At 48.6% G+C, this 144,179-nt stretch overlaps 1 protein-coding gene and 1 long non-coding RNA gene across 2 annotated transcripts in view; one reads left to right on the top strand and one right to left on the bottom strand.

Moving 5' to 3' along the window:
- The window catches only part of LOC144175624 (uncharacterized), a 7,881-nt gene extending 1,608 nt beyond the window's left edge, over positions 1–6,273 (top strand). The window contains exons 3-4 of the long non-coding RNA XR_013323661.1: positions 370–493; positions 6,161–6,273. This is a non-coding gene — a long non-coding RNA (uncharacterized LOC144175624). The remainder of the gene's footprint in view (positions 1–369; positions 494–6,160) is intronic.
- A 33,353-nt stretch (positions 6,274–39,626) lies between these two features.
- On the bottom strand, positions 39,627–126,313 carry LOC144159016 (uncharacterized). The gene is made up of 22 exons (XM_077690283.1): positions 126,252–126,313; positions 120,444–120,486; positions 118,940–119,043; positions 108,055–108,290; positions 107,070–107,254; positions 104,445–104,505; positions 103,857–103,990; positions 98,225–98,324; positions 95,371–95,493; positions 86,371–86,493; positions 76,920–77,030; positions 74,978–75,098; positions 72,967–73,172; positions 71,982–72,166; positions 69,378–69,438; positions 68,790–68,923; positions 63,161–63,260; positions 60,283–60,405; positions 51,406–51,528; positions 42,125–42,235; positions 40,183–40,303; positions 39,627–39,672 (listed from the first exon to the last, which is right to left on the bottom strand). The coding sequence occupies exons 2-22, from the start codon at positions 120,462–120,464 to the stop codon at positions 39,627–39,629; spliced, it is 2,529 nt and encodes an 842-aa protein (XP_077546409.1). The 5' UTR covers positions 120,465–120,486; positions 126,252–126,313.
- Between the last annotated feature and the right edge of the window lie 17,866 nt (positions 126,314–144,179).

The raw sequence follows: 144,179 nt of genomic DNA, 5'->3' as shown, positions 1-144,179 counted from the left end.
CTCCCTGAGATGGACACTTAGACAGCGTCCTGTCTGGCCCGTATACACGGACTTACATGACAACGGAATACTGTAAATCATGCCAATCGCACAACGAACTAAAAGCTGCGCATGCTTAACACCGCACTCATTTCTCCCTTTCCTCGGATTATCCTTGTTATTAACAATGCAGCAGAGATTGCTGACTTTTGCTTTTCCAGAAAACAACACGCAGGACGATGTGCTGTGTATTCTTTTTCTTGTAGTGGGTTGTCCTGTGTGATCTTATTCCACGTCGCCATCTTTTACGCATTTTGTTTTTCAGAGATGTATTATTAGCCTACCCAACTTTCAGTTGTGCTGACACAGCATTTAATCCTGTTCCTGCAGCATCTACATAGGAGGGCTTCCAGTGGAAAAAAAGAAGTGCTTGGACCTGGCCCCTACGATGTTGGTGCAGGGCCTGGAGGGCAAGCCTTGGTCTACATCCTTTCTGGGTACCCATGGAAAGCAGGTGAATGCCTCCACAAGTGGCTGTTTTTGTGGTACACTCGAAATTAGCAGCAGGCAGACTGCGTGTGCTCGCAGACCACCCTGGTAGTATGACAACCAAATATGTAGCTGTGGCCTAGTTACTGCCGGGAAGACTTAATAATAAAAAATCAACTGCCCATCTGCTGAAACGACAAAAACGGGGGACGTGAAGCTTTGCAAAATCAAGTCCAACACCAAATTAACCAGCCCAGTACTGAGCACCTGTTCCTTATCGGGATGGTCTGCTGCACTGCAGTTGTGCTCTCTAGAGCTTTACTGATGCAAGCAATCAATGACCTACCGTAGCGTACAACCGTTGTTGTTAGATGGAGGTGTGCATTTTCTGTGTAATTTTCCATGTCCATGCAAATCCAAATTGCTTCGACTGTGCTGGAATGGCGCAATGGGATAGGCTTCAGCTTCATAACACGAGGGACCTAGGTTCAGTTCAGATCACGGGAAGTGTTTTAATGTTTTTTCACTTCACCCACGATCGTCATCAGAAAAAGTTGGTTTTCCTGCTGTGCATTTTGGGTGGACTACAGACACATCAGGGAGAGGCTGGAAGCTTCGTTTTAGTAAATGAAACTGTATCAAGTTCAGTATGTGCGTGAAGCTTAAGCATTGCACAGTCATGGACAATTCAAATGCGAACCGCGGAGCGCATTGATGAAGATACCGGTGCTGTCACCTGGCAGTGGCCGTGGAAAACGCACGGACATGTGCAGTTGAGATGACGGGAGTGAGGCTGCATGTCCCACTGGCGATATGTTGCCCCCTCCTCGCTCGCATGCTTGCCTTGTCACCATGCCGCCAGAGCGCTGAAAACAATTGTTAGCGATGCGGCACGAGATAGTATTTGCGGTGACTGTGTGACTGTGTGCTCGGCTCACACGAGCGCCTGCTCCCCGTGTGTGCCGGCGTCACATTGCCGACATAGCTTTGCATATGAAAGGCAGTAACTTGATCAAATAACGATGGACACCTGGGTAACGCCTACACCATGCTCAGCAATGCCCGCTCCGTGGATTTCTACAAGAAGTGAGGTGCCTGCCAAAAAAAACGAAAAAAATCGGGCCGCCAAAATTGATGTGCAAGAGCAACTGGCCTATAGAATGGTTGGACCTGCATATCTTCTTAATTTTTGTGAATATTAGAATTCTGCCAGTGATTTTCCCAGCCCACACAATGCTTGCAGTTAATGTATATGATTCGATATGAATTCTTGTGGTATATCTATTTGCTACAAGCACTGAATCTGCCAAGTGACTCAGCCTGGACTCCGTTGCACAAAGGCGCATTCTTGTTGGCGGCCAGCTCATTGTTCAATTCCCAAGGCACTGCACCACGAACGCAAAACAATGCGGTGCCATCAGAAGTTAGGCGGCATGCATTTATTTTTGTCTCCATTTATGCGCACTGGTTTTCTTCAAGAAAGCATGATGAGCTCAACAGTGTGCCTTGCGAGAGCGTGCATGCGTTTCCCACGCAAGCAATTATGCGCCGCATTGCTCTCAACGTGACCAACACCCTCAGCTGCAGCGGCGGTAGTACATGCAGTGCTTGCAGCGCTCTGGCGGCATGGTGACAAGGCAGGCATGCGAGCGAGGAGGGGGCAACATATCGCACTGGGACACGCGGCCTCGCTCCCGTCATCTCAACTGCGCATGTCCGTGCGTCTGGCCACGGCCGCTGCCAGGTGATGGCACCAGTATCTTCGGCCATGCGCTCCCCGGTTCGCATTTGAATTGTCCATGACTGTACATGAGCCAAGCCAGGGAGGAGTGGTTATAGGTTAAATCCTTGTAAAGAAAGATCACAAAAAGTTCAGCGTGAATCACTGAGCTTGCAAACTTGTCAAATCTTGACACTTTATTGTACCAGTCTTTCATGCTCAGCTGAGCAATGGTGGACAGATGGGGGCAACAACTGGCAGAAAGGGCCACTAGCACGCAGCTCATGTGTCTATGTAAATATTCTAAAAAAGTACTGGTATGAAATTTTCGTGTTACATTTTTCCCATTGCTATGGGTGCCTACCAGCCCAGGAATCATAGAATGGAACATTAGATAGTTGACCTCAGGGTATGTAATTATAATTATTTTGAGCCTTGTTTATTTGTGTCAGTTTCGGCTTGGACAAAACGAACACCAAGGCGGCCGCCATGAGAGAATGACACTCTTGATGTCGCTATTCTCATTGCATCATGGTCAGACTGGATGCGCGCCCTAGAGTGGCCCAAGCTGGCCACGGTCGCACGCGTCTGGGCCGCACTATATCAGCCCCAAAACTGTGACATGATTCACAAGGCAGTGCAGCGTGCACCATCAGCAGCCAGTGTGTTGGCTAAGTCACTGGAGCCCTAATGTCGGCAGTTTGGGGCGAACTGCATGGCGAGGCACTCCACGTATCTTGTTTATGCCAGTGTCGAAAGGGTATTCATTCGGAGCTTTCTTGTGCATGCAAATATTAAAATTGATTTAAAATATGTTACCCTATACTGAATGGTTGCTACTAAAATCTGCAGCTACAAAGGAAACTTTTTGCATAGTTATCTGAGCTTTGATATTGCAAGTACTACTTTAAGTAGAGCCTAATCATGCTATGAACGTTTAAATAGTGGTGCTACTCCTTTAAGGTATTTTTTACTTGTTTTAAGCTGACTTGTTTTTAGTTTGGAGTTAAGAGAGACCGTAACATTCTGGCTGCCCATTTCTGGCCATCAGTATTTCTGAGTTGTTCTTCAAAACTATTTTTGCTCGGCACTTCTCTGAAATGTCGAGGACACCTAACTGAACTTAGTCGTGATTATTTATTTATTTATTTATTAGAGTACCCTCAGGGCCCTTAGAGCATTACAGAGGGGGTGGGTACAACATTTCATAACACACAAAGGTATAAGAACAAGGAAAAAAAACAAAGAAACAAGTGTCAGAAGCGCAAATTACGAAGGCAACATAAATCAACTGAAAAAAAAGAATGCATTTGTAGTAAGAATTCAAGCATATAAAAGACAAAGATAGATAATGGAAAGCGCATAGAGTTACAAAAATTGCTGAGAAACTGCAGTCTTAAACAACAAAGGGTCTGTTATTGTTACAACGGAAGAGGGAAGGTGGTTCCAATCGGCACACGTTTTCGGTAAGAAGGCTGCTGAAAAGAATCTCGTGTGGCAAAACGGAATGGCAACCTTATGCTGGTGATCAATGCGTGATGAGTGATACGATGGTTGTGAAATCAGGTCTCGCCTCATTGATGGGTGGTGAAAAAATATCTTATGAAAAAAATGAAGTCGTGCCAGTTTCCTCCGGACAGTTAAATTGGGTAGGTCAAGGTTAGATTTCATTTCTGATATGCTAGCAGTACGGGAATAATTAGAACAAATGAATCGGGTTGAGCGGTTTTGAACATATTCTAACGCGTTGATTAGATTGTGCTGCGTGGGATCCCATATAGCGGACGCGTACTCGAGCTTTGGGCGAATTAGTGATCGGTATAGTAGAATTTTAAGGGACAGCGGAGCTCGAGAAAAGTTGCGGCGCAAGTATCCGAGCGTTCGGTTAGCGTTATTACAGATGTAGGTAACATGCGTGTGCCAAGATAGGTTGTTGGTAATGTAAACGCCAAGGTACTTATATGAAGAGACATGCTGGAGGGGGACTGCGTTAATTCTGTAGGTACAAGCGGGAGAAATAGATCGCCGGGTTATTGACATGCACTTAGATTTGTTAGAGTTGAGTGTCATAAGCCATTTATTGCACCAGGTTGAGACAGTCTCAAGGTCTGCCTGTAGGAGTTGGTTATCTGATTCGTTGGTTATTTCACGGTAAAGGACACAATCGTCTGCAAATAGCCTTATAGAGGAGTTAATACTGTCGGGGAGATCATTAATATATATAAGGAAAAGTAAAGGGCCTAAAACGGAACCTTGCGGTACGCCAGATGTTACTTTAGAAAGAGGTGAGTTATAGTCATTAGTTGTTACAAACTGAGTGCGATCAGTCAGAAAGCATTCAATCCATTTAAGAATGTTCAGGTCAATGTTTAAGGCACTCATTTTCAGGAGGAGTAATTGGTGAGGTACTGTATCGAAAGCCTTTTGAAAGTCAAGAAAAATGCAATGCACAAGTGAGCCGCGATCTAAAGCTGATGCTATGTCATTAGTAAAATAAAGAAGTTGGGTTTCGCATGAGTAACTTTTTCGGAATCCGTGCTGGTAGGGAGTAAAAAAGGAGTTTGATTCTAGGAAGGAGACAAGGTTGGAGAAAATTATATGTTCTAACATTTTACAAGGAACACTGGTTAGGGAAATTGGTCTGTAATTGAGAGGAGACTGTGTGTTCCCAGACTTGTGCAGAGGGACCACCTTCCCCACTTTCCAGTCAAGCGGCAAAGTGGAGCTCTGAATAGATTGCGAAAAGATTAGGGACAAATAAATTGATGAATACAGTGCAGTATTTTTTAGAAACTTCGAGTTGATTTCATCTACGCCACAAGAAGAGGATAACTTAAGGTTGTGAATTAAATGTTGCACTCCAACGGCATCAACGGTCACAGGATACATAGGTAAAAAATCACGACTAGGCATATGTGGCAACGCAGATGCAGAACAATTCGAAAAAGAAGTAACAAAAAAATCATTTAATGCAATGCAACAGTCTTCACAGCGAACTAACTGGCTGCCCGTCTGAGTTCGTAAGCGAAATGTTTTTCTTTTCACTAGGTTTAACAGTTTTCCAAAACTTAGAAGGGTTGGTTGCAAGAATTGAGGGAAGGGTATTATTAAGAAAAACGCGCTTGGCTTTATCGCGCAAAGGTGAAGCAATCTCCATCTTTGCCACTTCGTACCACTATAGAATTTGCTGCCCACATAGGGGTGCTCTCCAGCTGAATCAGCCTTAGGTATCACAGGAGTGAGAATAAGAACTTTAAAATAGTGTTAGAAATAAGCACAATACAATAATTTTTTTTTAGTAACATGTTAACAGGTCGACCAACCTCATGGCGACTGTAGGATGTGACTTGTTTGTAGAAGGGCAAGATCAGAAAAATAGAGACGAGCAAGTAAGTCATCGTTGCACGACAGCTTCTGTGACACCTAAGTTAAGCTGCCTGCAATTTACGTGCAAATAAAATTGTTTTCAAGATGTTTACAGTATTATTGCCTGGTTCAAAGAGACTGGTATACTACATTTTGAGGAAAGCTGGAGTTGGCCGTGTTTTTATTTGTATTAGGAAATGTGTGGAAATGTGTCATTTTATTATTTATTTTATAAATTTTTTAACTGCTACAGGAACTTTAATTTGTAGATGTAGCACCATGTATTTGGTGTTCTATGTTTATTTATTGAAGATACCCTTATGGCCCCACTGGCATTAATGAGGGGTGTGGTACCTGAGCAGATTAAACGAAGAATAATAACCTAAGAGAATTCTGCCACGTGCGTACAAGAAAAAATAAAGGAAAAAAGATACAGCAGAAATGTCAGTGTCCACACGCAACTAAAAAACATACATGCAAGAAACACAATAATAGTGTACTGTGTTTAAGCTGTTTGTTCATTTGAATTGTGAATGGGAGGCTCTTAAGGAAACATATGTAGTGCTTGACCAGTTTTCAAAATGCTATTTCATTTTTACTTTTCAGTGACAGAGGTCTCAACAAGCATCTGGATACAACTACAACGTTTGTGCTGAGCACCTCTGATATCTGTCATCTTCTATGGCCGTGAAACTGGGAATAAATAAAACTAAAAACTGTCTCCTTCATTTGGTATATTCCTTTTACATTGTGCAGGAACGTGGAAATAAGATGGAGGACAATGCACAAGCACTTGCACATCATCGTCGCCTGGTCACTTATCTGGTATTTATGCTGCAGTTTAACCGAACTGCCAGGTAGCCAACATTCACAACCATTTCAAGTTGTACCTCTCAAGCTAAAAAGTTATTTCATTTGTCCGAGGAACATGTTAAAGGTCTTCACAAAAAGACATTATTAAAGATTGAGATGCTATACTGCAGGTTCACTTACAACATCAGGTTCTAAAGATTTTGCATATTTTAATACTGGCCTTCACATCTGCTCTTGAAGCCTGTAAGTTGGAAGCAATCTAATGCTTGCTTTACATCGGTTACTACAAAGGGCTAGTGTCATAGCAATCAAGCATCCTGTAATAACAATTTTGTTTAGACTTCGAGCCACTAAATAAGCTACGCTACCATCTATTGCCAATAAATGCGCATTTTGGAATGACCACATCTGGAAACTGACTTGAAGGGGCAATATCTCATCCTACGTTTCTTTTTAGTTTAAAAGTGGCACACTGCACAAGTAAAACTGCTATTGCGATAACTCTTCTCCCGGGTACACGCGCGCTTGTAGGAAATCTCGCAGCCATGAACGGAATTTCTCTTTGATTTTCTCATCGTTCTTGAAAGAAGCAGAAACTTAAACGCAGAAATAATGAAGAAGACGTCCTCCAAGTCTGATGATTGGTTGGTGCGTGGCAGCAGTAATATTAGGGCCACACATAGGATATAGAAACCCTAGCAAAAATTCCAATAGAAATTTGTATTGGTCCAATAGAAATAATCTATTGGTCCTATAGGTCAGGCTATTGGTTCTATTTGAGTATCTATAGGACCAATACAAAATCTATTGGTCCGATAGAGTGACATGTATTGGTCCAATAGACCAATTCGTATTGGTTCTATTGGTCCCAATGGGACCAATAGCTATAGGGACCAAAAGCTATTGGAATAGTGAGACCAATAGCTATTGGTTGTATCAGCCTAATAGACCAATAGGGGATATCTATTGGTCAAATACATTCTGGTGCTATTGGTTTACAGGCTCTAATAAAAAGTAGAGCTGTTAGCTTTTTTTAGGCGGTGTGCTGCTAAGCCCATAGCGTCACTAAATAAAGGCTTAAGCCCACGGACGGGGGCAACGGGGGTGAGATCCCGGCCGCAGCGGTTGTTTTCCAGATCGAGGCGAAATTTAAGGTAAAACCGCCCGTGTGTCGATCTCGCGCTGCGGCGCTAGTACACACCACCGCTGGTCAAAATGAATCTGCCTCCCTGCAAGCAATGTTTCTGCCCGAAAACATTCGATTCACGTTAGCTGCAATCATTTTGCATTTAGCACGCCTCAAAAATAATGTCCCTGTAGCACTTAAAAATTTCCTGGTAGCAACGAGTTGCAGCCGCCGGCGCATGGTGGTTGCCCGCAATGCTTGCGACAAGCAAAAAAACACCGCGCGTGTGATTCTGTGCCTACAGTAGTTATAGATCTTTTCGCGAGCGTCAGCGGTCGCCTTCATAACCATCGCCTCTAATTTTTTCAATCTCGCTGCGCCGCGGCCCGCGGAGCGGCCATATTTGTTTTGGGTGCCGATTCAACGGCCAATTCTTAGGATAAGTGTCGTACAATTAATATATGTTTGCAAAAAGTAAAGCCTGCAAAATCAAAATTAACACCAAAATAATTAAGCCCGCATCATAAAATTGCATTATAATTTTAAGGTGAAATACATTCATTAAAACTTCTCAATAATGCTTCTCTGACAAAATGAACCTGGCGGAGGTTTCGTATGCCAAACAAAGCAAAATGGCTTCATGTCCGGCGCTTCGGCATCCATGCTTCGGCACCCTCCATGTTCGGCACGATCCCGCGGCGCGGGCGTTCATCTCAGCGGCCAGCCAACGTGTTTGTGAATTTTAGTTCCACACATTGTATTTGTTAGTCTTAATTATTAAGCTACGAGGACATCATCTGCGGACCACTAGAACGTAAAGACACCTTCGGCGTCGCTCGTATTCAATGATTATTGTCTTCACGCACGGCGGGGTGACGAACGTGCACGCATTACGCAGCTCGGATTTTCGCATTTGAAGGTATGTATACATTTCTTTTCCCCGTGAAGCTCTAGAAGCTTTTTACTTCCTGATAAAATTTCTTATTAAAAATAGCAGAGCAGGTCGACAAGCGGCGCTTTTATTTTTGGAAAAGCCACTATCGATGCAACCACGTGTGAACTGAGTACAAATGCATGTAGGACTTCGTGTTCCGATTAACAACTGTGCATATAGCGTTTTGTACAGATGAAATGAAGTGCCGCGGGTAATGTTGCATCCAGATGGCATCGAAACGGAATGTCTGGCTTTAGAAGCGTTCCGACCACATCGGCGTACTCACGCACGTAGTTCGTGGTCGAGCGGCGTGCTGCCGTAGAGTGGTATGTTTCGCCTGGACGAAATGCTAGACACACTTATTAAAATGTGCAGTTATTGCGGAAGTTCCTAATTATTGCCATACTGTTTTTGCAGGTCTTGCAGCTCTGACTGGAGGAGTATGAGCACCGGAAATTCGACAGCCTGTTGGGCAATAAAGCTGCAGTCAACCAGCACTTACGGCTTTGTGGTATTTGAAGGGTAGTGGGACCACGTTGCGTTTAGAAACTTGCTGAAGCAAGTGTAGCATGGCCAAATGAATGCAGTGAACTAAATGCCGTGGCATGCATTTGGCCATATTTCAATTCAATGCTCCAGTGGGCCCATGATACCAATACACCTATAAGTACCAATACACCTATAGGACTAGACCAATACACCAATAGGTACCAATACACCTATAGGACGGACCAATACACCAATAGGTACCAATACACCTATAGGACGGACCAATACACCAATAGGTACCAATACACCTACAGACTGATACACCAATAGCTATTGGTGTCAATAACCCAATAGGCTATTGGTTTTGTCTATTGGTATTTTTTGCTAGGGAATGTTTAAGCGGTTTAAGTTTATAAGAATAAAGGAACCAGCGCAGCACAAACTCGGGGCGATACCATAGACACGGTCAGGCAGGCACGCTCCGCATTTAAAAAAAAAATCGTTCAGCAAGACACCCGTAAAAATTGAAGTAATTACAAAAGGAAGCGTCAGTTCCAGCTGTTTCTTGCGTCGTCTGCTGCTAGACGCTGGCCATCGCCTCCTCTTTTTAGAGGGGGAATTCCCTAGGAGGCGACGCGCGAAGCCACATCAAGCCTGCTCGCTGCAACAACAAATTCCCTAAATGTCCCTAACTTTTGTCCCCAACTGACAGTGGTTTCAGGAGCCAATCAAAACGTGGAATAATTTCCTCCTTTTCGCCGCATGCCTTTACGCCGGCCGACGACGTCGGAGAGGGCGAGTAACCACATATCGCCGCAACACGCGCGTAAACCAATGCGCCGCGCAGTGTGGCTCGACTACTTCGGACTCAGCTTTGTGGCGACCAGTTCAACTACATTTTAACTAAAATAAAGCAAATAATGCCTATTCTCACAAATATACGTATATTTAATACAGAAACAACTAAAACAGTTCTCGGGACATTAAAAAACGTTAAGGATTAGTATGCATACTTGGCAGGCACAAAACCAACGAATCCCTTCCGCTACATTTGGCGTAAAAGTGCCTTGCTCCCATAGTTGCTCGTTGCTTCGCGTGTTTTGTCCGGTTGTTTGGTCACCGTATTTTACAAATTACTTCGTTTTATCGCATAATAAATAGTGAAGTTAGCTTATTTATCAATTCACTGTCTTGTTATGCGACCTGACTGCCGATAACATCACCGCCAGAGGTGTACGTCAACACCGTACGCCCGAAATTTTGAGTCGATATCTGGCGCGCTCTGACTTGGGCGTAACAAGCGCGTACCAATGCATTCGGCGTACGCCGGTTCCTTACGCGCTTACGCCGGTTTACGTCGTTGCGCGAGTACGCCGGTTTTACGCGTGCATGTGGTTGGGCCTTAATTGTGGTAGTTGGCCACGGCCGGACTGGAGCAGCGGCAGCGGCGAGCGCGCACTTTCATACGGCCTGCGCACCCAAGAAGGAACCAATACAGCAGATTCTTTACAGTGGGGGCGCTTCGAACCAACCCTCTGCCCTTCCAACCCGCCTTTCTGTTAGTCGACGCATCGCTTCTGGCCGAGCGCTGTTTTTGACAGTGCGCTTCGCTGCCGGCGGGCCGCTCAGCCCGACCGGAGCGTGAATAGCAGAATCACGTTTAGCTAAGCGATAACCCTATCTCCCTCGACGGGAAATCATTCGCGTCACTGGTCGTGCCCTGTGCGTGTGCAAACCAAGACATCATCCGAAAGGAAAAATAAAAAAATAAGAAATGATATTTCCGTCACGGAAAGTGCCGTGTTTATTTGCCTGTCTCACCATTTTCATATAATACAGTCGCTGATAAGATATGAAGACCTCGCATATTTTTCGTCATGCGCCCCGCGTTGAAATGTTTCTTTCAAATGTTTGATTCGGCGCTTCCGAATGATAATGTTAGGCTGTTTGACCCTAATAGACCGAAAATTCAGAAGGGGGTAAGGAATCAACTATTTTAAGAACGCCCATGTAAATTAACACTGGCAGGTATCACCTGTAGCCACGGCAGGGCTGGGGCAGCGGCAAATCCGCGCGCACCGCTCCTCTACCCCGCCCGTGCTGTGGGTCAACTGGCGAGGGTTAGAGTGCCTCGATGCGCGCGGAGCGCGCGAGCATCAGGCGGGTAAAGCTGGCTCAAAAATGCACAAAAATGTGTCTAAACACGAATGCCGCCATGATGCCACGCTGTAGTTGCCAGATCAGTAGTTGAAGATATGGCTAACAATTTTTCTTGAAAATGAGGCACAAATTTAGGGCCCTAAGCTAAAATTAGGCAACTTTTATGGCAATAACTGAGTTTCTTTACGAGTTTGTATGCTCTTTATTAGTTTTCTTGAAGTATTCATGCTTGACGAACAAAAATAAATGAAATTATAAGCAAAAAGAAGACGTCGAGCTGAGGCGCCAAATTTAGTTTCGGGTTTCGGTATATTGTGAGGAGCGTCAGTCGTGTGGGGCTAATTTACAAAGGTTCACTCTAACACGCCTTAGTGTCTGCTGTGTCACTTCGTTGCTTGCGAAGACTGCCAACGATACGGAATAAAGCCGCCGCCGCCTATCTTCAAGGACACCTTCTCTACATGTCCGTAGTGGCTGCTGCCGATTTGAACCCGCCGTCAGCCGGTCATATCATGTTACGCGAAACATGTATGGGCAGATCGGCTCCTTTTAATCGTATATGATTCGTAAATTAAAACAAAGAAATGTACGAACCATTTTACCATGCCTACCGTATAACTAGGCTCTTGTTTACGGGTGCTGTTATACTTTCACTGAACGGTGTTTTACTTGAGTCAGAGATAAAACAACCGCCAACTAATAATAATAATGGTAACTTTATTTGCACGATAAGGTGGTTTTCTAGAGGAGGACAAGGCGAAGCCGAAAGGTAATCCCGAATGTAGGTGCAGAAATCTCCTGTATGGGTGTGTGCGATTGGTGCATGCTCCTTCGATCGCTGAAACACGCAATCTGAAATTTTCGAGAATATATTTGATGCTTTGCATGACACATTTCTTAAATTCGGCGGATCAGCGACGTTGTTTAATTACGCATACTTGCACCTCTGCTCTCATATGGCCCATGTATATACCTGCACAGAGGAGGTGGGGGAGGAGTAAACTTCGTTCATGTGAGATGGGCACCCGTGTGGTGGGGCGTTAAGAAAAATTCTTCTGTCCTTCCCTGGGTGCATTCGCCAATGAACGGAAACGGCCACTTCTGTCCACGCCAAATTATCAGGACCACCCCGCCTGCAGGCAGTTTTACCTGAAATGCCTGCGGGTTCGGCCGGAAATCTGTCTGTCAACAGAAACCGCCTAGGAAGCATGTTGAGGTAACACACATATGCGCTTTCTTGGGTCGCGATGGGACCGTCATGTATTTTGTGCAAGGCGAAGTCGACGAAGGATATACATCTCCCTGGAAAAGTAAATTAATTTGAGTGCACCTATAAATTGTTATTGCCGCTCATTAGTTCAATCATAGTGGTTAATTTTGAAACAGCTGCCAAACATAACTATAGCAGGTGAATCAGACTGCCTAGCATGAGACTATCAATCGCTAATATAGAGTATTCAGACACTTAATGTGCATTGCATATGGCAGTCATTAAGAAAGCCGACAATAAATTGAATTCTCAATTTTATTATTTGCGACAGTTACATCTGCACGTATTGGTTCAGTCAGGGCCATCTGGAGACGTTCTTCAGCTGTATACACTAGATAAAAGGAAGGAATGCGATATGCGAATGCGATACGCGATAGAACGAAGGAATTCGATATGTGTAGCACAGCTTTCTCATTTATGCCAACATCAAACCGGTGGCCACAAAGGTGCCACACCAGACCTTGTAGAATTTCCACGCTTCAGCGTGCTCACAGCAACCAGGATGATCACGAAGTTGCATCACCGAAGCTGGGTTCCAGTAATGCTGTAGCTGATTATGAAAGTTCTGGCTAATGCTCATTCAGATTGTGGTCATCAGCATTCTTGTTTTCATCAAAAATTAAGGGCCATCGCAATGCCATCAGTCCGTGTATCATAAGCAAAAACAAACACAGAAAAAGCAAGAGGGTCATATGTACAAGCAATTCTTATCCAACAAATTTTATTTCCCCACCAGTAATACCACCAGACCTCTAGGGAAGTTTGTGATGGTAAGAGCAAGGCTAAGATGACCTAATGTGCGACTTCAAAGAAAGGAAGAAACTGTAGAAGAAAGCTAGGGAGGTTAACCAAGGAAAGAAGAAGAACTGTCCAGCTGGCTGTGCTACATGTGGAAATGGGAACAGGAAACTTGAAAGAAAAGGAAAAGACTGGCATAAAATAAAGGATAAAAAATTCGGGAGAAAAAAAAACATGGCGTGGAAATGGCCAGTACAAAGACAGCACCATGGGCGAAAAAAAGATAGGCATAAAACAAGCAGGCAAAATGACAAAATGGGCAAATGAAGGATGCTGCATACTGGTAACACCACTACAGCACCTGTGACTGTTCTTCTCTCTTAATCACTGCAATCTGCTTCTTCAAGGCAAGAACTGATTTGGCTACTTTAGCTCCATCTTGTCTAAAACCACTGAAATATGTCTGATTTTCTGTGTACATAATGTAAATAGGGTACATAATTTCTAATTTTTTAAAATTTCTCCTGAAGTGTCTGCTCCTTCGTGGAAGCTTTCGTGACTAACTGCCTCGTAGAATTGCATTTGCTTTGTTCATTTTTTGCTCTTTTATGCTGCCTCTGCTTGTATTTGTTTATTTCGTTCTTTTCCTCTCCTCCAGTGCTTAGGTTTTTTTATCATGAAATTGTTTTTTCTTCAAAAAGGTTTTTTGGCTTTTAACCCTGTCTGTTTTTTGGCTTTAAACCTGCCATAACTTTGCTGGAAATAGTTAGTTCCTCACACAATTTTCCTCTTTCTTTATTCTGGGAGAGGGGGCATGAAATTTTAAAAGGTAAAGAGCCCTGCAGCGACTAATGAACACTTGCACTACTTTCTTTGTAGTTGGAAGTACTGAAAGCTATAGTTCCACAAACCCAGAATGGAAATGCGCGTTCTACATGATATCTTCTAGTCTCTGGTTTGCTTTTGTCGAGATTTTGTTTAAGCTGCTATTAAATAGAATTATTGCGACCTAATGTAACCTGACAACAATAATCATGTACCTTGTGTGACGTCCCCAAGCATACAATCAATGACAAATCTTCTAAGCGTACCTAGAAAAACGGAAAATCTCTTAAGAGAGTTTCTTGATGCTCATAACTTATCAATATTGGGCTTGGGTATTTCACGGTTATTGAATCTAAGCTAATGCAAGGGCCACTACCTAAAAGCATTTCAACTGGAGAAAAAAGTTGACATACGTGCTGCAGGGGCCTCGTAGACAGGCACAGGAACAGGCACAGAAAGCATGTTTGTTTAGCATAAAGTGCAGTCACAAATACGAATTCCATTTACATACATTTCTTGGAAGCGTTGTCCAGTTTGAACTTCCATTCGCTAGAACAGCAAGTAGTTGTAAAGAGCACCTCAATAGATTGCGAAAACAATCAGCTGACGCATACAGGGGGGGGGGGAGGGGAGGCGTGTGAAACATGTTAAAATAGCGCTGTACAGACGGGACAACAAAGAAGAGACTACACAGGACTAGCGCTGCATATCAACTGAACTCTATTAGCACACACAAAATGATATATACAGAAACAGCGCATGCGCGAATACAGGGGAAGCCACCAGGAAAAAAAATCAGGGGAAAAAAGCAATCATGGGGAAGTGATTTCTTTTTAAAGGAAGCAGGAAAATAGACTGGGGATATTATTAAGCTCTCATGGGAGCTCACCTGCATTTAACACAGTCCGGAAGCGGGAATAGTTGGGGAAATAGGATAGGAGAAAGAAAAGTAAAGATTAGAAAGGTGAGGAAAGAGTAGAGAAGAGTAGTTCCACTGTGGTCGATTCCGTCGCACACAACACACCACAAACACTGTTGGCTGGCGTAATGCTGCGTCTGGGAGACGAGAAACCTCGAAGGGAACAGTGAAGCGCGGAGGCGAGCATGGTGCGACGAAGAGCGAAGTCTGCGGCGGTCCCGACCGCTTTGGAGACGGGTACTAAGGGGGGGGGGGGGGGGGGGGGGGGGGGCGGCGGGAGTTGGCACTTGACCGCCCACACCAGCAGAGCGAAAGCCGGGCGACGTCCAAGGGCCCGCGCTTGCAACGGGCCGCCGAAATGAAGCACCTCCGAAGCACCGAAGCACGAAAAAACACGTCCGCTCAACTCCGAAGCGACGACCGAACTCCCCTGACGCACCGGCAAAAGCTACCTCTCCGAGCGTACGAAGTACTCGCTAATCTACGCGCTACCCTTCTCAGCTGCGGAGAATGCAAAACTGCATCTAACGCGGCAGCATGGCACAAAAGTTCGCTACCTACCACAGGAAAAACTTCACACAACGTTTGTGCACAGCAAAGTTTTCACGGCGCACTCACAGCAACGGTGGCTGCCATGATGGAATGCGTTGGTTACTAGGTGAATACCGACTACTGCCGCCAACTCTAGTAGGCAAAAAGGCAGCGGGCAACGCTGTGAGGGTGGCATCATGTCAGCTTCCGGGTGTAGCACGGTTTCAATGCACGGGCTGGCCGGGCAGCTTTTGCTCTAGAGTCAGTAGTATGCGAGCATCAAGGCACCCTAGCGAGGGTTGGTCCGAAGCGCCACGAACTAGCGGCGGTGAAAGGTGAGAACTATACCCGAAGCGCAGGCCGTATGAAACTGCGCGCCCGCCGCTCCTCCAGCCCGGCCGCGAGTTGGCGGTGGTAGTTGTAGTTGTTGTCGCACGGGTGCGTCAACGGCGCTTGAAGGCCAAGTACGAAGAAATTCACGAGGCGTTGGAGCACGGGGAGTTTGCGAGCTTGGACGAGTTCCTGCGCGCCTTCGACGTGCGGTCCGGGGAGGAGTACTCGGAGATTCTGCGGGCTGGCGCGTCCAGTCCGCGCGTGCTTCACGCGAGGACCGCCGCCGAGAAGCGCGTGAACGCGTTCAACCCGTGGATCGGAAGGGTTCTCGACTCCAACATGGACCTGCAGATCATCCTCGACCACTACGCGTGCGCGGCGTACGTCGTGGACTACGTCAACAAGGCCGACCGCGGCATCTCGTTCTCGTAACGCGGGGTCCGCCGCTCGCCGCTGACGTTTCGAAGCCGTGTCTCGCTCTCGATTGGATGGATCCGCAGCTCGACGCTGACGACTGGCGGCGGCCTCTCGTTCTCGACGCTCGGGATCGGCCGCTCGACGCTGATGCTTCGCCGCTGCCTTAGCGCGCGCAGTAGAGGGAGAGGAGTTAGCACCTGCTGCTGCAACGCCTCTTTCAGCGCCGGAGCACGCGCATGCGCGCCCGCACCTGTTGAGAGCGAGGAGGAGCGGGGGAGGAGCGCACGTGCTGGCTGGCTGCGGACGCCGATCGCCAACGGACGGGTGACATTGTGAGTTAAAGAAATGCTCTGCATTTAAAACTGGCACAAACTGCTCACGAGCCTCTGAAGGCAGACAAGGGAAAAATGAGGAAAGGAAACATAATGCTGTGTCTGAAATAGGTTTATTTACAACCCTGCAACTGCAATTCCACGGGAGCAGGCACAAACCTGCCGAAACATTGCCTCCTTTGACTAAAAATAACTGCAACAAACCTCAAAAATTCAATTGCATGCCCGTACTAAAAAGAAAACCAGAATAAATATATGGCACAAGCCATGTACAAAATGCAGGGTCAAACAACATCTACAAGCCCCGGCACATTCTAGAGCCTTGATTCTACTGAAGCAGTAATTTGTCGAAATAAAAATGTCCAGAACTGGCCATGTTGAAAACACCCTTGGCAATGCCCCACAGGTAACATATCACTCCATTCGTAAAAATTTCCTTATATCACAGGCATCTACCGCATTTACTCGAATCCAGGCCGCCCTCGATTGCAGCCCGACCCCCCAAAAAACGTACTTCGAATGCAGGCCGAACGCGCACACTCCGTAGGCCCGTACGTTAGTTTTATTCGGTATCGTCGTAGTCATCGTCGTCCGCAACATCACCATCCTCTTTGTTGCTGAGCTCATTCCAGAGGGCGCCGTCCTCGCTTCCGTCCATCGCGTTTGAAATACAACACTTCTTGAAAGCTCTAATGATGGCTTCATCTGGAATTTCGTTCGACGCTGCGGCGATCCAGTCTGCCAGCTGGTCGAGCGACGCACGCTTGATGCGCCCGGTTGGGGTGAACCGATGGTCTTCCCGACGTAAGCCAGTCGGTATAGTGCTTGTGAAACCTATCTTCAAAGGGCTTATTAATAGCAACATCAAGCAATTGGAGTTGGCTAGTCATATGCCACCAGGGATTATGGCGATGTCTGTCCCAGCACGAGAAAGCGTGGTCTTCACACCGTCAGTCAGATGGCCGCAGTAGGAGTTGAGGACTAGAAGTCAGTGCTTGCACAGCGCGGCCCCTGGACGGTGTTCCCAAATAGTCTTTATCCAGTCCTCCATTAAGCCGCTGGACATCCAAACTTTGTCGTGAACGCACACAACAACATTTCTGGGGAACTTTTCACCCGCTGGTAGAGTCTTGCGCTTAAATGTTATGTATGGGGGGAGTTTTCGTCCATCGGCGGTGCAGCACAACATTACTGTCTTTTGCTGCTTTTCGTAACCCGTCGTCCTAAGTTTAACTTCCTCACACCCTTTCTGTTCACGGTGTATGCCATTGGCATGTCGAAGAACACCGGGGTCTGGTCGGCATTTGCAATTTGCCCCAGTTAGTAGCCCTTTTCCCGCCGTCTGTCCATCACGTAGCGCTGAAACTTAACAAGTTTCTCCTCGAAGTCAACGGGAAGCTTCTGACACACGGAGGTCCTTCGTCTCAGGCTGAACCCAAATCGTTTCATGAAGCGCGTTGCCCAGCCCCTGCTTGCTTTAAAAGTGGCTCGTGCGACACCCTTCACGTTGGCAACTTCCCTGGCTTTCGCCTGGATAATCTCTGTAGTCATGGGCATTCCCGCTTCCTTTTGTTCCCTGATAAACTCAGTGACTTCTTCCACCTCATGGTGTCTGCCCGTTTTTGGTGCAAACGCCATGCGGCTTGCTTTGCAGCTGAACAGTTTGGACCGTTGTTTGTGCCATCGTCGCACATTCTTTTCGTTCACGCCGAACTAGCGCTGCGCTTGCAGGTTTGAAGTCGTCTTTGCATGCACAACGACTTTTCGCTCAATGGCCGCGCTGTAGTAGTACCGTTTAATTGGTGCCATTGCTTCTCAAGCACTGGTAGGTGGCACAGGCATTTTGCAAACACGTGGTGAAGGCGCGACACTTCCAAAACTCTACCACCATGACTACACCAAACTATCGCTTCGAGAAGACTGCCAACTCTGCGCCTGCGCACCACGCGAGAGGAAGACAGGAGGGGGTGTCAAAGCGCAGGCCATTGTTGGCGCTGTAATAACGTGACACGATCCAGCCTTGCCGGCACGAAAGCTCGCCGGCTCGGCGATCCTTGCTGCATGAACATGGGACTGAGTACAAAGCAGACGATGCGGTTCGCCTGTGTAGCCGTGGGGACTACTTCGCCGCTGAGCCTGATCGACCACGTCACTGCACAGCTACCGTAGAATGTTGCGAAAATGAGCCTAGGGCACGCATGCACAACCGCCTGCACACGGCATCCTGAGATCAGCGTATGGCGAGCGGTCATGGCGCTGGCCCAGCCAGGCCTTTAGCGGTCAATCTATGGTACTCGAATCTAAGCCGACCGGCCCACTTTCGCACATCGTTTTTTTTTGTTTTTTTTTTTGAAAAAAACATCAGCCTGGATTCTAGTAAATACGGTAGATGCATAACACATGCAGTTCGTGATAGATGCATAGGGAGCAGTGAACAACTTCCGAACCATTTTTTAACAATTTGGCCCAATTAGGCAGCACATGCAGAAGAAGCAAACCTTAGCTCACTGCACAACAAAATAGTATAAAAAAATCGCCTAAAAAAACACAAAGGCTTGTACGTATGCAGATGAGTAGAAAACATTTGAGCTGTGGTATTTACAACATCATTTTGAAGGTGGCCACTAAAAGGTTAGAAGCACTGTTACGACAGTTTGGTGCAGTCAAAAAAAGGTACACGAAGAAGAAAAAAAAAGCCTTTAATGGCTGACATTTGTAGGCAGCCTTTACTGTCGACGAATAGGGGTGAGTTCCGGGCAGATTGTGCTGTCCAATGGAGGGACATCACCCCTGCACGAAATGAATGAGCACCAAGTTTATGTTACATTTTCTTCAACAGGCACAATGCATTAATGGCAGGTTGCTGCAGCATAGCATTTATCGAAATCTGAAAAATCACACCTAAGACATGCTAGGAAGTTATACAATACCGATTACTTTCCTACCTTTAAGGGGGGGGGACGCGGCTTTAAACTTCAGAAAAATGACCAAAACATCGCTTTTTTGAACGCCACATATTCGGCTTCTATGTTTCCTATTCTGTGCGTCTGCAAAGTTTTTCCGCTGAAAAGAAAAGCGTCGCAAAGTGGCATAAAAAAATAGTTTTGCCAGGCGCGGTGACAAACTATCAGCGCAAAAGGGAGAAAAAAACGGCAATTTTCGGAGCGCTGCATCTCCGTATGGTGGCTAGAAGGGGGAGGTGGCGTCAGCGGCTTTCACCGCTGATGGGAAAGCAATTCTTCGTTTCACGACAAGGCTGCGGTGGCTGGGGTGGTGCTCCGGTCAGCTCTTCGACTAAGGTCCCTGTATTTCTCCGACGCCTGTTGAAAGCGAAGCGCGGGTAACGAGTGGTTGGCGTATGACCAGGCGCGTTCACTTCGTTCAAAATCCGCTTTACGTTCTGTCGTTTGTTTATTATTTCGCACATGTGTTTCTTTGTGCCTTGTACACTGAGTTTGTCACTTTTTGAAAACTAATTTTCTGTCAGTACTGAAAGCGGTACAGAACTCATTGCAGAGCTCAGTGAGCTCTGGCGTAAAACGGAAACACCGACGCACTGCTTTGCGTAAATAAATTCTTGTTACCCACCTAAAATTACGAATGATGCGATTTCTATGTATCCCAACGTCTACGAGTATTTATCAGAGAAACCACCCCAGAAAAGCGCGTACAGAACGCCTACGGGCGTCCTACCTGCCACGTCGACGACGCTACCAAGTTAGCGCCGTCGCCTCTTTGCACAACGACGGTACCGATGCCCATGGAGACGAAAGCGCTCCCAATAACTCCCAAACCGTGCCTGATATCGCGAAATGTGAACCCAAAAGCGCCTATTTGGCAAAACATGAGATTGCTGGGCTGACAATGTTGCAGCATTTACAGTTTTTACCATCGATCACCAGAACTTTGCATTCGAAGAAGTCGTTTTTTTCGCTGCAATAGAGAGAGAGAAACAACTTTTGCTGAGCCTATTTCCGGTGACGCTCGCAGGCGTCAGACGGGGTGGAACCCTATTCACGACTCCCATACCTTCACTGCAATCAAGCGCAGTGTCGAAGTGAACGTTTTCTTTCAAGCCACACTTGTGAAGCGGTCATTAACAGTGCAATGGCGCAAGAGCTGCTTGTGGAAGCGGATTCCTACCCGATTCCGTGCAAAGGATTTGGGGAAAAGGCGACTTTGCTGCTAATCCCAAACGCTAAGAAAAGACCTGCGGTGAGAAAAGACCTGTAGTGCTAAAAATAAGAGTTCTGTATTGGCCAAGGGGATTAGTTCTTTTTCCTTCTCAGGAGGAAGGGCTGCTGTATGCAAGTATACCCACGTACTTTTTCACTCTTCGTGCGTGCTTGTGCAAATGTCAAGAACTCATCACCATAGTTGAAGTGTAGCAATTTATTTTTTTTGTCATATAGATTGAACACTGTAGTACTAATGCAAACTTTTTCCATTGCATTCACAGTTCAGCCTTGATATTTGTGCATTTTTTAAAGAAAATAAAGTGATTTACTGTTATTTCTCCTAGTTGCACACTTAATCCATTTTTTATTTGCTTTCAGTAAAATTTTGGCAGTCTAAATATGTACAGGAAAGAGATTCTGTACGTCCAAACTGAAGTATTTGTTCCTTCTGCTAGTTGAAGTAAAAGGCTGCATGCAGTCGCAGAGGCACACCCTTCGAATTTATGTTTCCGTGTAGCCGTTAGTATACATCCAGCTTTTAAAAAATGGTGGTTTTCGGGCTTTGTGTGTTTATGCAAACGGTCATGGTCTCTTCTTTGTATTTTGTCTAAAATAACGTCGAGTACCGAATGGGAAGCGTGGAGTACAACATGGAAGTCAGGAGCGAAAGATGCGCGACGTTCGGGATTGCATAGGTAATGCGTATCGGAATAGAACGTTTCGAAGTGCTCAGTGAGAGTTGTGAAGTATATGCCACTTCAAGCCTAGTAGTAAAATTACACTTGCGCGTGCGGCGAACTTCTGCTGGTTTGCGCTGCCGCCGCGCGCCGAGTCGTAGAGTGGGCGGCCAAGCGGGCATCGATGATGATGATTATTATTAAAGGCCTCCCCTTTGAATCGGGGTGACGGTGTGCACCATCTAGCCTATCTTAGTTGTTTGAATTGAAATTTAGTCCCTCAACTCGGATTTCTTTTTAATTCTGCCCTGCCGCTACCCCTGGCTGGGATGTTATTTTATCGACTTCCCTGCTTTGTTTCCACCAATACTCTAGCCGCTGCTTAGTAATACCGACTGCTGACCAGTTAATGCTTCCATCAATTGCGAAGCCCAGTGCCTCAGGAAGTACCGTATTTTCCGGTCTATAAGTCGCACCCCCCTCAAAATGACAGTTTTTCCAAAAAAAACGTATATAAGTCGCACCGTTGTATAAGACGCACCGGTATATAAGACGCACTTGTTAATTAGGTAAAATCATAGTGAATCAGATCGTTAGAAAGTGCGGCGAAAGTACATGGTTGTGGCGGCCGCCGCCTATTAACGCATCCCCCTGTAAGCCGGGCTAGACACGGGCATATAACATCCAAAGTCTGGATATAACTAACTTCTCAAAAATGGTTTATGGATACACACAGATGGCATGCACTTACGGACGGCGTTTAGGCAAAACCATCGAAATCTTTTTCCTCAGACTCGTTAACAAATAATTCAGTATCTTCAGTGGGAGTTCCACCGGTGCATCACTGTCGTCCTCCGACTCTCTGATGCCTTCTTCGCCAACATCGTTACCACTCGCGGACCGGATTACTCCGGCCTTTATCAACCCGGCTACAACTGTTTTTGTAGAAATGGAGTCCCAAGAGTCGGAGACCCATTTGGCCACCTCTCCAAACGTCGCGCGTCTCTTGTGTGCTGTCGTAAATCAGCGCAATAAAGGTGTCATGGCGGACGGAAGTGATGCGACGGGAAGCGGCACGAAAATCAAAACTTATCTCCAAGCTGTCATTTTAACAATTAGCAGCACGTTTACCTCCTTCAGACTAACTGTCTGTAATAATTCATGAGCTGCATTTTGTTTTTGCAACCCAGTTTGAAGTTACTTTGAATTTATTCTGAACTGTAGTTACTGAGCATGGGCTAAAGTGGTGCGTGGTTGTCGCAGGCCATTATCATTCTTTTTGACTAGAAAAAGCTGAAAATTATTTGGTGCAATGTCCCGAAGCGACATAGGGGCTATGAGAAATGCCGTACCGCTGGGCTTGGGATTGATTTACACCATAGAGCTGTGTCTCAACGTGCGCTGGCCACGCGCGCCGCCACGAATCAGATTTATTCCATACATAAGTCGCACCGGTGGATAAGACGCACGAACGAAAATTTCAGAAAAAAACCGAGACATACACCGGAAAATACGGTAGGACTTTCCCCCCAATTCTATCCGGCTGAATCTTTTGGCATCCTATTACTATGTGGTCGATTGTTTCTTTATCCCTGCCACATACAACACGTCTCATCCTGTGACGAATATTTGCTCATGTAAGTTCGAGTTCTCAAGCAGCCAGCCCGCGCCTCAAAGAGCAACGCACTACCTTTATTGTTGTCATAAAAGTTCTCTTTCCGGATCTCTTTTTTGCTTGCTTTGTAGATTCCCAGCGATCCCTTCTTTTCCATCCTCTTTCCACATGAGCGTCTGTTTCCTTCACTTGCTTTTTAACTGCCCCCCCCCTGTTTATTTGCCGCGGTCAAGTTATATTTAGTCGCCAGCTTTCGCGTCCTCTTCCGCCATTGGGTGTCCACACTTTTAAGGTACACGTACCTGTGCACTCTGGCTGCCTGGTTCTTCTCATCTAAATGCCTAAGCCGCTCCTCAAAACGTATTTTACTTTGCGCTTCCCTTGCCTCAAATGAAGCCCAACCCATATCGCCTTGTACCGCCTCATTTGTAGTCTTACTGTGAGCTCCCAGTGCCAATCTGCCGACTTGCCTTTTGGTTAACCTCCAGTCCCGACAGGATATCGGACTTTAAGCATAATACGGCATTAGAGAACGTTAGCGCCGGCACCATTACCCCTTTCCAGATGCCTCGCACTACCTCGTACTTATTGTATCCCCAAAGTGCTCTATGCTTCATTACTGCTACATTTCGTCTCCCTTTCAGTTTGAGGTGTTCTTCATGGGCATTCAGGTAGCCTTTTCCTTCATTAAGCCAGATCCCCAAGTATTTGTACTTATTTACTGATGGTATGGCTTCCTGGTGAATTCTTATTGGTGCTGTATGAGCGTCCTCGTTGAACACCATGACTCCAGACTTCTGTGGGTTAAAATGCAGGCCTAGGTACATTGCCTCATCACCACAAATGTCGGCCAGTTTTTGAAGGTCTTCCGCATTATCTGCCAGCAACACTATATCGTCCGCGTACATCAATCCCGGAATCCGTTGCTCCACCAACTCTCCATTGCTTCGGTACGACAAGTCAAAGCCTAATCCACTCTCCTCCAATCGTCTTTCCATTCCTCTAATGTAAAGTGTGAACAGCAATGGCGAAAGGGGGCACCCCTGCTTTAAACCTCTTCGAATGTACACGGGCTCTGTGCCTGTACGCCCTTCCCATGTAATATGTGCCTTGTTATCCTCATATATTGCCCTTAGCAGCCCTACAAATTCTGACCCAATCCCCTCTTCTTCCAGTATATGCCACAGCAATCCCCTATCTACGTTGTCATAGGCTCCCTTTATGTCCAGAAACAGTAGCCATGTTGGTTTGCCCTGTGCTGCCGAAATTTCGATGGTCTGGGTTATTACGAAAATATTGTCTTCTAAGCGTCGACCTGGCCTAAACCCATTTTGCAGTTCCCCTAAAATACCATTACTTTCCATCCACTTCAACAACTCGGTTTTGATGGCTTGTATAGCTAATCTATAGAGCACTAACGTGACTGTAATCGGCCTGTAAGAGCTCGCCGTGTCCTTCTCTCCCTTGCCTTTATAGATCAACCTCATTCTGCTTTCGCGCCATTGCGTGGGAATCCTCTCGCATTTTATAGTGTGATCGATGGCTCTATACAAGTGCGTCTTTCCCGCTGGTCCCAAATGGTTGATAATCTCTATTGGGATACCATCCGGTCCTGTTGCCGTACTTTTGGGAACACTGTGTTCTGCCTTTTTCCAGTCCAAAAATTCGATATTAAATTTTTTATCTGTCGCTCTTCTATTGGCCACATGTGTCCGAGTAGCTGATATCTCGCATGTTTGGCCGAAAGTATTTGGTATGACTCCATGTAGGTATTTTAATGCTAATGGTAACGTTCTCCCCCAGGAGAACGTTACCGTCCCCATCCTGTATTTGAGTCTGCACCTCTTTAGTCGTCGTTCCCAATGCTTTTAAATGATTCCAGAATTTTTGGGGGGCGCTTCATCCTTCTTGTGTATACCTGATACCCATTTCTCACTCGCAGTTTTAATCTTTGCTTGTACTAGTTTTTGCACCTCAAATTTCTTTTCTCGGTACCGGCTCCATCGTAACTGCACCTCTTCATCCTGATATCCCATTTGTTTTGCCTTTCTGTGCAATCTAGAAGCCTGTTGTCGCTCTTCAATAGCCAGTTTAATTTCCTTGTCCCACCAGCTTCGTGGTTTCCTTTTACCCCTCCAGCGGTTTTGTTTCCTTACTTTGCATATTTCCTTCTGTATACAACTCACAACCTCGTCATATTCCCACACCTTCGTGGGCTGGGCCTCCAATTCTCTTTCGATGCTATTGACGATGTCTGCTATCTGCTTTTCGCTTAATTTCGGAAGCCCAACCTCCGGTATTTCCTGCCTAGCCCATCCACTGTCAAATTTCAGAATTATACGCCTGTGGTCGCTGCCCAGGCTGTTTTCTCCTTCTTCATCTATCGTCATTTGGTTCAACCGCTCATACGTGTGCTCTGAGACCAGGCCATAGTCTATGCAAGACTGTCTATTGCCGCTTTGCCACATTATCTGCCCGTCGCATTTCCGCTCCCGGTTACTAACTATTACCAGTTGCTGTTCTTCACACATATCTAGAATTATTGCGCCGTTAGAGTCCGTATATCCATCTGTGGGCATTTAAGTCTCCTACTAATATCACCTCACCGGATTCTTTGAATTTCTTTATGTCCTTCCTTAGGCAGTCCACCCATTCTTTGTTTTGTTCTCTGGTGTCATTCCCTGTCCATAGGTAGGCCACTCCCAACCGTATCTTTTTTCCACCCACCGTTCCACAAATCCATAAGTGCTCCTTGCAGCCCTGATTCTCCATTTGCCAATTCCCTCCTCGCCTAATCAGCATACGCACGCCCCCACCTTTCCTCTCTCCCGCTGCCCTGTTGCACCCCACCCATACGTAGTCATCCATCACTGGTGGCTCCTCCATATCTTTCAGGTGGGTTTTAGTCAGGGCGTACATGTCAATTTCTTCTTTCTCGAGTTGGGTTTGTATCTCAATCCATTTTTCCTGCTTGCGGCCGCCTTGCATGTTTATATAACGAATTTTAGTTGCACGGTTTATTTTCCTTTTCTTTGCTTTACGTTTCCGCCGCCGTGCACCAGTGCCCCCTGCTTCCTGCCTTTCGCTACCGCCTCCACTCAGTCCGCCTTCTTCTTGAACGTTCGGGGCCCCCCTAAAAAAGCCACTGCGCGGGCTGCCAGTCGGTGCCCTACAGGCTCAGCTAGACGGCCACTGAAGTGTATGCCGTCGAACACAAACGCCCCGTTGCGGCCCGCACGGACCAGGTCCCGGTTGACCACCTCAAAATTCATCGTTTTACCCATGGTCCAAAGCTCTCTGTTTGCCGCAACCACTGCCCTTTCTACGTGGACCCCTTGTTTCTGCACCTCCGGCACCATGCAGACCGCAATCTGCACATCCTCCGAGACCGCCCTCAGCTCGGTGACCCCCTTCGCTATCTGCTTTGCGAACCCTCCCCCGTGTCCCTGCAACACGTCGTTCACACCCCCCATTATCACTACTAAGCTGCGGTCCTCCATTCTGTCCCACAGTTGCCTCTTTGCTTGTTGCATTACTTTTCCTACTCTTTTTCCAGGAAGCTTGCTCACCTTCACGCGCTCGTCGTCTCCCACCCTCCCCTTAATCACTTCTCCCACCCTGGCCATGTTGGAGTCGCCGACAACGATGACTTTGCGCCTCCTCTCGTCTTTAACCGGCACTTTTGCAGGTGTTCGGGGTCTACTGGGGTTGACCCCGGTAGCAAATGACCTGGCTGGCGATCCGTCATTTCCCTGCGTCGCCTCAGGGCTTTCTTTGCTACCTGAGTCCGCTCTGCGTTGACGGACACCGCTCGTACGTGCAGCATCAGTCACCCCCTGTGGCTCTGTGTTCCCGCCGGCGTGCCGCTCGTCGTGCTGAGCCCGCGCTCTTGCGTCGTCTCCTGCATCCGGAGTCACGAGCTCTTCCACCCGTTTTTCAAGCTGGGCCTGCTTTTCCCGAGCTTCGTCCAGTTCGGCCATTGTGTGCCCCAACTGGGCGGTCTTCGCCTGCCCCGCCTTGTCAAGCTCGGCCACTCGCGCCTCGAGAGCCACCCGCGCTTCCCTTTCCTCCCTCAGGTACCCCTCCAGCTCCTCCACCCACACATTCAGCTGCTTCTCGAGGCGTTTGAAGCCCAGTCTTGCCCGCTCGCAAGGCCTACATTCGAAGGGCGCCTTCTTAGCATCGGCCACGCGCTCGAACGCCGTCTCCCCCAAGTAGCACCAGCGCAGGCACTCTTGGCACTGCACCTGGTCCTCGTCCCCAGTGCCCATTCTCGTCCTCGGGGCCATTGTTTGGCCAACCCCTAGGCCTAAGTCGCCCATCACACAAAGCCTGCTACTTCACTAGAATTGTTTTTCCCCACTTGATCACTAACGCGCCCGTCGCGTCGCCACCGTTCGGTCACACTCGTTGCTCCCAACCCTCAAAACATTTGTCACTGCGGTAACACAAAAAAAAAAAAAAAAAAAAAAAAAAGAAAAACTACTACCAGCTAGAGCACTGCACGGGCCGGAATTTCTAGGCCCAGCCCGACCCGGCCCGGTAGAGACACGGCCCGGGCCCGACAAGTTTTTAAAACGGGAGCCCGAGCCCGGCCCGAGCCCGACAAATTTTTAAAATGTGAGCCCGAGCCCGGCCCGAGCCCGACAAAAATTTAAAATATCAGCCCGAGCCCGACCCGAGTCCGGTAGAATTTAAATGAAATAAGTCCGTGCCCGCCAGACTTTCTAAGTAACAGCCCGAGTCCAAAAGGCTATAAACATGAGCCCGAAAACGTTTGCTGTTTTTAACCTAAAAGCGTAAACATAAAGCGACTGCATAAAGCAATAATGAATGGGAAATACTGTGATCACAATAATATAATTAGGATTTTGTTAGTGTTGACTCAACAGACTAAGTTTACGTACATTTACTGCTGGACTATTTGACAGCATTTTTGCTTTTACTATCTGTTGCTAAAGGAACTCGGAGATTGCGCCACTGGTTCAATTCGGGTCCATACACGAACGCGCCTGAAATTTGAGCAGATGACGGTTCCGCCTTCATGACTTCATTTCTGTCTTTCCCTTCAGTGATGAAGGCAGCATTATTTTGTCTGCATTTGTTTTCTTTTCTGCCTTGAATCATGGTTTTAAAACTTTTCATCCGAAACATTGGCTCTGCTTCGAAAATTGGTCCCTGAAACTATGCACGGTTGTGACTACCGCCCATACGAAAACATGTGGGCGTCCGGCGTTCCTACTTTCGGCAAAAGAATGGGGATGTGCGGACCTTGAAGGCAGCAGCTGATGGTAACAAATCTTGTCTGCCTTGCCTCGGCATTTTTGGGTGACAGCTTGCTTTCCGAAGTGGAGGAACCGCTTCAGTAGGGTTTGGTTTCGCCCTCCACGGACCCGTATCACCTCGACGACGCTGCGGCCGCGCATGTGCGCTGTGACTGGCCCATTTATTTTGTTTGCCGACGACTTCGAGCCAGCCCCCACCGGGGGGGGGTTCCGGCAACCGTTCGAGACAAAGCGACGACGCGGGCCGCACGACCCTTCGTGGAACTCCTGTGAGGCGGACCCCGGCGACGGAATTTTTACGGCTCCCAGCCTCAGGGGATGTGTTTGTGTTGTTTTGTGAATGCCTGCTTCTCCCCGCGTCTCCTCTCTCGTGCCTATTCCACCAACCCCCATCCTGTACACAGCAGTGTATTCGACGTGTGCACTCAAAATAAAGAAAGAGCTGTACTCCCATTCTTCAGTCTCCCGCTTTTCGTGGAGGCCCAGGCGCTTGGAATGCAGGGCCACGCGTCGTGACCGCGGAGCCGCTCGCTACCACGGAGGTGGCAACAGTAGACAGTGCGAAGTCTATGTCGCCTTTGTTCTGTTTGTTTTATTTGAAAACGCAGAAATAAAAGACAGTCATGTTGTATTGTGTGTATGGAGTGCCCTCGCCTGGCCTGCTCTCTCCCACTATGCTGCCCAGACTGCCTGTTTTATAATTGATGTGAAGGCTTTCTGAGCGGAATCGTCTATTTATCATGTTTTTTAACGGCGCCATAGTGACATTGCACTTCGCTTTTTTTTCTTTTCACTTAACCTCAAATATCAATGGGAAAACTTGCTATCAACAATTTAGAATTAGCGTCACACCACTGCCGTGCCTCAGGCACTGCTCGGGCCGGCTCGGGCCGGCAAGGCCTGAAACATTTTTCTTTCAAGCCCGAGCCCGGCCCGGGCCCGAGAAAATGTGTGAGCTACCCGGCCCGAGCCCGGCCCGCGGGCCGGGCGCGGGCTTTCGGGCCGGCCCGGGCCCGTGCAGTGCACTACTACCAGCTACCACATGGTTTTACCACTTGTTACATTTAGGTTCCCGCTTACTCACGCTAACTGTGCTTTTACCTGTTTACGGAACTACAGAAAGCAGCGCCACCGTGTGCCAGGCATGAACCGGCGCATCGCTTTTGACCGGCCCTTGGCGTCACCTCCCCCTTTTAGCCACCATATATCTCCGCAACGGTGCCACCGGGCGCGGCCATTTTGATATCGTTAGATCGGCCGAGCGTTTGTCTTTCCGGTTCCGCTCGTCTCTTTTATCTTCGTTTATTCACAAACGCACAAACGGCAGAAAAGAAACGACGCACAAACGAAGCTAGAAATAGATGCTGAAGCGCTATTCGTCCTCCGGTCGGGGCGCGCTAGGACGACCCTCCTGATTGGGTGTCGCGGCGCAATGCAAGATGGCGGCCACCTGAGCTGCGTAGCGTTAGCAGTTTGAGTTCGTTTTTGCTGTTTCGCTTGGCCAAGTTTCTGTTCAGTCTGTGGTATTCAACACAGACGTTATTGCTATGGGAAGGCCTGAGACCACGAGCCAGATTACGGGAAGTTGTGTGGCTCGAAAGGCGGAGGTCATGGAACGCTTCGTGGTGAGCGCGACCCTACCTTCGCCAGACTCCGGAGGGTGACGCGGTGTGCGCGCTTGCGATAGCGGTTCTTGAAGTCAACTTTTAGTCGGATTTGCGATGTTTACACGCTTAGTTATTGCTGTGTTTTGATTGTGGGCTCAATAGCCTTGGGAAAGAAACGGTCGTCGCATCTAACGTTGCAGCGCGCACGGCATAGCCGACGCGCACTGGAGCATCACATGTCTGCGCAACCGGTTACTATTGAACGCCAGTAGTTGTAATTAATGCCTGCGACATTAGATTTATTCTTAAAAGCGACTTGACAAGCCATATCAGGGATAATCAAAGTACGATATGTCGCGGTAAGCGTGCGCTGCGATGCGCGCGAGCCATATCGCCTTTCTTGCGCGTTTCCCGTGCACTTGTAATAATCATGCAAACAGGTTTGAGTTAGGAATATAGGAATACAAATATGTTCTCTGCGTTAAAAATTTACCTTACTGCCGCAGCATGTAACAGTGATTTTTTTAGGGAAATTATTGATACCAATGCATATAATCTATGGCTTAGGACATACTGACTTTGCTGCGAGAAATACTGGGTGCCTTGAACGTCAAAAGTAGTAAAAAAAAAACCCTTCCATCAAAGTTGGAGTTATGCACAATATTATACGAAGCTTCAAAGTAGCTCATTTGCAACCTTGTGGTATGCAAACTTTTGGCAAAGAACACCTAAGTTGCTGCGCCAGGGAAAGTAATAAAATAAAAGAAGCCAGAAATTTTCAAATTTACGTAAAAAAAATGCTTCACTTGTTGCCATTGGGACAACACTGCAAAGGGAAGTTGTCCAGCGCGATGTACAGCCAACCAGCTAACCTACTTTGCATTGAAAGCACATTGAAAGCCATATCCCCCTCCGTTTGGTCTGCTAACTGGGCTATGTACTCTTAACAGAGGAGCTGAAAATGATGTTTTGTGGAAAGAGAAAGGCTGTAAAAGGCACTCCAATTTCAAGGCAAGGCCTTCCAGAAGCCCCATGTTCAAAAGGACATGAAAGGCAAAAACCGTGACGACTTTTGATAAGTGAAACCTATGTTGCAACTTCGGAAGCCGTTTTCTCAAAGCAGTTTTTTTTGCCACCTGTGTCGCTTGTTCCAGGGATTTCTTCGTGACCGCTGGGTCTATTTTGATTCCGTTTCTTGCATTACATTCCTTGATGAACAGTTCAGGTCGTGACACTCTTGGTTTTCCAGATTTGTTTTTTGTGATTTTTTTATTCAAATATTCGTTCACAGTCGACATGCCTGTTGCACATTAACCGCTAAAAAATGAAAACTAGAGAACATTGTGCTGTAAAAAAAAATTCTAAAACTGTCACGACCTCGTCCATTCATTTGGGAATGTAAAGCACTCCGAACAAGTTTTCTATCATGTTTTATAAGTCGCTCAAGCTCGGTACAAGCGGAACCGAAAAAACTTTTAATAAATAAAAAGTTATAGTGTTATCACAGAAGCATTTCTAGTTGATGTGCCAATTTTCATCAAAATCCTCAAAGAAATAAAAAAGTTGAATATTAAAGCCACGTCCCCCCTTAAGCATCAACGTACAGGCTGCCTTCCAACTATTCAGCTCATTAACGTTCACTACTCCAGGATAAACAAGCATAAAGTGTCATTTCTCTCATTACCTTTTTTGACCATTGGTCCACAGCTGCGACGACACTCATTGGGTCCCCAGGTCATTTCAGGATGCAAACCTCCTTTCAATAGTTCAACATTACACGAGTTGCCTACACAAAGTAGCCCCAAATAAATGTTCTCTGGGATTGCTTTATCACAAAGCAATTTCACAGAAAAACGTGCTTCATTCGCAGCTTTGCTTGATTTACGCAATCACTTTGAACTAAATACCAGAGGATTATTGCTTTATTCTACAAGGAGCCACATAGACCACATACCCCATGACATAATACATGTACAGCTGTGAGCTGAAGTAAACAGACCACGGGAGCGGTGGACAAAACTAATCGCTGCGCCGTCTGGTTGCGCGGTGCCTGCTGTGGAGACCGCGCAGAGCGCAGCCGCGGCCTAGCAGTACAGCACACATGCCGCTATCGCTCGCTTCTTCGCGACTGCATCTTGCTTCGATAAATCGGCGCCAGGAGAATCACGGCGCGTAATTAGAAGAGCACTGCCGGACACCGCCCTATCGTTGAAAACGATGCGACTCACCTGATATGCGACAATGGTGCTACGCTGCCACACATAGCGTACCGTGGCTGCGTTGGGCTTGTAGCCTTTTTTTATTCTTCGGTATCACAAGGTCGAACCGGGAAAGCAGTGCAGTAAATACATCCGAAAAAAGTGACCAACCAAGGTGGGTGCTTTCTCTTAGCTCAAGATAGTGTACGGGCTATTTTGCTTGCTCTGATATGTTTGCGCCTGATGCAGGGAAAACTTGTGCCCTACTGAAACAGGCTTCCGCCAATTAATCTAGTTGAAAAATGTAGTTTGCATGCGTTTCGATAGTCACTGGGCATTCAAGGTGTGGTTTCATGGTATCTGATATTGCAATATAGTTTTTGAACATTCAATGTATGTGTCGGTGCCTCGAACTTGAAAAAATTCCGAAACTGGATTTTCTTGAGCAATTGCGAAATGGCACATATGCTGCATACGACAAGCGAAGTTTCATAAAGCAATGAGTACATACCTAAACACAACAGTATTTGTCAAAACCTAAGCATGTAATCTTAACATCAATAATTTTACGAGTTTGCTGATATTCTCGGGAGGCTATAATTTAGCATCTATCCTCAAAACCGACAAAGGTAGTGTTTTGTCTTATTTTCTTTGACTGCACAGTGATTTTTTTCTGTTTCATTTTCTGCTTCAATATGGGACGCAAGGGGGGGGGTGGGTGCAAAAAAAAAGCTACAAGCACGAGATAATCACTAGTGCGCCAACTCTGCCAGCAGAGCTGCGTTGCCGCCGATTGCGGGAGCATGCTGTTTCCACAGATGTGTTGACCAACAGACGGCAAAAGGGCAGCGGTTCCCCTGGCGTCAATTTATGGGAGCGTGAGACAGTCGCGAAGAAGCGAGCGATAGCGGCATGTGTGCTGTACTCGTAGGCCAGCAGAGCCGCGTTGCCGCCGATTGCGGGAGCATGCTGTTTCCACAGATGTGTTGACCAACAGACGGCAAAAGGGCAGCGGTTCCCCTGGCGTCAATTTATGGGAGCGTGAGACAGTCGCGAAGAAGCGAGCGATAGCGGCATGTGTGCTGTACTCGTAGGCCGGCGTCTTCGCTGTGCGCGGTCTCGACAGCAGGCGCCGCACAACCAGACGGCGCAGCGATTAGTTTTGGCCACCGCTCCCGTGGTCCGTTTACTTCAGCTCACGGCTGTACCTGCCGAGGCCTGCATATTAATTTAAATTTCAAAACTGGAAAACATATATTCAGGGGAACTAAGGACATGTGCACATCAAATGTGTGCCCTGCACATAACGTGCGACAACATTTTGACAGTCGCCCTTGACTTACGTCTTTGTTTCACCACACACTAGAGGGGAAGGGGGTAAGAAACAAGAGAGCTTCTGCATTACCCGAATGTCCCCTCACATGCAATCAGGGTGTTGGAATGGAAAACCCGAAAACAAAAAAAAAAAAAAAATTTTTTTGGCCAAACCGAAAAATATTTTCACCAGCCCACCCTGCGGAAGTGGATGGCCAGTGAAGTGTTTGTAAATTACTACACATGCTGATGGGGGAGGGTATGAAATATTCCTCCTCGTCTCTGCAGGCTTGTCGCTTGCGCTCGGCTGCTCTGGTGGCAAATGTTGGGTCCTGCCAGAGTCCTTCAATGCTTTACTGGTCACGAAACTGCTCTGTAACTCAATCGGAGAGCTTCATATGCTGCGTTTGGCCGCCGCGCGGTTGCGCCACCCTCTCACTGAGGTCACTCCTCGGGTGGCGTTGTGCTGGCTCGAACGGCGGAGCCGCGGCGAGTTGTGTTTGTTTTGTGCGGGAAAAAAAACGTAACGTGCATCTCGCGCTCTTGTGATGCGACTTAAGTAGTGCGACGACAATGCCGAACATGTGTTGCTTCCCGGGATGTCGTTCCTTGTACAACGATACCACAGAAAATGTTTCCTTGTTCTGTTGATCGAGCGACGGGGAGCTGCGTGAGAAATGGAGGCATGCCATTCCAAAGCAAGCAACGGGAGATTTCACACGGAAAACAAGCGCTAAACAAAAACACGGGACGAGGAGTAGACGGGACACGCGCTGACTTTCAACAAAAAGTTTATTGCCGCTCCAGCGCTTATAAACAAGTCTGGGAGCACGAAGAGAGGGGAAAAAAGAAAGGGAAACATCAAAAACGGAAGCCAAAAAAAAAGGAAGAACAGTGACGTGCCGCCTACGATAAGATATCCAATTCGTGTTTCGATAAAGCCACAGACGGCCTGCTGACGCATTGATCCCCCGACCTTGCTATCTCGGCCGCTTCCACAATTTCTCTTGTGAGGGCCGAGCGGTGAAAATACAACATGGTAGTCTGGTCGTACAGGGGATGACACTGGTTACCCGAGTCACATTTTTTACAGTGGGCAGCCAGATTTTTAAATGCATAGCATTTTAGTAACTCACAATGTCACGCGGCGTTGGCGTGCGCTGTCGTAGTCCGCATGCGCGCCTTGTCGTAGTCCGCATGCGCGCCTGTCCGCAGGCGCGCCTTGTCGTAGTCCGCAGCCAGGAAGAAATAACAGTTTCCGGCGCCCGGTTTCGAACCCATGACGCCGCGGGCGGAACGCAAGGTGCCCGGCGCACAACCGACCGAGCCACGAAACCGACACAGATTTCGATGCACCGAACGCGCCTTATATCCTTCACTCATTTCTCGTTTGTTTCGAAAGCGCCACAAGTTGTCCCGCGCTTCCAAAAGATGGCGACACGGGTCCCGCGATCAAGAGATACGACGTGCCGGCGCACCCCCTCGGAAATGCTGTGCATTTGATCGTGCCCCTCGCGAGGGGGATGTCTTCTTTTTGGCTTCCGTTTTTGATGTTTCCCTTTCTTTTTTCCCCTCTCTTCGTGCTCCCAGACTTGTTTATAAGCGCTGGAGCAGCAATAAACTTTTTGTTGAAAGTCAGCGCGTGTCCCGTCTACTCCTCGTCCAGTGTTTTTGTTTAGCGCTTGTTTTCCGTGTGACGATGAACCAACACGCCCAAACCTTTTCCCTTCGGGAGATTTCAGCTTCAATTATAAGTGTATGACAGTGTGTGGAAATGCACTGTGTGTGGGAATGAAAAAAGCAATGTACCCTTTTGAGAGCTTCGTGGACCTAGAATTGTACAAGGCTAACTTAAAGTCGGATTTTTGTCATACCAGTCAGGTTGTAGCGGAACTTTATTACCCGTTTGCAAACTTGTATTATGTTGCGCTCAGGCTCGTGTGTAAAAAAGCTGTGGGACGTCCTTTTGCTTTTACTTTTCATATTTCCGCGAAATATCCCTTAGGGTTCGTTTTGTTTGTTTTGTAACCGTGCGTGGCCAATTCCGGTTTCTTATCTGGCGTTCTGAGAGTAATGCATGCATAGCAAACGCCGCGCAACTCACTTTATCGACGTTCATCTGTGCACGGCATACTGCGGACTGCTTCTTCGACGTTTGTGTTTCATTCTAGTCTTTTGTAGAGCAGGAGCTCGCAAGCTTGCGGCGTTCAGAAAAGCTTTGTTTCGTTCTTGGCTACGTGGCAATATTCTGTTTCCTCCGCATGCTGCACATCGCAGCGCCAAAAAATAAATTTTTGTACGCTGGACCACGCTCTTTTGTCTCCCTTCATAACATTGAAACTTTTTGTTGTGTGTGATAAAATCAGTTTTATTGTTCTTTTTTCGCTTCCTGTTTTTGCAAGGATTGCAAAGCGTGGAAGCGGAAAGACACATGGTGCAACATATATCTCTTCGTGTTTTGATTCTTCGCATTTCTGCAGCGTTTTTAGATGTTCTCAAGTATGTACCCACTCATCAAAACGACAGTACTATTGGGCTATCTCTTTTAGCGTTCTGTGCATTCCAGATCAATCAACGGATTCATTAAGCGTAGTCTGAACGATGCGTACTTGGATTCTTTCAGTTTTTTATTGTATTATCGATAGGCCCGCAGCAGTCCGTGACTACGCAGCTACCGTATCTGTAGTATTTACAACTTTTGCTTTAAGAAGAAAAGCAATAGAGATTTAAAAATCCGTAAACACGACGGCGCAGCGCTTGTGCCAGAGCACGCAGAAGCCATTGCTGTTCGCGGCCGAAGTCTACGGTAATTTACCTCGAAAAATAAAACCCCATTCAAGGCAGGTGATATACACAATGACTGGACAATTCATCGCTAACTACCGTATTTACTTGCGTAATCCTCGCACTCGCGTAATCCTCGCACCCCTAATGTGAGCCACCAAAACTTGGATTTTTTGGTTCCTCGCATAATCCTCGCACCCCCAACTTCGCAGCGGCGAAAGTTGCCTGCTCGCGAAACCCGCATGACGCACGCGCTCTCCAACGCGCGCCCTCCCCGCCGCCTCTCCGTTCGGCGGAGAGCGCTGCGTATCCAAGGCCATCCAGGCGCCCTAACAACCAGCATAGTGGCTACTCCCTAACAGGCGCCCTAACATGCTACTCACACTGTCCTTGAGCCGGTTTCGCGTGTGCGCAACTAGACGGCGTTCGCGCAGCCCGCTGTCGTGTCGTTGTGTCGCCGTCGCGGTCCCGTCGCTGAGCAGCAGCAGTCAGTGAGTCACTCGCATCAGTGGTGGATAGCTCGTTGCCATTTTGAGAACTTTTTTATCTCTTTGTTTTGTGCTTCGTGCCGCTTCGCCATGGGGAAGAACGCCAGCTACACTGCCGCTTTCTTTCAAATTGAAAGCGATAGAGTACGCGATCGAACACGGCAACTGCGCCGCAGGCAGGCACTTCGGCGTCACCGACTTCAACGTGCATTACTGGAGTAGGGCACGCACATGACGACGACGAGATAGGGCGCGCGCCAGAAAGCAAAGGCGGCAATTTCATGATCGCTGATCGACGGGAGACTGTTTACGTTGTAAATAATAAAATAAAAAGAAATAGCTGCTGTTGGCAACACTGAGCTTACATATACAAAAAACGACCGCTACATTTAGTGGGACTGGCAGAAGGCAAATCGGCAACACTGTGCACCGGATTTTTTTTTCCCCGCATAATTCTCGCACCTATATCTTCGCATTGACTTTTCTGAAAAAAAAAAGTGCGAGGATTATGCGAGTAAATACGGTACTACGAAAAAAAAAACACTTAATCAGCACGCAGACACCAAAAGCAGCGAGCGTTTGCACGCCAAGAACTGGCCAATACGCCGCACGCGGGGCAGCTGGATGCCCTTCGTGTGGCGGTGGTGCCTGTAGTGGCGCGCGCGGTCCCTATGTGAAACGAGCGCCGAAGTTTGACCAGTAAAGCATCGAAGGACTCTGGTCCTGCCTAGCCTGACGCATGCTTTTACCCTCGACTGATGTCAACCATTTTTTAGAGAGAAGCTGCAAACCTAATCTGTACCAGTAACACATGTGGGGGGGGGTCCCATTGTTCATAGGCACCTTATCTGCAATGTGGCTTCCATACCCGTTTTGAGTTTTTCTGCAGGAATACTGAGCTCTATGCTGTATGCCTGATTAGCCCAGCACATGCGCTTGGCATCTTGAACGAGAACTGCTGGGTGCTCCTCTGTTTAAGGCACAAAATTTTCCGACCAACAAGAGGCTAACAGCTTCGCTGTAGAACTATCTCTCGGCTTCACGTTTGAGTAGGGAAGGATTCATTTTAATTTCCACGCAGCGAGGTGAGAGACTACCACCAATTCACGGCATAACAGTATAGTATGAATCTATTTCGTAAAAGTGCGGCCAGTGGCCTAAGAAAGGAGAGAGTGGTTTGGTAGGTGGTGCAGGGTTCCTCTAGGACCTACATTTTTTGGGCTATGCCTGATTCTCTACTTTCACCGGTGCCCTTTCTCTTTTGCCAGGCGTGCTGCCTGGTTCCTTACTCTCTCCATCTGTCACGATGGACAGTTCTGAGCTCCCCATGTGATCGCCGCACGGACTTAACATCCCTACATTCGCACTAAAGCCTTGTTGTAGGGAGTGTTATACAATAAACACGAATATTCTAAAACACAACATAATAACAAGGAACAAAACTACAATGTTTGGTGTGACCACAGTAGCAAACTTGGTGGAAACAGCAACACGTAATGTTGCCCATGTACGCAATTGCTGCCAGAGCACAGCGGAAAACCTTTCACAAAGGGCGGAAAGAACAGTGTCAGGCAGGGCATTCGTACATGCATTGTAGTTTCTTAGAAAAAGATGCTTGTAATGCAGATGTGCACCCCAAATATTCAATTTTCTGTTATCCCTTCGTCTGGATGTATAGGTGAAGGCTGAGGGTACTGATGTTTATCTGTTGCTGTACCTTTTCTCACAAAATCTGTTTTAAAATAGAACATAGAGAAAAGCTGCGCCGGAGTTTTAGACTGTCCCATGAGGCCGAGCATTTGAAACTTGTAAAAATAATATTACAATATCACAGCTATACGAGGTAGTAGCAAGGCACACAGCAGGAGTTTGAATTGCCTCAAATTTATTCCCAAGATTTTTAGTGGTCTGGTCCCTGACCAGGTGGCATACATATGCGCAGAGCACGCTGGTCTTCTGGAAACTTGTGGAAGCTTGGAGTGTTTGCACCTAATACCGCATTTACTTGTGTAATGAGCCGACTCGCGTAATGAACCCTCGCCCACTTTTCTTGAGAATTTACTTTTTTGTCACTTTGAAAAAAAAATGCATGAGACAATCGCATTACCTTGATATCGCACTACAGTACACGCAGAAATGCTAAAAATGCATTCCAACAAAAAAAATCTTAAAAGTAGCCAAAGCCGTGACCACAAATGCCTTGGTTCACAATTTAAAAATTGCGCGCTTGCAGAGCGCCACCTGCTGAACGCGTAACGTTGTGGCGCGAGAACAAAGCACAAAACATACTCTGCACTCCTTTCCTGCTCTTTGCTGTTCCGGCTGGTTCCGGCGGTGTGCGAACAAAGCCCTAAACACATTCCGTACTCCTCTCCTCTTGCTGCTCCGTAACCTCGCCATTACACTCCCGTGGTTTGTTGTTCAGCTGTGTTCCGAACTTCGTGCTCCCCGTGCGCACCGTACGATGGGCCAGTACATGAGCAACACAGTCAGTTTTAAAGTGAAGGTGCTGGTGCATGCGTTGATGCACATGGAAACCGTGCGGCTGGGTGGCACTTTAGTGTAGACCCAGTGCGTGTGCGCTACGAGTGAAAATGAGAGGTTTTTTGGGCGGTGAACAGGGATTGTCGTGTGTTCCGTAAGCCCAAGGGACATTTCCCGGTGTTGGAAAAAAAATTTTGGAGTGCCTTCACGGCACGGAAGATGGGGCGCTGAGGGCCGACAACAAATGTGAAGCCGCAGGCGACTTCAGTAAGGAGGACAGCTCCATGGCGAGTAGGGGGCCACTAGCACGTTGGGAATAAAAAAGAAATTTGATTACATATTACCTACGTGTGTTTACGAAAATGGCAAGGCTTTGACTGCGCTTCTCTTAGCAACTTCATTGTATGAAATTTCAACTCTCAAAAACCTGCGGCAATCTTTTCCCAGCATAATGAACCCTCCCCCCAAATTCCTTACGCGAGTAAATACGGTATGTAGTACACGTCACTCCAACACGTCGCCCCAAAACAAAGATGTTTCTTCTATGACAGAATCTCAATCAAACATGGCTGCCAGGTTGAAGACTGTTGGCACGCAGTTTCTGGGAACCAGGGTGGAGACTGTGGAGTCATTTAAAGCTGCGGCAAGGAGTGCTAAGGTGGCAGACTTTTTTTTTTTTTGCACTTGAGCGATCTAACTGACATTATTACCAAAAAAATTAACAAGCGTCACCTACTGTTTTAACAATCTCAATTCTCATTTAAAACAAAGCTGATATAACACCAAACACCCAATGCTTTTTTTCACACTTCTGATTACATGATGAAGGTGTGTTGCTATGCGGGCAAGATTTTCACTGTACATATATAAGGCAAGGTGCGATCGAAGTGACTCATGTGATGGACAAGGCACACATTAGACTTTACGTGTGGGGCAATACAGACCCATAAGAAATGGTGCCCTGCGACCTATTCCCGGCAATGTCGTGCAGCCAAAGCTATGCTGGGGCTCATAGCTCTTGCTCGATAGCCAGTCTATCATACCTTTAATAACTGCAGCTACAATTGACCACACACACACAGCCCATCGTCCCCACTAAACCAGCACCCACCGAGCAGGCGTCGATGACAGCCGGGCTGAAGCCGTTCCAGCCACAGAGGAAGCAAGCGGGGCCGCCCCTATGGCTGCAGAGGAGCCTGGCATGGTTGGCAGGCCTGAGAAGCCATCTCCCACTGGTGGAGAGAAAGGAGAGGGGAAGGTTGATTAATTGTGGGGGTTCAACACGCTGACACTACACGAGCGATGAGGCACACCGCAGTGGAGGGCTCCGGATTAATTCTGAGCGCCGAAATCTCGGAACACAGCGTTTTTGCTGTTCGCCTCCATCAGAAAAGCAGCCTCCGTGGCCGGGAATCGGAACTCGCGTCCTTGGGCTCAGCAGCACGGCGACATAGCCACTGAGCCACCGCGGCGGGGGAGAGGGGAAGACACCTTGAGAACAGCACTCACTGCTTTAACGGCCGTCCCAAACTTCACGACTTGCGACCCAAAGTCAGGCGTGCACTAAACAGAAACGTCAAGATTGAATCGAATTCAAAGCAAATGGTGTTCCATTGAGATAGCTGCAAATCTAGTAGTTTTAGTAACAGTGTGCTCCAAAAAACAGCAAACAGTAACCAAACCTCACAGTTTATTTTTTGTACACTGGAATGTCATTGAATATAAATGTGGGAAATTGGACACTTTAACAAAATGGGCAGGCCTGTATTCATACTCGCTTTATTTGTATAGCATGCATTCTGCAGTCTTTAATCGGAAGGGAAAAAAAAAAAAAGAACACTTGCTCATCCTTATGCAAGGCCTCCTTTTCAGATACAAAGTAGTCAACGTCAAGTACTGCGTGCCTACACCGCTTAAAACTTAAAATTTTTGGTTCAAAGAAGAGATCGACGTGTGCATTTCGTCGTCCACTATTCGCAATGTTCACCACTGCGGCTAGACTGTCCCATGAACCCAAAGAAAACCCCTTTGGGTGAGGGAGAGGGTTTCAGAAGCAGCATACAACTTTCCATGGGAGGCTGTATGGGATGTTGTACGAATGGGGTGGAGTGCATTTAACTAAGGCGGTAAGTTGGGCAAGTTGGTTACTGACTAAGGAAATCCTCGTACTAGCGAACACTAAACAGCGACAAAGGAAAAGAGGCGACGAAACACACGCTAGATGTGTGTTTCGTCGCCTCTTTCGTCGTGTGTTTCGCCGTGTGTTTCGTCGCCGTCTAGCGTGTGTTTCGTCGCCTCTTTTCCTTTGTCGCTGTTTAGTGTTCGCTAGTACGATGATTTCCTTAGGAGTGCATTTGGCAGGCATTCTCGGATAATGAATGGCAGCCTACCATTGTCCCTGAAGAAGGAAGTGTGTGACAGCTGCATCTTACCGGTACTCACCTATGGGGCAGAAACTTGGGGGCTCACCAAAAGGGTTCAACTTAAAATGAGGACGACTTAGCGAGCAATAGAACGGAAGACGATAGGTGTAACGTTGAGGGACAAGAAGAGAGCGGAGTGGATCAGGGAACAAACGCGTGTTAAGGACCTATTAGTGGAAATTAAGAAGAAGAAATGGCTGCGGGCGGGGCATGTAATGCAAAGGCAAGATAACCGTTGGTCATTAAGGGTAACAGTGAATCCCTAGAGAAGGAAGCAGGGCAGGAGGCAAAAGAACGTTAGCTGGGCAGATGAGAACAACAAGTTTGCAGGAATAAATTGGTCGCAGTTAGCACAGGACTGGGGTAATTGGAGATTAATGGGAGAAGCCTTTGCCCTGCAGTGGCCTCTCTGCTGCTGCTGTTGATGATGATAGGCTGCTGCTGCTGCTGCTGATGATGATGATGATAACCTTACAAGACAGCGTATATCTCCACTAGAAAAGCCACACAAGTACACATCAAAAAAGCCACTACTCAGAAAAAAAAGAAAAACCTACTACCACCGGCCCTCAAGGGGCCCACTTTATACGACCTCAAATGACCTTGGAAAAGTAAAATGCAGGACAGAACCTTGCAAGTGGGGCGGCTGGGCCTTTGTCGGGGCAGGCTCCCGATGTGGCTCTGGATTCGGGTGCCCGTTCGCCAGAGGTGGCTTTGCAGGGGCTGCTCGCTCCTTCGATGCTTCTCCGAGGAAGAACAAAAAAAGCGCCAATACTTTACATTCATTTTCCATTATTTCTGCATTTTGCAAACCAATGTCTGGAGCATTTCACATGAGTTTAGGGAAGGGTAAGTTTAGACAATTTCGTTTATTTTTAGTGCCAGCTAGATGACAATTTGCAGTCTCAAGCAGTTTTTTACGGTGACTTCAAGTATGTAATTGGTTTTAATACAGCTGAATTAAAAAAAAAATACAATGCGTTGAACTGAATTTATTGAGGGATTTCTTAAGGGGGTTTAAAGCGATTTCGCTTTATCAAGCTCTAAGATGAATTATATGGACATAATGCCAAAGGCCTACACGGCCAGGCTATGCTATTTTTATTTTTTCAAAATTTTCGCAAGGTATGAAAGAGGTGAACATTTCTTATCAAAAATTCCTATAAAATTATCTCATTACTCAATTTTGCTTATAGGTGAACGATCCTGTTGTGACACAAATAGCATCACCTCTAGATCAATTGAATATGAATGCAATCATACCAAAGTTGTTATCCTATCTCAAGAGCAACACAACAAAAACCCCTATACGGCGGAGCACGGTCTCGCAAAAAAACAGAGAGAAATGCATTTGAAGTTTCCAATTCGTGATTTTCGTTACAGTGCAGCTACAATAAAAAAAATGGCACCCCTATGTAGCTCGGTTCTTCATGAAAACAAGCACACTAAGTATGTGTCTGTAAAGTCAGCGTAATGCCAAGCATGACCCGTGAAACAGTGCACAAAAAGTGAATGTTCTATTAAACTTCAGAAACCAGATTTACTATTCCCTACCTTATTCCAGTGCCTCTGAAAACTACGTACAAGCATACATGTCACATACTGCAGGCTTTTCCGCTGCCAATAAGGTTAAAGCGCAGCAGCCAATGAAGAACTGACAATATGCATTTATGCTTTTCAAAGCTAAACCGAAAAACGCAAGTTGACTGAAATTTTGTGATCAATGCTAGGGTGGTACAAATAGCATCACCTGCTTGATCAATTCAATACGAATGCAATGATACTAGTCCCATCACCATAGCTCAACTGCAAGATAATGAAAAACCCTGCAAGGCAGAGCAATCTCTGAGAACAAGAAACTGCAGGGCCGTAGCTGGATATTGCAATTTTGTGATCCACGCTAAGGTGCTACAAATCCAACCACCTGCTAGACCAATTGCATACGAATGCAACGAAACCAGTATTATCACTATAGCTGGACCCCATAAGGCAGAGCACAATCTTGCAAGGAAAACAAAACAAACAAAAATTCACCAGAAGTTTCTGATCGTGGTCACCTTTGCTACAGCACAGCCACAACACAACTAACACTGCCATGTAGCTGTAGAAAGTTGTGCTACAAACTTGGCTAAAGCACGGCAGCCACCTAGAAGTGTACACTCTCCGGTGATGTCTCCCTGACCTAGAGCAGACCAGGACTATAGGCAGAGAGTCCCCAGCAGGCCCCTGTCGCCTCGCCAGCTTCGCCTTGACGACAGCACTGTCAGAGTGGTCTCGCTCTGACCTTTGCAGCGTGGCCTTTCTCAAGGCTGTGCCGCACCAAACAACTCCCGCACTGTAGGCGAGCTTCTCTGCCACTGCCACGTTGCTACTCGGGAGGTCCCGGTTAAAGCGGCCGATGGCTTCCGCCACTGCCCTCTCGATGCTGCACAGAGAGGCATGCTGGCTCTTTGGGGCTGCTCCCAGATCATGCCGTGTAGGCTTTCGCTGGAGTTCTGTGCGATGCCATCACTGCACCGCTCGAACAAGGCTCCATCACCGAGACGTGTGGGGACTGGCTACAGTGCCTTGCACACAGAGCCAGGCCGGCTGCTCTGGTGAGGCTCCTCACTCTTGGCCAGGGCCCGGTCGTACTTGCACCAGGACCCTGGTCCATAGGGACAGAGGTCGCGCTTGGCTGCCTCATCGGCCGATGCCATGTGTTGCAGGATGGCCCCAACTGCTCGGTGCGTGCCTGGCACATCTTGCTTGTGGCCCCTGAGGGCATAGCCATAGTAATTTGTGATCTTCTTGGTCTGGTCTTGGGTGACCCTTCCCTTGCCTCCAAGTGGCTCGCCTTGGGCTCTGAATTTGTCCAGAAGAGCACACAAGGCAGCTCCCATCTGCTGGTGCAGGGGATTGATGCAATCTTTCTTCAGGACTTTTATGAAGCCGTACATAGCATCCTGTACTAGGGTGTGAAAAGTGCGGTCTTCATTGGAGACCATGCTGGAGTAGTATTGCAGTCTGTGCTTCTCTAGAGAACGTCGGAACATGATCAAACCACCCTCAACCTTCATCTGAACAGCTCTGCGTTCGATGTTTTTTTGGCACACTGGAGTCTATGTTGTGAGCCAGCCCGCATACCCTTTGTCGTCTGGTTTCGGGCCAGTCGAACGGCCCAGGCAGAAATCAGACCGTACGACGCGGTCTATCACGAGACCAGTGTAAATCTATGAGTATGATACATCCAACAGATGTGGGAGCTGCGTCCACATGTCAGCCAGGTGCAGTCAAACCTGATGTCAATGTTTCCGGGTGGATTCCCGAGCTTGCATGCAGTTCTTTGATGACGGAAACACTGGCTGCCTCGCAGTAGCCACCGCATTGCAGGTTTGCACCATTTTGGTCTTGCAAGCACGAGCTTAGCACACAGTCTGTACTCTTTTGTCTTGGTCCTTGGAAACAGTCAAGGTTCATACGCAGCACTCGGGGCAGGACATGAGCCCGAAGAACGAGTACCACGTCTAAGCCCTAGATCAAAAATTCCGAGCCACTTTTGAAGCTTTTGCTAGCTGGTTCTCCGTGCAAAAGTTTGAACTTTGAAAAAGTTTGAACTGCGAGGCCAAACGCTTCTTCACATCTGCTGCATGTCCAACACGCTCGACAGATTTACCAGCGGTGTGACACACCGTGTCGATGTGGCCCTGATTTGCACTCGAGGAGCCGGTGACCTGCCATGGCTGGAGATCCTGAAAAATCTTCTGGCGTGGATGCAACAGGTGATGTCGTCAATGCTGTCATCCTCGCATTCGACGCGCGCATCCACCGCTTCACGTATGCTTGACGCATAATTTCTTTTGATGCGAACATCTCCTGGCATTATAGCACGAAAAAAAGCACATTGCACCAAATCGCAGCAGCAGATACAAAAGACACAACGAGAAAATTGGGCGTTGCGGGGAACGCGAGGGAAGAGAAACAAAAATACAGACACAAAAGGCGGCGTATTCGCCGCACTGGCTAATTAGAGACGTGACACAAGAGGCTGGTCTCGCACGCACGCAATATGGTGAATCAGTGGCCCAAACGCGACCTTTTGAAAACCTGCGAGCGCCATCGCCATGCTACACCATTTGGGATATCGCAAAATACGCACAACGAAATACGCACAACGAAATGGCCGCAGCGTGTGCCTCTGGGTGGACAATTGTTCTGCCCATCACGTCGACGACGTGGAGCTGACAAACGTTGAGCTACAATTTTTCCCACCGAACTGCACTTTGTTGGTTCAACCACTTGACGAGGGAATTATCAACAGTGTGAAGTGCGCGTATCGTGGGCGGCTGATCGACAAGCTGCTGTTCGATCTCCGCTTGAAACGGCCCACCAAGCTGGACATTTTTCAAGCTCTGGAGATATTCTCTGCATCCAGGAAGGCAACATCTAAGGAAGTGATCCACAACTGCTTCCGGTAAGCCGGATTTCAGCATGGTTTGGCTCGAACAGCAAGTACCTCCGAAGAATGTGACAGCGCTGAGGACAGTGAAGAAGCTATGATCGCTGCTCATGCACTGAGCGAGGAAAAGGATCAGGCGGGGCTTGAAGAAGCATGGAGGCACCTGGAAAGTGACGGGGCCGTTCCTGATGGTGTCACTCTGGACGACTTCCTCTACGCGGACTCTTGCGTCGTCGCTACCGAGGAAGTGACAGACGACTCCATCGTGCAGGACGTGCTGGGAAACACGCAGGAGGACCCAGGCAGTGACACTGATGCCGAGGACATTGAAGCCCTAAGCAATCGCGAAGTGCTTGACGCAATTGACGTGCTTCGGCGCTACGCAAGTTCGACTGGGCGGCATGATGCAATGCAGTCCCTGTGGGCCTATGAGCACACTGTGAGGCCACATCTGATGTCAAACCAGACGCAAAAGAAGGTCATGGACTACTTCCAGAGGAAATAAAGGAGTGGTTGCTTTGGTAGGTACCGAACTTCGATGCAACGAAATTTCATCATAACAAAGCAAAGTGCCGATTTTTACGACTTCGTTATATCGGGGTTTAACTGTACTAATGATGATTACTCTCAAATTTGCTTAATCCGTCCCCAGTGCTGTTCTTTTCTGCCCCCACTACTGCTCATGAGAGTAGGTAAGCTCACTGCAGAGAAGCAGGTGTTATGGTGTGTGGGAAAAATGCATCCAAAGATGGCGCCAACACAGGGACAAGTTTTTTTGCATGCGCAGGATCACGAATGTCCTTCAGGGACTAAATGGGGTATCCTGTCTTGAAAAGGTTGTGGAAAAATGGGTGATCCAACAGCGGGACAAAGACCTCAGCATATGTCAGAGGACATTCCAGTGAAAACTTGCAGCGTTGCGAATGAGAAGGCAGTGGAACGGGTGAAGATTGTGGAGGCATACCATCGTTTCTCAGAAGCTACCTCATGCTTACGACAGATAGAAAGAAGCGTTCCTGGATTCATCAGTGAACTGAAGGTGCAGCACACCTTCCTACCTGGACAGGTAGGTGAAGCTGATCAGACACCTGTCTGGTTTGACCTGCTGAGCAAGTGGCCTGTCGCACTGAAAGGCGAGCAGAGAGCGAGTCTCACTGGCAGTGAGCATAACAGGTTTACAGTAATGTCGTGCTGCACTGCTAATGGCCACAAACTTCCTCCTTTGGTTGTGATTAAATGCGGAACAATGCCCAAAAAGGAATTCCCCCTAAAGTGATCGTTCGCAAGAATGAAAACGGGTCTTTCATGGAAGAGAGCGTCCTAGACTGGTTCCACCTGATTTGGCTCTGGCACCCAAACAGTAACGCCGAGAAGCACGCTGGTGCTTGACTCCCTCTGTGGGCACGCCCCAGAATGTGGGAACGTGTAAACAGAGCATTGGCCAACCATGAGTCTCAGTTGGTGATCATCCCAAGCGGTCTGACTTCTGTTCTTGAGCCTGTCGACGTGGTCTTATGCTGTTCAAGGATCGGATGGCGGCACACCACGAGTGGATGGAGCAGGACCGAAAGTCTGAGACAGACGTCTTTGAGTAGTGTGGCACAATAAGTAGTACTTGTGCGACGCATGGCACAGCCTGTTTCACAGCATGGTTCGCAAAGATTGTTTTATGAAGGGCTCATTAACAACGACAACTTATATGTTTTCCCCAACAATTTTCAAGATACGTGACCAAGTCCGATAGACGCTTTTTCTTCCGTCAATGTAACTCGTTCTTTGAAATTACAGTGTAGACTGCTTATGTATGCCGCGACAGCCACGAAAATCTGCACTATAAACAATACATGCGTCAATCCAACCCCAATGCCACCCACTTTTCAATTATTCTATATTTATCATCACTCAAATGAACACTACTTCAAAACAGAGGTATGGTCTTTATTTCGTCTTTTGTCCACACCAGGTTTGGCTGTGCGGTCTTACAAGCCGCGAACGGAGCTAGGTTTGTGTTTTCGTTATCAAGGAGTACTTCTGCATTTATAAGCATCTAGAAGAACTTATGCTGCTTATGCTGGCGGCCAGACAACGTGATACAAACACAAGCCGCATTTTTTTAAAATCCTACATTGCGTTTGCGATGCCAAAGACAGTTGCTTATCAGCCCAATGTACAGGCAGTACAAACCTGCATCGCGGATCACTATCTTCAGATGTTCGAAAAGAGAAAGTGTCACAAACTCGAGCGTAAGGTGTCTAAAAATGTCACACAGCCTTTTTATACTATTGCACAGTGCCTAATTCTTGTGACACAGTCGTCCGATTCATTCAATTTCTTCCCTGTTCGCCCCGGGAAAAGCCTGGAACTCACTGCTCAGCTTTCACCGCAGCTTCGAGCGCTTTCGAGGGGGCGAGCGTAGCTTTGCCAGCGCTAAGGTGCGCCGATGATTCCAGAAGGGAGAAAAAAAGGGAAGTGTGCACTCGACAGCAGCGGGCACGTTGCGTGTTCTGTCTCTGCGCAGGCGCAGTTGTAAAAAGAGAATTCGTGCCGAAGCAGATTAGTTCCGTTTGGACGTCGTGATGTGACTACGGCTTCTGCCTGTGTGTTCACCTAATCGGCTACCCGCATCCTGGAGGACTCCAACGTACTCCCGGGCCTCGAATCACCCTGGCCTACGACGAAGCCACGCTTCACAGGAAGCCAAACCGCCTCCGACAGTGGTGCATTGCCCGGCCCGGTTGGCGAGTACTCTGGGACTGTCTTTACTTTCCTACCTCGTAATATTCACGGTTAAAGCTCCTTGTTACCTCTCGTTAACGTTACATGTCCTCGTGCATGTACAGTGTTTTGCCTGTTCAAAGTAAGTCTTTCTGTAGTTTCGTTCAAGGCTCTGACTCCTCCTTACCGCTCGGGTTGGCGAAAGCCACTCATCGGACGGCCACCCCCTTCGTCCTCTGTGCCCTGTAGACTCGGAGGGGTTGTTTACGCGCCCGAGTTAACTCAAAAATATCTTCTAACAGCGCACCCAGTTAAGGAAACTGTGACAGAAAGCAGGGCTGTTTATCTGCACACAACTTTAATGGAAACAACTCGCTATCTTCAGACGTATGCCAAGAGAAAGTGCAGCTGTGGCTAACACATGAGCGCAAACGGAATGTGCCACGACAGGGTGGCTTTCCTTTTTTCTCTGCTTAAGTTATAGGAGAGGAGGGAGGACGCGCTACGTTGCATGGAAGATCCATCCCCCTTTTTTCGAGACCCTGAAACGATGCCCACTGTGCCGGTCAATGAGCGGATTCGCCAAAAAACCACATAAAACGGTAATGGTATGCTATGGGAGGCAAACCAGCGGTCACAAAAACCCACAATCTATCCGGTCCGCACTAGAAGCAGTTACATTATAAATGGTCTACTGTGTAAAAATATGTTTACCTTTTTCTCTGATCTCGGACATAGGGGTCGAAAGTTTGGTGAGGGGGGGTGCTCAAACGTACATTCGGAGTCTACTTATACGCAGCAACATACAGTACACAGAAGAAAAAAAAAAAGATTACCACAGCTTGCACTAGGCTGGAGAAACAGCAGAGCTGGGGGTAAACCTAGCTTCTCCCCACTCTGACAGTGGATCCCAGGAGAGAGGGAGCAGCTGGACCCCAGCTGTGCAAAGTCGTTTTGGATAGGGATGGGCGAATATAGATTTTGAGGTTCGAAGCGAATTCGAAGCGAACAGTGATTTGGTCGAATAATTTTGAATCGTATAGTTCGATTAGTACACATTGCAAATCACAAAGACAAATGAGCAACTTGTGACCTGACTAATGTACACAATTTTTTCTAATAATTAGAACTCACGTAGGCACAGCATTGTGTAAAACTATTACCAGTTGAACATTTATTGCAAAATCTTACACACAGCTTTCCTTGGCTGTATTCACAAGTTTTCATGAAGAAATGCCTGTTGCGCCACATGCTCTAGGTGCAGCAGTTTCCGCCGGCTGCTCATTCACAAGTTTAAGAAGCGCCGTCTAGAAACTCGCAGAGTTAAGCGCCGCCTAGAAGCTCCGCTAAAAAAAGAAGTATTGTAGCCACTAGTATCCTCGGCCGTAGCCAAGCAAAGCACAAGTGGCTGGCCGCCATTTTGAATAGGCTCGCTTAGTGCGGCGTACTGCCGCACTGAGCGAGCCTATTCGAAATGGCGGCATGCCTATTCAAAATGGCGGCCTGTACAAGTCTGCTGGCTTGGTGCCGCTATGTTCGGAGCGGTGTCATTTCAGTGCCGCCTTTTTTTTTAACCTAAAGTGTGCTGGCGGCCGAGAGCTTCGTCGAACTTCTAGGCAAGGTAGGAACTCGGCAGTGCCGGCACTGATAATAGAAATGTCCATGTTGGTGGGTCTTGAGCCAAGCCTGGGGTAACTCTCGAAAGCTTGACCGAAAAGCTTGGCTTTTAGCTGCCTATTCGGGAGCATCGAATAATTCGAAAATATCGAATATCTGCATTCCAATCGAAGCGAATAACGAATAGAGAGCTATTCGAACAAATATTCGACAATACCGAATATTCGCCCATCCCTAGTTTTGGACAGCAATGTAAAGAAAGGAACATTGGAGTATGACAATGTTTTATTCAGTAGCAATCGTCGCCATCTTTTTCGTCGTAGTCGTCCCATGGCACAGCCACATGGGGCAAATCGTATTGTGGCGCGGACTTGAAGTCTGGGGTCGGTTTGGCAGAGATTCCACTCGTACTCCACATCACGAGCGTAGCACTCAGTATCCTCCGCTTCTCGCTGCTGTTTGGGTGCGCCGGCTTCAGCGCGATAGTCTGGGTTGGATCAAAACCGTCTCCTATGCGCTGGAGCAGCCCGACGACGGTGTTCGTGCTGAGCTTCTTCCTCGGGAGTTACATTCTTCCGCCGACCCATGTTTTGCGGGAGTGTAAACAATGTGCTCGGTGCAGAGTCATGAGGCACTGTGTGCTGTAGTGCGAGCTGTTCTGTGCTTTCCACTTGAGGTGCAAAATGCACAATAACCGGCGAGCAGAAGGGCATGCGAGAGAGATCATACCACGAACGCTGGGCAAAGTGTTCTCAAAGGTTGAGCGGTGCCGGTGCGTGCAATGGCAACAGGCAACAAAGGTTAAGCTTGGCTCCAACTACTCAGCTGCACGAAGGTTGCGCCGGGCACCTCCCGCCAGAGAAGTTTTTTTTTTGTGTGTGTGTATTTTTTTTGGGGTGGGGGGGGGAGGGGGGAGGAAGGGGGGGGGAAACGCCAATGACCCAAGCTCAAGCCTAAACAGCTCTGAAGAAGGGAAGATAGAAACTTGAGTGCTAAGCTCTATTTTCCATCTGTTGTTGAATTGACCTCAGCGTTGAGGCCTGAAATGCCAGCATCATGTCCAACTGCAGGAGCAGATAGCCACGTGAGAAGCAAGGATTACCCAGCCCCTATTGAAATGGTCCAGTCAGGTTCCACTCACCAGAGGCTGCACCCTTTGAGGGGGCTGGAGGCCGCACTGGTGGTCGGGTGGCCACCGCTGATACTGGGGTCCGGCCACCAGCCGCTGTACGTCTTGCAGCCCCACTGGCCCCAATTGGACATGCTTAGGGGAGAGACCAGAGCAAAGATGGTTTTGTGGACACCGCTCCACCACTTCTAATTCTATTAATTTCCTGCACGCCCGAAAATAAACGGTCCTCCAAGCCACCATGCCTTTTCAAGGAGACTAAGGTGGAAAGCACACAAGATGGGCGAAACGACTGAAGCTGCATCCCACATTTCAATTTTGGTCACTACCTCCTGCCAGGGTTGCTTTGTACAGGATGGCCCACCCTGACGAAAATGGCACCAGTAGCGATTTACTTCAGCTCTGTGCCAAGAATGCCGGGTGGGAATCTGAGTCAAAAGCAGCGCGAGGGCGAGAAAAACTTTGCACTGCAGATGAGAAAAACACGGACAGAGCGCATGGGACAAGCACCAAAGATAAACTACAGTGTAGACCGCTTATAACGTATGTCGCGGGAGCCGCAAAAATCCGCACTATAAGCGGTACCGCACTGTAACCAAAACACGCGCGAATTCAACCACATCGCCACCTATCTCTCAAGTCAACCTATATTTATCATCACTCAAACGCACAGCACTTAAAAACGAAGGCACGGTCTATATTTCGTATTATTTTTAACATCAGCCGCTGCTGCAGGGCAAAAGCGCAGTCTCACAATCGGCGAGCGCGGCTTTAACTTCCGTTGTGTTTGTTTTGAAAGACATGGCTGCGTTTTTAGAGTCTATGAACAGATGCCGCAAGACGTGATAAGAACGCCAGCGGATTTTTTTTTTTTTTTATCCCACCTTGTGTTCACGATGCCGAAGGCGCAACGTACTGGTGGTGGAAATCTGCGGCTTCGCGCGGCTCGAATTTTCGGAAAGGGAAAGAGCGGTGGCTTATCTGCAACAACGTTCTAAAGCGTGAACCGCGTGGTAGATTTGGTATCGCGAAAACGTGCAGTGCACGCCAGCGCGGATACAACTGGCGTGGCGTGGGCGGCGCGGTAAGAGGCGGCAACATGGTGTCGGCACTGGCCGTGAAGCGGTGCAAACGCTGGATGCAGATATTCTCTGCATCCAGGAAGGCGACATCTAAGGAAGTGATCCACAACTGCTTCCGGTAAGCCGGATTTGAGCATGGTTTGGCTCGAACAGCAAGTACCCCCGGAGAATGTGACAGCGCTGAGGACAGTGAAGAAGCTATGATCGCTGCTCATGCACTGAGCGAGGAAAAGGATCAGGCGGGGCTTGAAGAAGCATGGAGGCACCTGGAAAGTGACGGGGCCGTTCCTGATGGTGTCACTCTGGACGACTTCCTCTACGCGGACTCTTGCGTCGTCGCTACCCAGGAAGTGACAGACGACTCCATCGTGCAGGACGTGCTGGGAAACACGCAGGAGGACCCAGGCAGTGACACTGATGCCGAGGACATTGAAGCCCTAAGCAATCGCGAAGTGCTTGACGCAACTGATGTGCTTCGGCGCTACGCAAGTTCAACTGGGCGGCATGATGCAATGCAGTCCCTGTGGGCCTATGAGCACACTGTGAGGCCACATCTGATGTCAAACCAGACGCAAAAGAAGGTCATGGACTACTTCCAGAGAAAATAAAGGAGTGGTTGCTTTGGTAGGTACCGAACTTCGATGCAACGAAATTTCATTATAACAAAGCAAAGTGCCGATTTTTACGACTTCGTTATATCGGGGTTTAAGTGTACTAATGATGATTACTCTCAAATTTGCTTAATCCGTCCCCAGTGCTGTTCTTTTCTGCCCCCACTACTGCTCATGAGAGTAGGTAAGCTCACTGCAGAGAAGCAGGTGTTATGGTGTGTGGGAAAAATGCATCCAAAGATGGCGCCAACACAGGGACAAGTTTTTTTGCATGCGGAGGATCACGAATGTCCTTCAGGGACTAAATGGGTGCAGGTATCCTGTCTTGAAAAGGTTGTGGAAAAATGGGTGATCCAACAGCGGGACAAAGACCTCAGCATATGTCAGAGGACATTCCAGTGAAAACTTGCAGCGTTGCGAATGAGAAGGCAGTGGAACGGGAGAAGATTGTGGAGGCATACCATCGTTTCTCAGAAGCTACCTCATGCTTACGACAGATAGAAAGAAGCGTTCCTGGATTCATCAGTGAACTGAAGGTGCAGCACGCCTTCCCACCTGGCCAGGTAGGTGAAGCTGATCAGACACCTGTCTGGTTTGACCTGCTGAGCAAGTGGCCTGTCGCACTGAAAGGCGAGCAGAGAGCGAGTCTCACTGGCAGTGAGCATAACAGGTTTACAGTAATGTCGTGCTGCACTGCTAATGGCCACAAACTTCCTCCTTTGGTTGTGATTAAATGCGGAACAATGCCCAAAAAGGAATTCCCCCTAAAGTGATCGTTCGCAAGAATGAAAACGGGTCTTTCATGGAAGAGAGCGTCCTAGACTGGTTCCACCTGATTTGGCTCTGGCACCCAAACAGTAACGCCGAGAAGCACGCTGGTGCTTGACTCCCTCTGTGGGCACGCCCCAGAATGTGGGAACGTGTAAACAGAGCATTGGCCAACCATGAGTGTCAGTTAGTGATCATCCCAAGCGGTCTGACTTCTGTTCTTGAGCCTGTCGACGTGGTCTTATGCTGTTCAAGGATCGGATGGCGGCACACCACGAGTGGATGGAGCAGGACCGAAAGTCTGAGACAGACGTCTTTGAGTAGTGTGGCACAATAAGTAGTACTTGTGCGACGCATGGCACAGCCTGTTTCACAGCATGGTTCGCAAAGATTTTTTTATGAAGGGCTCATTAACAACGACAACTTATATGTTTTCCCCAACAATTTTCAAGATACGTGACCAAGTCCGATAGACGCTTTTTCTTCTGTCAATGTAACTCGTTCTTTGAAATTACAGTGTAGACTGCTTATGTATGCCGCGACAGCCACGAAAATCTGCACTATAAACAATACATGCGTCAATCCAACCCCAACGCCACGCACTTTTCAATTATTCTATGTTTATCATCACTCAAATGAACACTACTTCAAAACAGAGGTATGGTCTTTATTTCGTCTTTTGTCCACACCAGGTTTGGCTGTGCGGTCTTACAAGCCGCGAACGGAGCTAGGTTTGTGTTTTCGTTATCAAGGAGTACATCTGCATTTATAAGCATCTAGAACTTATGCTGCTTATGCTGGCGGCCAGACAACGTGATACAAACACAAGCCGCATTTTTTTAAAATCCTACATTGCGTTTGCGATGCCCAAGACGGTTGCTTATCAGCCCAATGTACAGGCAGTACAAACCTGCATCGCGGATCACTATCTTCAGATGTTCGAAAAGAGAAAGTGTCACAAACTCGAGCGTAAGGTGTCTAAAAATGTCACACAGCCTTTTTATACTATTGCACAGTGCCTAATTCTTGTGACACAGTCGTCCGATTCATTCAATTTCTTCCCTGTTCGCCCCGGGAAAAGCCTGGAACTCACTGCTCAGCTTTCACCGCAGCCAGTGTTGTACGGAACGGTGTTACAAGGAACGGCGTTCGTGGAACTAGTTCCTTTTTGGAGGAACGGAGGAACGCCACCGTTCCATTAAGGGTCGGTGGAACTGTAACGGTAACTCGTTACGTTTTTGAAGGAACGGCAGGAACGGCGTTCCTGCCGTTACATCGCTATGATTTGGCTGTTTTTGATGCCAAGGCTCGAGTACAAAAATCCACAAAGCGCTACTGCGTTTCTCTTCCTATAAGATGGTCAGTTTGTCCACCCTTCAGCCGTACGTGCTTCCTCGAAGGTCAAAGGCAGAAGAATAACCACGCAGCAGGCCGCAGCTTGTGCTTGCTTTCATGCTGGTTGCTTACACTGGGTGCGACGGGTGAATAGCGTAGCCGCGAGAATGCTTTTCAGCCTTCATCGTTTGTCTGGGGAGGCCAGAATGCGCGTCTGGCCGATAGAATTATTCCCTGGCGGGGAAAGAATAGAGAGTTTTAGCAGTCCGCCCGTTCTGTCGTATGCGTTGTTTTGTCCCGGACCCGGCTGGGCACTTGGGCATTCGTCGCGGTAGGGGGATTAGTTCCGCGGGCCTGCCTTCGCCATGTCCGTGCCTCCACACCCTTCCTACTCGCCCTTCCGCGGGCTCAGGAGCAGACCGGTCCCGGCAACCCGGTAACAACGTAGCCAACGAAACGGACGGACTGCTAAACGGGATCCGGACATTTCGGTGTCGGACATTTCGGTCCAGGACGTTTCGGTGTGGACATTTCTGTGCACGGACATTTTGGTGCACGACCTCTTGGCCCACACATTTTGAGTGAGGGGATGTCCCAGGCATTCTTTGAACATTTTAGCTTTAATATTGTAATTTCGTGACTTGATATGATTTTACCTTCGAGACTTGTGCTTGCGCCGCCATTCGTGGAAACAACCGCTAAACCCTGGCGGAGCATTGCCACGTGAAACCCAATTTCTGTAGCAGATAGTAAAAATTAACGCTGTTAATTTGGATCTGTTCAACCATTTTTTGTTATTCCAACATTCATGGGAACAACCCTTATACTTTAAGTGTTACCCAAGCGCTTTCCTTTCACTTCACCCAACAGTGCAATACGCCGCTGCTTATAGTCTATTCCCCCCCCCCCAGAAAAACTTCTGCGAAAAAACAACAAAAAAACGAGGTCGATTAGGCGCGTGTGCATTTCGTTTTAATGATTCTCAGTCAATCTCGCCTTCGTTGCATTCGGTGTCAGTTCTACTTACAACTAGCAAACCAACCATCGCACTACGGTGGCGTTAGTTAGGGGAGGGGAAAGCTGAGCCCCGCCGGCAATTATCCCACTAAGTAGAGAGAGAGGGTGTCACTTGTGCTTCACCATTGCGTCGACTGGACTTCGAAAACTTGAAGACGACTGTTGCCGCTCTCGTCACACTAGCCTATTCTTTTTTTTTTGCTCGTTATAATGGGAGGAAGCGATGTATTATTGTAATGTCCATGATATGCGAGACTTGATGAGTTAATTCCCAAGGAGGCAACTGAAGGCGCAGAAAGAGCAACTCCTGGAGTGGGGGCGCCGCCGATATGACCGCGACGCGCGGAAGGGCGTAGCCAGCAAACGATAGTGGCCATTGTGTTCTCAGCGGCTTTTTGGGTGGCTTTTTGTGTCACATTATAGAGGTTTCGTGCGCCCATGGTGAATGTAAAGCTTTTTCTCTGTTTTAAACGCGAAGTGTGCTATGTCATTGTTCTGAATGTATCACCCAATTCCTGCAAAAGCCTCCACTAAGAGGCTAGCAGTATGTTCTAAAGAACAAATAAAAAAAATCACCGCGGTGACGCTTTGGAGACCGTGAACTCCTCCACGCCAGTAGGATTTCCGGGGCAAGCCGAAAATAACATGGCTGAAAAAGAAATCTGGTCGAGATTCGAGCGTACAGGCGGGAGGTGGGAGGAGAGGGGGGGGGGGGGGGGGGCGGGAGCGCTAGAACGAAGAATTAAAATGTGGTAAATGTAGGCTTGTAAACATTAAACGAAGGTTGGTTGTCCCGAACAGAATGGGTGGAATTCGTATGCACAACCGGTACGCGCGTAATCAGCATTTAGGACATTAGAACCTGCGGCTGTTTTCCAAAAGGCCCATTTTTCCTCCCCGACAATATCCTAGACCAGTGTTCGCGAATTCATTTTAGCAAGGCAGCCCTGCCTACGTAATACTCTTCATAAGGTTTTCTTCACTCTGATGGGCTAGCTAATGTTTGTTACTTTTTGGATATTGAGAGTGTTCATGTGATTTATGTAATTGGAGGGTGTGTAATTTAAAAAAAAAAATACAAAAGAGCCGGTAGACCATCGTAAACACGGCTAATTGTCTTAGCTAAAAAGAGCGAATATAAATTAACAACCTGTCATAAATGAAAAAAAAACGTGTGCTAAAGAATTCAATCTGCTGCATAAGGTGTCCCCAGGAAGAGGTATTAAACAAAAATATATGAATGTAGAATTTCGAAAATTCCTGGCAGCGATCGAACATGGCATCAATAAAAAAAAAATAAATTCACTGCTCCAGATTGTTGTCCATAACCCACGTTAAGCAGAAATAAAAATATAACGGCTGTCGCAGACAGGCAAGCACCGGATAATTTGGTCGCCGAAATGTCCGTACACACAAATGTCCGTACACCGAAATGTGCGTGCACCGAAACGCCCGTACACCGATGTGTCCGTACACCGATATATCCGTACACCGAAATTTCCGCACCGAAATATCCTGCACCGAAATGTCCTCGAGCCGTCTGGAGTTCGGTGCTCCCTGAAAAAATTCGCCTAGGAGCGTCTTTTGATTATCTTTATCTCCATATAATCTGCTGCCGGTGGTGTTAATACTCGTATAATATACGTAGTTCGATGTGAGTTTTAAATGTTTAACTTAATTTCGACCCAGGATTATCCGACACTATATTTTCATTTAAAAACCTAATTGTAACGTTAATGTAACGACACGTTCCAATTTTCGATGTGGAACTGGAACGCGTTCCTTTCGCAATAAAGGAACTTGTAACGGGAACTCGTTTCAAAATTGGCAAGGAACGAGGAACGAGCTTTCGTTCCTATTTTGGAGGAACGTGTACAACACTGACCGCAGCTTCGAGCGCTTTCGAGGGGGCGAGCCTAGCTTTGCCAGCGCTAAGGTGCGCCGGTGATTCCAGAAGGGAGAAAAAAAGGGAAGTGTGCACTCGACAGCAGCGGGCCCGTTGCGTGTTCTGTCTCTGCGCAGGCGCAGTTGTAAAAAGAGAATTCGTGCTGAAGCAAATTAGTTCCGTTTGGACGTCGTGATGTGACTACGGCTTCTGCCTGTGTGTTCACCTAATTGGCTACCCGCATCCTGGAGGACTCCAACGTACTCCCGGGCCTCGAATCACCCTGGCCTACGACGAAGCCACGCTTCACAGGAAGCCAAACCGCCTCCGACAGTGGTGCATTGCCCGGCCCGGTTGGCGAGTATTCTGGGACTGTCTTAACTTTCCTACCTCGTAATATTCACGGTTAAAGCTCCTTGTTACCTCTCGTTAACGTTACTTGTCCTCGTGCATGTACAGTGTTTTGCCTGTTCAAAGTAAGTCTTTCTGTAGTTTCGTTCAAGGCTCTGACTCCTCCTTACCGCTCGGGTTGGCGAAAGCCACTCATCGGACGGCCACCCCCTTCGTCCTCTGTGCCCTGTAGACTCGGAGGGGTTGTTTACGCGCCCGAGTTAACTCAAAAATATCTTCTAACAGCGCACCCAGTTAAGGAAACTGTGACAGAAAGCAGGGCTGTTTATCTGCACACAACTTTAATGGAAACAACTCGCTATCTTCAGACGTATGCCAAGAGAAAGTGCAGCTGTGGCTAACACATGAGCGCAAACGGAATGTGCCACGACAGGGTGGCTTTCCTTTTTTCTCTGCTTAAGTTATAGGAGAGGAGGGAGGACGCGCTACGTTGCATGGAAGATCCATCCCCCTTTTTTCGAGACCCTGAAACGATGCCCACTGTGCCGGTCAATGAGCGGATTCGCCAAAAAACCACATAAAACAGTAATGGTATGCTATGGGAGGCAAACCAGCGGTCACAAAAACCCACAATCTATCCGGTCCGCACTAGAAGCAGTTACATTATAAATGGTCTACTGTGTAAAAATATGTTTACCTTTTTCTCTGATCTCGGACATAGGGGTCGAAAGTTTGGTGAGGGGGGGTGCTCAAACGTACATTCGGAGTCTACTTATACGCAGCAACATACAGTACACAGAAGAAAAAAAAAAAGATTACCACAGCTTGCACTAGGCTGGAGAAACAGCAGAGCTGGGGGTAAACCTAGCTTCTCCCCACTCTGACAGTGGATCCCAGGAGAGAGGGAGCAGCTGGACCCCAGCTGTGCAAAGTCGTTTTCGACAGCAATGTAAAGAAAGGAACATTGGAGTATGACAATGTTTTATTCAGTATCAATCGTCGCCATCTTTTTCATCGTAGTCGTCCCATGGCACAGCCACATGGGGCAAATCGTATTGTGGCGCGGACTTGAAGTCCGGGGTCGGTTTGGCAGAGATTCCACTCGTACTCCACATCACGAGCGTAGCACTCAGTATCCTCCGCTTCTCGCTGCTGTTTGGGTGCGGTGGCTTCAGCGCGATACTCTGGGTTGGATCAAAACCGTCTCATATGTGCTGGAGCAGCCCGACGACGGTGTTCGTGCTGAGCTTCTTCCTCGGGAGTTACATTCTTCCGCCGACCCATGTTTTGCGGGAGTGTAAACAATGTGCTCGGTGCAGAGTCATGAGGCACTGTGTGCTGTAGTGCGAGCTGTTCTGTGCTTTCCACTTGAGGTGCAAAATGCACAATAACCGGCGAGCAGAAGGGCATGCGAGAGAGATGATACCACGAACGCTGGGCAAAGTGTTCTCAAAGGTTGAGCGGTGCCGGTGCGTGCAATGGCAACAGGCAACAAAGGTTAAGCTTGGCTCCAACTACTCAGCTGCACGAAGGTTGCGCCGGGCACCTCCCGCCAGAGAAGTTTTTTTTGTGTGTGTATTTTTTTGGGGTGGGGGGGGGGGAGGGGGGAGGAAGGGGGGGGGGGGGGAAACGCCAATGACCCAAGCTCAAGCTTAAACAGCTCTGAAGAAGGGAAGATAGAAACTTGAGTGCTAAGCTCTATTTTCCATCTGTTGTTGAATTGACCTCAGCGTTGAGGCCTGAAATGCCAGCATCATGTCCAACTGCAGGAGCAGATAGCCACGTGAGAAGCAAGGATTACCCAGCCCCTATTGAAATGGTCCAGTCAGGTTCCACTCACCAGAGGCTGCACCCTTTGAGGGGGCTGGAGGCCGCACTGGTGGTCGGGTGGCCACCGCTGATACTGGGGTCCGGCCACCAGCCGCTGTACGTCTTGCAGCCCCACTGGCCCCAATTGGACATGCTTAGGGGAGAGACCAGAGCAAAGATGGTTTTGTGGACACCGCTCCACCACTTCTAATTCTATTAATTTCCTGCACGCCCGAAAATAAACGGTCCTCCAAGCCACCATGCCTTTTCAAGGAGACTAAGGTGGAAAGCACACAAGATGGGCGAAACGACTGAAGCTGCATCCCACATTTCAATTTTGGTCACTACCTCCTCCCAGGGTTGCTTTGTACAGGATGGCCCACCCTGACGAAAATGGAACCAGTAGCGATTTACTTCAGCTCTGTGCCAAGAATGCCGGGTGGGAATCTGAGTCAAAAGCAGCGCGAGGGCGAGAAAAACTTTGCACTGCAGATGAGAAAAACACGGACAGAGCGCATGGAAGAAGCACCAAAGATAAACTACAGTGTAGACCGCTTATAACGTATGTTGCGGGAGCCGCAAAAATCCGCACTATAAGTGGTACCGCACTATAACCAAAACACGCGCGAATTCAACCACATCGCCACCTATCTCTCAAGTCAACCTATATTTATCATCGCTCAAACGCACAGCGCTTAAAAACGAAGGCACGGTCTATATTTCGTATTATTTTTAACATCAGCCGCTGCTGCAGGGCAAAAGCGCAGTCTCACAATCGGCGAGCGCGGCTTTAACTTCCGTTGTGTTTGTTTTGAAAGACCATGGCTGCGTTTTTAGAGTCTATGAACAGATGCCGCAAGACGTGATAAGAACGCCAGCGGATTTTTTTTTTTTTTTATCCCACCTTGTGTTCACGATGCCGAAGGCGCAACGTACTGGTGGTGGAAATCTGCGGCTTCGCGCGGCTTGAATTTTCAGAAAGGGAAAGAGCGGTGGCTCATCTGCAACTACGTTCTAAAGCGTGAACCGCGCGGTAGATTTGGTATCACGAAAACGTGCAGTGCACGCCAGCGCGGATACAACTGGCGTGGTGTGGGCGGCGCGGTAAGAGGCGGCAACAAGGCATCAGCACTGGCCGTGAAGCGGTGCAGGCAGTTCCAGTAAGTTTCAGCGACCGCTTCTAACCGCTCGCTGAAATGCCGCACGGGGCGCAAGCGAAGATGCTCATGCAAGAAAAGAGCTAATAATGTGGGCGAAAAGTGGAATATAAACTGCCATCCACGCTGCTTGTGAAAGCGCCCATCAAAAAATACCGCGGTGCTAAGCCTAAACATCTCTGGCGCAGCTAGCCGGATCGGAGCGCTTCGAATCTCCCGCCATTAGTTACGCGTCTCCCCATTAGTGAACGTCGTCAGGCTCCTCCCACTGCCACGCAAAGCCACCGCGAGCGCGGAATCGTCGATACGAGCAAAAAAAATAAAATAAAATAAAATAAAAAAACCTTACTCGCAATGTGTCGATGTGCACGATTCGTGCTGGAAAACATGCCATGCAGTTCACGATTAATAAAATCCACTTGCCGCGCGCGGATGGGGAGTCCGTCGCTATCTCCCAAGGTGCATCAAGCAAGGTCAGTTGTGGTTATCAGGTACGCACGAACTTAAGGGTGCCTATTTTTTTTCTTTGGGTGTGTGCGTTAGAGGAGGGCAAGGGGTGCACACTGCGTCAGATGGCCGATTTCATCCTTTCTTTTTTCTTTTGCTACCCTAAAACGATGCCTCAGCTGCGCCAGTCGATCAGCAGCTCCGCTGAAAAATTGCACTATAAACGGTATTGTGCTTCGGCCAACCGCATCTTAAGCGGTATGCTTATGCATTGAGTTCTATGGGAGGCAAACCGGTGGTCGCAAAAACCCGCGTTATATCCGGTCCCGCACTATAAGCGGCTACGTTATAAATGGTCTACACTGTAGTTCTTTACTGCATATCAGATGGCACAACGCAAGTGCCATCTGATGTACCGTAAAGAACTAGAAGATTCTCGTGTTGTGCAATCTGGGGTGCAGTAAACAACTACTCGTTAATGTCGAGCACTTTGCCTGCATGGTCCTTTTGCTCCATTCTCCTCTTGCGGTAAGGAAATGTCTTGTTACCATAACAACAGAGAAAGCTCGTCAATTCAAACTCAAAGGGGACCATCAATTAGTTTGAAATGCCCTTTAGTTTGAAAAGTGCTCTTTAAAGTGCCGCTCAAGGAACACACGAAGTTTCTTGTGCGGTAAATGAGCTAATAATGTGGGCGAAAACGGTGCTATAAAACATCATCCGCACCGCTAGTGAAAGCACCTATCTGCCGTGGTGGTAAGCCTAAACATCTCCGGCGTAGCCAGCCGGCTATGGTCCCTAGAAACATTTCTTTCTAGGGACCCTAAGCCTGCTGCCTCGAGCGCCTCGAAACTGCCCCCATAAGGCACACGCCTCACCACTGGCACAAGTCGTCAAGCTCCTCCCACTGCCGTGCGCGTTGCGCGTCATTTGCTGCCGCATGCGTGAAAAGATCGCATGCGACCCGGCATTGCGCTCGAATCATGTGAAAGTCGCCATGCAGTTCATGCCTTGACTGTTGCGGCGTGTAGTGAGCTTGGGCACTGCGCGTGAGGAGACCAGTGCGAAGTTTTAGGCGGTCCAGAAAGAACTGCTCGGCGACATGGAGGTAAAATAAAAAGCATAAAAACATGGATTTCTTCACGCGAAAGTAAAAAAAGAAATAAGAAAATTTTAGAGCTCAACTTTTTCGTCTGTGTTGGTTCATATTTTTCGTGGTCCCGCGAAATTCGCATCATGGAGATTCTACTGCAATGAGCTCCCACTATTAGGTATACCAACTAGCACACACTGACGCTCGCATACCTGGCATGCCCTGCCTAGTCATAGGAGAGGCTGCCACTGCAGCGGCTGCCCTGCCTGGTCCCCTGGGGCCGCAAAATTTGGGTTGCACCGGTGGCGGCTCCTGCAAAAAAGAAAAAGAGGGGATTTTTTTATATTATGGTTGTGTTTAATGGCGCAAGGGTATCTGCGACCAAAGAGCGCCAAGACTCCGTTAGGTGGTCCTTCTATGTCAGGTTTGTAGTTAAAATGTGTATGAGATGAGCATGGGCATGGCACTGCCTAAAAAACTACAAATGGGTGTAGAGGGCCCGCAGACTAAAACATAAAAATGCTGATGATGGCGGATGAGAGGAACAATGGTTGATACATGAGGGCGCCTGGAGCCTCAGAGCATGCTGCGCAGCCAGGCTCCCTGTGCGCACTAAACAGTCCTCAGAAACTCCCTGAAATAGGAGAGAGTCTGTGGTCTGAAGTCACGCCCTGTATGAAATGAGTTTTAAGAAATGGACATCTGCAAGATAAGTTAAAAGACATTTGTAAGAGAACATTGGTTCGTCTCCTAAGAATAGTGAAGGGTGTAGTGGAATATTGTGTGTGTAGAGTTTAGGGAAGTGTCGTTTTCTGGCATAATTCATGGACGTGCACACAGTTAACATGTGGAGAACGGAGAGCCATTCCCCACACTTGTCACAGACTGGTGGGAGTGCGCCATTCAAGAGGTATGCGTGCGTGGCGTGTGTGTGGCCTATTCGCAGTCTACAAACGCTTACCTCTGTGAATCTATCTTGTTTCTCGGTGAAATATTTGCCTATGTAAGGTTTAACTGTGTGTAACTTGTTGGATTCTCTGTCCCATTCCTGCTGCCACATTTCACAAAGTCTCCGTCGTATAGCTGGTTTCATGTCCAGATATGGAACCAGAGGTTCATCCCCGCGAGTGCGAAGAGCAGCTGCCGCAGCATACCGGTCGGCGATTTCGTTACCCCGGATGCTGCTGTGCCCCGGCACCCAGCACACTACTACCCTCATATCTGAAGCATAAGCCAACATTATCTTCCTATAGAGCTGGTTTAATACCGGGTTTTTACTTGGTTTGGCCAAATTTAATGCCATCACGACACTGAGAGGATCTGTAAAGATAACAGACTGTTGTATGTTTGTTTCTGTGATGTACTCTACCGTAATTAGAATTCCGAATGCTTCTGCTGTAGAAATGCTGCAGTTTGCGTTCAGTGTCTTTGTACTAGTGAAGATGGGGCCATGTGGAGCGCATGAGACACCAGAAGCGGACTTCGAAGCATCTGTGTAAAAAGTAGTGTAGGGGTACGCGTGTTGCAAGTGTAAAAAATGCTGTAAAATAAGTTCTCTTGGTGAGTTTCTTTTGCTTATTTGTCTAAAGGATACATCACAAGACAATGGACGCAGGTCCCAAGGGGCAACGTGGTCGGTGGGAGCAGGTTTATATAAGTCATTAAATGAGACCCCAAGTTCTTGTGCCTGCACTCCCGTTCGGAAGGGGAATGGCATGGTGATAGATGGACGGTTAGAAAAGAAATCGCTAGCCGACGTGTCCGTGATGATCGAGTTACATGGATGATTAGTCAGCGATGCTATCTTGAGAGCATGCGTTACTGCTGTATACGTCCGCTGGTGCTCTAAGCACCATTGGTCACACTCAACATATAGGCTTTGGATGGGACTTGTCCGAAAGGCACCGGACGCAAGCCGGAGCCCTAGGTGGAGGACTGGATCCAACATTTTTAAGGCTGTTCTAGTGGCGGATCCGTATACGACACTGCCATAGTCCAGGCACAACCTCACCAAGCTGTTGAAGAGATGCAGAAGGCACGTTTTATCTGCTCCATAGGACTGATGGGACAAGATTTTCAGAATGTTCATTGCCCTGATGCATTTATTCTTTAGTTGTTTAATGTGCGGAATAAACGTAAGCTTGTTGTCTAGCACAACACCAAGGAATGTATGTTTCTTTTTTAACGGAATGGCCGGACCATTCAGAATAATATCAGGGTCAGGCCTTATACCACGCTGCCTCGAGAACAAAACACAGGTACTTTCTTCAGGGTTTACCTTCAAGCCATTCTCATCAGCCCACTTGGCAAGCCTGTTCACACCTAGTTGGACCTGCCGCTCACATATGGATAGGTGACAGGATTTAAAACTGATATGTATACCATCCACATATACGGAGTAAAAAATAGTTGGCGGCTGTGCCTTTCGAAGAGTGTTCACCTTAATGATAAATAGTGTACAGCTGACTACCCCGCCCTGTGGAACTCCGTTTTCTTGCGTGTGTATTTCCGAAAGTGCTGCACCAACTCTTACTCGGAAGATACGCTCAGACAGGTAGCTTTCTAGTGTATTCAGCATGTTTCCTGACACACCGTATGACTTCAGGTCGCACAGGATACCATAACACCATGCAGTGTCATACGCTTTTTCCAAATCAAAGAAAATAGACATGCAGTGCTGCCTGTGAATGAATGCGTCCTTGACGTACGACTCCAAGGCCACCAACTGGTCAGTCGTGCATCTGCCCGACCAAAATCCTGCCTGGCAGCTATCGAGGATTCAGTGATATTCTAAGAAGCACATAAGTCGTCTATTAATCATCTTTTCAAGCAGCTTGCTTAGACAGCTGGTAAGGGCAATGGGACGATAACTAGATGGAGAGGAAAGATCCTTGCCTTCCTTCAGAATCGGTACAACTATTGACTCTCTCCACGCCCGTGGAAAGCGTCCAAGAGACCAAATGTTATTAAAGAGGGAAAGAAGAGCGTCAATTGTGTCCGCGTGGAGGTTTCGTATCATTCCATATGAGATTTGGTCTGGGCCAGATGCTGAATTTTTACATGCGGCCAGGGCAGCCTAAGCTCCTGGAGCGAGAATAGGGAGTTGTAAGAGCCGTTCGAAGGCTTGTTGTCCCATATGGGTTTGTGCTCAGCAGACATTTTATACTGTATAAATGTGCACGTATAATGCGACGAACTTGATACGTGTTCAAAGTGTTTTGCAAGCGCGTTTGCCTGGTGCCCAAGCGTGTTGCCTGTGGTGCTGACAAGGGGTAAATTGTTTGTCTTGTGTCCTTTGAGTTTCCTCATTCGATTCCATACCTTGGCCGTGTCAGCGTAAGAATTAATAGATGATATAAACGACCTCCAACTATTGGTTTTGGCTTCTTTGCGGATCTGCTTTCCCATGGCTTTGACGCGTTTAAAAGCTATGAGGTTCTGGGCAGTGGGGTATCTACGAAGAACACCCCAGGCCTTATTTCGCGTTTGTCGTGCAAGCCTGCATTCCTCATTACACCAAGGCCTCCACAGATTAGAACTACCACAATATATCTGGGGAATGGCACTTTGGGCAGACTCAAGGATATGACATGTAATAAAACTACAAGATTCATCGATGCCCAAGTGACTGATGGTTGAGTAAGAAAGTTTTGATTTTTCTTTAAACTTTGTCCAGTCAGCACCGGATTCTCTGAACTTTTTATATGAGATGGAACTGGAGGGGCCTGTTTCTAGACATCTGAGGGTAACTGGGAAGGGGTCACTTCCGTAGGGGTTAGTGTCGACGTCCCATTCAACAGATGGAAAAAGAATGGAAGACCCAATAGCCAAATCGGTGTGCGAATATATGTGGTGCGTTTGACTGTAGTATGTTGGCTGTTTTTTGTTGAATAGGCAAGCACCGGATGATAAAAGAAACTTTTCCAGCAAGCGGCCCCGGGTATCTGCACGTTCAGACCCCCAGAGTTCACAATGAGCATTAAGATCGCCTACTAACAAAGAAGGTGGTAAAAGCTTGTCTATTAAAGACTCGAAATCTGAACTTGATAGGTGGTAGTCAGGCGGAATGTATCAGCAGCAGACTTTTAATAGCCTATTAAAAATTATTGCCCGGACAGCCACTGCTTTGAGAGGAGTAAGTGTAACTGAAGGAATTGACAGGGGACAGATTTTTGCATGACAATCGCTACACCACCAGAGGAGTGAGTGCAGCTGTCTCTGTCTTTCCCGAATTCTGTGTATTGAGTGAGGAAGTTGGTTTGTGCGGGTTTCAGGTGTGTTTCTTGTAGGCACATGATATTCGGCTGATGTTTGTGGAGAATTTCATAGATGTCATGAGGTTTTTCATTAGGCCCCTACAGTTCCATTGCATTATATTATCCCCTGCTCGCGCAAACCAACAAGAAGGTCAGAGTCAGCTTCATTTATCAGTTCTGCTTCGGAAATGACTCCTTGGCAGCTGTTGAAGGGGCGGTGGGGAGTTACAGTGATGTCAAAGTCGGCTAACTTCGTTTGCTTCAGTAGGGTGTTCGATTGGTCCTTGTTGGTCACTTCGATAAGCAGGTCTCCAGAGGTTAGTTTTTTCGCTTGGTAGTTTTTGCCTACGAGACTTTCTATAAACTTTGCTACTAAGAACACAGACCTTCCGGTAATGGGCGTTGCCTTATCAGCTGCCTGCATTATTAGAAAGCGTGGAAAGTTGTCGGGATTGGTGAAAAGCAGGTTTGAAATAGGCTTGAAAACTGCTTCGGTGGGGGCCCTTTTTGGGGCCCGATCATTTGAAGAGAGGGGTTTTGAGAATACCATGCGCCATAGTATAAAGCAGGGGACGGGGGTTCTTTCTTCGTTGACCTTACCCTGGTAGTCAATGAGGTCCCGGAGCTCCCTGCCTGGTAGACAGACAGGGAGCCCATCGGCCGGAGCTTGACCAGGGCTCCGACGGCCACCGTTTACGGCTTCTACCCTTCACCTTTCAACACCTCGCCACGGTTGGACACAACTTATGTATGGGAGCTCGGGGTCCGCGGTGTCGCTGCTCACCGTCACCATGAATACTCAAGGTGCCCCGTGCGGGGAAAAAGAGGGAGATCAGAAAACTCTCAAGACACATGTGGATCATTTCACGCTACTGAAATTTTACGCCTCAGTAAACAACAACAAAAGATAACAACTCCGAAGAGATTAGGAAGCCAATTGCAAGATCTGTTCATAGAGCATTTGGGATTGGACAAAGTTGTGCGCATTATGTAAGCAAGCGCCTGTGGATAGGATGTAAATTTTACTGCTCTAGGTGCACAGACAAGGGCATGCGCATTTAATGACCGGCAGGTCATGCACGAAAAATTACCCCCACTTTCCCTATACGATAGTTGCGTCCGCTTCAACACGCACATCCACCGTCAGCTTCAACTGTGGGTCCGATTTACGCATCAAACAAAGGCAACCAAACAGAGGTCACCAAAGTGGAGACACGCACCTTGCGTTTCAGAGTGGGCTTAACCCAAGCCACAACTCAATTCCATGTTGTTCCCTGCTTGCAGACACGTGACGGCCAAAAATAAGAAACACCGGTCGCTCCTCCCATGCTTTCGGTACAAGGCATCTGAAGCTTCAATCCAGCCTTCAGGCCTGCTGGCGAGCCCATGTGATAGGGGAGCTGCCAAACAGTGACAAAACTGACTTGGGCAGCATTGGAGAGGGGGTCCATTCCTGAGTCAACACTGCACCTTGCTTTTTACATGTGCGTCCAGGCAGCACTCAATAAGATTTTACAGGTGGCGAGGAAAATGCAGGGGTCATGCACAGCAGAGCCCCCTCAGGAAAGCGCCCAGCCCTGCTAACCTGCTTCTGAGCCTGTTGCCGAGGGGCCACCTTGGGCACACCAGAGGGGGGCGCCATCATTGGTCGACCCATGGGTATCCTGGCCTTCACCGGCGCAGACAGCCGCTCTGGACGCCGGGAGGCAGCGGGCGGTGCTGCAGAGACGAGCATGCGATACTGGACGTGTGCTAATGGTGTGTAAGGTCACCATCACCCGGTTACCTCACAACGAACAGCGGCAGGCCTGACCTGAAGAGGGCAAGCAAAAAACACTGCAGGCCATTTGACGTCAAGTAAACTGAAGACATACAAGAGACAGGTGGCATGCGTGTTGTGGGCAGCCCAAGGATTATGAACTCTGCTCTGCAAACATCTGCAGAAGGGCACATTTGCTTTGCACTGTCATTGCCATATTTATGCTTCCACTAACACGACCAATTATTTACACATTTCTCCTGGGCAAGTTCGCGTACCTTTATACGTGTTAAGCGTTTTCTTTTTGCACACATGCACACGCTCCCACCACCAAACCAGTCTAATCCAGAGGACAAGCGGAATGCACCAGCCACAACTCAAACGACGACTGCAACAGGGGACATAGGCTCTTACGCGCCAAACATCCTGGCTTGTCAGCTGTCGCCTCCACGGTGGACTTGGCCGCGCCAGGGGCCTGCGTGTTTGGGGGGGATTTCAGGGGAGAACACTGGGCAGCAGAGCAGGGCAATGCAGAACACACTGGCCTCTCACTTTTTCAATGGTGCCAACAACGGTGGTGCCGGACACCAACACTTCCACAAGTGCGGAAGCATAAGCATTTTCTTCAAAACGTCAACTGCCCGATGTTTCAAATTACGCAGTTTCTATGCTACTAACCTCCTAGAGTAAGTACCCTCAAGTCTGCAAAGTAGGGAGACTTTCCTGGAACGTGAAATTTCTAATACGCAGCACTGTAATACTCTACAGTATACAGTGACGAGGACATACACCAGATATGTTTCCTAGAGACGGAGATGCTAGACAGTGAAAGCGTTTACCCATTTGAGAAAAGGTAGTGCAAAGGCCAGACCAAGAGACAACCAGAGAGGGGGCTCAACACGGGCACTCGCATTGCACCCTCCCCCTTGTCTGGCTTTTGCACTGCACTTCGTTAATGCCAAGTTTCGACGAGTGTCCAACAAACTAAGCTGAGTTCACCTCTCTATCACACAATCCATAATCCCCATTCCCTTCTCAGGCACTGAATGATTTGAAAGTAAACACGCAACCTTATGGCAATCAGAACTGCGGCCACATTCCCTGCAAAGCCACACAGCAAAAGTGCCACTATGCAGTACAGCTGAAGCCAATCATGGAAAAGCCCAAATTAGGCCTTGGAAGGGAGACTATTGAGAAACCGGTGGAGTTTCAGTGTGTCAATAACCTCACCGAGAGTCAGTGTTGCACCGGTATCAGACCGCAACTATCTATGCAAACGTGCAGAAGGAAACAGCTCGTATGGGAGCAAAGAATGTGAAGCTAAGAAGCAAATAAATTTGCCATAAATATGCCACCAATGCTTTGATTATTGAGTGCACTTCTTATGGCAGCAGTAGGACAACCGCGTATACAAGCCCCACCTTGAAAGGAAGAAAAATTCCCTACGCATTGAAGTCTGCTTACGTGCTGTGACTCGTGGCTACATCATGATCGCACTTTCCCTTTTAAAGCAAAGCTTTCTACCTCTACCAGCCAATGGTTTCACCGCCTGCGTCACAAGAGAGTCCTAACCAGGCTAAATAAAACTACTGGCACCACCAGGTATCGAACCTGAGCCCGAAGAGAAGCGGAGCGAGAGCCTGTCCTCTTACAGGCTAAGCTACCCCCACCCGAGGAGAAGCGGGAGACAGACGGAGGTTTTGATTCAGCAGCTGCGGAGGGGGAGGGCACATAAAACACGAGTGACGAGGAGGCAGCGAGAGAGATGACGCAGGTGCCGCCCTCCTCCTCCACCTTTGAAACACTCTCCTCCGTTTTCTTTCTGCCAACGCGCGGCGAGGCTGCAGCAGCGGCGTCCGCCGCTCTAGCCCAGTCGTGGCCAATGCTGCTGCGTTTGGGACACCACCCCCAAGGATTCCCGGTAACGACTAAGGCGGAACCCCTCCAGCAACACCTTCAGTTCATCGCAGGCTGCCATGGGGAGACCACGCAAAGTGAAAACTGCAGAAAGGTGGGAATACAAAGCTCGACAAAAAGAACAGAGAGAGAGAGAGAGAGAGAGAGAGAGAGAGAGAGAGAGAGAGAGAGAGAGAGAGAGAGAGAGAGAGAGAGAGAGAGAGAGAGAGAGAGAGAGAGAGAGAGAGAGAGAGAGAGAGAGAGAGAGAGAGTGAGCGCTGTAAGCAGGACCAGATGCATGCTAATGCCGCGTGTGGGAATTCAAGTGACTTTGCGTGGCCATTGTAGTGAGTGTCGTTTACAGCTTTGCTTTCCAACCACCTTCGCAGTGTGGATTGCGGACAATTTTTAGTTTCTCCTTTTTTTGGAGCAAATTACTCCCAAGGAAATTAGACTGGCGACACACCACGCCACAACTTCCGCACCCAATCCACTCGTTCCGTCACCTTCACCTGTCACGCCACACGCACTAGGTCAACTCTTGTTTCGCCCCTGCAACACGTTCAGTCAACACGGCGGCAACGCACTCGGCTCCTGGTGTGGAGACCGGGCCTGGATGCCCACACGAATCACGTCTCTTTGCACCAGTGGGCATTTCTCCACTGGACAAGGACAATGCTGGTTTCCTGCACAGCTGGGCACTTGAAGCTTTCGCCTGTAAGGTGGCCCCGAAGAAAAAATCTGGCCTCACCAAATTTGACAGAACGCATCTTCATTGAGTCACTCGGCACCCATTAAAGCCACAACACTGGGAAAAAAAAGGAACGAAAGAGGAAACACAAGAAACATTGAAAAACTTGTAAATTTTGCCCTACAGTGGCGCAATATGGGCAGCAGTGATGCAGCAGGAGTCAGCCCCAACAACAGCTGTCCATGCGTTTCAAATGATATGCTCACGCACAAGCAGAGGCCCTGCTAGCAGACATAAAGTTGGTACCACGGTCACCAGTACAACGTGGTGGCTTCAATGACCCAAACTTGCATTTGGCCTTCACGGCCCCTTTGAACAAAATAAAGGCGGGGTTCTCATGCGAGCAAAATGCGCTGCACAGGCCCCCTCACCTTCAGGCGTGGCCTCGCACCAGGCCTGGTCGGAGGGGCAGGAAGGGGAAACGTAGCCTCTGCCGCAGCTGCTGCGACGGGCACGGCCTCGGAAGGAGCCGAGGCCCCTTCGGTTAGGCTGGAAGGGTGGGCTTGTTCACCGGCCGCCAGACGGATTGTCGGCGCCAGCGGTGATCCGTAAGCCGCTGGGAAGGGAACGCCATGCGAAAAGGAGTCAACTCGAGAGCCTTTCACAGCTGACTCCTACGCTGACGGCAAAGCAAGGCACAGATCCAATAGGCGAACGCATGAGCCAGCAGGGGCGCTAGCTCGAGAGCGGGTGCAGGGACGATGCCAAAGTGCAGGGCGCTGGGAGGGTGGTCCGGAAAAAAACTGCTCTCCACCCCCCTCGCTTTCTCGTAAGCGGCGCAGTCTACCCCTTTTCCGAGGGGTGAAAAGGATGAGGCACATCGCAGCGCAGGCCGGCCGCCAGCAGCAGCTCACATTGTGCCAGGGCACACTGCGACTGGATTCAATCGTACCCGATATCACCGCACTGGAGCATTGTAACAATAAGCGGTTTATTTTACCATAGAAGGCATACAAAAGTGGACCACGCCATAGTTGTTCATCGTTATATCCGATATACTGTTATAAACGGTATCGCTATAAGTGCGCTCCACCGTAATAGCGAACGCCTATACAAAACAAAACAGAAAGCAAGTTCATCCACCATTCTGAAAACTTGCACCCCGAGGTTGAAGCGCTGAGCCAGAGTTTTTTAAATGGCGTTTGCCTGACTGCAAATAAATAGTTAAAAATTAGGTTGTACACGGCTTCATTTGTGCACATTTTGGGTGTACTATTGCAGTACCGCTTATAATGTGGATCTAAGCAGTCTACTCCGTACTGTGTAACTACTGCTTTGAAATCACACACCTGCATGGCTTAACCACTGAATGCGTAAATATTGAAAGAAAATAAACGGCAGCAAGCAAAAGCTTACTCGAGAAACTCTCCTCCGTTCCTGGTTCGGGTGACTGCGTGTACGAGGCTCCTCCGTCCGCAGCTGCCTTTCGAGGCTCGGTGCCTCGGTTCACGACCACGGGTAGACGCCTCTTCTGAGGCGTGACTGCCCGCATGGGAGAAGTCGCGACAGCCTTCTCAACTTCGGCAGAAGCCACGGCCTCAGTTGTGGTGGAGCCAAGACGTCTGTCGAAAGGCACCACCAAGTGTTCATCTGCCACCAAAGTTGTACACGTTCCTCTAACACAGTAACGACAGCTCGTTCCTCGTTCCTTCCCAATTTTGAAACGAGTTCCCGTTACAAGTTCTTTTATTGCGAAAGGAACGCGCTCCAGTTCCACTTCGAACATTGGAACGTGTTGTTACATTCACGTTACATTTCACATTTTAAATTACAGTATGGTGTCAGATAATCACGAGGCGAAATAAAGTGTAAAATTTAAAACTCACACCAAACTACGTATATTATACGAATAGGAACCCCGCCGGCAGCAGATTATCTTGAGATAAAAAGGATCCAAAGAAACGCTCCTAGACAAACTTTTTTCAGGAAGCACTGGACAAACTCCAGACATGTCTAACTGCGATTTTAGTGCTCGTCTACTATGGGTGCAAAACGTATGGCACTTTCCACTTCAGTCTTAAGAATGTGCAGTAAGGTTACTGCGCTTGAGATGTGGAAATAGAAAGTTACATGCAGGAACATAATTAAATTTCTTTCATGAGAAACTAATTCCAGATGGAATTAGATTATGGAGCGTCCCGAAGTACAAGAACGCTCCGCCAACTTCAATGGAGATGGAGCGCTGTTTTTTTGCACACAATTATTGACTGAAAGGGGGTAAAACTTCAAGCAGCAAACCAGTGAAACTGGTGTGGTTTTCCATGGCTTTCTATCTTTTCTTTTGGTGTTGAATCACCGTAAATTTCATGTAAATTTTGAAATATGAACTCTTGTGCTGCTTATTTACTGGAAGAAAATGAAACTACTTTCCCGCTGCACATTATTTGGCCGCAGTTTCACTGCAAGTAAAAAATTTGTGCTAAAATATGCTTCTGAAGCAAATAGGAATTGAGCCTATATATGCCTAATTGAGAGTATTTGGTGCCTGTATATGCCTAAATCAGTGTCTATTATGGGTGCCTAAAACCTGGATTTTTCGTGCCTAAAGTTCCGGTCTCTACATATTACCTACGTGTGTTTACGAAAATGGCAAGGCTTTGACTGCGCTTCTCTTAGCAACTTCATTGTATGAAATTTCAACTCTCAAAAACCTGCGGCAATCTATTCCCAGCATAATGAACCCTCCCCCCAAATTCATGCCGAATTTTCTAGGAAAAAAAGTGGGTTCCTGACGCGAGTAAATACGGTATGTAGTACACGTCACTCCAACACGTCGCCCCAAAACAAAGATGTTTCTTCTATGACAGAGTCTCAATCAAACATGGCTGCCAGGTTGAAGACTGTTGGCACGCAGTTTCTGGGAACCAGGGTGGAGACTGTGGAGTCATTTAAAGCTGCGGCAAGGAGTGCTAAGGTGGCAGACTTTTTTTTTTTTTGCACTTGAGCGATCTAACTGACATTATTACCAAAAAAATTAACAAGCGTCACCTACTGTTTTAACAATCTCAATTCTCATTTAAAACAAAGCTGATATAACACCAAACACCCAATGCTTTTTTTCACACTTCTGATTACATGATGAAGGTGTGTTGCTATGCGGGCAAGATTTTCACTGTACATATATAAGGCAAGGTGCGATCGAAGTGACTCATGTGATGGACAAGGCACACATTAGACTTTACGTGTGGGGCAATACAGACCCATAAGAAATGGTGCCCTGCGACCTATTCCCGGCAATGTCGTGCAGCCAAAGCTATGCTGGGGCTCATAGCTCTTGCTCGATAGCCAGTCTATCATACCTTTAATAACTGCAGCTACAATTGACCACACACACACAGCCCATCGTCCCCACTAAACCAGCACCCACCGAGCAGGCGTCGATGACAGCCGGGCTGAAGCCGTTCCAGCCACAGAGGAAGCAAGCGGGGCCGCCCCTATGGCTGCAGAGGAGCCTGGCATGGTTGGCAGGCCTGAGAAGCCATCTCCCACTGGTGGAGAGAAAGGAGAGGGGAAGGTTGATTAATTGTGGGGGTTCAACACGCTGACACTACACGAGCGATGAGGCACACCGCAGTGGAGGGCTCCGGATTAATTCTGAGCGCCGAAATCTCGGAACACAGCGTTTTTGCTGTTCGCCTCCATCAGAAAAGCAGCCTCCGTGGCCGGGAATCGGAACTCGCGTCCTTGGGCTCAGCAGCACGGCGACATAGCCACTGAGCCACCGCGGCGGGGGAGAGGGGAAGACACCTTGAGAACAGCACTCACTGCTTTAACGGCCGTCCCAAACTTCACGACTTGCGACCCAAAGTCAGGCGTGCACTAAACAGAAACGTCAAGATTGAATCGAATTCAAAGCAAATGGTGTTCCATTGAGATAGCTGCAAATCTAGTAGTTTTAGTAACAGTGTGCTCCAAAAAACAGCAAACAGTAACCAAACCTCATAGTTTATTTTTTGTACACTGGAATGTCATTGAATATAAATGTGGGAAATTGGACACTTTAACAAAATGGGCAGGCCTGTATTCATACTCGCTTTATTTGTATAGCATGCATTCTGCAGTCTTTAATCGGAAGGGAAAAAAAAAAAAAGAACACTTGCTCATCCTTATGCAAGGCCTCCTTTTCAGATACAAAGTAGTCAACGTCAAGTACTGCGTGCCTACACCGCTTAAAACTTAAAATTTTTGGTTCAAAGAAGAGATCGACGTGTGCATTTCGTCGTCCACTATTCGCAATGTTCACCACTGCGGCTAGACTGTCCCATGAACCCAAAGAAAACCCCTTTGGGTGAGGGAGAGGGTTTCAGAAGCAGCATACAACTTTCCATGGGAGGCTGTATGGGATGTTGTACGAATGGGGTGGAGTGCATTTAACTAAGGCGGTAAGTTGGGCAAGTTGGTTACTGACTAAGGAAATCCTCGTACTAGCGAACACTAAACAGCGACAAAGGAAAAGAGGCGACGAAACACACGCTAGATGTGTGTTTCGTCGCCTCTTTCGTCGTGTGTTTCGCCGTGTGTTTCGTCGCCGTCTAGCGTGTGTTTCGTCGCCTCTTTTCCTTTGTCGCTGTTTAGTGTTCGCTAGTACGATGATTTCCTTAGGAGTGCATTTGGCAGGCATTCTCGGATAATGAATGGCAGCCTACCATTGTCCCTGAAGAAGGAAGTGTGTGACAGCTGCATCTTACCGGTACTCACCTATGGGGCAGAAACTTGGGGGCTCACCAAAAGGGTTCAACTTAAAATGAGGACGACTTAGCGAGCAATAGAACGGAAGACGATAGGTGTAACGTTGAGGGACAAGAAGAGAGCGGAGTGGATCAGGGAACAAACGCGTGTTAAGGACCTATTAGTGGAAATTAAGAAGAAGAAATGGCTGCGGGCGGGGCATGTAATGCAAAGGCAAGATAACCGTTGGTCATTAAGGGTAACAGTGAATCCCTAGAGAAGGAAGCAGGGCAGGAGGCAAAAGAACGTTAGCTGGGCAGATGAGAACAACAAGTTTGCAGGAATAAATTGGTCGCAGTTAGCACAGGACTGGGGTAATTGGAGATTAATGGGAGAAGCCTTTGCCCTGCAGTGGCCTCTCTGCTGCTGCTGTTGATGATGATAGGCTGCTGCTGCTGCTGCTGATGATGATGATGATAACCTTACAAGACAGCGTATATCTCCACTAGAAAAGCCACACAAGTACACATCAAAAAAGCCACTACTCAGAAAAAAAAGAAAAACCTACTACCACCGGCCCTCAAGGGGCCCACTTTATACGACCTCAAATGACCTTGGAAAAGTAAAATGCAGGACAGAACCTTGCAAGTGGGGCGGCTGGGCCTTTGTCGGGGCAGGCTCCCGATGTGGCTCTGGATTCGGGTGCCCGTTCGCCAGAGGTGGCTTTGCAGGGGCTGCTCGCTCCTTCGATGCTTCTCCGAGGAAGAACAAAAAAAGCGCCAATACTTTACATTCATTTTCCATTATTTCTGCATTTTGCAAACCAATGTCTGGAGCATTTCACATGAGTTTAGGGAAGGGTAAGTTTAGACAATTTCGTTTATTTTTAGTGCCAGCTAGATGACAATTTGCAGTCTCAAGCAGTTTTTTACGGTGACTTCAAGTATGTAATTGGTTTTAATACAGCTGAATTAAAAAAAAAATACAATGCGTTGAACTGAATTTATTGAGGGATTTCTTAAGGGGGTTTAAAGCGATTTCGCTTTATCAAGCTCTAAGATGAATTATATGGACATAATGCCAAAGGCCTACACGGCCAGGCTATGCTATTTTTATTTTTTCAAAATTTTCGCAAGGTATGAAAGAGGTGAACATTTCTTATCAAAAATTCCTATAAAATTATCTCATTACTCAATTTTGCTTATAGGTGAACGATCCTGTTGTGACACAAATAGCATCACCTCTAGATCAATTGAATATGAATGCAATGATACCAAAGTTGTTATCCTATCTCAAGAGCAACACAACAAAAACCCCTATACGGCGGAGCACGGTCTCGCAAAAAAACAGAGAGAAATGCATTTGAAGTTTCCAATTCGTGATTTTCGTTACAGTGCAGCTACAATAAGAAAAATGGCACCCCTATGTAGCTCGGTTCTTCATGAAAACAAGCACACTAAGTATGTGTCTGTAAAGTCAGCGTAATGCCAAGCATGACCCGTGAAACAGTGCACAAAAAGTGAATGTTCTATTAAACTTCAGAAACCAGATTTACTATTCCCTACCTTATTCCAGTGCCTCTGAAAACTACGTACAAGCATACATGTCACATACTGCAGGCTTTTCCGCTGCCAATAAGGTTAAAGCGCAGCAGCCAATGAAGAACTGACAATATGCATTTATGCTTTTCAAAGCTAAACCGAAAAACGCAAGTTGACTGAAATTTTGTGATCAATGCTAGGGTGGTACAAATAGCATCACCTGCTTGATCAATTCAATACGAATGCAATGATACTAGTCCCATCACCATAGCTCAACTGCAAGATAATGAAAAACCCTGCAAGGCAGAGCAATCTCTGAGAACAAGAAACTGCAGGGCCGTAGCTGGATATTGCAATTTTGTGATCCACGCTAAGGTGCTACAAATCCAACCACCTGCTAGACCAATTGCATACGAATGCAACGAAACCAGTATTATCACTATAGCTGGACAGAAGAATACAACACCCCATAAGGCAGAGCACAATCTTGCAAGGAAAACAAAACAAACAAAAATTCACCAGAAGTTTCTGATCGTGGTCACCTTTGCTACAGCACAGCCACAACACAACTAACACTGCCATGTAGCTGTAGAAAGTTGTGCTACAAACTTGGCTAAAGCACGGCAGCCACCTAGAAGTGTACACTCTCCGGTGATGTCTCCCTGACCTAGAGCAGACCAGGACTATAGGCAGAGAGTCCCCAGCAGGCCCCTGTCGCCTCGCCAGCTTCGCCTTGACGACAGCACTGTCAGAGTGGTCTCGCTCTGACCTTTGCAGCGTGGCCTTTCTCAAGGCTGTGCCGCACCAAACAACTCCCGCACTGTAGGCGAGCTTCTCTGCCACTGCCACGTTGCTACTCGGGAGGTCCCGGTTAAAGCGGCCGATGGCTTCCGCCACTGCCCTCTCGATGCTGCACAGAGAGGCATGCTGGCTCTTTGGGGCTGCTCCCAGATCATGCCGTGTAGGCTTTCGCTGGAGTTCTGTGCGATGCCATCACTGCACCGCTCGAACAAGGCTCCATCACCGAGACGTGTGGGGACTGGCTACAGTGCCTTGCACACAGAGCCAGGCCGGCTGCTCTGGTGAGGCTCCTCACTCTTGGCCAGGGCCCGGTCGTACTTGCACCAGGACCCTGGTCCATAGGGACAGAGGTCGCGCTTGGCTGCCTCATCGGCCGATGCCATGTGTTGCAGGATGGCCCCAACTGCTCGGTGCGTGCCTGGCACATCTTGCTTGTGGCCCCTGAGGGCATAGCCATAGTAATTTGTGATCTTCTTGGTCTGGTCTTGGGTGACCCTTCCCTTGCCTCCAAGTGGCTCGCCTTGGGCTCTGAATTTGTCCAGAAGAGCACACAAGGCAGCTCCCATCTGCTGGTGCAGGGGATTGATGCAATCTTTCTTCAGGACTTTTATGAAGCCGTACATAGCATCCTGTACTAGGGTGTGAAAAGTGCGGTCTTCATTGGAGACCATGCTGGAGTAGTATTGCAGTCTGTGCTTCTCTAGAGAACGTCGGAACATGATCAAACCACCCTCAACCTTCATCTGAACAGCTCTGCGTTCGATGTTTTTTTGGCACACTGGAGTCTATGTTGTGAGCCAGCCCGCATACCCTTTGTCGTCTGGTTTCGGGCCAGTCGAACGGCCCAGGCAGAAATCAGACCGTACGACGCGGTCTATCACGAGACCAGTGTAAATCTATGAGTATGATACATCCAACAGATGTGGGAGCTGCGTCCACATGTCAGCCAGGTGCAGTCAAACCTGATGTCAATGTTTCCGGGTGGATTCCCGAGCTTGCATGCAGTTCTTTGATGACGGAAACACTGGCTGCCTCGCAGTAGCCACCGCATTGCAGGTTTGCACCATTTTGGTCTTGCAAGCACGAGCTTAGCACACAGTCTGTACTCTTTTGTCTTGGTCCTTGGAAACAGTCAAGGTTCATACGCAGCACTCGGGGCAGGACATGAGCCGAAGAACGAGTACCACGTCTAAGCCCTAGATCAAAAATTCCGAGCCACTTTTGAAGCTTTTGCTAGCTGGTTCTCCGTGCAAAAGTTTGAACTTTGAAAAAGTTTGAACTTTGAAAAAGTTTGAACTGCGAGGCCAAACGCTTCTTCACATCTGCTGCATGTCCAACACCCTCGACAGATTTACCAGCGGTGTGACACACCGTGTCGATGTGGCCCTGATTTGCACTCGAGGAGCCGGTGACCTGCCATGGCTGGAGATCCTGAAAAATCTTCTGGCGTGGATGCAACAGGTGATGTCGTCAATGCTGTCATCCTCGCATTCGACGCGCGCATCCACCGCTTCACGTATGCTTAACGCATAATTTCTTTTGATGCGAACATCTCCTGGCATTATAGCACGAAAAAAAGCACATTGCACCAAATCGCAGCAGCAGATACAAAAGACACAACGAGAAAATTGGGCGTTGCGGGGAACGCGAGGGAAGAGAAACAAAAATACAGACACAAAAGGCGGCGTATTCGCCGCACTGGCTAATTAGAGACGTGACACTAGAGGCTGGTCTCGCACGCACGCAATATGGTGAATCAGTGGCCCAAACGCGACCTTTTGAAAACCTGCGAGCGCCATCGCCATGCTACACCATTTGGGATATCGCAAAATACGCACAACGAAATACGCACAACGAAATGGCCGCAGCGTGTGCCTCTGGGTGGACAATTCTTCTGCCCATCACGTCGACGACGTGGAGCTGACAAACGTTGAGCTACAATTTTTCCCACCGAACTGCACTTTGTTGGTTCAACCACTTGACGAGGGAATTATCAACAGTGTGAAGTGCGCGTATCGTCGGCGGCTGATCGACAAGCTGCTGTTCGATCTCCGCTTGAAACGGCCCACCAAGCTGGACATTTTTCAAGCTCTGGAGATATTCTCTGCATCCAGGAAGGCAACATCTAAGGAAGTGATCCACAACTGCTTCCGGTAAGCCGGATTTCAGCATGGTTTGGCTCGAACAGCAAGTACCCCCAAAGAATGTGACAGCGCTGAGGACAGTGAAGAAGCTATGATCGCTGCTCATGCACTGAGCGAGGAAAACGATCAGGCGGGGCTTGAAGAAGCATGGAGGCACCTGGAAAGTGACGGGGCCGTTCCTGATGGTGTCACTCTGGACGACTTCCTCTACGCGGACTCTTGCTTTGTCGCTACCGAGGAAGTGACAGACGACTCCATCGTGCAGGACGTGCTGGGAAACACGCAGGAGGACCCAGGCAGTGACACTGATGCCGAGGACGTTGAAGCCCTAAGCAATCGCGAAGTGCTTGACGCAATTGACGTGCTTCAGCGCTACGCAAGTTCGACTGGACGGCATGATGCAATGCAGTCCCTGTGGGCCTATGAGCACACTGTGAGGCCACATCTGATGTCAAACCAGACGCAAAAGAAGGTCATGGACTACTTCCAGAGGAAATAAAGGAGTGGTTGCTTTGGTAGGTACCGAACTTCGATGCAACGAAATTTCATCATAACAAAGCAAAGTGCCGATTTTTACGACTTCGTTATATCGGGGTTTAACTGTACTAATGATGATTACTCTCAAATTTGCTTAATCCGTCCCCAGTGCTGTTCTTTTCTGCCCCCACTACTGCCCATGAGAGTAGGTAAGCTCACTGCAGAGAAGCAGGTGTTATGGTGTGTGGGAAAAATGCATCCAAAGATGGCGCCAACACAGGGACAAGTTTTTTTGCATGCGCAGGATCACGAATGTTCTTCAGGGACTAAATGGGTGCAGGTATCCTGTCTTGAAAAGGTTGTGGAAAAATGGGTGATCCAACAGCGGGACAAAGACCTCAGCATATGTCAGAGGACATTCCAGTGAAAACTTGCAGCGTTGCGAATGAGAAGGCAGTGGAACGGGTGAAGATTGTGGAGGCATACCATCGTTTCCCAGAAGCTACCTCATGCTTACGACAGATAGAAGCGTTCCTGGATTCATCAGTGAACTGAAGGTGCAGCACCCCTTCCTACCTGGCCAGGTAGGTGAAGCTGATCAGACACCTGTCTGGTTTGACCTGCTGAGCAAGTGGCCTGTCGCACTGAAAGGCGAGCAGAGAGCGAGTCTCACTGGCAGTGAGCATAACAGGTTTACAGTAATGTCGTGCTGCACTGCTAATGGCCACAAACTTCCTCCTTTGGTTGTGATTAAATGCGGAACAATGCCCAAAAAGGAATTCCCCCTAAAGTGATCGTTCGCAAGAATGAAAACGGGTCTTTCATGGAAGAGAGCGTCCTAGACTGGTTCCACCTGATTTGGCTCTGGCACCCAAACAGTAACGCCGAGAAGCACGCTGGTGCTTGACTCCCTCTGTGGGCACGCCCCAGAATGTGGGAACGTGTAAACAGAGCGTTGGCCAACCATGAGTGTCAGTTGGTGATCATCCCAAGCGGTCTGACTTCTGTTCTTGAGCCTGTCGACGTGGTCTTATGCTGTTCAAGGATCGGATGGCGGCACACCACGAGTGGATGGAGCAGGACCGAAAGTCTGAGACAGACGTCTTTGAGTAGTGTGGCACAATAAGTAGTACTTGTGCGACGCATGGCACAGCCTGTTTCACAGCATGGTTCGCAAAGATTTTTTTATGAAGGGCTCATTAACAACGACAACTTATATGTTTTCCCCAACAATTTTCAAGATACGTGAACAAGTCCGATAGACGCTTTTTCTTCCGTCAATGTAACTCGTTCTTTGAAATTACAGTGTAGACTGCTTATGTATGCCGCGACAGCCACGAAAATCTGCACTATAAACAATACATGCGTCAATCCAACCCCAATGCCACCCACTTTTCAATTATTCTATGTTTATCATCACTCAAATGAACACTACTTCAAAACAGAGGTATGGTCTTTATTTCGTCTTTTGTCCACACCAGGTTCGGCTGTGCGGTCTTACAAGCCGCGAACGGAGCTAGGTTTGTGTTTTCGTTATCAAGGAGTACTTCTGCATTTATAAGCATCTAGAAGAACTTATGCTGCTTATGCTGGCGGCCAGACAACGTGATACAAACACAAGCCGCATTTTTTTAAAATCCTACATTGCTCACGAGTACGGATTTCTGGGCTAGTTGGTGATGCTTTGACGAAAAATTCATAGCGCATAAAAACAGAAAGTGCGCTCCGTGTTGTCTCTCCTCTTCTCTGTCCTTGTTTTTATGCGCTATGAATTTTTCGTCCTACATTGCGTTTGCGATGCCAAAGACAGTTGCTTATCAGCCCAATGTACAGGCAGTACAAACCTGCATCGCGGATCACTATCTTCAGATGTTCGAAAAGAGAAAGTGTCACAAACTTGAGCGTAAGGTGTCTAAAAATGTCACACAGCCTTTTTATACTATTGCACAGTGCCTAATTCTTGTGACACAGTCGTCCGATTCATTCAATTTCTTCCCTGTTCGCCCCGGGAAAAGCCTGGAACTCACTGCTCAGCTTTCACCGCAGCTTCGAGCGCTTTCGAGGGGGCGAGCGTAGCTTTGCCAGCGCTAAGGTGCGCCGGTGATTCCAGAAGGGAGAAAAAAAGGGAAGTGTGCACTCGACAGCAGCGGGCACGTTGCGTGTTCTGTCTCTGCGCAGGCGCAGTTGTAAAAAGAGAATTCGTGCCGAAGCAAATTAGTTCCGTTTGGACGTCGTGATGTGACTACGGCTTCTGCCTGTGTGTTCACCTAATCGGCTACCCGCATCCTGGAGGACTCCAACGTACTCCCGGGCCTCGAATCACCCTGGCCTACGACGAAGCCACGCTTCACAGGAAGCCAAACCGCCTCCGACAGTGGTGCATTGCCCGGCCCGGTTGGCGAGTACTCTGGGACTGTCTTTACTTTCCTACCTCGTAATATTCACGGTTAAAGCTCCTTGTTACCTCTCGTTAATGTTACATGTCCTCGTGCATGTACAGTGTTTTGCCTGTTCAAAGAAAGTCTTTCTGTAGTTTCGTTCAAGGCTCTGACTCCTCCTTACCGCTTGGGTCGGCGAAAGCCACTCATCGGACGGCCACCCCCTTCGTCCTCTGTGCCCTGTAGACTCGGAGGGGTTGTTTACGCGCCCGAGTTAACTCAAAAATATCTTCTACCAGCGCACCCAGTTAAGGAAACTGTGACAGAAAGCAGGGCTGTTTATCTGCACACAACTTTAATGGAAACAACTCGCTATCTTCAGACGTATGCCAAGAGAAAGTGCAGCTGTGGCTAACACATGAGCGCAAACGGAATGTGCCACGACAGGGTGGCTTTCCTTTTTTCTCTGCTTAAGTTATAGGAGAGGAGGGAGGACGCGCTACGTTGCATGGAAGATCCATCCCCCTTTTTTCGAGACCCTGAAACGATGCCCACTGTGCCGGTCAATGAGCGGATTCGCCAAAAAACCACATAAAACGGTAATGGTACGCTATGGGAGGCAAACCAGCGGTCACCAAAACCCACAATCTATCCGGTCCGCACTAGAAGCAGTTACATTATAAATGGTCTACTGTGTAAAAATATGTTTACCTTTTTCTCTGATCCCGGACATAGGGATCGAAAGTTTGGGGAGGGGGGGTGCTCAAACGTACATTCGGAGTCTACTTATACGCAGCAACATACAGTACACAGAAAAAAAAAAAAAAAGATTACCACAGCTTGCACTAGGCTGGAGAAACAGCAGAGCTGGGGGTAAACCTAGCTTCTCCCCACTCTGACAGTGGATCCCAGGAGAGAGGGAGCAGCTGGACCCCAGCTGTGCAAAGTCGTTTTGGATAGGGATGGGCGAATATAGATTTTGAGGTTCGAAGCGAATTCGAAGCGAACAGTGATTTGGTCGAATAATTTCGAATCGTATAGTTCGATTAGTACACATTGCAAATCACAAAGACAAATGAGCAACTTGTGACCTGACTAATGTACACAATTTTTTCTAATAATTAGAACTCACGTAGGCACAGCATTGTGTAAAACTATTACCAGTTGAACATTTATTGCAAAATCTTACACACAGCTTTCCTTGGCTGTATTCACAAGTTTTCATGAAGAAATGCCTGTTGCGCCACATGCTCTAGGTGCAGCAGTTTCCGCCGGCTGCTCATTCACAAGTTTAAGCACCGCCTAGAAACTCGCAGAGTTAAGCGCCGCCTAGAAGCTCCGCTAAAAAAAGAAGTATTGTAGCCACTAGTATCCTCGGCCGTAGCCAAGCAAAGCACAAGTGGCTGGCCGCCATTTTGAATAGGCTCGCTTAGTGCGGCGTACTGCCGCACTGAGCGAGCCTATTCGAAATGGCGGCATGCCTATTCAAAATGGCGGCCTGTACAAGTCTGCTGGCTTGGTGCCGCTATGTTCGGAGCGGTGTCATTTCAGTGCCGCCTTTTTTTTTAACCTAAAGTGTGCTGGCGGCCGAGAGCTTCGTCGAACTTCTAGGCAAGGTAGCAACTCGGCAGTGCCGGCACTGATAATAGAAATGTCCATGTTGGTGGGTCTTGAGCCAAGCCTGGGGTAACTCTCGAAAGCTTGACCGAAAAGCTTGGCTTTTACCTGCCTATTCGGGAGCATCGAATAATTCGAAAATATCGAATATCTGCATTCCAATCGAAGCGAATAACGAATACAGAGCTATTCGAACGAATATTCGACAATACCGAATATTCGCCCATCCCTAGTTTTGGACAGCAATGTAAAGAAAGGAACATTGGAGTATGACAAAGTTTTATTCAGTAGCAATCGTCGCCATCTTTTTCGTCGTAGTCGTCCCATGGCACAGCCACATGGGGCAAATCGTATTGTGGCGCGGACTTGAAGTCTGGGGTCGGTTTGGCAGAGATTCCACTCGTACTCCACATCACGAGCGTAGCACTCAGTATCCTCCGCTTCTCGCTGCTGTTTGGGTGCGCCGGCTTCAGCGCGATAGTCTGGGTTGGATCAAAACCGTCTCGTATGCGCTGGAGCAGCCCGACGACGGTGTTCGTGCTGAGCTTCTTCCTCGGGAGTTACATTCTTCCGCCGACCCATGTTTTGCGGGAGTGTAAACAATGTGCTCGGTGCAGAGTCATGAGGCACTGTGTGCTGTAGTGCGAGCTGTTCTGTGCTTTCCACTTGAGGTGCAAAATGCACAATAACCGGCGAGCAGAAGGGCATGCGAGAGAGATCATACCACGAACGCTGGGCAAAGTGTTCTCAAAGGTTGAGCGGTGCCGGTGCGTGCAACGGCAACAGGCAACAAAGGTTAAGCTTGGCTCCAACTACTCAGCTGCACGAAGGTTGCGCCGGGCACCTCCCGCCAGAGAAGTTTTTTTTTGTGTGTGTATTTTTTTGGGGGTGGGGGGGGGAGGGGGGAGGAAGGGGGGGGGGAAACGCCAATGACCCAAGCTCAAGCTTAAACAGCTCTGAAGAAGGGAAGATAGAAACTTGAGTGCTAAGCTCTATTTTCCATCTGTTGTTGAATTGACCTCAGCGTTGAGGCCTGAAATAACAGCATCATGTCCAACTGCAGGAGCAGATAGCCACGTGAGAAGCAAGGATTACCCAGCCCCTATTGAAATGGTCCAGTCAGGTTCCACTCACCAGAGGCTGCACCCTTTGAGGGGGCTGGAAGCCGCACTGGTGGTCGGGTGGCCACCGCTGGTACTGGGGTCCGGCCACCAGCCGCTGTACGTCTTGCAGCCCCACTGGCCCCAATTGGACATGCTTAGGGGAGAGACCAGAGCAAAGATGGTTTTGTGGACACCGCTCCACCACTTCTAATTCTATTAATTTCCTGCACGCCCGAAAATAAACGGTCCTCCAAGCCACCATGCCTTTTCAAGGAGACTAAGGTGGAAAGCACACAAGATGGGCGAAACGACTGAAGCTGCATCCCACATTTCAATTTTGGTCACTACCTCCTCCCAGGGTTGCTTTGTACAGGATGGCCCACCCTGACGAAAATGGCACCAGTAGCGATTTACTTCAGCTCTGTGCCAAGAATGCCGGGTGGGAATCTGAGTCAAAAGCAGCGCGAGGGCGAGAAAAACTTTGCACTGCAGATGAGAAAAACACGGACAGAGCGCATGGGAGAAGCACCAAAGATAAACTACAGTGTAGACCGCTTATAACGTATGTCGCGGGAGCCGCAAAAATCCGCACTATAAGCGGTACCGCACTGTAACCAAAACACGCGCGAATTCAACCACATCGCCACCTATCTCTCAAGTCAACCTATATTTATCATCACTCAAACGCACAGCACTTAAAAACGAAGGCACGGTCTATATTTCGTATTATTTTTAACATCAGCCGCTGCTGCAGGGCAAAAGCGCAGTCTCACAATCGGCGAGCGCGGCTTTAACTTCCGTTGTGTTTGTTTTGAAAGACATGGCTGCGTTTTTAGAGTCTATGAACAGATGCCGCAAGACGTGATAAGAACGGCAGCGGGATTTTTTTTTTTTTTATCCCACCTTGTGTTCACGATGCCGAAGGCGCAACGTACTGGTGGTGGAAATCTGCGGCTTCACGCGGCTCGAATTTTCGGAAAGGGAAAGAGCGGTGGCTTATCTGCAACAACGTTCTAAAGCGTGAACCGCGTGGTAGATTTGGTATCGCGAAAACGTGCAGTGCACGCCAGCGCGGATACAACTGGCGTGGCGTGGGCGGCGCGGTAAGAGGCGGCAACATGGCGTCGGCACTGGCCGTGAAGCGGTGCAAACGCTGGATGCAGATATTCTCTGCATCCAGGAAGGCGACATCTAAGGAAGTGATCCACAACTGCTTCCGGTAAGCCGGATTTGAGCATGGTTTGGCTCGAACAGCAAGTACCCCCAAAGAATGTGACAGCGCTGAGGACAGTGAAGAAGCTATGATCGCTGCTCATGCACTGAGCGAGGAAAACGATCAGGCGGGGCTTGAAGAAGCATGGAGGCACCTGGAAAGTGACGGGGCCGTTCCTGATGGTGTCACTCTGGACGACTTCCTCTACGCGGACTCTTGCGTCGTCGCTACCGAGGAAGTGACAGACGACTCCATCGTGCAGGACGTGCTGGGAAACACGCAGGAGGACCCAGGCAGTGACACTGATGCCGAGGACATTGAAGCCCTAAGCAATCGCGAAGTGCTTGACGCAATTGACGTGCTTCGGCGCTACGCAAGTTCGACTGGGCGGCATGATGCAATGCAGTCCCTGTGGGCCTATGAGCACACTGTGAGGCCACATCTGATGTCAAACCAGACGCAAAAGAAGGTCATGGACTACTTCCAGAGGAAATAAAGGAGTGGTTGCTTTGGTAGGTACCGAACTTCGATGCAACGAAATTTCATTATAACAAAGCAAAGTGCCGATTTTTACGACTTCGTTATATCGGGGTTTAACTGTACTAATGATGATTACTCTCAAATTTGCTTAATCCGTCCCCAGTGCTGTTCTTTTCTGCCCCCACTACTGCTCATGAGAGTAGGTAAGCTCACTGCAGAGAAGCAGGTGTTATGGTGTGTGGGAAAAATGCATCCAAAGATGGCGCCAACACAGGGACAAGTTTTTTTGCATGCGCAGGATCACGAATGTCCTTCAGGGACTAAATGGGTGCAGGTATCCTGTCTTGAAAAGGTTGTGGAAAAATGGGTGATCCAACAGCGGGACAAAGACCTCAGCATATGTCAGAGGACATTCCAGTGAAAACTTGCAGCGTTGCGAATGAGAAGGCAGTGGAACGGGTGAAGATTGTGGAGGCATACCATCGTTTCCCAGAAGCTACCTCATGCTTACGACAGATAGAAAGAAGCGTTCCTGGATTCATCAGTGAACTGAAGGTGCAGCACGCCTTCCTACCTGGCCAGGTAGGTGAAGCTGATCAGACACCTGTCTGGTTTGACCTGCTGAGCAAGTGGCCTGTCGCACTGAAAGGCGAGCAGAGAGCGAGTCTCACTGGCAGTGAGCATAACGGGTTTACAGTAATGTCGTGCTGCACTGCTAATGGCCACAAACTTCCTCCTTTGGTTGTGATTAAATGCGGAACAATGCCCAAAAAGGAATTCCCCCTAAAGTGATCGTTCGCAAGAATGAAAACGGGTCTTTCATGGAAGAGAGCGTCCTAGACTGGTTCCACCTGATTTGGCTCTGGCACCCAAACAGTAACGCCGAGAAGCACGCTGGTGCTTGACTCCCTCTGTGGGCACGCCCCAGAATGTGGGAACGTGTAAACAGAGCGTTGGCCAACCATGAGTGTCAGTTGGTGATCATCCCAAGCGGTCTGACTTCTGTTCTTGAGCCTGTCGACGTGGTCTTATGCTGTTCAAGGATCGGATGGCGGCACACCACGAGTGGATGGAGCAGGACCGAAAGTCTGAGACAGACGTCTTTGAGTAGTGTGGCACAATAAGTAGTAGTTGTGCGACGCATGGCACAGCCTGTTTCACAGCATGGTTCGCAAAGATTTTTTTATGAAGGGCTCATTAACAACGACAACTTATATGTTTTCCCCAACAATTTTCAAGATACATGACCAAGTCCGCTAGACGCTTTTTCTTCTGTCAATGTAACTCGTTCTTTGAAATTACAGTGTAGACTGCTTATGTATGCCGCGACAGCCACAAAAATCTGCACTATAAACAATACATGCGTCAATCCAACCCCAACGCCACGCACTTTTCAATTATTCTATGTTTATCATCACTCAAATGAACACTACTTCAAAACAGAGGTATGGTCTTTATTTCGTCTTTTGTCCACACCAGGTTTGGCTGTGCGGTCTTACAAGCCGCGAACGGAGCTAGGTTTGTGTTTTCGTTATCAAGGAGTACATCTGCATTTATAAGCATCTAGAACTTATGCTGCTTATGCTGGCGGCCAGACAACGTGATACAAACACAAGCCGCATTTTTTTTAAATCCTACATTGCGTTTGCGATGCCCAAGACGGTTGCTTATCAGCCCAATGTACAGGCAGTACAAACCTGCATCGCGGATCACTATCTTCAGATGTTCGAAAAGAGAAAGTGTCACAAACTCGAGCGTAAGGTGTCTAAAAATGTCACACAGCCTTTTTATACTATTGCACAGTGCCTAATTCTTGTGACACAGTCGTCCGATTCATTCAATTTCTTCCCTGTTCGCCCCGGGAAAAGCCTGGAACTCACTGCTCAGCTTTCACCGCAGCCAGTGTTGTACGGAACGGTGTTACAAGGAACGGCGTTCGTGGAACTAGTTCCTTTTTGGAGGAACGGAGGAACGCCACCGTTCCATTAAGGGTCGGTGGAACTGTAACGGTAAGTCGTTACGTTTTTGAAGGAACGGCAGGAACGGCGTTCCTGCCGTTACATCGCTATGATTTGGCTGTTTTTGATGCCAAGGCTCGAGTACAAAAATCCACAAAGCGCTACTGCGTTTCTCTTCCTATAAGATGGTCAGTTTGTCCACCCTTCAGCTGTACGTGCTTCCTCGAAGGTCAAAGGCAGAAGAATAACCACGCAGCAGGCCGCAGCTTGTGCTTGCTTTCATGCTGGTTGCTTACACTGGGTGCGACGGGTGAATAGCGTAGCCGCGAGAATGCTTTTCAGCCTTCATCGTTTGTCTGGGGAGGCCAGAATGCGCGTCTGGCCGATAGAATTGTTCCCTGGCGGGGAAAGAATAGAGAGTTTTAGCAGTCCGCCCGTTCTGTCTTATGCGTTGTTTTGTCCCGGACCCGGCTGGGCACTTGGGCATTCGTCGCGGTAGGGGGATTAGTGCCGCGGGCCTGCCTTCGCCATGTCCGTGCCTCCACACCCTTCCTACTCGCCCTTCCGCGGGCTCAGGAGCAGACCGGTCCCGGCAACCCGGTAACAACGTAGCCAACGAAACGGACGGACTGCTAAACGGGATCCGGACATTTCGGTGTCGGACATTTCGGTCCAGGACGTTTCGGTGTGGACATTTCTGTGCACGGACATTTTGGTGCACGACCTCTTGGCCCACACATTTTGAGTGAGGGGATGTCCCAGGCATTCTTTGAACATTTTAGCTTTAATATTGTAATTTCGTGACTTGGTATGATTTTACCTTCGAGACTTGTGCTTGTGCCGCCATTCGTGGAAACAACCGCTAAACCCTGGCGGAGCATTGCCACGTGAAACCCAATTTCTGTAGCAGATAGTAAAAATTAACGCTGTTAATTTGGATCTGTTCAACCATTTTTTGTTATTCCAACATTCATGGGAACAACCCTTATACTTTAAGTGTTACCTAAGCGCTTTCCTTTCACTTCACCCAACAGTGCAATACGCCGCTGCTTATAGTCTATTCCCCCCCCCCCCCCAGAAAAACTTCTGCGAAAAAACAACAGAAAAACGAGGTCGATTAGGCGCGTGTGCATTTCGTTTTAATGATTCTCAGTCAATCTCGCCTTCGTTGCATTCGGTGTCAGTTCTACTTACAACTAGCAAACCAACCATCGCACTACGGTGGCGTTAGTTAGGGGAGGGGAAAGCTGAGCCCCGCCGGCAATTATCCCACTAAGTAGAGAGAGAGGGTGTCACTTGTGCTTCACCATTGCGTCGACTGGACTTCGAAAACTTGAAGACGACTGTTGCCGCTCTCGTCACACTAGCCTATTCTTTTTTTTTTTTGCTCGTTATAATGGGAGGAAGCGATGTATTATTGTAATGTCCATGATATGCGAGACTTGATGAGTTAATTCCCAAGGAGGCGACTGAAGGCGCAGATAGAGCGATTCCTAGGGTGGGGGCGCCGCCGATATGACCGCGACGCGCGGAAGGGCGTAGCCAGCAAACGATAGTGGCCATTGTGTTCTCAGCGGCTTTTTGGGTGGCTTTTTGTGTCACATTATAGAGGTTTCGTGCGCCCATGGTGAATGTAAAGCTTTTTCTCTGTTTTAAACGCGAAGTGTGCTATGTCATTGTTCTGAATGTATCACCCAATTCCTGCAAAAGCCTCCACTAAGAGGCTAGCAGTATGTTCTAAAGAACAAATAAAAAAAATCACCGCGGTGACGCTTTGGAGACCGTGAACTCCTCCACGCCAGTAGGATTTCCGGGGCAAGCCGAAAATAACATGGCTGAAAAAGAAATCTGGTCGAGATTCGAGCGTACAGGCGGGAGGTGGGAGGAGAGGGGGGGGGGGGGGGGGGGGGCGGGAGCGCTAGAACGAAGAATTAAAATGTGGTAAATGTAGGCTTGTAAACATTAAACGAAGGTTGGTTGTCCCGAACAGAATGGGTGGAATTCGTATGCACAACCGGTACGCGCGTAATCAGCATTTAGGACATTAGAACCTGCGGCTGTTTTTCAAAAGGCCCATTTTTCCTCCCCGACAATATCCTAGACCAGTGTTCGCGAATTCATTTTAGCAAGGCAGCCCTGCCTACGTAATACTCTTCATAAGGTTTTCTTCATTCTGATGGGCTAGCTAATGTTTGTTACTTTTTGGATATTGAGAGTGTTCATGTGATTTATGTAATTGGAGGGTGTGTAATTTAAAAAAAAAAATACAAAAGAGCCGGTAGACCATCGTAAACACGGCTAATTGTCTTAGCTAAAAAGAGCGAATATAAATTAACAACCTGTCATAAATGAAAAAAAACGTGTGCTAAAGAATTCAATCGGCTGCATAAGGTGTCCCCAGGAAGAGGTATTAAACAAAAATATATGAATGTAGAATTTCGAAAATTCCTGGCAGTGATCGAACATGGCATCAATAAAAAAAAAATAAATTCACTGCTCCAGATTGTTGTCCATAACCCATGTTAAGCAGAAATAAAAATATAACGGCTGTCGCAGACAGGCAACCACCGGATAATTTGGTCGCCGAAATGTCTGTACACACAAATGTCCGTACACCGAAATGTGCGTGCACCGAAACGCCCGTACACCGATGTGTCCGTACACCGATATATCCGTACACCGAAATTTCCGCACCGAAATATCCTGCACCGAAATGTCCTCGAGCCGTCTGGAGTTCGGTGCTCCCTGAAAAAATTCGCCTAGGAGCGTCTTTTGATTATCTTTATCTCCATATAATCTGCTGCCGGTGGTGTTAATACTCGTATAATATACGTAGTTCGATGTGAGTTTTAAATGTTTCACTTAATTTCGACCCAGGATTATCCGACACTATATTTTCATTTAAAAACCTAATTGTAACGTTAATGTAATGACACGTTCCAATTTTCGATGTGGAACTGGAACGCGTTCCTTTCGCAATAAAGGAACTTGTAACGGGAACTCGTTTCAAAATTGGCAAGGAACGAGGAACGAGCTTTCGTTCCTATTTTGGAGGAACGTGTACAACACTGACCGCAGCTTCGAGCGCTTTCGAGGGGGCGAGCCTAGCTTTGCCAGCGCTAAGGTGCGCCGGTGATTCCAGAAGGGAGAAAAAAAGGGAAGTGTGCACTCGACAGCAGCGGGCCCGTTGCGTGTTCTGTCTCTGCGCAGGCGCAGTTGTAAAAAGAGAATTCGTGCTGAAGCAAATTAGTTCCGTTTGGACGTCGTGATGTGACTACGGCTTCTGCCTGTGTGTTCACCTAATCGGCTACCCGCATCCTGGAGGACTCCAACGTACTCCCGGGCCTCGAATCACCCTGGCCTACGACGAAGCCACGCTTCACAGGAAGCCAAACCGCCTCCGACAGTGGTGCATTGCCCGGCCCGGTTGGCGAGTATTCTGGGACTGTCTTAACTTTCCTACATCGTAATATTCACGGTTAAAGCTCCTTGTTACCTCTCGTTAACGTTACTTGTCCTCGTGCATGTACAGTGTTTTGCCTGTTCAAAGTAAGTCTTTCTGTAGTTTCGTTCAAGGCTCTGACTCCTCCTTACCGCTCGGGTTGGCGAAAGCCACTCATCGGACGGCCACCCCCTTCGTCCTCTGTGCCCTGTAGACTCGGAGGGGTTGTTTACGCGCCCGAGTTAACTCAAAAATATCTTCTACCAGCGCACCCAGTTAAGGAAACTGTGACAGAAAGCAGGGCTGTTTATCTGCACACAACTTTAATGGAAACAACTCGCTATCTTCAGACGTATGCCAAGAGAAAGTGCAGCTGTGGCTAACACATGAGCGCAAACGGAATGTGCCACGACAGGGTGGCTTTCCTTTTTTCTCTGCTTAAGTTATAGGAGAGGAGGGAGGACGCGCTACGTTGCATGGAAGATCCATCCCCCTTTTTTCGAGACCCTGAAACGATGCCCACTGTGCCGGTCAATGAGCGGATTCGCCAAAAAACCACATAAAACGGTAATGGTATGCTATGGGAGGCAAACCAGCGGTCACAAAAACCCACAATCTATCCGGTCCGCACTAGAAGCAGTTACATTATAAATGGTCTACTGTGTAAAAATATGTTTACCTTTTTCTCTGATCTCGGACATAGGGGTCGAAAGTTTGGTGAGGGGGGGTGCTCAAACGTACATTCGGAGTCTACTTATACGCAGCAACATACAGTACACAGAAGAAAAAAAAAAAGATTACCACAGCTTGCACTAGGCTGGAAAAACAGCAGAGCTGGGGGTAAACCTAGCTTCTCCCCACTCTGACAGTGGATCCCAGGAGAGAGGGAGCAGCTGGACCTTAGCTGTGCAAAGTCGTTTTCGACAGCAATGTAAAGAAAGGAACATTGGAGTATGACAATGTTTTATTCAGTATCAATCGTCGCCATCTTTTTCGTCGTAGTCGTCCCATGGCACAGCCACATGGGGCAAATCGTATTGTGGCGCGGACTTGAAGTCCGGGGTCGGTTTGGCAGAGATTCCACTCGTACTCCACATCACGAGCGTAGCACTCAGTATCCTCCGCTTCTCGCTGCTGTTTGGGTGCGGCGGCTTCAGCGCGATACTCTGGGTTGGATCAAAACCGTCTCATATGCGCTGGAGCAGCCCGACGACGGTGTTCGTGCTGAGCTTCTTCCTCGGGAGTTACATTCTTCCGCCGACCCATGTTTTGCGGGAGTGTAAACAATGTGCTCGGTGCAGAGTCATGAGGCACTGTGTGCTGTAGTGCGAGCTGTTCTGTGCTTCCCACTTGAGGTGCGGGAGTTACATTCTTCCGCCGACCCATGTTTTGCGGGAGTGTAAACAATGTGCTCGGTGCAGAGTCATGAGGCACTGTGTGCTGTAGTGCGAGCTGTTCTGTGCTTCCCACTTGAGGTGCAAAATGCACAATAACCGGCGAGCAGAAGGGCATGCGAGAGAGATCATACCACGAACGCTGGGCAAAGTGTTCTCAAAGGTTGAGCGGTGCCGGTGCGTGCAATGGCAACAGGCAACAAAGGTTAAGCTTGGCTCCAACTACTCAGCTGCACGAAGGTTGCGCCGGGCACCTCCCGCCAGAGAAGTTTTTTTTTGTGTGTGTATTTTTTTTGGGGTGGGGGGGGGAGGGGGGAGGAAGGGGGGGGGGAAACGCCAATGACCCAAGCTCAAGCTTAAACAGCTCTGAAGAAGGGAAGATAGAAACTTGAGTGCTAAGCTCTATTTTCCATCTGTTGTTGAATTGACCTCAGCGTTGAGGCCTGAAATAACAGCATCATGTCCAACTGCAGGAGCAGATAGCCACGTGAGAAGCAAGGATTACCCAGCCCCTATTGAAATGGTCCAGTCAGGTTCCACTCACCAGAGGCTGCACCCTTTGAGGGGGCTGGAGGCCGCACTGGTGGTCGGGTGGCCACCGCTGGTACTGGGGTCCGGCCACCAGCCGCTGTACGTCTTGCAGCCCCACTGGCCCCAATTGGACATGCTTAGGGGAGAGACCAGAGCAAAGATGGTTTTGTGGACACCGCTCCACCACTTCTAATTCTATTAATTTCCTGCACGCCCGAAAATAAACGGTCCTCCAAGCCACCATGCCTTTTCAAGGAGACTAAGGTGGAAAGCACACAAGATGGGCGAAACGACTGAAGCTGCATCCCACATTTCAATTTTGGTCACTACCTCCTCCCAGGGTTGCTTTGTACAGGATGGCCCACCCTGACGAAAATGGCACCAGTAGCGATTTACTTCAGCTCTGTGCCAAGAATGCCGGGTGGGAATCTGAGTCAAAAGCAGCGCGAGGGCGAGAAAAACTTTGCACTGCAGATGAGAAAAACACGGACAGAGCGCATGGGAGAAGCACCAAAGATAAACTACAGTGTAGACCGCTTATAACGTATGTCGCGGGAGCCGCAAAAATCCGCACTATAAGCGGTACCGCACTGTAACCAAAACACGCGCGAATTCAACCACATCGCCACCTATCTCTCAAGTCAACCTATATTTATCATCACTCAAACGCACAGCACTTAAAAACGAAGGCACGGTCTATATTTCGTATTATTTTTAACATCAGCCGCTGCTGCAGGGCAAAAGCGCAGTCTCACAATCGGCGAGCGCGGCTTTAACTTCCGTTGTGTTTGTTTTGAAAGACATGGCTGCGTTTTTAGAGTCTATGAACAGATGCCGCAAGACGTGATAAGAACGCCAGCGGGATTTTTTTTTTTTTTATCCCACCTTGTGTTCACGATGCCGAAGGCGCAACGTACTGGTGGTGGAAATCTGCGGCTTCGCGCGGCTCGAATTTTCGGAAAGGGAAAGAGCGGTGGCTTATCTGCAACAACGTTCTAAAGCGTGAACCGCGTGGTAGATTTGGTATCACGAAAACGTGCAGTGCACGCCAGCGCGGATACAACAGGCGTGGTGTGGGCGGCATCAGCACTGGCCGTGAAGCGGTGCAGGCAGTTCCAGTAAGTTTCAGCGACCGCTTCTAACCGCTCGCTGAAATGCCGCACGGGGCGCAAGCGAAGATGCTCATGCAAGAAAAGAGCTAATAATGTGGGCGAAAAGTGGAATATAAACTGCCATCCACGCTGCTTGTGAAAGCGCCCATCAAAAAATACCGCGGTGCTAAGCCTAAACATCTCTGGCGCAGCTAGCCGGATCGGAGCGCTTCGAATCTCCCGCCATTGGTTACGCGTCTCCCCATTAGTGAACGTCGTCAGGCTCCTCCCACTGCCACGCAAAGCCACCGCGAGCGCGGAATCGTCGATACGAGCAAAAAAAATAAAATAAAATAAAATAAAAAAACCTTACTCGCAATGTGTCGATGTGCACGATTCGTGCTGGAAAACATGCCATGCAGTTCACGATTAATAAAATCCACTTGCCGCGCGCGGATGGGGAGTCCGTCGCTATCTCCCAAGGTGCATCAAGCAAGGTCAGTTGTGGTTATCAGGTACGCACGAACTTAAGGGTGCCTATTTTTTTTCTTTGGGTGTGTGCGTTAGAGGAGGGCAAGGGGTGCACACTGCGTCAGATGGCCGATTTCATCCTTTCTTTTTTCTTTTGCTACCCTAAAACGATGCCTCAGCTGCGCCAGTCGATCAGCAGCTCCGCCGAAAAATTGCACTATAAACGGTATTGTGCTTCGGCCAACCGCATCTTAAGCGGTATGCTTATGCATTGAGTTCTATGGGAGGCAAACCGGTGGTCGCAAAAACCCGCGTTATATCCGGTCCCGCACTATAAGCGGCTACGTTATAAATGGTCTACACTGTAGTTCTTTACTGCATATCAGATGGCACAACGCAAGTGCCATCTGATGTACCGTAAAGAACTAGAAGATTCTCGTGTTGTGCAATCTGGGGTGCAGTAAGCAACTACTCGTTAATGTCGAGCACTTTGCCTGCATGGTCCTTTTGCTCCATTCTCCTCTTGCGGTAAGGAAATGTCTTGTTACCATAACAACAGAGAAAGCTCGTCAATTCAAACTCAAAGGGGACCATCAATTAGTTTGAAATGCCCTTAAGTTTGAAAAGTGCTCTTTAAAGTGCCGCTCAAGGAACACACGAAGTTTCTTTTGCGGTAAATGAGCTAATAATGTGGGCGAAAACGGTGCTATAAAACATCATCCGCACCGCTAGTGAAAGCACCTATCTGCCGTGGTGGTAAGCCTAAACATCTCCGGCGTAGCCAGCCGGCTATGGTCCCTAGAAACATTTCTTTCTAGGGACCATAAGCCGGCTGCCTCGAGCGCCTCGAAACTGCCCCCATAAGGCACACGCCTCACCACTGGCACAAGTCGTCAAGCTCCTCCCACTGCCGTGCGCGTTGCGCGTCATTTGCTGCCGCATGCGTGAAAAGATCGCATGCGACCCGGCATTGCGCTCGAATCATGTGAAAGTCGCCATGCAGTTCATGCCTTGACTGTTGCGGCGTGTAGTGAGCTTGGGCACTGCGCGTGAGGAGACCAGTGCGAAGTTTTAGGCGGTCCAGAAAGAACTGCTCGGCGACATGGAGGTAAAATAAAAAGCATAAAAACATGGATTTCTTCACGCGAAAGTAAGAAAAGAAATAAGAAAATTTTAGAGCTCAACTTTTTCGTCTGTGTTGGTTCATATTTTTCGTGGTCCCGCGAGATTCGCATCATGGAGATTCTACTGCAATGAGCTCCCACTATTAGGTATACCAACTAGCACACACTGACGCTCGCATACCTGGCATGCCCTGCCTAGTCATAGGAGAGGCTGCCACTGCAGCGGCTGCCCTGCCTGGTCCCCTGGGGCCGCAAAATTTGGGTTGCACCGGTGGCGGCTCCTGCAAAAAAGAAAAAGAGGGGATTTTTTTATATTATGGTTGTGTTTAATGGCGCAAGGGTATCTGCGACCAAAGAGCGCCAAGACTCCGTTAGGTGGTCCTTCTATGTCAGGTTTGTAGTTAAAATGTGTATGAGATGAGCATGGGCATGGCACTGCCTAAAAAACTACAAATGGGTGTAGAGGGCCCGCAGACTAAAACATAAAAATGCTGATGATGGCGGATGAGAGGAACAATGGTTGATACATGAGGGCGCCTGGAGCCTCAGAGCATGCTGCGCAGCCAGGCTCCCTGTGCGCACTAAACAGTCCTCAGAAACTCCCTGAAATAGGAGAGAGTCTGTGGTCTGAAGTCACGCCCTGTATGAAATGAGTTTTAAGAAATGGACATCTGCAAGATAAGTTAAAAGACATTTGTAAGAGAACATTGGTTCGTCTCCTAAGAATAGTGAAGGGTGTAGTGGAATATTGTGTGTGTAGAGTTTAGGGAAGTGTCGTTTTCTGGCATAATTCATGGACGTGCACACAGTTAACATGTGGAGAACGGAGAGCCATTCCCCACACTTGTCACAGACTGGTGGGAGTGCGCCATTCAAGAGGTATGCGTGCGTGGCGTGTGTGTGGCCTATTCGCAGTCTACAAACGCTTACCTCTGTGAATCTATCTTGTTTCTCGGTGAAATATTTGCCTATGTAAGGTTTAACTGTGTGTAACTTGTTGTTGGATTCTCTGTCCCATTCCTGCTGCCACATTTCACAAAGTCTCCGTCGTATAGCTGGTTTCATGTCCAGATATGGAACCAGAGGTTCATCCCCGCGAGTGCGAAGAGCAGCTGCCGCAGCATACCGGTCGGCGATTTCGTTACCCCGGATGCTGCTGTGCCCCGGCACCCAGCACACTACTACCCTCATATCTGAAGCATAAGCCAACATTATCTTCCTATAGAGCTGGTTTAATACCGGGTTTTTACTTGGTTTGGCCAAATTTAATGCCATCACGACACTGAGAGGATCTGTAAAGATAACAGACTGTTGTATGTTTGTTTCTGTGATGTACTCTACCGTAATTAGAATTCCGAATGCTTCTGCTGTAGAAATGCTGCAGTTTGCGTTCAGTGTCTTTGTACTAGTGAAGATGGGGCCATGTGGAGCGCATGAGACACCAGAAGCGGACTTCGAAGCATCTGTGTAAAAAGTAGTGTAGGGGTACGCGTGTTGCAAGTGTAAAAAATGCTGTAAAATAAGTTCTCTTGGTGAGTTTCTTTTGCTTATTTGTCTAAAGGATACATCACAAGACAATGGACGCAGGTCCCAAGGGGCAACGTGGTCGGTGGGAGCAGGTTTATATAAGTCATTAAATGAGACCCCAAGTTCTTGTGCCTGCACTCCCGTTCGGAAGGGGAATGGCATGGTGATAGATGGACGGTTAGAAAAGAAATCGCTAGCCGACGTGTCCGTGATGATCGAGTTACATGGATGATTAGTCAGCGATGCTATCTTGAGAGCATGCGTTACTGCTGTATACGTCCGCTGGTGCTCTAAGCACCATTGGTCACACTCAACATATAGGCTTTGGATGGGACTTGTCCGAAAGGCACCGGACGCAAGCCGGAGCCCTAGGTGGAGGACTGGATCCAACATTTTTAAGGCTGTTCTAGTGGCGGATCCGTATACGACACTGCCATAGTCCAGGCACAACCTCACCAAGCTGTTGAAGAGATGCAGAAGGCACGTTTTATCTGCTCCATAGGACTGATGGGACAAGATTTTCAGAATGTTCATTGCCCTGATGCATTTATTCTTTAGTTGTTTAATGTGCGGAATAAACGTAAGCTTGTTGTCTAGCACAACACCAAGGAATGTATGTTTCTTTTTTAACGGAATGGCCGGACCATTCAGAATAATATCAGGGTCAGGCCTTATACCACGCTGCCTCGAGAACAAAACACAGGTACTTTCTTCAGGGTTTACCTTCAAGCCATTCTCATCAGCCCACTTGGCAAGCCTGTTCACACCTAGTTGGACCTGCCGCTCACATATGGATAGGTGACAGGATTTAAAACTGATATGTATACCATCCACATATACGGAGTAAAAAATAGTTGGCGGCTGTGCCTTTCGAAGAGTGTTCACCTTAATGATAAATAGTGTACAGCTGACTACCCCGCCCTGTGGAACTCCGTTTTCTTGCGTGTGTATTTCCGAAAGTGCTGCACCAACTCTTACTCGGAAGATACGCTCAGACAGGTAGCTTTCTAGTGTATTCAGCATGTTTCCTGACACACCGTATGACTTCAGGTCGCACAGGATACCATAACACCATGCAGTGTCATACGCTTTTTCCAAATCAAAGAAAATAGACATGCAGTGCTGCCTGTGAATGAATGCGTCCTTGACGTACGACTCCAAGGCCACCAACTGGTCAGTCGTGCATCTGCCCGACCAAAATCCTGCCTGGCAGCTATCGAGGATTCAGTGATATTCTAAGAAGCACATAAGTCGTCTATTAATCATCTTTTCAAGCAGCTTGCTTAGACAGCTGGTAAGGGCAATGGGACGATAACTAGATGGAGAGGAAAGATCCTTGCCTTCCTTCAGAATCGGTACAACTATTGACTCTCTCCACGCCCGTGGAAAGCGTCCAAGAGACCAAATGTTATTAAAGAGGGAAAGAAGAGCGTCAATTGTGTCCGCGTGGAGGTTTCGTATCATTCCATATGAGATTTGGTCTGGGCCAGATGCTGAATTTTTACATGCGGCCAGGGCAGCCTAAGCTCCTGGAGCGAGAATAGGGAGTTGTAAGAGCCGTTCGAAGGCTTGTTGTCCCATATGGGTTTGTGCTCAGCAGACATTTTATACTGTATAAATGTGCACGTATAATGCGACGAACTTGATACGTGTTCAAAGTGTTTTGCAAGCGCGTTTGCCTGGTGCCCAAGCGTGTTGCCTGTGGTGCTGACAAGGGGTAAATTGTTTGTCTTGTGTCCTTTGAGTTTCCTCATTCGATTCCATACCTTGGCCGTGTCAGCGTAAGAATTAATAGATGATATAAACGACCTCCAACTATTGGTTTTGGCTTCTTTGCGGATCTGCTTTCCCATGGCTTTGACGCGTTTAAAAGCTATGAGGTTCTGGGCAGTGGGGTATCTACGAAGAACACCCCAGGCCTTATTTCGCGTTTGTCGTGCAAGCCTGCATTCCTCATTACACCAAGGCCTCCACAGATTAGAACTACCACAATATATCTGGGGAATGGCACTTTGGGCAGACTCAAGGATATGACATGTAATAAAACTACAAGATTCATCGATGCCCAAGTGACTGATGGTTGAGTAAGAAAGTTTTGATTTTTCTTTAAACTTTGTCCAGTCAGCACCGGATTCTCTGAACTTTTTATATGAGATGGAACTGGAGGGGCCTGTTTCTAGACATCTGAGGGTAACTGGGAAGGGGTCACTTCCGTAGGGGTTAGTGTCGACGTCCCATTCAACAGATGGAAAAAGAATGGAAGACCCAATAGCCAAATCGGTGTGCGAATATATGTGGTGCGTTTGACTGTAGTATGTTGGCTGTTTTTTGTTGAATAGGCAAGCACCGGATGATAAAAGAAACTTTTCCAGCAAGCGGCCCCGGGTATCTGCACGTTCAGACCCCCAGAGTTCACAATGAGCATTAAGATCGCCTACTAACAAAGAAGGTGGTAAAAGCTTGTCTATTAAAGACTCGAAATCTGAACTTGATAGGTGGTAGTCAGGCGGAATGTATCAGCAGCAGACTTTTAATAGCCTATTAAAAATTATTGCCCGGACAGCCACTGCTTTGAGAGGAGTAAGTGTAACTGAAGGAATTGACAGGGGACAGATTTTTGCATGACAATCGCTACACCACCAGAGGAGTGAGTGCAGCTGTCTCTGTCTTTCCCGAATTCTGTGTATTGAGTGAGGAAGTTGGTTTGTGCGGGTTTCAGGTGTGTTTCTTGTAGGCACATGATATTCGGCTGATGTTTGTGGAGAATTTCATAGATGTCATGAGGTTTTTCATTAGGCCCCTACAGTTCCATTGCATTATATTATCCCCTGCTCGCGCAAACCAACAAGGAGGTCAGAGTCAGCTTCATTTATCAGTTCTGCTTCGGAAATGACTCCTTGGCAGCTGTTGAAGGGGCGGTGGGGAGTTACAGTGATGTCAAAGTCGGCTAACTTCGTTTGCTTCAGTAGGGTGTTCGATTGGTCCTTGTTGGTCACTTCGATAAGCAGGTCTCCAGAGGTTAGTTTTTTCGCTTGGTAGTTTTTGCCTACGAGACTTTCTATAAACTTTGCTACTAAGAACACAGACCTTCCGGTAATGGGCGTTGCCTTATCAGCTGCCTGCATTATTAGAAAGCGTGGAAAGTTGTCGGGATTGGTGAAAAGCAGGTTTGAAATAGGCTTGAAAACTGCTTCGGTGGGGGCCCTTTTTGGGGCCCGATCATTTGAAGAGAGGGGTTTTGAGAATACCATGCGCCATAGTATAAAGCAGGGGACGGGGGTTCTTTCTTCGTTGACCTTACCCTGGTAGTCAATGAGGTCCCGGAGCTCCCTGCCTGGTAGACAGACAGGGAGCCCATCGGCCGGAGCTTGACCAGGGCTCCGACGGCCACCGTTTACGGCTTCTACCCTTCACCTTTCAACACCTCGCCACGGTTGGACACAACTTATGTATGGGAGCTCGGGGTCCGCGGTGTCGCTGCTCACCGTCACCATGAATACTCAAGGTGCCCCGTGCGGGGAAAAAGAGGGAGATCAGAAAACTCTCAAGACACATGTGGATCATTTCACGCTACTGAAATTTTACGCCTCAGTAAACAACAACAAAAGATAACAACTCCGAAGAGATTAGGAAGCCAATTGCAAGATCTGTTCATAGAGCATTTGGGATTGGACAAAGTTGTGCGCATTATGTAAGCAAGCGCCTGTGGATAGGATGTAAATTTTACTGCTCTAGGTGCACAGACAAGGGCATGCGCATTTAATGACCGGCAGGTCATGCACGAAAAATTACCCCCACTTTCCCTATACGATAGTTGCGTCCGCTTCAACACGCACATCCACCGTCAGCTTCAACTGTGGGTCCGATTTACGCATCAAACAAAGGCAACCAAACAGAGGTCACCAAAGTGGAGACACGCACCTTGCGTTTCAGAGTGGGCTTAACCCAAGCCACAACTCAATTCCATGTTGTTCCCTGCTTGCAGACACGTGACGGCCAAAAATAAGAAACACCGGTCGCTCCTCCCATGCTTTCGGTACAAGGCATCTGAAGCTTCAATCCAGCCTTCAGGCCTGCTGGCGAGCCCATGTGATAGGGGAGCTGCCAAACAGTGACAAAACTGACTTGGGCAGCATTGGAGAGGGGGTCCATTCCTGAGTCAACACTGCACCTTGCTTTTTACATGTGCGTCCAGGCAGCACTCAATAAGATTTTACAGGTGGCGAGGAAAATGCAGGGGTCATGCACAGCAGAGCCCCCTCAGGAAAGCGCCCAGCCCTGCTAACCTGCTTCTGAGCCTGTTGCCGAGGGGCCACCTTGGGCACACCAGAGGGGGGCGCCATCATTGGTCGACCCATGGGTATCCTGGCCTTCACCGGCGCAGACAGCCGCTCTGGACGCCGGGAGGCAGCGGGCGGTGCTGCAGAGACGAGCATGCGATACTGGACGTGTGCTAATGGTGTGTAAGGTCACCATCACCCGGTTACCTCACAACGAACAGCGGCAGGCCTGACCTGAAGAGGGCAAGCAAAAAACACTGCAGGCCATTTGACGTCAAGTAAACTGAAGACATACAAGAGACAGGTGGCATGCGTGTTGTGGGCAGCCCAAGGATTATGAACTCTGCTCTGCAAACATCTGCAGAAGGGCACATTTGCTTTGCACTGTCATTGCCATATTTATGCTTCCACTAACACGACCAATTATTTACACATTTCTCCTGGGCAAGTTCGCGTACCTTTATACGTGTTAAGCGTTTTCTTTTTGCACACATGCACACGCTCCCACCACCAAACCAGTCTAATCCAGAGGACAAGCGGAATGCACCAGCCACAACTCAAACGACGACTGCAACAGGGGACATAGGCTCTTACGCGCCAAACATCCTGGCTTGTCAGCTGTCGCCTCCACGGTGGACTTGGCCGCGCCAGGGGCCTGCGTGTTTGGGGGGGATTTCAGGGGAGAACACTGGGCAGCAGAGCAGGGCAATGCAGAACACACTGGCCTCTCACTTTTTCAATGGTGCCAACAACGGTGGTGCCGGACACCAACACTTCCACAAGTGCGGAAGCATAAGCATTTTCTTCAAAACGTCAACTGCCCGATGTTTCAAATTACGCAGTTTCTATGCTACTAACCTCCTAGAGTAAGTACCCTCAAGTCTGCAAAGTAGGGAGACTTTCCTGGAACGTGAAATTTCTAATACGCAGCACTGTAATACTCTACAGTATACAGTGACGAGGACATACACCAGATATGTTTCCTAGAGACGGAGATGCTAGACAGTGAAAGCGTTTACCCATTTGAGAAAAGGTAGTGCAAAGGCCAGACCAAGAGACAACCAGAGAGGGGGCTCAACACGGGCACTCGCATTGCACCCTCCCCCTTGTCTGGCTTTTGCACTGCACTTCGTTAATGCCAAGTTTCGACGAGTGTCCAACAAACTAAGCTGAGTTCACCTCTCTATCACACAATCCATAATCCCCATTCCCTTCTCAGGCACTGAATGATTTGAAAGTAAACACGCAACCTTATGGCAATCAGAACTGCGGCCACATTCCCTGCAAAGCCACACAGCAAAAGTGCCACTATGCAGTACAGCTGAAGCCAATCATGGAAAAGCCCAAATTAGGCCTTGGAAGGGAGACTATTGAGAAACCGGTGGAGTTTCAGTGTGTCAATAACCTCACCGAGAGTCAGTGTTGCACCGGTATCAGACCGCAACTATCTATGCAAACGTGCAGAAGGAAACAGCTCGTATGGGAGCAAAGAATGTGAAGCTAAGAAGCAAATAAATTTGCCATAAATATGCCACCAATGCTTTGATTATTGAGTGCACTTCTTATGGCAGCAGTAGGACAACCGCGTATACAAGCCCCACCTTGAAAGGAAGAAAAATTCCCTACGCATTGAAGTCTGCTTACGTGCTGTGACTCGTGGCTACATCATGATCGCACTTTCCCTTTTAAAGCAAAGCTTTCTACCTCTACCAGCCAATGGTTTCACCGCCTGCGTCACAAGAGAGTCCTAACCAGGCTAAATAAAACTACTGGCACCACCAGGTATCGAACCTGAGCCCGAAGAGAAGCGGAGCGAGAGCCTGTCCTCTTACAGGCTAAGCTACCCCCACCCGAGGAGAAGCGGGAGACAGACGGAGGTTTTGATTCAGCAGCTGCGGAGGGGGAGGGCACATAAAACACGAGTGACGAGGAGGCAGCGAGAGAGATGACGCAGGTGCCGCCCTCCTCCTCCACCTTTGAAACACTCTCCTCCGTTTTCTTTCTGCCAACGCGCGGCGAGGCTGCAGCAGCGGCGTCCGCCGCTCTAGCCCAGTCGTGGCCAATGCTGCTGCGTTTGGGACACCACCCCCAAGGATTCCCGGTAACGACTAAGGCGGAACCCCTCCAGCAACACCTTCAGTTCATCGCAGGCTGCCATGGGGAGACCACGCAAAGTGAAAACTGCAGAAAGGTGGGAATACAAAGCTCGACAAAAAGAACAGAGAGAGAGAGAGAGAGAGAGAGAGAGAGAGAGAGAGAGAGAGAGAGAGAGAGAGAGAGAGAGAGAGAGAGAGAGAGAGAGAGAGAGAGAGAGAGAGAGAGAGAGAGAGAGAGAGAGAGAGAGAGAGAGAGAGAGAGAGAGAGAGAGAGAGCGCTGTAAGCAGGACCAGATGCATGCTAATGCCGCGTGTGGGAATTCAAGTGACTTTGCGTGGCCATTGTAGTGAGTGTCGTTTACAGCTTTGCTTTCCAACCACCTTCGCAGTGTGGATTGCGGACAATTTTTTAGTTTCTCCTTTTTTTGGAGCAAATTACTCCCAAGGAAATTAGACTGGCGACACACCACGCCACAACTTCCGCACCCAATCCACTCGTTCCGTCACCTTCACCTGTCACGCCACACGCACTAGGTCAACTCTTGTTTCGCCCCTGCAACACGTTCAGTCAACACGGCGGCAACGCACTCGGCTCCTGGTGTGGAGACCGGGCCTGGATGCCCACACGAATCACGTCTCTTTGCACCAGTGGGCATTTCTCCACTGGACAAGGACAATGCTGGTTTCCTGCACAGCTGGGCACTTGAAGCTTTCGCCTGTAAGGTGGCCCCGAAGAAAAAATCTGGCCTCACCAAATTTGACAGAACGCATCTTCATTGAGTCACTCGGCACCCATTAAAGCCACAACACTGGGAAAAAAAAGGAACGAAAGAGGAAACACAAGAAACATTGAAAAACTTGTAAATTTTGCCCTACAGTGGCGCAATATGGGCAGCAGTGATGCAGCAGGAGTCAGCCCCAACAACAGCTGTCCATGCGTTTCAAATGATATGCTCACGCACAAGCAGAGGCCCTGCTAGCAGACATAAAGTTGGTACCACGGTCACCAGTACAACGTGGTGGCTTCAATGACCCAAACTTGCATTTGGCCTTCACGGCCCCTTTGAACAAAATAAAGGCGGGGTTCTCATGCGAGCAAAATGCGCTGCACAGGCCCCCTCACCTTCAGGCGTGGCCTCGCACCAGGCCTGGTCGGAGGGGCAGGAAGGGGAAACGTAGCCTCTGCCGCAGCTGCTGCGACGGGCACGGCCTCGGAAGGAGCCGAGGCCCCTTCGGTTAGGCTGGAAGGGTGGGCTTGTTCACCGGCCGCCAGACGGATTGTCGGCGCCAGCGGTGATCCGTAAGCCGCTGGGAAGGGAACGCCATGCGAAAAGGAGTCAACTCGAGAGCCTTTCACAGCTGACTCCTACGCTGACGGCAAAGCAAGGCACAGATCCAATAGGCGAACGCATGAGCCAGCAGGGGCGCTAGCTCGAGAGCGGGTGCAGGGACGATGCCAAAGTGCAGGGCGCTGGGAGGGTGGTCCGGAAAAAAACTGCTCTCCACCCCCCTCGCTTTCTCGTAAGCGGCGCAGTCTACCCCTTTTCCGAGGGGTGAAAAGGATGAGGCACATCGCAGCGCAGGCCGGCCGCCAGCAGCAGCTCACATTGTGCCAGGGCACACTGCGACTGGATTCAATCGTACCCGATATCACCGCACTGGAGCATTGTAACAATAAGCGGTTTATTTTACCATAGAAGGCATACAAAAGTGGACCACGCCATAGTTGTTCATCGTTATATCCGATATACTGTTATAAACGGTATCGCTATAAGTGCGCTCCACCGTAATAGCGAACGCCTATACAAAACAAAACAGAAAGCAAGTTCATCCACCATTCTGAAAACTTGCACCCCGAGGTTGAAGCGCTGAGCCAGAGTTTTTTAAATGGCGTTTGCCTGACTGCAAATAAATAGTTAAAAATTAGGTTGTACACGGCTTCATTTGTGCACATTTTGGGTGTACTATTGCAGTACCGCTTATAATGTGGATCTAAGCAGTCTACTCCGTACTGTGTAACTACTGCTTTGAAATCACACACCTGCATGGCTTAACCACTGAATGCGTAAATATTGAAAGAAAATAAACGGCAGCAAGCAAAAGCTTACTCGAGAAACTCTCCTCCGTTCCTGGTTCGGGTGACTGCGTGTACGAGGCTCCTCCGTCCGCAGCTGCCTTTCGAGGCTCGGTGCCTCGGTTCACGACAAACGTAAGTCCCCTTCTCAGGGAGTGAGGACGACCCGGAGGCACAGGTGGAGGTGCGGTCTTGTTACATTTGGATGTTTCCGTCATGGGAGAAGTCGCAGCGGCCTTCTCACTTTCAGCGGTAGTGGAGCCAAGAGGCCTGTCGAAAGGCACCACCAAGTGCTCATCTTCCCCATGGTAAAAACACCGGCTTCCGAGTTTGACTTGGCCAAGTAGCCACGGGTTGGCGTCTTAGCTCCAACCGGGGTGAAGTAGCTGAGCTCACACCTACTCATGAGTTATCAGCCAGTAATTATTATTCTAAACAGTAAACATTAGCAAATGTCACGCGTGAAGGGTGTCCCAGGTACATAGGGAGAAAAAAAGTGATCAATGATACGGCACAGGAAAACATGTTTACTTGAAAGGGGCCAAGCAGACAAAATACAGTTTATTTTATTCGAAAAATTTCGTTTTATAGTGCCCCCAGTGCTTGTCCGGCAACAAACGATGCCGCATTCGCTGAGAAATTAATCAGCTTAGAAGAAAATTTTGATTCTTCCGCCTAATCGTGTGTTTTCGTGATGTCTGCGATGAAGTCACAAGGGCAGGTAGCCAAACAAACTTCCACTGCATCATTCGGCACTGCAGCCTTGCTTATGGTCAGTCGTCCCAGATGGCGCTACCATACTCAGCCACGAAGTGTTTGCTGCCGTTGCTTTGTTTTTGACCATATTTACACCCGGCTTGTTTTTGCTACTGCAGAAAGTAATCATTTCATAAAACATGGGGTATGCTCAACAAACAGGGTCACGTAAGACAACGTCGCTTACGCCAATTGGCAGTGTCGTGTAAGACAACACCAAAGCGGCGGACTGCTATGCACGTAAAACCAGCATAGCGAGCCCGGTACCAACAGCAGTGTGCATCGGTAGTTCTATGCTTACGTGTATTTTTGTAACTTTCGTTGTTTACCGCACCATTCTTACTGCTGTAAAATGAATATGTATGACATTTAAGAGCTCATTCAGCAAGTTTGCCTAATTTTCGTTTGCTTTTGCCGGCCTCAGTTAATCGCGCAGCTGGGCACATATGACATCACAGGTTCTGTTACGGGAAATGAGCAAGTGGGTCGCATGGCCATTACCTTTTTTCCTCATTATGTAGAGTGAAGTTTTCGTTAAAAGTGGTGTCATTATGATACTAGTGAGGCAGTGTTTCAAATGAACCAAACCTGTATTTTGTCTGCACGGTCCCTTTAGTACCGAAGCACGCAGGCGCAAAAGCACTCGGCTGCATAACCGTACCAATTGCACATCAGACCACTCCCCACTGAAAAAGCAATGTGCACGCACTTACGTGCATCCACTGCAACTGCATAGTTGGGTGAAAATTCAATTCAAAGGTTTGAAATAAAACTTCCTGCTCGACCATTTAGTTGACTCGAACACTTGGGTTGCAGCACGCGAGAAACGGGTCGAATAGGAACCGTTGTGACAGCTGTTGTCCTTTCTACTAGCATTTCATCCAGTCCATGCCCCTCCCCTGTTGCTACACCAGATGGAAAGTGTACCCATCCCGTAAGCATAGTCATTCTTTGGCCCAGCACAAATATAAACATGAGGCGGTACAGCAGCCGCAGCTCACATAGGCGAGCCAGGAAGCACGGAGCTCTTCCGACACGAGCAGGCTACCCCTTGGAGGCCCCGTAAGAATGCATGCAATTAGGCCGTGAGGTACCCAGCAATAGAATGCGCTATCATGAGGTGTGAGGACATTTCAAAAATGGGACGTGGCAAGTAGAACTACTTTACGGACCAAATTTAAAGCATCTATGTCTAACAACAAAACTGACATCGGTTTAAAGGGACCCTGCAACACTTACCATCGACTACTCAGAATGTATCTTGGGGTAAAGTCTATTATCCCAGCAATCTCCTCCCGCAAGAATTATGAAAATCCGTTCACTATCAGCGAAATTACGCGCGATGAAAAATCGTGCATAATTGTTCCCTCTCAACTCAACCGCGGAAAACGCGACGAAAGCTGCGCGCTCTCTCCCGGAGAGAGGGACGGCGCGCGGCGTTCTGTTCGGCGGCCTTCGATATGTCACAGGCCGGGGAGTTCTGTCCTTTTCCCCGCAACGCGGATGGGTCTAGTTCCGGTCTGGTGCCACAAAAAAGCAGGCATGGCAGCCTGCTCGCAAGCAAGCGCTCAGGCTGGAAGGGCGTTTTTGAAGCAATAAACTTTTGTTGTCGAGTGGGCTCGTTGAAAGTGGAATATTTAGTTCGTTACTCAAACTCTGCGCGCACTCAAAACAAAAGAAACACCAAAAGTATGCAGTCAGGTTCAGACATGGAAGAGGTTCATACACAGCGCCGACGACGGCGGATTGTCACAGGAAATGCCAGAATTTAGCCGCGAAGTTGACCAGCGTCAGCCAATAGGAGAGCCAGGACCGCCATGGCCCGATTGACGTCGCAGAGGCCATGCCAGGGGTGCATAATGAGGAGAATTGAAGAGAGTGCGGTTGGTTTTTCGGCGTCTTTCATGGCGATTAGCGCGCTCAACGCTTCGCGTACACGTGTAATATTTGGCTCGGGGGTTCCTGGCAGTATAATCTAAACGTCGCGCAGGTTTACTTGCAGTGCACGAAGAGTGTTGCAGGGTCCCTTTAAGGGTACCTTCTATAGTTTTTAAGTTGCAAGACTAATTACTTGAAGGTTGCTTTCAGCGTAATTAACTAATAAGGCAAGGAGTGAAGATTTTTATGTCAGTATGATCACGAAGGTCTATTCTGTGCAAAGAGGCTATTAGATTATTGCCTTATATCCTTTAGGTTAAAAAAGAACAAGAAAGGTTTTGAAATCGGAAATAGTTTCAATAAAAAAAAAAGACAGTGAAACTTCTTTCTTTCTGGATCCCTAAAAGAAATAAAGCAATAATCTACTAACTTCCTCGCACAAAATACACCTTCCTGATCACACAGACAGGAAAATATTGACTTCTGGCCTAATGAGTTAATCTTGGGAGAACTATGTCAACATAATTAGTCTCGCAACTCATAATGTATAAAATATATTTTGAAACTGACCCCAGTTTTGCTAATAGTATAGTTAACTACATAAATGCTGTTAATTTGACCAAATTTGGTCCATGAATAACAAAAATAGTTTTACTTGTTATGCCCCCTTAAATACACTGGCGTTAATGAGGTCTGCCCACACTTAAAATAAAACAGTATGCGTGCGCTGTCAAGAAAACAGCCCTTGCTCTCATTCGCCGTCAACAGTGTATCCCATTTTGGCTTATCTTATCTGGTGGCTTTGGTGCACTCATTTACATTAAAAAAAGGTAACAGGAACAACGGCACACACATGCGTTCATCGAAACTTTAGCAGCTGTGGGCATATAATCCAAGCACTGGTGGTGACTCGTGGCCCCCTTACGAACGGTGGCGCCCCTAGCAGAAGATTTCGTACCTATACCAACTTTCGCCCGCAGTTTCGCGACCAGAAAAACATTAAAGGACTCTGGTAGCACCAAATGTTTCCAAGCCTCTGCTTCTCATCCATAACTGGCCACACCTATGTCCACCCCATTGAACAAATACCTGCAGCCATTATGCACGTATACGTGCTACATGTTCACAAAATATGCAAAATTCTCAATCTCTACGGGTTGTTCAAGCAGACAAAAACCAAAAAGGTTGGGTAGTAATTGTTTCATTAGAGCAAAGCTCTATGGCTCACTGAAGCGTCATTCGTTGCACAAAATGCACTACAGGAAAGCCAACTTTACACTTCGTTTTAAGGGACACATAAGTCGCCTTAAAGGGGCAATGCAGACAAAACAAGTTTGGTTCATTCAAAAGGTTGCCTCGTTAAAATCACTGACACCACTTTCAACGTAAACTTCGCTCAACTAAGCTGAACAATTAGGAAAAAAGGAATGGCCAAGTGACCCACTGCCTTATTTTCCACCACAGAACCTATGCAGTCCTATGTCCAGCCCTCCAATTGGCTGAGACCAGCAAAAGCAACTGCAAATAAGGCAGAGCTTATAAGCTCGCCAAACAAGCTATTTGCACTTAAAGGGCTACTAAAGCACTTTTAAAACCGGGCAAAATTCTGCTTTTTACAATTATTACATTGGTCAGTTTATGCCTGTAAAGTTTTTTTCGTCATTTTTAGCTTGGGGACAGCGGTATTCGTCGTTAAAGTTGACCCTACGTCCCACCCACTGCTCCCTGCCGCATCGCCAGAAGAGCGAGAAACCAAGAGGCAGCGACTGGAAGTAGCGTCATATTCAGAAGACAGCCAGCGCCGCGCGCCGCAGCTTCGCTGTGTCCCAGTTTTCTGGGCGAAGTTCGGAATTAAGCAGGCGTGTAATCTGCACTTTATTTATCATGATTCTCTAGGGTTGCTTCCGCGTCGATTTTTAACCATAATGCTACTGTGTGATTCCCTAAAGCGACTCCTATACCAGAGATTTCCTACCCGAGCGCCGATGGCTACTCATTGCCTTCACGAGTAGTCGCGGGGCCGGCCGTGTCGTCCGGTGCTCTGTGCTTCATACACGAAGCGACGGGCTCAAACAAATACGGAGGTACCCCAAGTTCCTGATCCATTATTATAAGAGAATTAGAAAATTTTTGGGACCACAGCGCTCTGGGCTTCCCGAACTTCTTGCTTGTTTTCCCGATTAACGTTGTTGGCTGTGACGACAGCTTAGCTGAATAGCTAGATTTTAAGAAGAAATCAAGCAAGCTGAAAGCATGAAGCGTTTTCTGCGCGCGGAAGCACTCCGCACTCTCGCCGGTCGTGCATGCCCGTATGGCGCACGCAACGGCTCGCACCGCGCATGTCGCGGCAGCAACCGCGCGCTCTTCGCTGCCGTCCAGAATCAAGGCCGTCGCGAAAAGCAAGGTAAACGTACAAGAGAGGATAATAGTGTGGTGAAAAATTGTGCTAGGGATTGTCATCCACGGTGATTTCGAAAGAGGTGATCGAATTTGTATCGCGATGCGGAGTGCCGACCGGTCGCAGAGGTTCGTCGACGGCACCAAACGAACCTGCCCGAGCACGAGATGCGGCGAGAGGCCGATGGATGGCGTTACCTGCGCGCAAGAATGACCACAGCACCGATCGCTAGATTGACTATCAACGTTGGAATAAGGTTCCAGATGCGAGAAAGGGGATGATAGTGTGGTGAAAAACTGTGTTAAGGATAGACATTCGCAATTGTGGAGATAGCGACGACCAACTCTCTCCCTAGGTGCTAAGCCTAAAGTTCCCAACATCAGCGGCGACTCCGTGCAACCTGAGCCGGCTGGAGCTATTGGGGAAGGCGTTCTAAAGCTCGTCGGGGACCAGCGTGAGCTGCGCTTGGGTTCCTCTGACTTTTGGGGGGCGACCAACATTCGGCTCCTCTATTCTAAAACGTGTATGTGCAGCAATGCCACGTTCCGCTGACCGGCCGAGCAGCGACCCGGCACCAGCACCTCTGCGCGACGCGGCGACCGGCGGCGGCCGCGCTGCCCGTGCGCATCGCAGGCCGCTGCACAGAACTTGTTGCCGCCTGTCCAAATGTAAAAACAAAGTTCCACATTCCAGGATGGGGATGATGGTGGATTGAAAAATTGTGCTAGGAATTGTGACTAGCGCTGGTAGTGAAAGCGGCGAACCAATATCTGTGCAACTTTCCTGCATCCGAGAAACAAGTCGGCCATGAGTCGTCGGGGGAGAACCCCTTTCTAAAGCTCGCCACGAGCGTACCTGTTGCGTTTATGCTTCCCTCAGGCTCTCCATTCTAAGGAAGGATTGTGTGAGCCCTCCAGTCACCAGAGGACCTTCTGGCCCGTATCTGAACGGGAACAGAATGAGATCTTCAGGCCGAGCGGTCACCGCAGCGCCGGCACTTCCGAATATGACGTCATCTGCCGCCAGCCAATCGCGAAAGGCAGCCAGGGCTCTCACCGCGCCCCCGGGCAGGGGTCATTTGTTTTGACGAAAAAAGATGGTTTGGGTGTATTTACACATAAAATAAACACGTTTTTCGAATTCAGCGTTGAGAAAACCATAATGTAACGCCCCCAACAAAATTTTTTTGAAAAGCTCTTCACCAGCCCTTTAAATGCAATGCATATTCATCTTACAGCAGAAGGAATGCTGGGATAAACAATGAAAGTTACGAATAGAAGTACTGATACATACTGCTGATGGTGCTGCGCGCACTATGCTTGTTTTAGCTGCACAGCACTGCGGCGCTTTGGGGCTGTCTCGGACAACACTAGCCGATTGGCATAAGCGACTGTTTGTGTGACCATATTTGTCGAGCGAACATCATATTTCAGGAAAGAATTATTTTCTACCTTACCACAAACAAGCCAGGTACAAATATGGTCACACACAAAGCAAAGGCAGAAAACGGCCCGCCACGGTATGGCGGCGCCATCCACGTTGACTAACGGTAAACAAGGCTCCGCAGCAGCTTGAAGGCCTGTTTTTTGCGACGTCATTGCAGACATCATGAAAACACATGATTAGGGGAGAATCAAAACTTTAACTTACATTGATTAACTTCTCAGTGAATAAAGCATTGCTTGCTTCCCGACAAGTGCTGGAGGCCCTATCATAGGCGTGCGCACAGGGGGGGCAGGGGGGGCGGCCGCCCCCCCTAATCATCTGAAGGGGGCGCCAAATTTGCCCCATGCCTTGCCGATGTAACACATGAAAGTAAAATTTCTGCTCAGAAATATTTTGTGTGTGTTGCAATTCCATCACATTGAAATAAAAATTTTATAACCATCCCTCTTTGCACTGCGTTCGCACCGCAAGGCCTTCAGTGAGAAGAGGTCGGGAGTTGCCCTGGGGGGGGGGGGGGGGGGGGGGGGCGCAGCGGTAAGACTTTGCCCCCCCAAATTGAGAACTCTGCGCACGCCTATGGGCCCTATAAAACATGAAATCTTTCGAATAAAACAATCTTGTATTGCGTAAGGGGCACATAAATCGCCTTAATAAAAAACTCTTCCTTGGAGGTCAGAATCGAGCATCATGAAGGCAACATCTATCCAACTGCACCATTCCAACTCTTCCTTGGAGGTCAGAATCGAGCATCATGAAGGCAACATCTATCCAACTGCACCATTCCGACACGGTCGAAACAGTTTGGGTTTCGGACTGGCTCAAGTGGCATGGGGGAAAGTGTCGTGTTTTAACAGTCTTCTCTTGAGAGACGGGCTGAGATTGTTGACATGACCCCCTCCTCACTAATGCCTCACCTGCAATGCAGGACACACCAATTTTTGCTTGCATTAAAATTCCTCTGCTTACATGCTTTGAAGGCAAAGCCTTATGGCTTCCCTCGGCAATACTTATCGAAGAGTTCTTCAGCTGCTACATTGTGAATGAGTCTTTGCTATTGTTTGCTCATCTTCTGGCCCAAAGTAAGTACAGTCTTTGTAAAAATTTTGTGGGTGAAGGCGGAAACGTGCAGGCTGCAAAAAACTTAATGTACAACCTTACGTCCGGAGCGAGGCTGAAACTTTATAACGCCTTAACATAATTTTGTTACATTTGTAAAGCCCATTATTTGAATTCTTTGTGGTTGAGAAAACTTAGGATTGGCCTACAAAATTTTGACAAAGGGTGTTACTTTGACAGGCAGGTCGAAGTAACACCTAACTCACAACTCTGCTTTCCCAGAATCAGAGTTAATTGTGCGTGGCTGGGATGAACGTGTTGCACTCACAAGCCATCACGTGTATGCGTCGCGCAATGCGACGTCAGTACCACATGCACTAAGCTAACTCTTCCTCTGCCATTGGCAACAGGCAGATTGGGTGTGGTATAAGCTCGAATGCATTAATTATTTCCTCTTTACAGTGGCAGCCATTGAGTGCACCGGACAACACAACTGTTTCCACACGAGACTCTTGAAAGGACCATGAAGACGAAACACCCGTTTGGTTCATTAGAAAGCCTGCGTTGTTCTGATCATAGAATCGCTCACTTTGCCACAAACTTCAAACAAGTAACAGAGATAATAAGAAAAACAAGTGAGGTAGGTATTATTCCCCATTCACAGACTGGCAAGGTCCCTACGACATCGCAAAGTCTCCTTAGTGCAATTGGTGACTGCAAACCAAAACCCCCCTGGGGGATGACTGGCGATGATAGTTAAGCCTCCAGTCCCATTTGATTGTATCACTGAATGCTAGTGTGCACTTAACGCACTGATAACTAAGTTTAAGTTCTGGCAAAAACTACTTCCCCCCTGGCATGTAAGTCACAACAGCACGAAATTTTAAAATGTTTGTAGGTCTCTCACATTTTTTCTGTTAAAAAACATCTTTCATTGCCAGAATGGAGCTGGGGAGGTAACCAAAGGCTATATCTTGCAAACCGGACAAACTTGCAATTTGTCTGCAAGGCCCTTTAAAGGGGCCATGCAGACTAAACACGTTTGTTTTATTTGAAAAATTTCGTCTTTTGTAGTGCCTCCAGCAATTGTCCAGAAGAAGTGATGGGTTATTTACTGAGAAATTAATCAATTTCGGCTAAAATTTTGATTCGCCCACCAAATCGTGTGTTTTCCTGGTGTCTGCAAGGACATCACAAGAGCAGGTCTTCAAGCTGTGCTTATAACCGATTCACAGACCGCCTGCAGAAACTTTCTAATTGGCCGCATCTCTCAACCAGCACTGCACCTTCTTCGCCAACTAAAAAGACTACCAGAAATTAACATCATCTGGTCACCCGGCCACCAGTCCCTCGAAGGGAACGAGGCGGCACACACCGCTGCCCGTGCTCATACACACCGGGGCCGTTACCTCAGAGGGAGAAAACAACGACCGAAGTGCCTCAAAGCCAGCACCAATTCATACATACACCGAAATCTTACCCCACTACATAAACGACTGCCGTCGCTTCCCGCCACCTCATGCACAATTAACTCGCGACGAAGAAAGCACTTTCCGGCGCCTACAAACCAATTCGTATCCCCATAACCCCCCTTTTGAACGCCACGTACCCCACCCAGTACCCTGCCACCTGTAACTTTTGCCCTGTTGCTGGCACCCTATACCACGTGGTATGGGAGTGCCAACGGACTCCCACTCTAACCCCAAATACCAATCCTACATATGAGCAGTGGGTGGAGCAGCTGACCAGCTCCGAGCTCTCGGACCAGCGCCGACTGGTGGAACGGGCCCGGACGGCGAGCCAGCTCCAAGGCATCTTGGAATAAGGATGCCTTTCACTGGGTGGAGGCCCTAAGAACATCCTCCTGCTCATTACTAAAATAAATGTTTGTCTCTCTCTCTCTCTCTCAAGCTGTGCTGGGGAGCTTTGTTTACTGCTAGTGAACCTAGATGGCGCCACCATAATGCAACAGGCCGTTTTCTGCCCTTGCTTTGTTTTCGAATGTATTTGTACCTGGCTTATGTTTTTGTTCAGGTATAAAAAAATCGTTTCGTGAAACATGGCGTTCGCTCGACAAATACGGTCGCGTAAAACACTGTCACTCACGCCAATCGGCCAGTGTCGTCCGAGACAACCCGAAAGCGCCGCAGTGCTGCGCAGCTGAAACAGCATAGTGTGCGCAGTACCAACAGCTGTGCGCATCGGTACTTCAGTTTACGTGTACTTTCTGAACTTCCACAGTTTATCCCATCATTCTTGCTGCTATAAGATAATGTACCCTAAATGTAAGTGCAAATACCTCTTTAGGCAAGCTTATATGCCCTTCCTAATTTGCATTTGCTTTTGCCGGCCTCAGCCAATCGCAGAGCTGGCACATATGACTTCATAGGTTCTGTTGCAGGATAAATGAGCTACTGAGTCACATGGCCATTCCCTTTTTTTCGAACTGATTAAAGCAAAAGTTTACAATAAAAGTACAGTTAAACCTGCGCATAACGAAGTAGACAAAAATTTGCAATTTTTTGTTTTTTGTTACATGCAGGTTTCGAGTAAAGGTTCGCATGAATGAAGCAGAAACGAAACCAAAATGAGACAGTGAAGGGCAACTCACACTTCAAAAATTTATCTCAGAGTGAGAAGCTGCGCGATTTCCACCTGCTGCTTTCCCACGAGCTTAGGTGCAACACGATGCTCCGAAGAAGCAAGGTCACCTACCCCCGTATTCGCAAGCGTGCCTTAAGTATCACTGTTGCTTTGACACTTTCGCAGTGCGTTAACGCATTTCAAGGAGCAAACTTATGCTGAAAAGACGCCCTTTCCAGAACTTGATGCTCTCTTCCGCACTCAAAATTGGTATGAGGGTGCTAGCTAGGGTTCTGTACCGGGCGTCGACATTCTTCTCACGGGCGGAGACTGCACTAAAAATTGCAAGCTTGTCTTGGCAAGGCGAAAGTTTGTTTTCTGGCAGCAGAAAGCATCATTGACAAACCAACACCCCAAACAGCAGTGGAGACGCGCGACTACACGTCCATAGGCAGGCATAGCACCTAACTGGCATCGCACTCAAACATGGAAAGGCACGATAGTTTGCAGAGCAGGAAAAAATCGCTAAATTACTGCATTTTTCCACCCAGTTTCTCAGAAAAAGTAAAAAACAATTACTCAGTAGCATAGTGAATTTGTTATACCCAGGTTAACCAGTGCAAGGCCTTCATTTATTAATTAAACTTTGTTAAATTGACAAATCGTTACATAGAGGTTCGCTAAATCCAGGTTTAACTGTAGTGTCAGTATGATTCCAACGAGGCAATCTTTCAGATGAACCAAACGTGTTTGTCTGTATAGCCCCTTTAGAGGCTTTCACCTTGAAAAGCAAGCAATGTACCAGTCTGCGCCATCTCCCCCATTCTGGTCAAGGTGGTGACGAGCCCCGTCACCAGCGCCTCCCAGAGGACTCTGCAGGTTGACAGGTTGACAGGTTGTCCCTTCCTGCAACGCCACGGAGTAGCTGAGCATGCAGTACCCCACTGCGTCCTCCACAGACTTCTTCAGGGGGAAAGGAATGGGAAACATCAATGAGTGAATTTCAGGGTCCAAATTCAAGGCACTGTGTGTAGCCTTTTAAGAGCCGCACTCGTATCAACCTAACAGAACTGATGGTCATGGAAAGAGGGAGGCTTGGAATGACAATGGGATCGTTGCTACAGTCACCGTTTCAGCAAGTTCCTTTGTTGGAACGATGGCTCCAGCAACATTTTTTATCCCACCTATTTGTAATGACTGTTTGTTAGAGCGACAAGGGCAAACACTCTTAATGTGACAAAAAGTTCCTATGAAAACTTAACCAAGCAACAAACACTTGTTCAATCTTGTTATGTAGCCTCGTGTCACTTCTATGCTTGTTAACTAAAAAGGAAAAAATTCAAGAATTTTCAAGGGTCGAAAAACTTTGGGACTTTCGATGCCATTTTCCCGTCCTTTAAATTTAAGCAGTTGTGAAATACCCACATGAACCTCAAAATTTACTTGCACACAACCAGAGAAAGTACTGTGGCAAAACCGTCAGACTAGTGTTAGCCAAACAAAGCACACAGGATACAACAGAGTGCATACGCTGTTGCTTTTGGTTAGTTTTGCAGTTGCACTATTATTCACAGTAGCTTTCCCACAAAGGGTAAAACAATGTCACGCCATCTCACACACAGTGATACCGCAAAGTTACTTCTATAGTGCAGCTTAGAAAGCAAACGACCCATTCAACCTATGCATAGGTTTGATAAAACATCCAAGTGACTACCCACACTAGCTAAACAGATGTTGAAGCCACCCTTTTAAGTTGCATCGCTACATGGGCGAGAGAGAGAGAGAGAGAGAGAAGTGAACTTTATTGAAGTCTCCGGCGGAGGTAGCAGGGTGCCACGCAGGGCCCTCTTGCTACCTCACTATGTGGGGGCAGTCATCAAGTCGTGTCCCGTCGCTTATGTCGGGGCATCCAACGCTCTCCGCGAGGCTTCAGCCCCTGGATCGCGTCGTATGCATCCCTGCGCGTAATGTAGCATGCATTGATGACTTATGTAACATCGAGCCTTCCGGGCTTGGAACTTTTCAGGGTCACTTAGCGGCTTGTTGACAGGGCCAAAACTTCTGCGGCAGAGACACTGAATCCTGTTCCAGAAATCTCTACCCCGGACGGTGGGCATTTCAGGCAGAGGCAACGTTCAGCGTACAGAGAAACACAGAAAATGGCTTTCCGAAATTCAGGAACACTGTGCTGCATGCCAATGTCAGAACAATATCCACACACTATGCAACCAAAACATATGAGAACACAACAAAAGGGTGGGGGGCATATATTTGCCCCTCAGCAATAACCGTAGCGGTGTACTTACTGGCGTGCCCCCTTCGGCCATTGTGTTGGAGCTTGAGCACCCCCTGTGAAAAAAATACCAATTCACGGACGTTACATCAGTAAAGCCCAACAAACAACTAAAGCATGTGCAGCTCTTGAACAACAGGTGTAAGTGCATGTCACTCAACAAAAAATCCTTCAGAGTAACACGACGAAGGATACACCTGGGCTGTGAGGCCAAAACAGTAGGAGAGGGCTCCGGATGAATTTCAACTGACTGGGGATCTGCGCGTCACTAGTCTCCCAAGTTTTTGCAGAAACCCAGCGGGCCATAAACAGTGGTCAATTGGGCTGCCAAACAATAAGTTGCAAGCAGGGAAGTTTTTAGCCCTGGTGAGGCACATTTCCATTGGCTGAGCAGTCAGACTTGCATGTTCAGACATGGATTGAACAAAAAATTGGCTCCAATCCATGCTGTGAACGTGGTTCGACTGCGAAGCTGTAAATGGCACCACTGCTACCATCAATCACGCTCTTCACCTCCCTGTCTGACTCCCCTTTCTCCTCTCTAATCTTTATATCCCCCTCCTCCCCCTCCCCACCGCACTGGGTTGTATGCAGGTGAGCCCCCAGTTGGACTCAATAATATCCCCAGTGCACTTCCTTTCCTTTTCACCCGAACCACCTAGTAGTAGTAGTACTGTCTCACTCCTCTCTTGGAGAATTTAACAGAGGTTTGTCCAATGCAATTCAAACTTCCCGCCTTCGCAGTTCTCATGCACCCCCTGCCTGAACAGCATGGGAGCTAAAGTTCTGTTCTTTTTTTGCTTGCTTTCATGTCACCCATGCCAGCACCTTACTGCGAAGTTTGAAACGCGCTGTTTCTGGCAGCCACTTTTAGAGTCTTTCGCAGGGTAAGGAGGAGGGCGACACCGCGTCTTTGGTGCCATATCTATCCGTGCTTCCTTCTCACTCGTTTTATGCGCCGCCCTTCCCACTCCCAGACGCTGAATCCAAACAACTGTCAGCCAGCTCCTACATGCCTGGGCGTAGCTTAGTCGGCAAGATGGGCTCTCGGTCCTCTTCTGTGCGTGTGCCCAGGTTCGATCCCTGGCAGTGCCTGCAGTTTGTGTAGCTAGGGTGTAGCCACTAGTAGCGTGGGATGTATGTTTGTATAGCCAGCACAGTAATCCCTCATTAACTCAAAGTCCTAAAATCCGCTGAAAATTTCGATATAAGTGGAGTTACGAGTTAAAGGGGGGGATTACATGGCACCTATGGGAGGCACAGCGAAAAAAAGTTTCAATTTAACCGATATTTCGAAATATCCGAGTTTGAGCTAACGAGGGATTACTGTAGTAGCCTGGGAGTTTTCTGCTGACGCGGATACGAAAATTTCCTCGGCTGGTTAGAGGTATAGTACTGCCTCACAGTAAAAGTTGAAAGTGCCTCCAGCCAATTTGTAGACTAGAGAAGTTAATGCACAACTCTGGAATTTCCGACACTACACAAACAGGGTCTGAAAACATAGCAACATCAAAAGATGTAAAACGAAGGAACAAGCAAGGTCCAGCACATCTTTAACCATTTATTTCTGAGCTGAAAGATCGTGCACCGACCAAAAGGGTCACCTCATGAATTCTGGAGAATAACATACTCTCTCCCACATTTTTAATAATATCACGGGAGTGATGACTTATCTGCGTGTCAGCGCCTTATCACAGTGTTCAGCAGCAAAATAGGAGAGTATGCGAACACACATGAAGCCATATTCAGTGTGAACATCTGCTACACTGTTTCCTTGAGGCGATGCAATGCGTGCCATGATATCTGCATGACAGAGAAACCGGGGTCATTTGAAGCACATGCTCACCTCCAATGTGTGATGTTTCTCTCATCACTTGCCCAGAACGTTCATTAGGAACGTTTACACTGCTTAGCTTCTTTTGGCAGCTAGCAAGCGGCTTTCGCCGAAAGGGAAAGAAGGGGGTGGGTGGCTCTAGGGAGAACAGCATCGCAGCGAACACTCATGCAGCAGATAGTTCTATGCGCGTGCGCGTACTCTCGCCCATTTCGCCGCTAGACACCGTAATAAAGCGCTGACACGCTGACCGGTCTTCGCACCCATGGTATTAAAAATTTGGGAGGGTGTAAAGCCAAGGTCACTTTTGGTGTACACTATGCTACTGACATTCACAGTGGCATGCAGGTCTGGAGACATGGGGTAAAAACAAAACCCACAATTAGTAAAAAAATATTCCACAAAAATTTTAGAATGGTTGAAAATGCAATGCATACCTCTCCGGCACTGCACGGGCTAAACTCCGAAAACGGGCGCGACAATGTGAGCAGCCTGCACATGTTAACCCCAAAATTAATCATGAATCATCATCATCATTTATTTACCCTTACAGGCCTTGTCTTGGGCATTACATAAGGGGGGGTGGGGGCAGAAATGAGGGCTTGTGATGGTCATAATAAATAAGGGGAAAACACAGGAGCAATATCAAAACTACTTAAAACAAAACAAGACAACAGCGAGAACAAGAAGATTACATAAACATGACAACAACAATAACAAGAAGATTGCACAAATGGGGGAAAGCGAAAAACATGAAAGCATATACATGTTTGGAGAAACAAACGAAAAACAAGAAGACAGGAGGAAAAACAAATGGAACACCAAAGAGAAAAACAAAAAACACATCCCCATTGTGTTAATACGCTAGGGAAAGACGTATGTAATGTAAGGACCAGGAGACAACGTCACAAGGACAAGCCAACGCTGGTGCTTAACTATGTTTAAAAAACAGCTGTTAATATGTTCACTTGCACTAGTCAACATGACAAAGCTACAATCGTGATGAAGCGAAGTTATCGCTTCTCGGTCGATTTGGTAAGGTCGGTTGGTGCTGCAGGGAGCTTCAGAAAGCGTAACTATTCTGCGTTTTCCCCATAGTTTTTCTCAGACTGAAACGCTTCTGTGATACGAGAGGACAGCTGATAGGCTGAAGACTTGCGTGCCTTTTATACAGACTAGCTCGGGCCGAGAAACCAGCATTATAGATTTTTCTTTTTCCTTGAGAGGCGGGAGGGGAGGGAGGAAGCTATGGCAGGGTTAGGAAAGAAACTGGAAGAAAGTCAAGTAGGGTTCAACCTAATGCATATGCATCAAGGTGAAGTGGTACAACAGCGTATTCCAGGACTGTTATACGCAGACAACATTGTTCTTGTAGCTGATAACCAGACCGATATGCAACGGCTCATAAATATTAGTGCCCAGGAAGCCACCGACCTCTGGTTAAATGTTAGCACAGAAAAATCAGGAATAATGGTTTTCAATGATGCCCCCACTGACGCATTGTCTATCCAGCAAGGTGAATTACCCAGAGTGAAGGAATATAAATATTCGGGAGTGTGGATAAACGAAGGGGATAACTACTAAAGAACTCATGAGGAGCAGTAAGGGAAAGCGAAATGCAGCTATAATGATGCATAGAGCTCTGTGGGGGTATAACAAATATGAAGTAGTGAGAGGAATGTGGAAAGGAGTAATGGTTCCGGGTCTCACATTTGCAAATGCTGTACTCTGCTTAAAATCAGGCGTCCTATAAGACTTGAAGTGAACCAGAGAACGGTAGGTCGCTTGGCCTTAGGCGCGCATGGAAAAACAAGTAACGAAGCAATAGAAGGAGTAACGGGCTGGGCGTCGTTTTGTTTTCGAGAAGCGCAGAGCAAAATATGTTGCGAGATGAGGTTGAGAGCAATGAATCAACGTAGGTGGGCAGCTAAGGTTTTTAGGTACCTAAACTTGAAAAGTGTGGACACCCAAGGCTAACGATAAAGCACGGAAAGTACAGTGGAGAATCCAAAACAGCCAAAGTAACCAAAAAAGAGGCAAGGCAGATAGAAATGAATAAATGGAGAGAAAAAATGGAAGCTAAAATGTCGTTAGAGATGTAGAGGGCTGAGAAATTGGCCATCAGAAAGGAAAATTTCTACGATAAATCCCAGGGTATGGTGGCTATAAGGGGGAGGTGATGCCAAGGACCAGTCAGAAGCGATGCGCCGGTTCATGCCTGGCGCTGATTTCCGTAGTTCGATGCCCGCCTGGCCACCCGCTCTATGCCCGCAAACCAGCAGAAGTTCGCCGCACGCGCAAGTGTAACTTTACTAAGCATGCAAGTGGCTCGAAGTGGCATATACTTCGCAACTCTCACTGAGCACTTCTACGCGTTCTGTTCCGATACGCATAACCTGTGCAATCCCGAACGTCACGCATCTTTCGCTTCCAACTTCCATGTTGTACTCCATGCTTCCCATTCTGTACTCGACGTTATTTTAGACAACATACAAAGAAGAGGCCGTACCCGTCTGCATAAATGCACAAGGCACGAAAACCACCCTTTTTAAAGACGAATGTATACTAACTACACGAAAGCAGAAATTCAAAGGGTCTGCTTCTGCGACTGCAGCCTTTCACTTCAACTAGTAGAAGGAACAAATTGGTCAGTTTTGACGTACAGAATCTCTTTCCTGTACATATTTAAACTGCTAACATTTTACTGAAAGCAAATAAAAAATGAATTAAGTCTGCAACTAGAAGAAATAACAGTAAAGACACTCCATTTTCTTTAAAAAATGCACAAATATCAAGGCTGAAGTGTAAGCGCACGAAAAAGTTTGCCTTTGGGTACTGCAGTGTTCACTCTCGATGACAAAAAAAAAATTACGTTGCTACGTCTTCAATTAGGGTGATCAGTTTTTGACATTTACAAAAGTGAAAAAGTATGTGTATACTTGCATACAGCAGCACTTCCTCCTGAGAACGAAAATAAACTAATTCCCTCTGCCAATACAGCACTCTTAATTTTATTTTAACACCGCAGGTCTTTTCTCACCATAGTTCTTTTCTGGGCGTTTGGGGTTAGCAGCAAACTCACCCTTTTCGCCAAATCCTTTGCACGAAATCAGTAAGGAATCCGCTTCCACAAGCAGCTCTTGCGCCATTGCACTGTTAATGACCTCTAAATTATTCACAATTGTGGCTTAAAAGAAAACTTTCACTTCAACACTGCACTCGATTCCAGTGAAGGTATGGGACTCGTGAATATAGGGTTCCAGCCTGCCTGACGCCTGCGAGCGTCACCTGAAATGGGCTAAATAAAAGTTGTTTTTCTCTTTCTCGATTGCAGTTAAGAAAACGACTTTTTCGAATGTTAGGTTCTGGTAATCCATGGTACAAACTAAATGCTGCAACATTGCTAGCTTCAGCAATCTCGTGCTTCGCCGAATAGGTGCTTTGCGGTTCACATTTCGCGATATCAGGCACGGTTGGGGAGTTATTGGGAGCGCTTTCGTCTCCATGGGCGTCGGTACCGTCGTTGTGCAAGGAGGCGACGACGCTACCACGGTCGACCACGGTAGCGTCGTCGCCGTGGAGTTAGGCCGCCCGTAGGCGTCCTGTACGCGCTTTTCTGGGGTGGTTTCTCTGATAAATACTCATAGACATTGGGATAAATAGTAAGGATCGCATCACTCGTAATGTTAGGTCGGTAACGTGAATTTTTTACGCAAACAAGTGCGTCGGCGACGCTTTTCGTTTTACGCCAGAGCTCATTGAGCTCTGAAATGAGCTCTGGATTACCGCTTTCAGTACTGACAGAAAATTTTGAAGTGACAAACTCTGCCCACAAGGCACAAAGAAGCACGTGTGCGAACTAAAAAAGCAAACGACGAACGACGGAACGTAAAGCGCATTTCAAACGAAGTGAACGCGCCTGGTCATACAATCCCCCCTGTTCTGTGGTCATACGCCAACCCCACGACCCCACTCGTTACAACTTACCCGCGCTTCGCTTTCAACAGGCGTCGAAGAGCTGACCGGAGCGCCACCCCGGCCACCGCGGCCGTGTCATACTTTCTCTATGGCCGTGTCATGATGTGCGAAAAATCGCTTTCCCATCAGCGGGGCAAGCACGCTGACGCCACCTCCCCCTTCTAGCCACCATACCCAGGGCAGTGCTTTGCCTTTTGAGGCTAGAGCAGGTTGCTTGTGAACTAAGAACTTTGCGGGGAAGTATTCACAAAACGATGGTAAAGAAACAAACTTTGCGGCACATGGTGAGGTTCTTCGATTTACCGTCTCGGACTCACCGCGGACTCCCCGAGAAGCAGTCCGGCTTTCGATTTTCCCACGTATCCCTATGGCTTCGGGGAATCCTCGGACTACCCGCGGACTATCCGCGGTGAGTCTTTTCAGTCCTTTTTGGTAAGATGACACGTCATCACCCCGCTACAAAGGGGAAATTAATAGCCATCATCATCATCGGGAGTGAGTACGCAGTACGCGAAAGAACCAAGGAACTGTGTACTAGAAGGAGTAGGGCTGAGATAGCGCCAGTGACAGCCTCTCGGCAAACACCCCTTCGTTCTGCGTGACCGACGCACTCACGCGGTCCGCCCCCAAAAGCGTCAAACAACCACCTTGCCCCCAGAGACCCACTACCATTGGAAAAAAGAATGCAGCTGAAGGCTTCGCACAAGCTGTGTACGGCTGATTAGCCGAACGGCAGAAACGGCAGCCTCGGAAAAAAGTCAGCGCCGTGCACACTTACTACCTGTCCTGCTCTTCGGCCCGTCGGTGCCGGCGACGAACCGCTGGCGGACTAGCGCGGTCGAAGTCTAGCAGCTGTGCGGGAGCACGACGCCCGGTTCGAACGGTGGCACGGGCACGGGAAGCACGGTCGGGCCTCGCGCTGCTCGCATCGTTCGAAATTGGATCACGCGCTTTGTACGAGAGAGAAAAAAAGAAGAAAAGGTTGCCACTATGGCCTGGACGCATTTACGTACACGCTAATAGCCGGTAAAAATGAAAAAAAAAAACAACATAAAGGCGACTCAAAACCCAGGAGATGCCCTAGCTGGTTGCAGCTGGTCCCAGCTGAGATGGTTTATGGTTAAATTCCCAACTGGGACCAGCTAGAAGCAGGTACCAGCTGGACCTGCAGCTAGTCTTACCTGGTTACAGCTGGGAATCGGCAGCAGCAAATTGCACAGAACACTATGCGCAATAATAAGATGAACAAAAGGAAAAGGGTGTTTATTTATCGCCATAAAAGCGTTACGGCTAACGAAAAAGGTGTTTATTTTTCGCTATATAAGCGTTACAGCTGCGAGCATTGCTGCATTTTTGGCGACCTCCGCACATCTTGAATTTTTTCCATCAACAAACAAGCCATTGCAGTGCACAGTGGGTGCGACGTCAACTTGCCGCTGTCTGCCCCAGGTGGCTGCAATGAAGCGAAAACCGATTTTCATATATTGTGCATGCTATTAGTGGCAGATATCTGTGGTTAGTTAGTCTGTATGGATTCCAAGGGTGGGTTAATGGGAGGGACAAATTAAGTGGTTCCACCACTTACGGCTTCAAATTATTAAACAACTTGCTAAAGCCTTAATTTATAGCATCTAACCTCACAAATACCACTGAGTTATATGATTGTCATAAGTAAAACGTGGGCGTCGTAGAAAACGGTGTTCTCGCCATTCCTTTGTGTCCTCGTAATTGTGCAGTCGAAGTTTTGTACATGGCCGGGTCCAAGTCTTCTCTGTCGACAAGCATAAATCGCACACGCGCGCACGCACGCACGCACACACACACACACGCACGCACGCGGCATGACAGCACAGGGGCCCTATTCTCGACTGCACAAATTGCCGGCATTTCGTCCATGTTTTTTTGCGTAAGCACGACGTAAGCAATAAGTGACGTGCTGCACCTATAGCTATGACGACATGCAGTGTAATTTGACGAGTCACTCATAAAGATCGCTACCAAGGTATCAAATATTGTGCAAGAAAGATATAAAAACACGTGGCGTGTACTATAAAAATTAAGACGGTAGCTGAGGCTGACAAGAAAAACACATTTCTGGAGGTCAAATTTGGCGCCAAAACCACAAGGCGATCGAGTAACGTTGATCCAAAAGCGAGCGAAAGGCGAATGTCGAGCTAAAGAACATCACACAATTTTTTTACCGTATCTATTTATTTCTTTCAATCGCTTTTATTAACATAGCTGGGCTCTCTGCTTCAATGCAAGCTTTGTTGCGTTATCACCTTCCCTGCCGCCACCACCGCCACGCCATCGTCTGCTGCTATGTTACAAGTTTATGGCGTGATCACAGAAAAAGACGGCCGCGACCATCGCTTCTATGACACATAAGAGCAGCGAAGCGCTACGCCTGATAACCGCGGAGCGCACCGATGTCGCCGATTCACTCATTCGTCAAGCTCGGCTGCAATCAGCGCTGTAATGAACTAAATAGTCACTTTTTATTGTTATTTTTCTCTTGAGTTCGATCATGTGACCCAACAGCTTACTAGGACAAGCATGGACAAATGCAATGTATTGGGTTCTCTTTGTCATGGAGAGGCTTGTTCTGCCCTCTTATGTTGCGGTTACGCCAAACAAATAATTTTTATTTCATTGCCAAACATAAAAGCAAAATACTGCACGTCATTTGTATGTTCCATGATCGCTGACTTGGAAGCAGTTGAAACTATAATTTGTTTCGGTAGGAAACATGCTTTAAACAGCGCGCATGCGAAACTGCGCCTGCTGCAAATTGCCGCACATTTCGCGGCGCGGTAAGCCGGGGCAATATTGTGCCCTATTTTGCTTGTATTTTGCGACAAAAACAGCCGCCATTTTCAAGCTGTTACGTAGCATTACGTCACTTTTACGCAGACTGAAGTTGCCAATGCATGACGTAATCGTTCCCGCCAACTGTTTAAATTACGTCACGCCTTCTCAGCCAATCACAGAGGGGGTGTGTATTACAAGCAGTATTGTTGTTGAATAGCAAAGACAGGCTTACGTTGTCATGTCCGCTGCATTTAGTCTGGTTTTTCATTGCCGGCCAAGAATTATGCGCCTTTGTAACGAGAAATAAGGCAAACTTTAGAACTGGTGCCCGTAGACGACATGAAACGTCAAAATGACGACAGCACACACAACCGCTTTGTCAACCGGAAGCACGTGACCAAAATTGAAAGCCAATCAGAAAAAACTTCCGGAAAATTGCCTGAATTGCCGGCAATTTGTGCAGTCGAGAATAGGGCCCCAGGGCCAAAGTTCCGCGCCAAGCGTGACAATCTAGTGACAACAAGCATGACGACGTGCCAATAACCACCTCCTTAGGGTGACGGGCAAATAAACCCCTCTTTTTTCAGGATACGAACAGAACGGCAGCACTCTTAACAAAAAAAATTGTTTTCATATTACAATTACTTGAAAAACAATATTTGAGAACTACAAAGCGTCTCGTTATAATTTCTATCTCACTGATCTCCACTTAGTTGCTGGACTAGAGTGTACTAGAACTGATGATGATGGTTGGGTTTTTTTATGGCGCAAGGCCGACTAAGGGCAAAGAGCGCCAGAGGAAAGTTTATTTAATGAAGTGAAGTGGTTACAGAAAAAAAAATTGTCAACCGAACATAGTAAAATCAGTTACAGATAATGGTGATGGCTGGTGTATAGGGCCAGATTTGATTATGCGTGATAGGAAATGAGGTTTAAAAACTTAACGTCTGACAAATACTCAAACACACGTTTAACAGAAACAATGGCTTCGTCACCTAGAAACTGCGATGGATGTAGTGGGATATATTGTCTGTAGAGTTCTCTGAAGTGTTTGTGTCGTCTTGTGTGAAGTGCCTTGCATGTGAGTAGTATGTGCACTACGGATAGGGCCTCTCCGCACCTGCTGCACTGGGGTCTAGAAGATCCCGTCAGCAGATACGAGTGCGTTGCATGGGTGTGCCCTATCCGTAATCTGGCCAAGGTGACTTCAGAGTATCTATTGCGTGTGTCGGTGGTGTATGGTCCCAATTGAGGTTTTATTACGTGTAACTTGTTGTCTGTTTGTTCACTCCAGTGTGCTTGCCATGTTTTGCGAAGTTGTTGTCTGATGTGTGGTTTCACGTCGGTGTAGGGTAATGTGGTTATGTCTACTGTATTCGAGAGTGTAGCAACAGCAGCCATTCGGTCCGCTGCTTCGTTCCCGGCAATACCACAGTGGCCAGGGACCCAGCAAAGAACCAGTTCAAATTTGCGTACATACACAGACATAATACCCTTGACAATCAGATTGACAACGTGGTTTTTCGAAGGCACTGTTGACGACAGTGCCCGCAATGGATTGTGGGATGTGGTTTTGAAGTATATGATTGACAACAAGAAGTACACCGTAAGCCTCTGCCGTAAAGATACTAGTATGACTATTCAGAGTTCGAGTGACACTAAGGCCGGGCCCATGCGCCGCGCAGGACACAGAGGTGGCAGATCTAGAAGCGTCCGTATAAAATTCAGAGCACTCATACTTCTGCTGCAAATACAAGAAATGCTGCAGAATTGCACATGTGGGAGCTCGCTTTTTATCTAGATGTGTAAAAGATGTGTCGTATGATACAGGGCGGAGATGCCATGGTGCTATAAAATCCGTTAGAGAACTTTGGATGGTGTCTAAAAAGGAGACAGCAAGCTCTGACGCCTCCTCTCTAACTCTGTAAGAGAAGGGCGCAGAGATCGATGGTCGATTTAAAAGGAGTTCAGTCATGGACGTATCATGAAAAACTGATTTAAAAGGATGGTGAGGCATGGATGAAATTTTAAAAGCATAAAGGAGATCTGTGTAAGCTCGCTGACGTTGTAGGTTCCATTTGTTGCACTCCACATAGAGGCTTTCGACCGGGCTAGTGCGGAAGGCGCCACACGCCAGGCGGAGCCCGAGATGGAGCACTGGGTCCAGCATTTTGAGGGATGTTTTACTTGCTGACCCATAAACAACGCTACCATAGTCCAATCGTGAACCTATCAAGCTGGTAAAAACACGTAAGAGAAGTTGTTTGTCAGCACCAAAAGAGATGTGCGACAGAACCTTCAGGATATTCATTGTTTTTAAGCATTTATGTTTTAGTTGTTTTATGTGTGGGATGAATGTCAGCTTTTCGTCAAAGATAATACCCAAGAACTTGTGTTCCTTTTTTACAGGAATAGAGACACCGTGGAGTTGAAGGTCTGGATCCGGCCGGATACCACGCCTCTTGGAAAACAAAATACAAGTGCACTTCCCGGGATTAAATTTAAAACCATTGCCATCTGCCCAGCCAGCTAGCTTGTTAACACCAAGCTGGACCTGGCGCTCACAGACAGACAAGTTACAGGATTTAAAGGAGAGTTGAATGTCGTCTACATAGACTGAACAGGAAATCGACGGTGGCAGCGCCTTCCTAAGGGAATTCATTTTCACAATAAAAAGGGTGCAACTTAAAACTCCACCTTGTGGCACTCCATTTTCCTGCACATGAACCCTAGAGAGTGCAGTTCCAACTCGCACACGAAAGGTTCTTTGAGACAAGTAGCTGGCAAGTGTGTTTATCATGTTACCTGACATGCCGAAGGACTTGAGGTCGCTTAGGATGCCATACCGCCACGCGGTATCGTACGCTTTTTCCAGATCAAAGAATACCGTCATACAATATTGTTTGTGGAGGAAAGCATCCTTTATATAGGACTCGAGCGCGACGAGTTGGTCGTTCGTGGACCGCCCCGCCCTGAAGCCTGCCTGGCAGCCCTCGAGAAGACCATTGTACTCAAGAAAGTACACGAGTCTCCTGTTTATCATCTTCTCGAGGAGCTTGCACAGGCAGCTTGTGAGGGCGATGGGCCGATAGCTAGCAGGAGAGGAAGGGTCCTTTCCTTCCTTCAGGAAAGCCACTACTATGGCCTCCCTCCAAAAGCGAGGAATGTGCCCCGAAAGCCATATGTTGTTGTATAGATGTAGGAGTGTTTCCAGAGTGTCTGGGTGTAGGTGTTGTATCATGGTGTATGTGATTTTGTCTGCACCTGGAGCTGAAGGCTTACATGTGCTCAGAGCAACCTTCAGCTCATGAATAGAAAAAGGAGAATTGTAAGAAGTGTGCGACTTGTTGTTATCACGCAGGGACTTCTTTTCTACAGATGTTTTGTGTTTCATGAAAGTGTTTGTGTATTGTGCTGAACTGGACACGTGTTGGAAGTGTTGTGCAAGTGTGTTAGCCTGGTCTTCCAGTGTGTCCCCTGTTGTACTAACCAGGGGCAGGCTGTGTGTCTGTTGTCCTTTTAGTTTTCGTATTCGTGTCCAGACTTTGTGTGCGTCAGTGTATGAGTTGATGGAAGTGAGGAAGGTGCGCCAACTCTCCCCTTTCGCCTCACGACGCACTCGCTTACCCAAAGCCTTTGCCCGTTTAAAAGAAATTAGGTTATCTGACGTGGGGTACCGGCGAAGGACACCCCACGCCTTGTTCTGGGCCTCTCGCGCCCGCCTGCAGTCCTCGTTCCACCAGGGCCTCCTTGGGTTGCGGGACGCACTGGAGGCCTGGGGCATGGACTTTTCGGCGGCGTCGACTATGTGCGCCGTGACGAGTTGGGCTGCTTCCTCCACGTGTAGGTGTTTTATGGTTGTGTGGTGCAGTTTAGATGTTTCTGTGAATGTGCTCCAGTTTGCTTTTGATTCATTAAACCTTTTATGGGAAGATGGACTGCTCGGGCCTATACCTACATACGTTAATGAAGTGGGGAAATGGTCACTACCAAATGGGTCCGTGCCCACACCCCACTCAAGGCATGGAAAGAGAACTGCGGAACCAATAGCCAAGTCAAGATGCGAGTATGTATTGTGTCCTAAGTTATGGTATGTAGGCTGTTTTTTGTTGAAAAGGCATGCTCCGGAGGATGTAAGAAACTTCTCTATCAGGCGACCTCGGGCATCCGTTCTAGAGGAGCCCCAAAGAGAGTTGTGTGCATTAAGGTCGCCTGTTATGATGTATGGTTCGGGCAGCTGGTCGACCAGCGCCTCGAAGTCAGAGCTCAGAAGTGCAAAATCAGGAGATATGTAAATGGAGCATACCGTTATTAACCTATTAAATATTATCGTACGGATTGCTACAGCCTCAAGGACAGTGTTCAGAGTGACAGGGTGGCAGGCTAAGGATTTCCGGGCGACAATTGCCACACCTCCTGAAGAGTGTGTGCAGCCAACCCTGTCCTTTCTGAATACCATGTACCTATTTAAGAAATTTGTGTGTTTAGAATTGAGGTGGGTTTCCTGGAGACACATGATACTTGGCTGAATGGCATGCAGAATCTCATACACATCGTCAAGATTTTTAAGGAGGCCTCTGCAGTTCCATTGGATGATGTTTTCTGTTCCCATTATTTAGGTTTAAGAATGAATGGAGTGTGTGTATGTGTTCATGTGTCGTCTTTCGGGGCTGTTACTCTGGGGTTAGGCTTTTTAGGCCTGTCTGTAGGCTTGGAAGTCGGTGGCCGCTCCTTGCGCTGCGTTGCAGGCAGGAACGGCCCGACATCCATCTCGTCGTCGGATGTCCGAGGGGTGCCCGACGGACCGGGCCCCCCGGACTTGGCCCCCCCTCGGGAGCCCTTCGTTTGAGCCGCCACCGCCGAGGGCGTCCGGGGCACCAGGGGTGGCACGGGCGGTGCGGTGACGGTGGGAGCCGGTGCGGGGCCCGTGGTGTCCATCACCTCGGTACCCTCCAACGGACTGGAGGACGGGGAGACAGAGGCGGGAGCGGCACCGGTCCCGACAGAAGTGGCTTGCACCACAACCGCTGCTGCCTCAGCAAGCGGCGTGGTGCCGGGTTGGGCTGCGTGAGGCAACCCAGCGGGGGGCGGGGGCGGGACCAGGTCAGACTCGCTGAACTGGGTCCCTGTGGAAACCAGACGCCGCTCCGCCCCCCGGCGAGCCGCATCTGCGTACCTCCCCAGAGGGAAAGAGGCGAACCTCTTTCGGGCCTCTGGGAAGGTGATGTTCTCCGTGACCTTCATGTTAATTATCTTTTTTTCTATTTGGAATTTTTCACACTTGCGGGAGTACGCTGCATGCGGCCCCCCGCAGTTTACACAAGTGAGAGTTTCGGATGGGCAGTTCTCGCTCGGATGATCGTGCGCCGCGCATTTTGCACACGTCGTTCGGCCACGGCAAGAGTTCGTACCGTGCCCGAACCTCTGGCACTTAAAACAGCGCCGCGGGTACGGGATGTAGGGACGGATGGAGCAACGGATGAAACCTGCGTTTATGTATTGTGGAAGAACTGCGCGGTCGAAAGTCAAGATAATGTGTTTGGTCGGAATCTCCCTGTCGTCTCTGCGGATAGTGATGCGTCTCACGGCAGTGACGCCCTGATCCTTCAAGCCGGCAAGTAGATCCGCATCCGTTTCGTTCAGGAGGTCTCTCTCGGATATCACACCCTGCGAGCTGTTGAGGCTCCGATGGGGTGTGACCCGGATGTCGAGATCAGCCAGTCTAGTCTGAGCAAGAAGCTTTGCAGACTGCTGCTTGTCATTTATTTCGATTAGCAGTTCACCAGACTTTTGTTTTTTGCACTTATACGATTTTCCTACTATGGCTTCAAGATACTTGGCAATCAAGAAGACTGACTGAGATGCAAGAGGGTGGGTTGGATTGATGGATTCCATGACAAGAAATCGAGAAAAATTATCTGGTTCAGGAAATGTTAAAGATGGCAATAAAGGAAAAGATACTTCGGTGCGGCCCCTTTTCAGGGACCGATCACGTTTGGGGGGGGGGGGGGGGTTTAGAGAATGCCATACATCATAGTATAGAAGCAGGGGACGGGGGTTCTTTCTTCTCAAACCTTACCCTGATAGCCTGAGAGGTCCCGGAGCTCCCTGCCTGGTAAACAGACAGGGAGCCCATCCGCCGGAGCTTGACCTGGGCTCCGACGGCCACCGTTCGTGGTTTCTAACCCTCCACCTATAAACACATCGCCACGGTTGGATCCAGCTTATGTTTGGGGGCTCGGGGTCCGCGGTATCGCCAGTACCGTCCCCAAGATTGCTCAAGGTGCCCCGTGCGGGGGTGTACTAGAACTTCTAGTACACTCTAGCTGGACGGCGCTAGCATGTGGCTAGAATCCTAGAATGCCGCCGTCGCGGCTAGAGCCACTAAATAAGCTAGTCGCGGCCGGGCGCGCGCACGGCCACCGGAACTTCAACGGCTCTTCCCGGAAGTCGGGTGTCTGCTACGCTTCTCAACCGCTGATAAGCGTCCCCATTGGCGCATTTTGGCATTTTGTTCTCACTTTATTGCATTTTGGCTATACACATCACGTTCAGATCGCAACTTATGCTATACCGAAACATGCGATGTTAATATGAAGCAGAATTTAATTGCGAAGGAGAAATAAAATGTCACTTGGGTCAGAGTCCTTCAATGCTTTACTGGTCACGAAACTTCGGCGCTCGCTTCATATAGGGACCGCGCGCGCCACTACAGGCGCCACCGCCGCACGAAGGTCATCTAGCCGCCGCGCGTGCGGCGTATTTGCCAGCTCTTGGCGTGCAAACGCTCGCTGCTTTTGGTGTCTGCGCGCTGATTAAGTGTGTTTTTTTTTTTCGTAGTAGTTAGCGATGAATACTCCAGTACTTGTGTTTATCACCTGCCTTCAATAGGGTTGTATTTTTCGAAGTAAGTTACCGTAGACTTCGGCCGCGAACGGCAACGGCTTCTGTGTGCTCTGGCACAAGCGCTGCGCCGTCGTGTTTACGGATTTTTAAATCTATATTGCTTCTTTTCTTAAAGCAAAATTGTAAATACCACACATACGGTAGCTGTGTAGTGACGGACTGCTGCGGGCCTATAAAAACTGAAGGAAACCAAGTACGCGTCGTTCAGACTACGCTTAATGAATCCGTTGATTGCTCTGTAATGCACAGAACGCTAAAAGAGATAGCCCAATAGTATTGTCGTTTCGATGAGTGGGTACATACTTGAGAACATCTAAAAACGCCGCAGAAACTCGAAGGATCAAAACACGAAGAGATATATGTTACTCCATGTGTCTTTCTGCTTCCACGCTTTGCAATCCTTGCAAAAGCAGGAAGCGAAAAAAGAACGATGAAACTGATTTTATCACACGCAACAAAAAATTTCTATGTTACGAAGGGAGACAAAAAAAATTACACCATCTTCCCGTGGGGAACCCTGATGAGGATGCGAAGCATCGTGGCGGTTCCGTGTGGTTCCATTGTGTTGCCGTTATGTTGAGTGATCTGGTTTTTACTAGCGCCAGAGGGGATTCCGCGTCCGGGTCCACACCGGTGGCAAAGGCACGCAAGTGCTGTTGTGTTACGGTGAGTAGGCGGTGGTTCTCGAGGCGCCGAAACTCGTCCATCATGTTCTTGTCGATGTTGTCTCTGTGGTAGAATCGCTAGTCTCTGTCAGCTTTGGTGAGGTAAAGGTTGTTGAGAGAGAGAGAGAGAGAGAGAGATAGAGAGAGAGAAAAAATTTATTTCTCCAGCAGAGGCTGATGTGTGGGCGTCGCCCCGTGGAAGGCGTCCCTAGTCCGGGATGCCTTGACTTCGGCTGGCCGTCCGTGCTCGGGTCACCAACTTAAGCTGGATATCCAGGTCCGGGCTGGCCAGGGAAGCCCTCCACTGCTCGAAGGTTGGGTTGGAAAGGGGGGGCAAGTCTGGAGTTCGTTGGCACTCCCATATGATGTGGTAGAGGGTGCCAGGCTGGGGACAGTAAGCGCAGAGGGAAGGTTGTTGGGTGGGGAAGATGAGGTGGAGGCGGGTGGGATGTGGATAGGTATTCGTTTGAAGCCGCCGCCAAGTTGTAGCGTCCTCTCTGGAGAGGCGCCAGTGTGGTGGTGGGAGACGACGGCGAGTTTGCCGGTAATGCGCGAGAATCTACGTGTAACCACTGAGTGGGTGGAGTTGATCGTGAGGGGGTAAACATTGGCCACCGTCGGCAATGGCTCGGTGTATCATATCGCCAACCGCGGCGTGAGCCGGTTCATTGCCGGGGGTGGCGGCATGTCCAGGAGCCCAGACGATGCGGATGTCAGGGGTCGTTGAGCAGTTTTTGAGGATGTGAAGTGCTGATGAAGAAATTCGGCCAATTTGGTAAGGTTGTTGACATTGGTGCACCGGCTGAGAGCAATGTACACGCCCTCCTCTTCGCAGCTTTGTCTTCTCGTTCTTCTTCTTCTTCGGCGGTTCCCCTACGGGAAGATGACGACGGTGGTTGAACGCGAACCTATCTCGTGATGGATTCTTTGGTTGGCCAATCCCTAGGGGCAGCCTGCCACAATCAGCATCAGAGGCGCTGCGGACGGGGCTGGTTGAGCTGCAAGGCGCGTGGCGCTTGCCATCACAGCTTTCCCACGGGAAATTCAGCATCCCCCTCTAAAGTTTTCAGTTCGTCGTTTCCGTTGACGTTCAGCTTCGCGTGCCTTCGTTGTATCAGTAGCTTCTTGACGTAGTTTGAATGAGTCAAGGACATAAGGCGCGTTCGTAGCACTTGCTCCTGTCCCGGATTTGTAGCGTAGTGGGAAGAGCACCGCGTACCTCCCGTTGCGGCCAGAGAGTCGTGGTATCGAAACCGGGCGCCGCTAGCTATTTCTTTTTTTTATAGTGTAGTATCGCGGAGCTGTGGGTGTAAGGAGGAGAGTTGCGCATGCGCAGTGAGCGTGTGGACGGCGCCGCCAACAACGACGCAGGACCAGGCGAGCCTAAGAAATGCTCCGCATTTAAAAGAGCGTGGTCCAGCGTACAAAAATTTATTTTTTCGTGCTGCGATGTGCAGCACACGGAGGAAACAGAATATTGCCACGTAGCCAAGAACGACGCGAAGCTTTTCTGAACACAGCGAGCTAGCGATCTCCTGCATTACAAAAGACTAGAATGAAACACAAACGTCTAAGAAGCAGTCCGCAGTGTGACGTGAACAGATGAACGTCGATAAAGTGAGTTGCGCGGCGTTTGCTGTGCATGCATTACTCTTGGAACGTTATTAATTTCAGATCCATGGAAACAGGATCGAGAACATTGTCGAAGAAACAAAAAATCAGTTAGCGACAAGGTGGCACCCTTTCCATATCAAACAATATTGCCGGATGGGACGTACGACAAAAAGAGCAAACGGGCGCTCTGGTTGAAACGCCAGATAAGAAACCGGAATCGGCCACGCGCGGTTACAAAACAAACAAAACGAACCCTAAGGGATAATTCGCGGAAATATGAAAAGTAAAAGCACAAGGATGTCCCAAAGCTTTTTTACACGCGAGCCTGAGCGCAAGGTAACACAAGTTTGCAAAGAGGTAATAAAGCACCGCTACAACCTGACTGATATGACAAAAATCCGGCTTCAAGTTAGCCTTGTACAATTCTAGGCCCACGATGCTCTCAAAAGGGTACATTGCTTTTTCCATTCTCACACACAGTGCATTTCCACACACTGTCGCACACTTATAATCGAAGCTGAAATCTCCCGTTGCTTGCCTTGGAATGGTACCCCTCCATTTCTCACACAGCTGACCGTCGCTCGGTCAACAGAACAAGGAAACATTTTCTGTGGTATCGTTGTACAAGGAACGACATCCCGGGACGCAACACATGTTCGGCATCGTCGTTGCACTACTTAAGTGGCATCACAAGAGCGCGATATGCACGTTACATTTTTTTCCCGCACAAAACAAACACAACTCGCCGCGGCTCCGCCGTTCGAGCCAGCGCAACGCCGCCCGAGGAGTGACCTCAGTGAGAGGGTGGCGCCACCGCGCGGCGGCCAAATGCAGCATATGAAGCTCTCCCATTGAGTTACGCAGCAGTTTCGTGACCAGTAAAGCATTGAAGGACTCTGCTTGGGTCTTGGATTTAGAGGAGACGACGCAGCTCGAGTGGCATTTATGCTAGCGGGTGGACTTTATCATTCGTGTTAAGATGCACGTCTTACAATAAATTAACAGTCGTGATGGGAATTGTATTAGTCGAAAACAACAAATTAACAGCCGTGAAAGGACTTGGATTATCTGAAAATCAACTAGCTAAGCGAGTTCGATATCAACACGGAGGAAGCTGCCTGAAACAGAAGAACATATTTGAGGTTCGCAAACGCAGTGCCTATTCTGTGGACCAGTCCACAGGATAGTGTTCAGCTTTATTCTGTGGACCAGACCACAGAATAATGTTCAGCTTTATCCTGTGGACCATTTGAGGCGGCGCTTGGCGGTGCTGTTCGGCGCGGTCGTGTCGTGCAACTTTTTTTTTTTTTTAGATACTTATTTCAGTTTCGTAACTGCGCCTTCCAGGGCGGGCGCTCCGGTCGCGTGTTGCGCGGTGTCGGCGGCAGCGTTGACGGTGTGCGCCGGTCCTCTGAGCTCTAAGTTGCGGTGTGTAGTGCATGCGTGTCTGCTCTACAAGTTTCTTCTTTACGCGTGCGAGAACCTTGCTAGAACTTCAGCGCGCGGTTGTGCGGCCAACTTAACTTAGCGTTTTCTGCGTGGCTTGTCCACAGGTTTGTGATCTGGTTTACAAAAAACCTAGGCTATGAACCTAGTAACACATATTTTTGATGGCGATTTTGAACGTACTGCAACATTTTTTTAGCAAGCCTGCCCCGAAGTCAACTGAAGCCACGCCAAGCTTGTGGTTCTATAATAAACATTGCGACTACATATTACAAAGTTCGCGTGAGACAAATACGGCACAAACTGAGCGTCCTGTAGCGTTAAAACGGTCGGCATCATGTCATCGGGAGTTGAAGACGTTTCTTTGCCCGCCTAATTTTTGTGAACGTGAACTCGGCCGCATTTCGCCGCATCGTGGTCGTCGTGGTGTGGAACGTAGGGCTCGCCGCTTCGGAAGTCTTTGTTGATTTCGTGTGTTCTGTTATGCTGTGTACTAAATGCCTGACGACGACATTACGCTACCTGCATCGCTTGCTGTGCGTAAAGGGGAATGCTGTTCTGATTAACGGAGTTGAAACCGTCGGGGAGGGGGGGGGGGGGGGGGGGGAGGGGATAGAGGTATACAGCTTTGCTGTAAAAGTCTCTTGTCTTCGAAGCACGAAGCGTTCTAGCTCGAGGCGTAAAGGAGTCTCTGTGTTTTTCTTTTTTTTTACTATGCTTTTTTTTATTTATTGCATATAGAACAAACAGGCACGTGAATGACTCCGACGCTGGCTTAAAACACATCAGTGTCGGTTTAAAACCCGCTCACCGAACTTTGGGGGTCAAAAACTATCATACACATCGAAAGAAGACAATTCTTCTAAAATTGGTAACCACGTAAGCTCCGGGCACTGCATATTAATTACGCGTTACGAAGCGCTCTAGCGCGAGGCGTAAACGAGTGTCCGGGTGTTGTAGCACCGTGACATGAGAGGACGATTACGACGACGGGAGATGCCAGCCCCAGCCCCTAAGCGGCTCGGCCCCTAAAAAGAAGTAGGTGCCGACAGAAGTAACTGGAGCATGGGAGCTGTGGCCGAACCGCATAGGAGCACCGTGTAGTTGCACCGGCGGTAAACGAAAGGGGCAGAACACGCATGCGCGCCTGCCGACGGTGATAGCATTAAGAATTTTTCGGTTTTTCTTCAGTAGGCTGCTTGGTTTTATTAAAAGCTTTTTAGCAAGAGATTTCCTCCTCGTTCATTTTGTAAAAGACATAAGCATGTGCCCCATGCACAATGCATGTGCTCAGCCATCTCACAAGCGTCAGCTGCTTAAGTGGGCTGGGAAATTATATGTACTGTTCCTGTAAATAAAGATTCCTATTATTATTATCCGCTCGTACAGCCGGCTGTGAGGTAGGTCGGGGCGCCAAGACAGCACATGAAAGAAAACAGCGTGTTTACAGAGTCACGAAACGTTTTCGTCCGCGGTCGTACAACCGAATGCACTGAAGAGGCAAAGTTCTCGCACAAGGGTAAAGACAAACGCAAGCGAAAAGAAGAAACTTGTAGAGCAGACACGCAACTACACACCGCAACTTAGAGCTCAGCGGACCGGCGCACGCCGTCAACGCAGCCGCCTAAAGTCCCTCCAACTCGCGACCAGAGCGCCCACCCGGGAAGGCACAGTCGGCGCAGTTACGAAACTGAAATAAGTATCTAAAAAAAAAAAAAAATGTTGCACGACACGACCGCGCCGAACAGCACCGCCAAGCGCCGCCTCAAATGGTCCACAGGATAAAGCTAAACATTATTCTGTGGTCTGGTCCACAGAATAAAGCTGAACACTATCCTGTGGACTGGTCCACAGAATAAAGCTGAACACTATCCTGTGGACTGGTCCACAGAATAAAGCTGAACACTATCCTGTGGACTGGTTTACAGAATAGGCACTGCGTTTGACGTTTGCTACGTGCCGACAAAAAAAAAAACTGAAAATGACTGTGCGCAGCTTGCTCCTGTTTTGCCTTTGAACGCAGTACATCGCAACCCTTTACAGTATGAATTCAAGGATATGTGTGTTTGGGAGTAATAGCATCTTAGACAGCTATCATAGCACCACTGAGATACACAACGCAGATAGCAGCATTTCAAAAATTGAAAGGAAAAATTGGGTACTTAAAGAGGCCCTAAACAGGGTTCCAAAGGTTGAGATTTTACGTGCGCTATCGTTGGAGTACTGTACAAAGAACGTCCTGCCGCAAAAAAAATGGTTTAAAAGCGTTCAGTATTAGCCGAGTTATCGGCCCGCAACAAGTGCTGGCGCATTGCCTCTTTCAACGCGCCTCCAAAGCACTGTGGAAGCGGAGACGCCACCGACCAGGAGCAAGCCCGGATCGGTGACACCTAGAGAAACAGGGTTGCGTCGAGAAGCGCGCAGCCATTGGCGCCGCTCGGCCGTACGTCACGCTTCTTGTAGCAGACTGACTATCCTGCCGAACGCCGTCGAGGTAGGTCGCATCTTCGACCCGCTCCTGCCTTTACGTCCGCGCGTGAAGTCTCGCTTTTCGCTCGCGTCTCTGGCTACGGTAGCACGTCGCTATGCGACAGTTCTTTTAAGAACTCGATAGCCAGAGCGCGCGACATGGCTACGAGCGGCAGCCTGCCGCCACCCTCGACCAGCGCGCCTGCGGCACGCGCGCACCTTCTCCACCGCCGCACGAACAGCTACAGCTGTCCCCGCAGCCTGGACAGACTCATGGCCTCCTGCGGGACCATCCTCCAGCAGCAGGAGCGCGCACAGCAGATCGTGGGGATGCTGCAGGGCAAGCCAGTTTTCCTACGCCTCCCGGAGCGCGCGCCTGCTGCGCGAAACGCCGAGCCGACCCAGGATGCGGCCGGCGTAACGCCACGTGCTCCTGACGGGCCCCGCGAGTGCGCCGGCGTGTTGGACTCCGCGCGGGCGGCGCTGACGGCCAACAGCGAGGGCGATGCCGCCGCTGCGTCCTGTACCACCACCCGGCCCACACAGGAGGAACCGATGGATGAGACAGCGCTCCTGAAGCGCCCCCGAGAAGCGTCCGACGGCTCGGACGACGAGCGTCCCGCCAACGGCGGAGCAGACGACACGGAGGAGGCAGCCATTCCCCGCACCCTCAAGCGACGAGCCGGGGAGGCCGGGGCGACGTCACGAGCCCACGTGACCCCTGTCGCGTTGCCCGCCCTCGCCCTCCTAGGCCCTGCCTCTGTTGCGGCATGGTTGCGGCCGAGGCTGCTGCGAGCTCCAGCGAGCCTCCGCCGCACTAGGGTCAGCCGCACGGCGCACCGTTTCCGTGCGGCGCGCCTGGCGTCGCCGCTCCGACAAGCTCCGCGCAAGATGGCGGCGCCCATGATACAAACGGACGGGCGGGCGGCGCGCTCGCCGTGAACGTCGCGGCCGGCGGCGGCTCCTCGGGTGACCCCACGCCTCCCGCACCTGCCGCCGAGTGGACTCTGCAGCAGAGCAAGGCAGGGCGGCGGAAAGCCAGGAAACTGGCTGCGCGGCGCCCGTTCACGCAGCCGGCCGCCGGCACCTGCCTGTTCCGCCCTGCGGACCGCACCGCCTCCTTCCTCACCATATCGAGGGAGACCATCGCCCGGCATCTCGCCGCCACCCCAGGAGTGTCCCAAGTGAGGGTCAACACCCGTCTGAACGTGGTCGCGGCCGACGCCGAAACGGACGAGTGCCTGGCTGCACTCCTGGCCACTCAGAGTGTGGCTGGCATTGCCGTCCGCGCCGGCCGTCCCGCGAGTCGAGGCACGAGCCGCGGCCTCGTGTTCGGGGTGGACCCTCACCTAACCACCGAGGAGATCCTGGCAAACCTGGACTGCGAGGCGCCGGTAAGCAGCGCGGTGCGGAAACCGGACGGAGCAGTGCTGCTGGAATTTGCTGCCCCCTCCCCCCCTTCCTTCCTGGCGGTCTTCAAGCTGCTGCTGCCCGTGCGAGGCTGCAGACCGCGGCCAGTGCAGTGTGCTCGCTGCGGCCGCCTCGACCACGTGACAGTCTGCTGCCGGGCCGGTGAAAGGTGTGCACGCTGCGGCGGAGGCCACACCGCCCAGCAGTGCACTGCCTCAGCCCCTCACTGCACCAACTGCGGCGGCCCGCACGCTGTCACCAACCCTCGCTGCCCCCGGTGGCAGCACGAGCGCAAGGTGGCCACGGCCATGGCACGAGCACCCCAGCCTGTGCACCGAGCTGAGGCCGTGGCAACAGTGCGCACTGGGCAGCCACTGAGCTATGCGGACATGGCCAGGCGGCGTGCAGGCCAGCAGCAGCGGCCCACCACCAGCCAGGGATACCAGCAGCAGAGGAAGCCCACCAGGCGCCCACCTGCCCAGCAGCCCCCAGCCGCACAGCCCGGGGTGCAGCAGTTGCCATCAAGCCCAGTTGCTACCGGCCCGGATCAGATGGCGCCCATTCTCCTGGCCCTGGTCCACAGCCTGGTGGGCCGCCTGCCTGCTGAGGACCCTGC

This window comes from Haemaphysalis longicornis, unplaced genomic scaffold (assembly GCF_048455015.1).
Source record: "Haemaphysalis longicornis isolate Haplotype H1 unplaced genomic scaffold, Haemaphysalis longicornis Haplotype H1 scaffold_1, whole genome shotgun sequence".
Classification (NCBI taxonomy): domain Eukaryota; kingdom Metazoa; phylum Arthropoda; class Arachnida; order Ixodida; family Ixodidae; genus Haemaphysalis; species Haemaphysalis longicornis.
The sequence above is the reverse complement of the archived record's forward strand: the minus strand, read 5'-3'. Positions and strand labels throughout refer to the sequence as shown.

What these genes read in the sequence shown, in the direction of transcription:
- LOC144159016 (XM_077690283.1), bottom strand. Translation starts at nt 120,464, where the DNA reads ATGGCCGAAGGGGGCACGCCA. An exon ending in GTGCGAGGCCACGCCTGAAG is followed by an intron (nt 69,439 to 71,981) that starts GTGAGGGGGCCT and finishes CCAAACACGCAG; the next exon opens with GCCCCTGGCGCGGCCAAGTC. An exon ending in CTCAAAGGGTGCAGCCTCTG is followed by an intron (nt 42,236 to 51,405) that starts GTGAGTGGAACC and finishes TCCTCGGAGAAG; the next exon opens with CATCGAAGGAGCGAGCAGCC.